Consider the following 144,179-nt stretch of genomic DNA (forward strand, 5'->3'; position numbering starts at 1 on the left):
AGCCAAGGCCCTACACAACAGGGCACACATTTCAGACCTAGAATGGAGTTAAGGACCACCCTGGACTGCTGCTAATGCTGGAGCATGGGCACTGCTTGTTGTTTCCAATAAATCGGAATGAGGGCCTTTGCTGGATTTAATAGGTTCTATAATAATAGCCTTTTTGTATTTAGTAAGGGAGACTGATGTATGATAAAGAAGCATACTGTCGAGTGTAAACGAGGGGATTCTCCTGTAACTTTCAGGTTCAGGTCGTCCTAGATATTTCACTAGTAAGGAGATATCAATGGACAGCTCCAATAGATGTACAACAGTGATCCAACGTCCCCCCACAGCACAACCAACATGCATCTTGAACTTTTGGGGTGAACTTGTGAACCTGTTCAAATGTTCGATACAATCTGGAGATAAACTTAAATTTTTCCTGGATTTTAGAGTCTAGAGACAATTTATGGGGCAGGATTAACATTGTCTCCCACTGCTTCACAGAGAAAGATTTCCCCAAGTCCTCCTCCCACTTAGCCGTGAACCGTAAGAGGGTATTCTGCGCTGAACTTTGGAGAACCTGATATCCCGTGGAAATACCCCTGTCAAGGTGTTTCTCCAGCAAGCACATCTGTTCTAAGTCAGTTGAGCTCTATGAAGATTATGTTTTTGAGACATTGAATTGTGGAGATGTTGCAACTGATGACCCAAGGTGCGTTCCAATCATGTCGGATATCCACGTGACCGGATATGACGTAACCAGGAAGTAAAGCATTGCGTTCCACCGAAGAAAAAGACAGCAAATCAGAATATAAACAGTATATAAATAACTGAATGAACATGTTAACATCAGCAAAGCCAACTGAGAACATCGTTAATAGATTTTTATTCACATTTATTTGTTTTACTAAATACATTTTTGTTTTAACTCCATTTGGATTTCCTGCAATTTACTGCTGGTAGGAGATTACAACACTCCAGGTATCCAGACCATCCACAGGGGGATTCATCCTTAAAGATTCTAAGGTCATCCACACCAGAGCCAGCTGAATGCGCGCGCAGCTCTTGCCGCGCATGCGCATTCAGACAAAAGGGAGGATCGGAGGCGGAGAGCTCCCCACCCGGCGCTGGAATAAAGGTAAGTTTTAACCCTTTACTCTCCCCAGAGCCCGGCGGGAGGGGTCCCTGAGGGTGGGGGCACTCTCAGGGCACTATAGTGCCAGGAAAACGAGTATGTTTTCCTGGCACTATAGTGGTCCTTTAATGTTTTCTATACATCTCTAAAAAGCAGATTACATTCTTTCTCCAATAAATGCTGGCTGGGCCACAGCTCTATGTATCCTTTGTGTAAAATGCTGGCTCCAGTGTGGTTGCTAGGCAACCATGCATCCCTATCATCCGATAACCATTTCATGCAAGTACCCTGGGATGCTACTGTAAAGGTAAAAGTCATAATATTCTATTTTGTTTAAAGCATTTTTCTCTCACATCTGATTCATACACATTAATGCAGACTAGAAATGCTAGATGAGTAGCTGATTAATAGAGGTTAGTAAATAATGCTGAGTGTTTAAGGAATATCACCAAGCCTGAGGGTTCAATACATTCTAGATTTGGTGCTTTACCAGGTACGGGATAACAAAAACACAGAACTCAGCCCTGCACTCAAGCTCCCACTGCTCTTTCAGTCTATGAAGGAACCCGAACTGGAGCCACAAGTCTGTGCAGCACACAATTGATCATTGAGTTAGCCACGAAATGCATTATGCAGGTTACAATTTTTCTACTATTTTCACTCTTGCCATGTTCTCCGTAGTTTTCCTTTTCTTTCTACCTTTTTTATTGGGTGGTATACCAACTGATATCTGTATTGCCAAACACACACACACACAAGCTTTTGATGGTGCAGTAGTGACGAACTCTCACAGATTCTTTTCTTACTTTTTGATGAATTAAACAAAATTGATGCACAGTTCCAAGCTACATGTTACTTTTATCCCGCAGTTTTGGGATATTTTCAGCTCAGTTGAAAATAAAGCAAACATGGCATGTAAACTGTCTGTGGCACACCCTGGGCTGGCAGAGCTCACTGCAGAAGCTGAAAAGCCCTGTGTATTTCAGCATATACAGGAATGTCAGATGTGAGCGCCTTTTAGTACATTTCTAATTCCTAATCCAAGTAATAAATTATTCAATATCTAAATGTCAATATCCTAACGTGACATCTATCAACAAAATCTGAATCATTTCTGCATATTTGGTCATTTAAGGGTGCAATATGCATCAATGTCCTGCCAGACTGAAAACGAATCAAAGAATTTGTTAGTACAGTAAACAGATCTTTTAAAAATATATTGCTGCATCCAATTAAACTATCACTATTGTGCATTAACTTCGCAGCAGATTGGGATTTCTATGCTACTGTGTTCGGTAACCATGGAAACAGGGCTAATGTAAACATTTCATGAGGTTAGGCACTTTCGGAACAAAGAACAGCATATGGTAGAAAGCAAGGAACGAATGAATGATGGCTTTTTAATCATTCAGAAATGCATAATGTGTATAAAACAGCTTTATCATGTATATCTGGCACTCTATACATACACAACTAGAATTGTTCTAAATGGGAGGTATTTGCCCACTAAACATGATTTAATAGAATAAAGTAAAACTCAGACTCCTAGACAAATAATGGATCCGTTGCCGTATATTATGGAGCACAATTGGTGACTACAAGCCAGTTTATGTAGGAAACGTCCCTTTTACCATTCTCTGAACATCATAGTGAAATGGATTCAATAACAATGAATATCTGGATGGGTTAGTATTTATAGCTATTATGTTATACTTTACAAAACGAAGAAGGTTACCTGCACACTATCCCAATTTCCTATGGACATTTAAATAACAAAGGTGTTTTGGTACCATCGAAAGGGCCATGCAAGCTCACCTGCCAATGTCAAGGTATGTCCCACACCAACAATCTCTTTAGTTTGGAAAAACGGCACCTCAGAGGGGATATGATAACATGATACAAATATATTCGGGGTCAGTACAAACCATTATCTGGGAATCTATTCATAAACAGGGCTATACATAGGATGCGAGGTCAGGCATTTAGGCTGGAAGAAAGGAGATTTAACAATATATACACTATATTTTCTGCCTTGAGCCCTTACAAAGACAATAAATAACACAATACAGTTTCCTCATAGTTCATTTAGTTCACGAAAAACATGCAATAGATTTTATTTTTTAGAAAAACGAGCAATCATGAAAGAAAATTATGAAACAGAAAGAGGTTGCTGTTTATTTGTAACACAAAGAATAGACAGTCATATTGGGTAGTTTTTGTTCCCTGAATTGAGAAAATAAAGATATTAGAGGCACTTTCATCATGTCAAATCAGAAGAGATAAAAAACTTTTTCAAAATGGGACTAGGACAGTGAAGGATAATATATTAAAATATGGGGTTATTTGTCTCATTTATATCAGATGTGAGGATAGCTCCCCACTCGTAAACCTGGTTAAAAAAAAAAAAACGATGTCCAAAAGTAATACTCGGAACCTGGATCAATAGTCTGTTATGAGTAGCTGTTGCAGCTGTAGAACATCTGGATTAAATTTTATTCAGCTTCGTGACAATCAGCACTCTAACAACCTGGTCAAACGATGTAGAAACGCACAATCCTTGCTTATCTGGACTCCAGTCCAAGCTAGATATCGGCTGTGTCGATAGAGTCACATTCTGTAGAAGACTGACCGTTCCTGCAACTCCCTTTTCCACACCATCAGAGTCTTTTTCTGATCGATGAGCAGGGTATTCACTACAAAAGCAAAATAAATATATTCAGCAAATGGCAATGACAAGACCGCAATTTCTAACAAAAACTATTCATCCCTTCCTTCATATAGACGCATAGAATACAGAATATATAGTTCTAATAGTATTGGAATAGCCTGGTTTTAGAACTTAACTCACTGACTGAGGAAGCCTGGATTTGAGGTGAAACATGTTTTAGAGGTTATACCCCCTACATTATATTGTTGTATTCCAACAACAGTCTGATTGAGAGAATACTGAATTCTGGAATACAATGACAACTGCATGTTAAATGTGTGAGTGTAATACTATACTGAGAGATTTGAGATATTGAAATGGAGATATATATATATACATACACACACATTTCTTGTTAAATGGTGGGGAGGAGATGATAGAGAACATAAAGTCAATGACAGGAGAGACACCGATAAACCATTCTTCATAAGGGTTCCGGTATATGTGAGCTGGTATAGCCTAAGATGGGAATAGTGTGCTTAAAATCTCCCAAATTTTCCTTTTTTGGTCTATCTGCACTATTGTGTTTTTTTCTCCTTTTTTCTTGAGGCAAACTAGAACAGACCCATCCCAAGGAATTGCGACATACTGGTAGTAGTCAGTAGGATTCTGGCACTTGATGGGGATGTGTGGTTTGTTTTTTTTAACATTGAATAGGGCACTTTCTAAGGTAGTATTAATCTGTATTTTGTCCAGTTTTTAAAAGTTGGATTTCCATTGCACTTTTACACTGATTTTTACTATATTGTTCCTTTAAACAATAAGGAAAAGGGAGAAAAAATAAAATAAAAGAATATTAATGGCCCAAGAATTTTGATGGTGGCTACTAGATGAGTGTTCTAGTCACTTTTTGACAATTCAAGGAAAACAACAATACCAAATTGTACTTTATAAGATGTGGGAGAATTCTAAATTACTCAACAGCTTTGCTTTTAGTTTTGCTATCTCAGCCTTAAATACAACATTCACTTTGAATTCTCACTCATCAAAAAACATTTCAAGTCTTTATTGAAATAAGGGTTTTCAACTTGAAACCCCCAACTATTACGGACTACAACAATTAAGTCTAGCAACTTAATATGGTTTTAGTCGTTCAGAAACTGTCAGGCTGAACCTGGACACCCCTCATCTAGAAAACGTTGAGTGAATGCAAGCAGTTCAGTTACTTACTATTTCCAAAGATGGAGACTTCCTGCTCCTCCTGCTGTCATGAAGATATCTCTATTCTGCGGAAGATGTCGAATTTGCCAGAGAGTGGATTTATTAACCTGGTTTTATTTTTTTGGAGAAGAAGACAAGTTAGAAAATAACATCATTGCAGTCAATAAAACCAAAAATGAGTCAGTTCTGCAAAAAATTATCACGGTTTTGTAACGCAAGGTACAGGAGTTATGGTAAATAAAATAAATGAAAATAACGAGAGAAAAAAAAACACAAACTTTTTTTATTGCTGTGTCGAATCCAACAAGTAAGCGGGTTTCAAGGGAGCGGTGTCAGCTAGCACTCTCAGTTTGTGACGATGTAAAATAGGGACAAAAATCGATATTGCTAAAGAAGAATGGGATCTACTGCTTCAGCACTGTGCACAGTACTGAGAGGGTAGTGGGTGCATGGAATAGCCTTCCAGCTGAAGTGGTAGAGGTTAACACAGTAAAGGAGTTTAAGTATGCGTGGGATAGGCATTAGGCTATCCTAACTATAAGATAAGGCCAGGGACTAATGAAAGTATTTTAACAAATTTGGCAGACTAGATGGGCCGAATGGTTCTTATCTGCCGTCACATTCTATGTTTCTAAGTTACATGGAGGACCCAAAAAATTGTGAAACCATTACAAAATGGCTTGACTACTTGCCATTGGACAGCATCAGAGGACTCCTGGAGAAATAACCACTACAGTAGGCTTAAATTAGGTCTATATAAAGTACTATTATTGGACGCCCAGTGGTGATATGCTTATTGTTTTTATCTTATATGTAAGTTATTAAATTTCTTTTTTACTTCACTCTGGAACTGCACTTTATTTCTCCATATATTTTCTCTTTTGAGAAAATATTCTAATTCACTGATGGGAGTATGAAGATGAACATAGAAAATATTGAAGAAAAGGATTTCACTCAAAGCTGTTTTACATTTAACAATTTGTGAGTGGCCGATTGTATATCATACATCTTCATTTACTCTCACACAGTTAAACGCTATGTTTTTCCATTTGATCTGTATTTAGCAGAATATCCCCTACTCTATTTTGTATTTATGCTGAAGACAAGAGGAAGTCTTTGGTGACCTTTTCTGGATACTTCACCTAACACAGGGAAGTTCCGTTTTGTTTTCAATTATCACTATTTTCACTGGGGTTGTGTTCACACATTTTGTTTGTAAAGTACTATTAGAGTCTGGGCAAGATAAAATATAAAAAGAAAAAAAACACAAATGCTGCCTTGGCATTCCCCCTCTCCTCTGACATTAGTGTTTACAAAGAGAGAAGGAGGAGAGGCAACCCACATTTTTTTTCTAAGTTTATTATCATATTTTAAGTACACTTTATTTTAATATTAGCTTTAAAAAATGTAGGCCTTGCATGTGTCTGTGTTCATGTATGTGTTGCAGTTGGAAGATCAGGGTCCAGTTTTTGGTATCCCAGCTGCTGTGCGGAAAAATTCAGTATCTTTTTAATCATATAATATTAAAGATACAATAAGATAGCTGAAGGCAATGTTAAGAGATTCTAAATGTATTGTTGCTCAGCGGAAGGTGTTAAACAGGAGTTCCACTATTTTCGTTTTTAGGCGCATTGTGGGGCTTTGCAAGAAAAAGAGGTATTGGAATTAAGTAAACACACTTACCTTTTCAGTGAGACTTGCAAAACCTTTCTTAGGGTGTTCTGTTCTCATGTCATAAACATGGAATTTCCCTTCTAGTGACGTAGCAACCAATTTGTTCATTATTATGTCCTTCCTATCGAACTCCAAACTGCAGACCTATAAAATGTAGGGAAAGCAATATCTTATCAGTTCAGATCCAGTAAAATGCTTCAAAACTCAAAGAGCAGCAACGCACCTTTCAGCAGAATAGAGGCTAGAACAAGTCATTTCTGGCTCAAAATGGTGGAGGAAAAAAAAAAAAAATCTCTTTAATCAGGAACAGAATATAGCCACAGTACAAACCTGGCTGACCATCACTGGGAAGTTTCCCATGAGGCTTGCAGGCAATAAACTTTAGCCAGTCATCAAATGAGATTTAAAAAAAAAAAAAAAAAAAAAAGAAGTAGATGTGTGCAAATAATGTGAATAAAAATATAAATAAAATAACTATGAATGAACCGTTTAATAAAACCATAATTATTAATATGAATATAAGGAAAACTTTAATGAATAGAAGAAATATTGGATATGAAAATACTAATTCCTATGTGTAGTACTCTATATTAGTCACAGTCATAAAATAGCTCCAACAGACAACCTGCGTACTTTTAACTGATAACCAAGATATAGTACAAAGGTGTAGTACCCACAGTTAACCTCTTGGGGTAAGACTGCTCAGTTACTTTGAGTAGCTATATAGGGTATATCACACCAATGAGGACACTATAGGGTGTGAGTTGGAGAAAATATCTGAGACAGGCGGTTCCCCGAGCTAGCCCTGGATAACAGACTCAGTTCGGCAGAATATACCTACTTATTTGTCAGCCCTCTACGACATAAAAAGTATGCTACACATCTAAGAGAAAAATAAAAAAGTAATACAAAAGGATCATGAACGCAACGGGTGTTTTCACTTCTATGTCAAGATCATCAGGAATGCCGAACAAGGCTGACCATACACGGGCTTTAAATAGCCCACCCTCTATCATGATAAGCTGATAACCTGGTCAGGTGACCACGTATTATTAGTTAGTACTACCATGTTGCTAAGGAGTAAATTTGGATGATCGTAGTAGACTAATCTATAAAGGTACACAGAAAATTCACACAAGATAACACAATCTCAGGACAAAAAAAAAAGAAAATCTTACCCCGTTTTTAATATTAGTTTCCCATCTTAAGGCCATTTTCCTGAGGTCAAAAAGTTTAATATCCCCATTGTCATATCCTGCACACACAGAACGTTCTTCCGGATTATAGGCATTGCCTAGAATAAAAGATAAACAAATTTAGTAAGTATATATATATATATTAAACTATATTTTATGCAACTATCAAACACAGAAAAGCATCGCAGTAAACCTTAACTAAAACAATTTCTAATATGTCCAGAGGATGTGAACTTATTTTTAAAAGAACACTCCCATTCTACAACAACTCCAGATAATTGAGGTTGTCAAGGGGACAGAAGTGTCTATGCGACATCTTACTTTCAAGGGTTAATCCATTTTCCAACATTTTAGCCCCACATTTGGTCATCTGGTGCCTGAAACCTCTACCTCCTCTCTTCATTTGTCCTGAGCCACCACAGCGAATAGTAAGGCTTGCTGGGCAGCCAGTGATGGGCTGAGGACGTCAGGTATAATTTCTCCAACCTAGCAGACCCCTCATACGTGTTTAAACTGTACAGATTTATTCACATATACCCGACGTTCAATTTCTGGATATGTTCTTTAGTACAATCATGTGATAAAGAGAGGCTTGCATGAAATAAATATCAAATGAATATATATCTGTCTGAGCTTTTCAGCTTATTTACACAACAAGGTTCCTATTGGGCACTTACTGTATATTTTGGGGTATTTTAGATCTGTCTTAAAGGGACACAATCAACAGCCTGTGTTTGTTCTGGTGAGTAGAATCATTTCCTTCAGGCTTTTTTCCAGTAAACACTGTCTTTAAAGAGAAAAGGCGATGTTTACATTACAGCCTAGTGATAACTTCACTGGCTACTCCTCTGATGGCTGCTACAGGTGCTTCCTGGGGCAGGGCTGCACACTGTGCAGCATTGACATTCATGGTCTCCGCCCTCTGCATAGAGACACTGAACTTTCCTCAATGAGGTGCATTGATTCAATTCATCTCTATGGGGAGATGTGGATTGGCCAGGGTTGTGTTTGGCTTGTGCTGGCTTTAAAAAAGAAAACTTTCCATAAAACCACTGCAGCAGAGTGATCACGTAAGAGGTTCCATATGCTCATACACCAGTATATACTATTGAGGAGCTTACTGGGGTATTTGTGCAGAAAATGCATTGAAATTTGCGATGCGACCTCGTCACCATCATTGTGATCCCTCTGACATCTACAGAGAAATGTTGCGCAAGCACATGGCATCCCCTCAATCTATGTGTATATGGCATTATTGGAGAAAGATGTGCATGGTATGCTCCAATTACTTACATACTCACATATAACTTACCAAATGTGACTGTCCAGCAATCTCTCTTGGTTTCTCCTTCTACTGGTTCTATATTAGCAACAGGGGTGTCCTTTTGCCTCGTGTCCCAGACTTTCACTGTTCCTGAAACACAACAGAAAGAAACAGAAAAAAAGAGACTGTTTTAGTACTTTATTCTACAAGTAGATGTTTTATGTAAGTTAGCTGGAATAGGGCTGGGTTTACTTCCTGTTCACATTCATCTAGACATTCACATTTAAAGTTCCTGCTTGCTGAAAAAACGGAGCTAAAACTACCTGAAAGTAACAGGACTGGTAAACAAGGAGGTACAACAAGATTAATCTCTAAAACTATAAAATGAAAAAAAAAAAATAATAAAAATACATAGTCTTCACACATAAAGCACCTCGGCAAGCTGAACTCTCAGAAATCTTATTTGAAACATCACATCTTTATGAAGTAAAAAAAAACAAAACAGCTGATTGAGAGAGAGACATGAAAGCATGCGTATAAAGAAAATAATGCTAAAAGTCAGAAGGCAACATTCACGCTGTACTCTCACATCCTGCAGGACCGAGGGATTCTCCATAGACAAAGCCTTTTTCTACTCAGCCGTCACAACTGTAGGTAGCTCCACCTTTTTGTCAAACTTGTCACGCATAGGAAAATGGTCCCTAACCTGTCTTGATAAAACTTCTGACTGCATTGCCATTTCAGAGGAATTACAACTGTCAATATGAGTATTTCATAAACCTATTTCATAAAGGGTTTAGTGCCGCTTTACTACCCTAATATAAATCGTATGCAAAGTGAAATGCAGACTTTTTATTCATACATTTTATGCTGCAAGAAGCCTTGTATTTTAGTCAATAAAGACTTACCATCACGGCTTCCAGTGACGATCTCTGGGGCCCCTTCACCGATGCCTAATCCTCCCACTCCGTCTATACAGTTAATGATTTCTTTGTGGCCTTTCACAGAGTAGACAGGGGTGTCAGCAGCTTCTAAATTCCTGCGAACATAAAGGAACAGGTCATGTGACTAAACAATCACAATTTTAGCCTTTTCCACATAAACGTAAAACAGATTTTATATAACGGAAAGACAATCACAAAAATGGTGGGACAAAGGTGATTTTGGACCCCTATTGCAGATATCCTATTTTTTCCCCCCTCAGTGTGAGCTGCTGGTGAGTCTGTGAGCTCCTTTCTAGGTTTGCATCTTGATGCACATCACTGGCATGACTCTAATCAGCTTACACACTCCTGTCTCACTTTCATACCTACCATTATAGTTAGGCATGCAATGAGCTGTACTTGCAATTAGTCCATGGGTAGATTATTTTAAAGAAGCACATAAGTATCATAACCACTTTAGTGTGAGATAGTGGTTATGGTGCCAGGAGTTCCCTGATGCTCCCCCAATGTAAGCAGTCAAACCATTTGCTAATTGTTTGACTTCTGACCGGGCACCAATCTCACTCTCCACTCTAGCCGGAAGCGCTTTTCATTAAGAGAGCAGGGATTCGCTCATTGGACAAAAGCGATTAGTCACTATTCTCAGCCAATGAGCTGGACTGCACAGCAGGGTCTAGTTCAGAAAAGCTAATGAAAGCTTACTGCAGGATCTTCCTGCTCTCCATGGAGGAAGAGACTGGCGCCCGCAAATACTGAACGTAATACTGAGCTATGGAACACTCCCTTACCACACATTGAGATTTCCTTCAAAATCGCCTGTGGCTAAATATCTCTGCTGCAGAGAACTGGCTCCAAAGGTCCCGCATTTTAGAGGTTTAGCTTTCTCAATCTGTGGGATACAAAGTAAAATCAACATTAAATTTATAATTCTAATACTTCTGCGCTATGAGTTAATAAGCAACACTATATTCTACATTAATTGGTAACACTTTCACTCATATGTGCTTCCCCAAACTAACATACAATTAGACAATCATATACATAAACTTGTCAATCACACATACAGACCTACACTTGACTTTGAGTTAACTGCATTTGATTGTATCTTTGTAAGTTCTATTGCTATTTTGGAGTTGGGATCAAGAGTGGCTGCATTTGCCACTGGAGTTTAGCGTAGCCAGACCCAGTTTCTCAGACCCTCTTGCTGTACTGTGCAGTTTATGGACCCATTGTAAAGGTAGGAAGTGATATGAGATCACACTCTCCTTGCATCGTCAAGCGCAATATTTTCAAAGCCATAATTCTTATTCCGTTGTATAACAGAAAGGTCAGCCATATAGAGAGATGTCCATCTTACAGATATTTAGACACCATGGCACATTAATGAGGCTGTTCATGTTTTCAGAATTTATGAAAATTCTGTCATACGTGTGGTGAAAGTGCTTTCAGGAACGATCCTGTGTGAAATCAGTTTACTAAAGGGACACCGGTTATTAGAATAATTCCGGATTTCACATCGAGGTCCACATAGTAGTGGATGGCACTCCCAACTTCTGTTTTATAGAGTGACCAACTCCCAAAAAGCACAGACTTTAGCAACAAGGTAAACCTACACATCACAGGCAGATCTCAACTTCTACAAACAGGAAACCTACTATCTAAAGTATTCAAATGAATTACACGGCCCTTATATATGTACATGTCTGGAATCCTATAGACTGTAGGTTCGTTTGAGTAGGGTCCTCTTCAACCTCTCGTTCCTGTAAGTTTTCTTGTAATTGTCCTATTTATAGTTAAATCCCCCCTCATAATATTGTAAAGCGCTACGGAATGTGTTGGCGCTATATAAATGGCAATAATAATAATAATCACAATGTCCAAATTGTAATCTCTACTGGGTATATAGAAAATACTAATCACACTTTACAATAAATAATATATATAATAATAATTAATATTATTTACTAGTGGTTGAACTGTTGACAGAATATTTGTTATTATTTCTGTCACAGCATTATGTTATATTTTTCTCCAAGTCTCAAACCCCTGTTGTGCCCAGGATCAGTTGCCATGACAACAGGTGACGCAAACCGTACAGACAAGTTAAAAGCTCCCAGATTCGGTTATTTTGGTTTCTATTCGGGGCGGTGAGTGCCCCGGGGCTGGGGGGAGCCGGGGGGCCGGTTTTCCGGTTATACTCGGTCGGGGTACACTGACCTCCCGGAGCAGCTTGGCCTCCCCGTGCTGGATCTCGTAGACCTGCATGATGCCGCTCCCGCGGGCCAGGTTGCCCAGACACACGAACTTGGCGCTGCTCGGCAGCCATTTGCAGTCGAACAGCGTGTAATTCACCGACTTCTGCACGTGGGCGATGATCTGCGGCTTCTCCAGCGGGGAGGACATGGTAGCGGGGACACCGGCTGTCTGAGTAGCAAACCACCAACTCTCCGAGCTCCGCCCACCTCTCAAACTGCCACACCGCCAGGACCCACCCCCCCCGGGCTGCCCCGCGCCCGCCTGACTGCCCGCCAGAGCAACGCAACTCGGGGAAACAGGTACTGCGGTTATTTAGTGCTAACCCACCCATGGAAGTCAGCCTGAAGGCCGGCGAGCGGGCTGACATGGAGCAGAAAACGGTCAAAATGCAGAATTTTGTAGGCAGGCAGCGCGCGGGACAACTATCCGGATATGACGTCGAGGGGGTCCTGTTCGTATTACGTCATTGTGAAAGTGGTGTATGCGCTGCAGTGCTGTAGCTCCGCCCTGTTCGGTGAGTGTGTGATGGCTGACGCTCTGCACGTGTAGCACCCAGAGAGTCAGCATGGAGGTCGACACCGCAGCCAGCGCCACCGAGGGAGCTTTCACCAGCGTGACCACCAAGCGCAGCAGGAAGAGGAAGGCGGCCGAGGATGGGAAGGCCATGGAGACCGGGGAGAAGCCGAGAAAGAGGCCGGATTTTCCCCCTGTGTCCGGTGACAGTCTGATGGTAAGTGCGGAAAGCAGGAGAAACAGTGACCAGAGACCCCCCCCTTTCCCTCCCCGGGGGGGGGTGAGAGTCTTTCTGTTATCTGCCCCACACTAATTCTGGGATTTTCAACCTAACCTCAATAAAGTTTGAAACTTTTTACTAAAGTTACAGTATAACAAATTAGGTATATATACAAACAAAGCGGAATATGTGCACACAACCCCAGTGAAAAAACAGTGATGGTTAATAAGCAAAATGGAACTTCCCTTTGTGGGGTAAAGTTTCCAGAACAAGGTCCCCAAAGACTTCCTCTTGTCTTCAATACAAATGCATAATAGAATAGGGGATCATCTGCTAAATACAGATCAAATGGAGAGACATAGCGTTTAACTGTGTGAGTAAGTGAAGTTTTATAGTTTACAATTGGCCACTCACAAATTGTCAGATGTAAATCAGCCTTGAGTGAAATCTTTTTCTTCTGGTTCTTCGCACTCCCATCAGTCAATCAGAGTATTTGCTCAAAAGAGAAAGTATATGGAAAAAATAAAGTGCAATTCCAGAGTAAAGTATAAAAAGAATTTAATAACTTACATATAAGTTAAAAGCAATGAGCATATCACCACTGGGCGTCCTACGCGTTTCGTCCTAAGATGGGACTTCCTCAGGGACTTGGTGCATCAGTAACAACAGAAAATATGTTATGTTTTGTGTTATGTTATGTTATCATATGTTATGATAACATATTTTCTGTTGTTACTGATGCACCAAGTCCCTGAGGAAGTCCCATCTTAGGACGAAACGCGTAGGACACCCAGTGGTGATATGCTCATTGCTTTTAACTTATATGTAAGTTATTAAATTCTTTTTATACTTTACTCTGGAATTGCACTTTATTTTTTCCATATACTTTCTCTTTTGAGCAAATACTCTGATTGACTGATGGGAGTGCGAAGAACCAGAAGAAAAAGATTTCACTCAAGGCTGATTTACATCTGACAATTTGTGAGTGGCCAATTGTAAACTATAAAACTTCACTTACTCACACAGTTAAACGCTATGTCTCTCCATTTGATCTGTATTTAGCAGATGATCCCCTATTCTATTATGCATTTGTAACAAATTAGGTAGCCTTTGTTTATCTTATTTTTTTTGTGTGTATTTGGAACTGATCTGCAATACATTTTGAAACGTTTTAAGACATACAGTATAATAAATGTACATTATAACGAAATATATATATATATATATATATATATATATATATATATATATATATATATATAGTAATGTCACTTTGGATGCCAATACGCTGCAATCTTTTCTGGAAATCTAGAAATAGGTCATCCTCACTGTTTGACTTTTTCCGCCACGTAAATTCACATAGGTACAAATCCAATGTGCTCCTAGGAGTGTCCAAGCGGATTTTGTTCTTAAACTTTGCCTTTCCCTACTTGGAATCCACTGCCTGCGTGTGGGGGCACCTGTCTTCGGATTTACAATGTTCAGTGAGTGATTTACCCACAAATATAAGTAGTTTAAACCAAATAGATGGTTGTACGCTCGCCATTTGTCAGACATAATGGTAGTGTCAGGTTGAATATACGGTTAAATCAGAGCTTGACAAATTTTGTTTGGAATCTAGGAGACCGCTAAAGTTAGGAGCCAGTCATTTTCTACAATTCTTGTAGGGACACTATAGTCACCAGAACCACCACAGCTTGATGTTGTTGTCCTGGTGACTATATACCATGCAGGCTTTTCGGTGTAACCAAGCCTTTTCAGCAGAAAGTCGGTGTTTAAATTGCTGCTTTACAACACCTCTAGTGACAGTCACTCAAACGGCCACTAGAGAGTCCTGGGTCACTGCTCACCATGTGCAGCACCGACATTCAGGGTTTCCAAGCTCTGCATGGAGGCGCTGAATGTTCCTCATAGAGATTCATTAATTCAATGCATCCCTATGAGGAGTTGCGGATTGATACATTTGATGCGCATGCACAAAATCCTCCCAATGATTTCCTAAGGGAAAGCATTGGCTTAGCTGAGAGCATACAGATTGATCATCTCCATTGAGGTGGTACGGTGTGGAGAAAAAAAGGTGGGTGAAAACACCTGCCTCATGCGATCGGAAGGGGCAGGTACCTAAACGCGAGCACACACACATATTCTGACAGGTGCACACCTACACACGCTCGCTCTGACAGGCTTGCGCACTGTCAGACCAGGTATAAGATACAGAACCTTCTCTGCGATTTATACACTAAAACTGGTTCATTAAGCTAAAGTAGTTTTGATTCCTATAGTGTCCCATTCATTTGTTATGGTGCCAGGAGATTCCTGGCGCCAGCTTACCACTAAGGGTTAAACCATACACCGATGCTTTAATCCCAAAGTCTTGAAACAAGTTATGTTTAGCTCTGCTCCTGCCCTTCCTCTCTTCTCTGATTTTTGAAACTGGAAACCTCAGACAGGGGTTTCTCTCAGCTGATTGACGGAGAGTGTCAGCTGGCGCTCTAAGCAAATCCATAGCTATACATTGTTTTAAGAAAATGCCTTGAAATAATATATACGTTTCTCTAGCTGTTTTTATGAATGGGGTGCCAATGATTGGCTTCCTGTTTCAAGACGTGGAAGGGCAGTGGCTGAATTCAGTATTTTGGGGTACTTTCCGAGGTAATCTAGCACCATGGACCTCACGCACCATAACTGCTTCATTCCAATGAAGTTGTGGTGCCCCTAGTGTTCCTTTAAATTAAGGTTTGCTTCATATGTATATCTGCTCCTTTTATTCTTAATTAAAAAAAAATTATATTTCATTCTCCATATGAAAGAATCAACGCTTGATTGGGAAGCTTTTACTGGGACTGTAATAACTGGAGACTAATATATGGAATGAAAATAGTCTAAATTAATGTCATTTAAAGAAGACCTCGTATTGGGGAGAGACACTTGCTGACTGCCTCAGAAGGACAACAAACTCTGATTCAACCATGTTCAGAAGCAAAAAGTCAGTCAGCAGAGTGAACTGGGGAGATTTCACATAGTGTTCTGTTCTAAAAATTGTTCTAAAGTACGAAGAGGGACAATCACCATATAAACCACTGGAAGCGGCGGACACATTCCACTGGCGCCCGCTTACATTGTGCATCATTTTGTAGAACAGAAAACTTTTATAACTTCTAACCCCCCCCCCCCCCCCCCCACGTTTTTTTGTTATGCCAGCTAATGCAGTACGTCTTTTTAAAGAGAAATCGGTCAATACATGGGATTCTGTGAATCTTTATTACATTTTAAACGACTTTTACAATATAAAAGCTTGTTTATGATATCCATAAGGAGAATAAACGCAATAGATTACAATTTGTATATGTAATATGGAACAAACACTATAGTATTTGGGAATACACGTTTCATGTATTTACTGGAAGCCTCAGCCAAAGGTTAATGTGTGACTGTGACACATACTTCATTACAAAACAAAGTTCACATATTATTGGCATTGCTTTTTGTTTATTTTGTTAACGTTCCTCTTTTTGTATAGTGTATGTATTACTCATACATGATATTTGTTCCCCTAACTGCTCATTTGGGGGCTGTAAAAACACTGTAGAGCTGTCACTGTATGTGGATGTAATATTATTGCTGCATGATTTGTATCAATGCTGCTCTCGCGTGTTTTGTAGGGAGGCAGAGAAGAAATGAGAAAAATCCCCGTGCCTTCTCACAGATACACCCCACTTAAGGAAAACTGGATGAAAATCTTTACACCCATTGTGGAACATCTACAACTGCAAGTTCGCTTCAACTTAAAATCAAGAAATGTGGAAATAAAGGTAAAATTTTGCCAAGTTTCCATCTATTTTTTTTCTTTCTATTAAAGAGACATTCAGTCATTATAAATGTATTTTTCCAAATGTCCAAGCGGACATAGGCTTGTTGTTGGACAGATGTAAACATTGTATTGCTTTAGAGCGATAAGATTACTTTATTGTACATTTACATCGTGTTAATATAAATAAACCGACAGACCATTCATGGTTTGGCCTTTCATAGCATTGTAGTTGTCATATTGTTATATATTTTAATAGTATCGTGTATTAATCATTGCAGACTTGTAAAGAGACAACAGATGTTGGTGCACTGACAAAAGCTGCTGATTTTGTAAAAGCTTTCATTTTGGGATTCCAGGTTGAGGTAAGTACTAATTGCATGTTTCAAAAGTAACTTATTGACTGCTGTTTTTCTGCTAATTCCGTGGCTTGTCTGCTTGATATGTGGCAGTCCCGGGAGAAACTTAGAGAGATATATTTACTGGAAACTCTTCCTCGTGAGTGCCACCATCTTCCTTTTTAGGCATGTTGTGGGTTCCGGGCACTTGAACTACTGCACGAGAGTACAAAACAGATGTTTATGAAAGTAATGCTTGCTAGTCCCTACTTTATCTTGTGATTTCATTTAAATTACAGTGCAGTCAATGGCTGTTTTATAAAAGATTTTATCGTTCATCTATGAAATACTCAGACATGACAGCACCCTCTTTAACCCCTTAAGGACACGTGACATGTCATGATTCCCTTTTATTCCAGAAGTTTGGTCCTTAAGGGGTTAAACATGTCCTAATTTTTGTTTATAGATCTTACATTTTATTCATTAAAATGTGCCTGTTTGGTGGCCTAGATGTTCCTGTAATGTGAAGCTTTTGAGAATATTAAAACTCTAAATATGCAGTAGTTTCAACAATTTTTAAAGGGGCAATAATGTCTGTATGTGCTGTTATATAAAGCATTAGGCTGGCAAACTGTTGGATATGTGTGAGGTTAGGATAATTTTACTGCTGCAATATTCTCTACCTCTCAAAGAAACCGTGTGAGAAATGTGTAAGAGTCCATGAAAACTTACATTCTGATTATATTGTAGGTGGGAAAAATAAATCTACATATTTTAGAACTGATTTTATTTGATAGACTTCGGTGATTTCTGTGCTTCTTGTAAATAAAGTTTTACACCCTTTGAAAATATAAAGTGAGCTGTGGTTAGTTGCCAAACAAGTTGCAGAATTTAAGCTATATGAGCCAGTTTGGTAAAATGGAAAACTCCCCCACTTTTGTACTCTTATTAACTGCAACTAGCTGCCCCCTGAATGAAACCTAGAGTATCTGGACAATCAATAAAGAAGTCAGGTGTATGCAAATAAGTTCAAAGCAGAAGGAAAAACTAGCTTAAGCGCAAATATAATATACCGTTTTGTGTTGCAGGATGCCCTTGCTTTGGTTCGACTCGACGACCTCTTCTTAGAAACATTTGAGGTCACAGACGGTAGGTTATTTGAAAAGATTTGATTCTCATGTGTGGTTTATGCGTCTGTGTCTTAAAAACTATTTTCAGAACACTGACTAGTAGGGATTCTTCCCTATGGGGATTTAACAGACGCAGGATGTCCTCATGCACACTGTGAGGACGTCCAGCATCAGTTAGGTGACTTTCGGTCTCCAAACCACCATGAAGTCCCTCTGGTGAGTTAACCCTTAAAGGGTAATTATTGCAGTTTCTGAGAAACTGCAATAATTACACTTGCAGGGTTAAGGGGACTGGGACACTGCACCCAGCTCACTTCAATGAGCTGAAGTGGTCTGGGTGCCCACAGTGTCCCTTTAAAGCTCATTGAAGTGGTCTGGGTGCTGTGTCCCTTTTGCACCTCATGCTGCAATGTTAAACATTGCAGTCCCAGAGAACTGCAATGTTTATATTGCAGTACAAAGTCTGCTCTGCATTAGGACCTCCAGCGTCAGATTTTCCCCTGTAGGAAAGCATTGATTCAATGCTTCCTATGGGGAGGTCTAATGTGCGCACAGCATTTGCTGCGCATGCGCATTAGACCCTGCTTGTTGTGGGACAGAGTAGGGGTGGAGCTCTGATAAGGTAAGTAAATAAACGGTTTACAACCCATTTACCAGGGAGGCAGAAGGATTGGTAGTGCCAGAAATACAGCTTTGTATCCCTGGCACTACGGTATCCCTTTAAGCACAAACTGGCACACTTCACACACGCACACTTCACACACGCGCACACTTCACACTCAATGACAAAGACTCTTACTGATTTGACACATACGCACGGACACTGGCATTCACAGACCTTATTAGAATTATTATAAATTAAATGAACACTTTTTCCACCCAGCGGCGAGGGAGCTGTGATCTCCCTCGCGCCCTGTCTACTTATGTCGGGAGCTGGAATATGATGTCATATTCCGGCTCTGACTGCATCAGCAAACTGCGTGCAAGGGAGCAGAGCAGGAAGATCACAGCTCTCTCGCCGCCTCTGATTGAAACGCAGCCCCACTGGACCCCAGGGAGAGGGGGAACACCAGGTAAGCCAGAGCTGGCGTTTGGGGGTAGCACTTTTTGCCGCCTGTGGCGGTACCAGCCTTGCCACTGGGCATTGGAGAAGACTGATTGCCAGCCTCCTGCCATGTGACTATGGCCCCTGAGATGTATTGCCTGCTCTCCTGTACTGCTGAGGATTGCTACCCCTTAGGTGGATTTGGCTATGGAGCTTGTGTAGTGCCCTCTGTTGGTAGCAACAGTAATATGCACTACCTGAATAGCAAGACTGGTAATTTGCATATTCGGGTAGATTTGCATATCGCTAATTCTGCATGCAGGAGAGACATTTGTGTTAATTATGGTCTTCCCCACCTATTTATAAATATGTAATTATGTTATAATAAGTCACTGAATGTTGCCTGCTATGATTTGACTGTTTGTAATTTTATTGAGTTTTCACAGCAATGTTAATGTAATGACCAAATGGGCTAGTCCCAAGTAAATTAAAAATTTTGTCAGTTCTTGCTTAACCCTCAAAGTGATGTGTCGTCTCGGTCTTTGGGGGAATGGGATTGTATGCTGACTGCCAAGAGTGTAAGCCGATGTCTGCTTTTCTTGTTCAGCTGTTTGTGTGGTTCCAGTCGGGAGAATGGTGTTTGCAGTAGCTGCCTGTGCATCTGGAAAGGGGATTATCGCCTAAACTGGGTTTTATCCTCTTGTGTGTGAAACGGTCCGTTACACCGCCAAAATTTCTGTGCATCCCTTCTGACCAGTATTAATTTCACAGACATTATATTTGGATTTTTATATAAGTTGTGTCTCTCTCTCACGTTTAGCTCACTTGGGTGATGCCGCTGATTACATGGTAAAAACACAGGACTTAGCCCTTCATATTGCATGTGCCAAACTGGAGATAGTCATGTATAGAACAATCTTATTTACTCGTGTTTGAGGACATGGTGATCACACAGTATGTGTAGTAATGTGACAATAATATCACAGCAAAAGACTCTTAATGAGTAATTGGACAACCATTTGTAGACCACAAATTAATCTCATTTTCTCTTTAATATAGTTAAGCCTTTGAAGGGGGACCATCTTTCTCGTGCAATTGGAAGAATAGCTGGGAAAGGAGGAAAGACTAAGTTCACAATAGAAAATGTCACAAAAACAAGGATAGTTCTTGCCGATTCGTAAGTCTGAATTAAATATTTTGCTGTCAATTTATTTGCTTTCTTGTATGGAATAAATATTTTGGAAATGTCACGCTTATTGTGAGTAGACCTGGGTGTGTGCATAGATTGTGATTTAGAATTATTGCTAATACTTGGATAAGCAGTTTTGTGAACTTGTGTTTAAGACTGTGTGCAAACTTTGTTTAAGACTAATGTAGATATTGCTGTTGGTGATTTTTATGACCTTTCACATGTCTTGCATGTGTGTTTTCTTGATTTAATTTGAGCTTTTAGCAATTTTTACCCTAAGTTCAGTTTATGGCCTTATCCTATGTGACAGACTTTTGGTAAACTCCATTATGAGGATTCGTTTGGTGAAAGCCACTCACCAGTTATTAGGTGGCTTCACCATTTACAGATATACATGAGGGCCTTTCGAATATAGGGTTAGAACAAATGTGGAGACTCGCATATGTTGATTAAAATGCAGTTTTTTTTTTTAGGAAATCCATCTTAATTGGAAAACATTCCTTACCGAATAATGTTAGTTCACTTACTGCTGATTATTTAAAAAATTTTTTTTTGAAATAATGTTGCTAGAACCTAAAATAAAACAAACCTACCTGCTTGTTACATCAACTGTTTGTCAGTTAATTGGAATAAGGGCAATTCGTAATCCTTAAATTTTGGAGATAATTTAAAATGGTGAATGGTGTGACAAGTTTTTAAAAAAGGGGTGGGGGGAATGGTATAATTAACTCATTTTTTGACATGGGGGCTTTAAATGGGGTTGCCATAGATTTGATATTTAATAAATGGAATAATTACACAGTTAATGTGAATGTGGTATATTAAGTGTACTGTACACTGACCTATTTTATATTTGCAGAAAAATACACATTCTAGGATCATTTCAGAATATAAAGATGGCAAGGACTGCAATATGCAACCTTATCTTAGGTAATGAGAAATCTGGAACCTTAAATGCTTACAATGTCCCTTCCAAACTTCTTGTTCTCTTCCCCCCCATCCCCCCTTACTGCTCAATGTCATATGATAAACCCAACACTTAATGATGCCAGTCAGTTGCTTTTGAATATCCATTCCCATAAATAAAACTGCATGTGTTGAAATAAGGTGGCTGATTTTCTCCTCCCCCCTTCTTTTCTCTCAACAGGAAGCCCACCATCGAAAGTGTATGGTAACATCCGGGCAGTGGCCAGTAGAGCAGCAGATCGCTTTTAATGCTAAAGTCAGAGCACGAGCAGAATTCTCCAGTGACTCGCCATAATGGTTCTGCAGTTTTTAAGAGGCACATTTCAAGCCTTTCAGGAATTACATGCCAAGACTATCATGATATGATGGATTTTTCCTATCACCCGTCAGGAAGGTGTTAATGGACTTCGCCAACTTGACTTCAAGGATGAAAGCCAGACTTTTGGCATTACATTGTTTCATTCAGATTATTACACGGTGTTAAAAGACTTTCAGCCAATGGACCCTTCTAAAGTTGATCTTTAATGCAGCAGCTGTAAAAAAGAATCTCAAATAAATTATGACTTCCATAATGTTAGCTGTAGTGCTGGTATATTTTTGTATTACTGCTTTGAATGTTCAACAAACAAAATATCGTAAAGGAATGCTATAGGGCAGGCATAGGCAACCTTCGGCACTCCAGATGCTTTGGACTACACCTTCCATGATGCTTTACCAGCATTATGGGTGTAAGAGCATTATGGGGGATGTAGTCCACAACATCTGGCGTGCCGAAGGTTTTCTATCCCTGCTATAGGGTCAGAAATACAAATGTGTATTCCTGACCCTGTAGTGTTAAAGCCACCTCTTAGGTGGCCGGGCCACCCTTAAAAGGGAAACTATATAGTACCAGGAAAACAAACTAGTCAAGGTTAATAACCCCTTCTGTCACTTACCTGGGTCCAATGCTGACTCAGCTCCACCCCCACCTTCTCCTGCCTCTAGCTGGCGAGACCAAATGCGCATGCGCGACACTGACCATGCTTGCATTAGGATTTCCCCATAGGAAGGCATTATTCCATTCTTTCCTATGGGGATTCCTGTGAAGCTGGAAGTCCTCATGCATAGCAGCCACTAGAGGACTTAACACTGCAAGTTTATAAAACTGCAATAGTTACATGCTCAGGGTTAAGGGTGATGGGAGTTTGCACCCAAACCACTTCAATGAGCTGAAGTAGTCTGGGTGCCTAGCGTCCCTTTAAAAAGCTGCACAACTTTATTTGTATGGAAAACCATTGGATTGGCTGAGATTGTCAATTCTGATGATCTCGGCCATGGAGGCAGGCCAATCAACATCTCCTCATACAGATGCAATGAATGCGGCAAACTGTGCATCACTTACCTAGTAGCCACCTGAGTGACTGCCACTGGAGGTGTCCCTAGGAAACAATGTAAACATTGCCTTTTCTCAGAACAGGTAGTGTTTACAGCAAAAAGCCTGCAGGGACAGGCTATAGACACGTGAACAACTACATTATGTTGTCCAGAGATCCATCAAAAATGCAAGTCTTACTGGCTTTTTAACTAGTTGTCAGAATGTGTCAGCTGTACCCCACATAATGTTATAAATGTGTCTGTGGCATTGGGGTGTTAATTTTAGGCTTCCTCCAGTATAGAATTGAAAGCCCCACTGGTGTATGTCTAAGGAGTGTACCCGGTATCATGAAAACCTGGTATGTGTGTATTAAAATAGGCACAAACTGTCTTTAAGGAGACTGCCACACACGACCCCAATTCACACTGCCGACTAACCCAATTGCTTACACCTCACCACTATGTTTGTTAGCAGTGTTTTAGGTGGTGATGGTGTTACCTTGTACTAACCACATATTCATAGTGAGCTTGTCGTTAATACCAGCCCGCGCCTCATTCTGACGCTAGACAAGCTCACTCACCCCCTGGTACAAATGGTATTCTCCTGCCAAATTATCACAATGCACATTGTTCAAACCTGTCATGATAAGGTTTGCGACAATAGACCTGTTGCTGCCATTGGGGCACTATGAATTGTATATACCATACACTGCACAACTAAAGTGAAAAATTTAAGGGAAAGGAAAAGATATAACATAACAGGAGAAGAGGGAACGGAGAAAGGGGGGGGAGGGGAGAAATATCTAGGTTATAATGTGTCATAGACAGTTTAAACCCTAGTTCTATTTTCTTGCTAGTTTATTTTATTATTTTATTTTAATACCTTAGTACATTGACTCTCGAGCGTAGTTTCTGGTGCAGGCTCGAACATTAGTCACTGTCTATATTAAGCTCGACCTATCCGCTACAATAACTAAAAGAAACGAATACTAAGCATACACCTCGATATTCTTACGGGAGATTCTCCTATACGTAACTTAACCACCGCGAAGATTACGCTTTAAGAGCCCATTAGCATAACGGCCACACATGCTGATGTACACAAGGTTGAGCATTGAATATCTGGTTTCAGTTTATTTTCTTTATGTAAATTATTAATCATACCTTGACAACTTAACCGTTTAGGCAAGCATGGGACACGAAGCGAAAGCGGTCTCCCCTACCGACCACATTTTTATTTTTTTTTCTCAATTCTTTATTTATGTATCGACAGGCATTCAGTACGACTTTATTGTTGGCTCACGCAGAAGCCTAGTCATCCGCTATTGCTCAAATGGTGTTACAGAAAGGAAGGTTAGGTTAGTAGCGTGCATAACATATATTGGTGATACCATTCAAGCGGCTTGCGCAGAAGCCATTGTTGTGGATTGTTTTGCTTTGCCGGTCGTGGTTTTTCTTTTACTTTAACCCCTTAAGGACCAAACTTCTGGAATAAAAGGGAATCATGACATGTCATACACGTCATGTGTCCTTAAGGGGTTAAGTAAACAGGAAGATATATACAATAAAAGAACAAAATAAAAGAGAACTGTGGGTAAAGCTAGCTGTATTACCCTGTATTGCACGAGTGAATATCTGTCTGTAAGTGAGCGCTAAAACGTCTTGATTCTATATATCGTATTGTTCCCAGAGGGCCCATACCTTTTGGAATGTGATGTTGGTGTTGCGGACCTGTGCTGTCATCTTGTCCATTAAATAATTGTCCCTGATTTTGGAGATTACTAGGGAGATTGGGGGTATTTCGGGCTTAATCCAGTATTGTGCCAATGCTCTTCGAGCCGCTAAGTTAAGCATATTCAGTAGTCTTTGGTCATGTTTGTCTAGTCCCTCTGTTGGTCGTGACAGTACGCACGCCCAAGGGTCTGGTGTTATTCGTCGTCGTAGGTTTCTGGTGGTCAGATCTGCTATTTTTCCCCAATACTCTTTAACTCTGGTGCAGTGCCACCACATGTGGATATATGTACCTTTTTCTCCGCATAGCCTCCAGCAGGTGTCTGTGGGGCTCAGTTGCATGTGGCATTGTTTGACTGGGGTTGTGTACCACCGTAGCATTATTTTGTATGCTTGTTCCTGTAGGGCTGTGCATATGGACACTTTTGCGTTTGCCTCCCAAATGTCTTGCCAGTCTGTCCCCTCTAGTGTTTCGCCTAGATCTGCTTCCCATTTGTCTGTGTGCCCCATGTTCCTGATTCTAAGCATATGTGGTTGTATAGTAGTTAAATTAATTTCGCTGGCATTTGTTCTTTTAAGCAGATTCGTTCAAAGAACGTAGTGGGTTTGGCATTTGCGGTTTTAACCTCTGTGGTTTGTGCGAAATCTTATTTGAACGTATCGGAAGAAGTCGCATGTTTTTAGCGGAGCAAGGGTTTGTAGGTGTTGGCAGGATACTAGTTGGTTGTCTATATACAAGTGAGTGTAGCGCTGTAGGCCTGTGGCTTCTATGCCTTTAAAGTCTCTTGCCCTAAGTCCCGGTGGGAATGCTCTGTTGCGTAGGACAGGGGTCATTGAGAACGGTAGGTCCGTGAGTTTGCATTTCCGTGTGACTTGGTCCCATAAGCTGATGGAGTTAAGAATGGCTGGGCATTCTGTCCGTAAGAGTACTCTGTGTTCTCTTGGTGTCCAGATGTGGAACTGTGGGAGGTCTGCTCACGTCATGAAGGATTCTATGTCAACCCATCGGCGTTGATTTATTAGGCAGTGCCAGTGGGCGATTTGTGCTACTTGAGCTGCGGTATAGTAATGGTGGGGCATTCCCAGGCCTCCTCTCCATTTGGGATTGTATAGTATTGTCTTGGCTATTCTGGGTCGCTTTCTCTGCCAAATAAAGGCATCTACTGCCTTTTGTATGTCAGCTAGATCGCTCTTGGTGACTCTGGTCGGGAGTGCTTGGAATAGGAACAATAGTCGTGGTAGTAGGTTCATTTTTACAGAGTGTAGGCGACCTAGCCATGTGATGGGTTTGTCCGTCCAGTTTTCTAAGTCGGTTTTAAGCCTAGTGATTAGGGGTGTGTAGTTGTTCTTGAATAATGTGTTGTGGTCTGTTGTCAGTCTGACGCCGAGATATGAGAGTGTCTGTGCTGGTTTTGATGTGGTATGTATGTCTGATGTGTTGTATCTCTTGGTCCGGTATATGGAATGGCAATGCCGTTGACTTGGTAAGGTTGACTTTGTACCCTGCCATGTCTCCGTATGTTTGCAGTAGCTTTTCTAGATTGGCCATTGAGAGGGTTGGTTCTGTGAGTGTGAGGAGTATATCATCCGCATATGCTGCTGCTTTAAATTGTTCCCTCCCTAACTGCACCCCTTTAATGTTCGGGTCGGTTCTAATGAGGTGTAGGAGCGGTTCTAAGACGATCGCGAATAAGAGTGGTGACAGAGGGCATCCCTGTCTCGTTCCGTTGCTCACTCGGAACGGGGATTTCGGGGCTCCTGTTATGGTTTGCGCTTGGAGATCTGTGTGTAGTGCTTTTATTGCTGTGATGTAGGGGTCGGGGAAGCCTTGTGTTTGTATTAAGTGGAACAGAAAAGGCCATTGCACTCTATCAAAGGCCTTTTCGGCGTCAAGGGAGAGGGCGAGGGATGGTAACTTGGATTTTGACATGAGCCACATCAAGTCTGCACCCCTGCGCGTATTTTCATACAGCTGGCGTCCCGGTATGAAACCGACCTGATCCGGGTGTATTAATTTAGGTAGCAGAGGTGTTAGCCTCTTCGCCAGTATTTTAGAAAATATTTTTAAGTCTGTGTTGATAAGGGAGATTGGTCTATAGTTTGTGGCTAGTGTAACGTCCTTGTTGGGTTTGGGCAGCAGGATTATGTTGGCGGTAGCCATGTCGTGGTCTGGTGTGCCCCCCTGGAGGAAGTGATTGCATAATTTGGTGAGGTAGGGTGCCAGTTCCGTCTTAAATTTTTTTGTAGTAGCTCATATCGTAGCTGTCAGGGCCAGGTGCTTTGTTTCCCTTAAGGGTTTATACCGCTGCTTCTACCTCCTCCTGTGTTATGGGGTCCTCTAGAGTATTGGCCTCTTCTGTTGTTACCCTGGGTAGGTCAATATGAGATAGGAAGTCTGCTATGCGGGTGATATATTGGGTCTGAGCGTCGCCCTCCCGTGGTGTGTGGTTATATAGTTTCTGAAAGTATTCTGTGAATGCGTTGTTAAGGTCTTTTGGTGTGTTAACTAGTTCGTTGGCGGTGTTTTGAAGCGCCGTGATGGGTTTGTGTCCCTGTCTGGGTCGAAGTGTCCGCGCCAGTAGTGTGTCCATTTTATTAGCTTTTTTGTAGAACAAGCGCTTTGACCAGATTATGGAGCGTGTCACTTCTGCTATGGTATGCTCTTTAATCGAGTGTCGTATGGTTTGGAGTTTTGCGTATGTGGTGGTGGAGGGGTTTTGTTTATGTTGTTCAAGTTTCCGCATGGCGGTTTGTAATTCTAGGAGGTGTTTTGGTTCCTTTTTTATGTGTGGCTGCTTGTATGAGATGTCCCCTTAATACTGATTTATGTGCTGCCCATAGTGTTGTTGGGTTGATGTCTTCTGTGTCGTTAGTGTTGAAATAGTCTATAATTTTCTGTCGCGTCGTGGTGAGTATTTCCTCATCGGTGAGTAAGTTGGTGTTGAGCCTCCATGTCCAGTTGTTGTGGTGTTGAACGTTTCCTAAGGTGATCGTTACATCTGCATGGTATGACCATGTGATGCTGTTTATCTCTGAGTGGATTAGTTTGGCCATACCCGCTCCGTTGAGTATATTGTCTATTCTGGAATATGTGGTATACCGACCACATTTTTAAGCGTCGGCAAACCTAACATTGTTCCAAGCACGTTCGACCTAGCTGGCTGCATATTTTCTATACTTATGTTTATATTAATCTATTGACTTCATGTTAATTATAAAAAAAAAGTGCTGTACTAACTGCCAAGGCTTGAAATGTTATATATACTGCCTGCAAATGCTGTCGTGGCTATGTATGTTTACCACTCATCGCACAAGAAAAATAAAGAATTAAAAAAAAAAAAAAGGGGCACAAACTATGGTCTTGTTTAGAACAGGTTGAGCATTTACAGATTGTTACATTTTAAGTATGTTGTTGTATGTTGCTAGCAAGGACCACCATCTATTACATCATGATCCCATCAGGTAAAGTCAACACTGTCTATTTGTGTGTGTGTATATATAGAAAATGTAGAATGAACAACTCAATGTTCTTACTTTGGACATACCTGGCCCAAATCCTACAAAATTGACGTAAATAAATGTACAAAACTAACTGAATGGCATGAACTGTTAAAGGATAATGAAGTCTGTACATCAATGACCATTGATGTCAAGAAAAACTTAAGTGGGTGTAGTAGGGAAAGGGGAGATTTCTGGCTATGAGAGGACACAATTGCTTGCTTCTAGATTTGTGGACTGGAGTGCTGGGAATTGTTCCTTCAGACATTATTTATTTCATCATTTGCAATGTAGGCCCACACTGTGCCTAAATAAAATGAAGACAGAGCATCAGATGTAAAAATTAGAGTTTACAGACTATGTGGTAATTTTAATTCATTTACAAAGTCAGATCACCTCCACCAAGACAAGTACGCTGAACAGAAACTGACGTTTGAGATCTTCAGCAGGGTTCTCTAATAATCAGGTGGGGATACTAACCAGGATTATTTTGTTAGTTGGACAGGTCTTGGTTGCTTACGCAATACGGATGTGGTGTGTGGATCATGAACAGATATAGCTTGACACCTCCTTCCTTCCTCCCCCCATATGCAGGTAAATTCATGTTGAGAGCAGCAGGAAAGTGATCTCTTCAAGGCCTTCTGTGGGTTCTTACTTCACATGGTGGATACAATATTCTAAGTAATGGATTTTTGTCACCCTTGACCTCATTAAGATGAAAACTGTTTAGGAAGCAAACTGATAATATAAATAGATTAAAAGGGACACTCCAGTCAGCTAAACAAGTTAAGCTTAAAGTAAAACTAATAAGATTAAATAACTCTGGTCACTTTCCTCGTTTCAGAAGTGTAACTCAGCTTCCTTAACCACCCCCTCTCACATTTCAACATGTTCCTTATTCCCAGTCTCTGAAAGAAACATACACAAAAATTAGGGGATAATCTACAAAACTAATGAAAAACATACCATATAACGGTCTAGAAAATAAACCACTAATGTTGTATTCCCAAATGGCCACTCACATTCACTTAAGTTTTAATGTCTTTGATATAAATCCTCTCCAATGGATACTTTGTATTCAGATCACCATGGGTTGGCTGAGGTACATATACTCAAAAGAAAAAAATAAAATTGAAGTGCACAATAGTGTGTGTGTGTGTGTGTGTGGAAAAAAAAAACCTATTTGTTCACTTACATAAGTTAAAAGCAGGTGTAGTAGCTCTGAATCACCACCAGGGGTCCTATGCATTTCAGTGTATAGGACTTCCTTAGGGACTTTAGTAGTGTTCAATAACAATCCTAAATAAATAAGAATTCCTCCTTCCCTCCCCTAATGTCCAAGAAAGTCCAATAATCTTACAGGTGTTATTCCGGTTTTGTCCCAAGCAAAGTGACATCGCACACGCCGTCCAATGACATACGTTCCAGTATGTGATCTGAATACAAAGTTAAGATTGAACCCTATTTTTTGTGGAAGACAGGACCAACATCTTATTTGCACTAATTGCACTTTTGGTCTGTGTACACACTGTTTTATCTGAAAGAAACGTACCTTTAACAGCCAATGGAAACAGAGGCATGTCTTATCTAGTGTACGGCTGCTCACAGCACAGACTAAAATGCAGAGACGTGGCTACAGCCCATATGTGCTCCTCTCCCATGTTAATACATTCTCCTCTACCTCCTGCCAGCCAGCCTCCCATATGTGGTTTTTAAGTTCTAGTGTCTGAATGCTGTATTTGTAGTGTAACTTAGGTTGAGTATTCATTGGATTGTGGGCGTGTCATCACTGATTCTCAGAGATTCACGGAGAATGGCCCTTGGTGGCCAGCCTGGCTGAAATACAGGAAGCATGACATGAGGAGAAGAAAATCTGATCAAAGTAAAGATTAAACAGGTACTTCTGAACCTCATTTTTACACTATTTAGTGAAAGGATATGCATTTTTGCCTATACAGTTCATTTAATTTCTGGATAGACATCCAGTAAATCTGAATAAAGTGAGGAAAATAAGACTCCAAATTTTGTGTAGTCCGTGCATAATTGCAACAATAAGGTTCATTTTTGCAAAGGAAAAAATACAAAAAAAAAATTATTTTTTTTATTTATTTTTTTAATTCTTTATTTTTGATGTGCATGTATAACATTCGCTTGACTGTAATGCCACAACAGCATTCTTAGGTAATATAAACATACAAGAGTTCGAACAGTTAAGCATTTAGAAGGTGCGCACATGTTTTTTTTTTTTGTTTGTTTTTTAAACAATAAATGATAAAACAGGTTGGGTACATGCTGGCTGTCTAATTTTTTTTGCCTAGATTAGGTGTTTTTTAAAAAAAAAAAAACTTTTACAAACTAATAAAATCTGTCAACATTGAAGTTGTTGTTTAGTGGATAGGAGAGTGCACTGGATCTTGTGTATTGTTTATTGTATAATATGGCCCCCAGCAGCACCCCATTTAAGCATGTTTAGGTGAGTGCAACCATCCCCCCATGTTTCCTATATATATTTGGGAATCTAGCCAACTCCTTGGTTTTGCACCCCTCCCTGTTACAGGTGCCTCATCTCAGGTCCCTATTTAGCCTTTTACTGCAGAGAGCCTCAGATGGAATTTTTTCCCAAGTGGGTTAATCTCATAAGAGCAGACATTAGACTGTGAGAGTAGGACCTGCCAAAGATGGGGTACATTGACGTTGTGGCAGGCTTATGCAATGTATGATCATATAATGTAACTAAATCCCCATTTTTTTGCCTAGATTAGGTGTTTTTAAAAAAAAAAAAAAAAACTTTTACAAACTAATAAAATCTGTCAACATTGAAGTTGTTGTTTAGTGGATAGGAGAGTGCGCTGGATCTTGTGTATTGTTTATTATATATATATATATATATATATTCACGCTGAAACAGGCTAGTCATAACTTACAGTCGATTAGCAGTTAGGTCTCATCTTAAGCTAGATTACTCCGCTTCCACAGGTGAGAGATTTGTGTTGCTCTATTCAATAATTGTTATAAGAGATAAGAGTACAGGAGGAGAACAGGGAGTGAGACAAAAGTACAAAGGTTGTGATAGCATTATGATACTAACGGTTAAATTCTGTGGCTAGCATTCCGGTTATCTTGACTAAAGTAAAGCAAGGGGTTAACAAAGTTAACAGAAACAGGAAACTCATACCCTTAGCCATATCACAGTACTGACATTTCTTGCTAAATCGAGTGAGCATTATGTGGGCGACGCCGTCTAGGCTAGGATCACTTGACTGAAGCATAAATTGTACGCTTACAGTGTTGTAGTCTGCAACTGGTGAAATCTATGCTGCAAATAGTAATGTCAGTATGAGTCTATCTTGTGGTGCCCTACTGATGGAGGCAAAGTCCGTTGCAGCTGCAGGGACGTGGTGGCGTGGCACTAGGCCATCCAGCAATGGGGTATTAAGTCATTCTATGCCTATAGTTGGCAGGGGTGAGGCTTCAGCCGGTGTGTTCCGTAGGCCTCTGCACCAGGGCGCCAAGAGTCCATCCCCAACTCTGTAAGGCGTGGAGGCCTCCTGTACCATCGCTTGGTGTGCTGCTCCTGTCCCAGGTAGCCGCATGGTGGTCATCCGGTCGGAGGTGCGCTGCGGTACGTTGCTGGGGCTTTGGGGTTGTCCGGCGTTCACCTTGCCGCTTGTGTGTAGGTAGGTGCGTGTGCTCAAGTTGGTTCAGGCTGTCTCTCTCCTGTTCGCCTGTCGGTGCTTGTTTGGATGGGCGCCTGCTTGGAATGCCTGCAGTGGGGCGCCATAATGGCGGTGGCAGGTCAGTGGTCGGATCCACATGGCCACCGCTCATGCTGCTTGTAGGTTGGGCATACCCCTGCTGCACTGCAGCTCAGAAGGCCGAGCAGAGCCTGTCGAGGGCCTCCAGGGAGGAAGGCTGTATACGGGTGCTCGTGGCTCCCCTTTGTGAACTGTGACAGGTGGCCATCTTGGACGCTCTCCACCTGACTCGTGCTTCTCCCATTTATGTGTGCCCTAGGGCTGGTCAGCTTGCCTGGTCTGTCCGTCCAGGAGGACTGGGATATCCCCCACCGGTCCAATGGGGGGGGATTGGAGACCTCCTTCGTTGCTGAGGGGATCCGGTGTCGGAGAGAGCGTCCGCTTCTCCCCAGCTCCGGCTCCTGTAGGCCGCGTTTGCTGTTCCGCTTTTTTAGCTCCTACGGGCTTCAGAAAAGTCTCGTTGTGTTGAGGTGCAGCCGCGACTTGGGTAATGCACCCCGGTGGGTCCTTGGGCTGTTTAGCCCTTGATACGGCAGTTTTTCCTGCCCGTTGAGCAGGAGCTCGTGTCCCCTGCTTCTGCTTAGTTCGACGGCCAGGCTCCGCGCCCTATATATATTTTTTTAATGAGCATTTAGAAATGTTAATATGTAAGCGGACACCCACTACACTTTATGGCTGATCGGAAAGAAAATAGCTCAGAAGCATGCCTTTCCATTTTCTTAAAAGAAAAAAATATATACGTACTGAACATTAAGGTGCAGTGTTACCACATTAAATATAATTTGTCTCTCTTCACTATTATTGATGCTACGGGTTATTGACTTGTTTTAAGTTTTGTACATGCCAGTGCTCTATGTTAACATGTTATAAAGCAATAATTTCACTCCAGTTTTAAGTTACTATGGTTGGTAGTCACCTAGATAGACAACTGTGGAAGAAGACTAACAGGGTTATTCACTAGTGAGAATTGGTGGGCATTCCTAGTAAATTACAACAGCCAAACTGGAAGAAAAGAAATCCCCAAGCTAGACATGCTCCAAGTATGAATTGAATTGCTGACCATTCTCACGTTAATTAAACCTGTAAGCCATTAAAACAGTTTGGCTTAAGCATGGATAGACTAAAGCTAAAGTATTTTTTTTGAAGAATTCATTATTGGTAACTGTACAGTCATTTGAATACCCAGCTTTATCCGTATTGGTTCTATAAAAATCTGGGTAGTACGGATCATGTCAAAAGCATACTTAAAGCCTATGTGAATCTAAACATAATATACTATCAAGTGTCATGTCACTGAAATAACTCTTCTTAATTTGGTGCATCTGACCTTACCATAATGAGGCAGCTGTTCTGCCATGAAAACTATACGTTCCCCACTTAGCGAGTCCTGAGTGATAGCCCAACAATCATTCTACTAAAGCACATAATTAAACAAGAGACAGAATAACAAGTTTCATCTTTTTATTCATACAGTATGAAGATTTCTACTATCCCTACAAGTTCTATTGCATGCAGAGGAAAAAAAATTAAAACACTCAACATTAACAATTTTCCCCACACAAACTAGAAAAAAGAAAAACAAAAAACCCTAGAAAAAACCCAATAATGGAAAAAAAAAAAAATCTTTGCTATTTTATTTTTTTATTTTTTATTTTTTTAAACGCCAGCCAAAATATGCACAAGCAAGAGAAGGAGAAAGCTTTTGCTAAAAAGTTTAACACAACTTATTTACAAAAAAAAATAAAAAAAAAATGGTTTCCCCTTGGAACAGAGCACATGGCAGCTGACACTGAAAAAAGATGACCACTGGCTGGGTTAATATAAACCATGTACTGATCCAGAGGAAGAAAGTTACTTGTAGTGGAGACTGTTTGAACATTAACATGTACCAAAATTTGGCAACATTCCTTTTTTTTTCCTTTTAATTATATAGAATGCAAATTATGTAAACAAGAGGAACATTTAAAAAATCGATCTACATGCAAAACTCCATGTCATGCAAGGACACCAAGCAACTGGATTTCTCTCGCACAGACAGAGCCCATGGTGTGCAGCACTCAGTCGAAGGAACAGCTATTGCAGGTAGATATTTTAATACCAGGTATAATAACCTGCCACTTTACATATATACCTAAAAAAAAATGGATATGATTTCAAAAGATTTACCCTATTAATTAGCTTTTTTCCCTGTATTTTATATATTTTTTTTATTTTCCAGCCAATAGTACCACAGCAGAAAAAAGTGACAGTTGCAGAAAATGTCTCGCTACTTTTAGATCACATAAAAAGGTGTTGAAATATGAACACAAAAACATAAAACCAAATTAGTTAATGAATAAATTCCAGATAACGGATAACAGTTTTTGTCCAAAACAGACAAAAGGAAAAAAAAAAAAATCCTATCCTGTACCCAATATACATATGTAAATTTAAGTATTACCAGTCAGGCTGCCTGCATTAAATTCATTTGGCATGGTGTGAGGGGAGAAGTAAAAAAAACAAAAAAAAAAAAAAAACTACTACACTGTTTAAACTGAAAAGAAAAGAAATCCAATGGTTCGATTATAAAAAAAAAATTAAAAAAAATGAAGTCCATGTAACGAACGTCAAAATAGACAATTCAGCACTATTGGATAAGTAAATCAGTTTATGTAAATGGGCAGGTCCTACCAGTGTGCACCCATTTACAAAGATAAGAGGTTTAGACATTTGCTTCTGTAACTAGGCAAAGCAGAGCACAGGGCTTAAGCAGCTCTATGAGTACAAAAAGGGGATCTTTACTTGGCAGAAACATTTAACTACATTTCAAAAAGCAAGAGAGACACACAGTCCCTGGCAATATATATCTTAACACATAAATTAAACATACAAATTTCCTGTGTGAAAAAAAGGAAAAAAAAATGAAATGTCAAGTAGATTAATAGGAAGCAACCGTGTTGATCAACCAGTTAATATACAAACATTTTAACAAATGAAAAAACAAAACCATACCTATTGATCGTATACATTCTCCTACTATATTATAAACTGTGTGAAATAAAAGTAAGGATTTATATTCATGTATTAAACGGCTTATGTTCTGCTTGGCACTTTGTATACTAGTATTGTTTTTGTATATTAAATTAAAGCCCACCTAATGACTACATAGAAAGCTATATATAGATTCCTTGTTATAAAAGATGAAGAAAAAAAAACAAAAAACATAATAAATAAAAAGCCAACTCCCTTCCTTGTTCTTTTCCACAACACCAATATGCCTTTCCCCATCTTGCTGTCCTTCAGACTTTAAAGTGCTACACTGAGTTATTGAGAGATTAAAAAGTTCAATAACACTAAAGTTGGCTTCATGAGGCTCATGTTGGAAAATGTGGCTTCACAGAGAAAAATACTTCCATTTAAAAATACACAGAGAGCGTTGCTGGACGTCTTGAGCAGATCTTCAGAGATGGAGGGAAAAAAGCAGAAGTGTTGGTACTGCTCTGAAGAGTCACACATCTACCACCATCTTTTTGTGGATATCTAGACCTCCTACAACCTATAACAGATGACACATGAAAAAGGTTTAAATGGAAGTCACGTCTCAGTATAATATTTATATTTGAGTATTATTATAATTAAAAAGCAGGCGAACATAACATTAATGTATCACTTCAGACTAGCTGGATAAAAGGAGTGCCATCATATCATTTTGAGGAAGAACAAATTGTTCACATTTACAACTGATACTGATTCCCTAAATTCAAGTTAATTAGGACAGACAGGACCCACTTTGAGGAGGACTAATTTCAGCAGTTTATAAAAGAGATTCTGTTCTACCTCTAGAGGTGACACCAACTATAACCTCTTGCAATATTGCTGAGATATTCCACTCCAGATGTAACCAACATGTTTTAATTAGAGATGCCATTTATCTTAATTTGGCCAAGTAAGTGTTGAAACCATATAATATACTTACAAATGTCATTGTTATGGAGGCTCTGTCATTTCCCTCACCCCGAAAAAAAACAAGTCTGTTCTATAAATCTCACATTGACTGTGTCACTGAAATTCCAATACATTCCAAAGATTTACGACAAAAGTAGGGTCTAATTTTCTTATGTATTTAAATGTCCTTAGCAATACATTCAGGTGGTATATAAAGCCATTAACGAGAAAGGCCAACATTTCCTACCTACTTGTAGAAACGCTGCCCTTTCACTTTGATGACCGAATAAACCACCTGCATTTATTGCTGAGTGCCGAGTACCTCTACTTTTTTGTTTGCTCATTACTGTGGATCCAGGTGGACAGAAACCACACCTACTAGCAAGAGCACCAAAATTTGGAATTTAGAGAGTACCTCTAAATTAAATACTTACTGACTAATGATTGACAAAGGGCACAGCTACTTTGATAAATTCTTATTTCACTAGTGACAGCTGTAAGGAAAAAATGCATGGTCTATGGTCTAGTAGGATCCTTGATAGATCCCAGTATTGCACTAATGCATGCACAAGGGTGTACAGCATTGACATGGGCTTAATCTGGCAGATTAAGTACCAGGAGCTGAAGAGGGCAGAACAAATGAAGATGGCAGTGACCACGAGTGACAGCTCATGTCAGAGGTAAGTAAAATCTACCTTCCCCTGCTGCCCCAGGCCAATGCACTGCCAGAGGTGAAGTCACCATTTCTGGTCTTAAAATATTTTACAAAAGACCCAAGGAGGTGACAGAGCTGAATTGAAAAGAAAATATTTCACATCCTGAACAGTGTGCAGTATATCCTAAGCAACACAATTAAAGTAGGTTATCAAAGATGTTATGATATACAGTGTGCACCTTAACTGAGGGAGCTAAAACACCCTAAGACTCCTTGAACCATTACCAATACAATAGACTGCAATAATTAGCTAAAGTACATGTAAATCCATGTCACTTGAATATATTATACATGTATACAAACAGTGTACCAAGGAGCCTCCAAGCTTGCTGTGGCGAGAAAATAATGGGGTTCCTATTTATGTGCTTTGTACCTACCACCATAAAATGTGCACAGCTTGGGTTAATTGGCATTGCAGCTCAGTGTTCTGAGATTTACACAACCTACAATAAAACTAGCTTTATTTACTTTAAAGGGCCACTGTCACCTCAAAACGCATCCCTACCTTTAGTTTAGGAGAGGACCCTTTTAACCATATACAAGCACCTTTGGTCAGGCAGTGTTTGAATCAGGAAAAAACATAGACTATCCATTTTCACTTATTGCACGGAAGACCATATAGACAGTCAGTTTTTTTTTTTTTTTTACGTATTTCAGGGAATACCATAGAGACTTTTCAATGAATGAATCAGCAAAGACCATAGAGACTAAATTTCAAAACACTGACTAAAGGCGCTATGGCTGACGGTTCCTCTTATATAGTAAACGTTAGGAATAAGCATCTCATTTTCTACATATACATCATTAAAATAAAATTCTTGATGAAAGGATGATTTTATTAAAGGTGATAGTTCTAAACTCCAGGTGCAAAACGCTTTATTCGTTTTATGAATGGATTTAAAAGCACATGTAGGTATAAACTTGGGATTTCAGTAAAGTTGCAGATTTTGTTCCACTATACTTTCAATAAACAGTGACCGAATGAATAATCCCTTATATTGAATATTTTGCTTCACAACCCAATTTTGTAGCCAATACTTACAGCACAGAATTCTTCAAAAGATATCCTCCCATCGCCATCTTTATCTGCATTGATAATAGTTTTGTCTACTATTTGCTGTAACTGCGTATCCTTGAGATTGTTTCCAACCATCATCTTCAGAACCTGGAAAAGCTCACCATTTGAGATATAGCCATCCTTGTCCATGTCATATATACGAAAAGCAACTATATAAAAAAGAAAGGAAACGTGTTACCACATATCAAATTATCCATACTACAATGTGACATTATTGCTTTTAGTATTTTATTATTTATATAGTGCCAGCAAATTCTGTAGCGCTGTACAATGGGGCGACATGCCAATGGTTCAGATGATCAGCTTCTTTTTTTGAAAAAAATATTCACATAAGCATAGGACCACACTTAGGAACTTACAATGGGGTAAAAAATAAATGTGCCAAGAAAAAAGTGGTTGGTACCTTATTAAGTGTGTGTTCCATTAGGCAATAAGAAATGGCCTGTTAAACTAGAGGTGGACAATCCAAAGCGTAAAAACCATGATCTATAATGTGCGCTCTCAAAAATAAACCTTGTGCTAAACTTTTATAAATAAACAAATAGAGGGGATTAACATGGCATGCACCCAGACATTTTAAGGGACAGATCTGTAAATCAGGATTCTGCAGAGGGGTGAAAAACAAACAAAAAACAACAAAAAAAAACACTTACATCTCAATTTCTGTTCTTTATCTCCCTTGACACTGAATTGTGACACGCCTTCAATAAATTCTGGATTTCAGGAGAGAAAAAAAAAAAAACACAATTTTTTTTTTTTTACGTATTACCCTAAAGTTTAGTTTATGTTTCACATTTGAACACCAAAAAAAACACAAAAAAAAAACCTTTATATATTTTCCACCTCTTGAAAATCCACCCCTATCTCAGCACACTCATTGTTCTTAACCAAGATTTAATAACTAGGCTATTCTAGCAATACACATTCAGAGGAAAGCCTGAATATGGATGAGCAGTATGTCAATACATGATCGGAGGGGACAGCAACAGCACAACAATAAGCATAACAAAAAGAGAGAACAGCAGGTAACAAAATATTCAAATGTATCCCAAAAAGCCATGACTCTTTACAGAAAGTAACGCTCTAATAAGTGGCTATTAAAAACTGAAAGCCCAACTAATAGAAATATTTTTTTCATGAAGAAAATCAGAGCCTTGCACTTATAGTCACTGTCATTAAAACAGCAATTTACAATACTCCTACTGGTGCACTCCCACTATACAGTTGGCTATTCCAGCAGGTGTCTAGACAAAGATACTACACAAGAACACACTGAAAGAGTCTTGAAACACTTTAACGTGGCTAAGAAAAACAAACAAAAAAAAATACCGTGCTGGCTTTAAATGGGTGGCCTTACTTATACGTGTTAAAGTCCTACTCCAGTGGGACTTTATACGTGTTAAAGTCCCACTCCGTTCCAGTCACAGTTTTTCCTTAATTGCAGATATATTTATACACACAAGCTGAGCATGGGCGAGCTACATTGTGTACCATCTATAATGCATGTTTTTACTGGTCACAAATGAGAAATTCTTTATAACGAATAAAGGTGGGTCACAGTTGTTCTAATATGGAAGAACTTGCTGTAAAAAACCTACTTCTATTTTGACAAACGTGCCAAAAAAGGACTCCACAATAATAGCGAAAAATAAATTTACATAAATTAGAGACTAATTTTGCCTCAGTACACGAGGGAGCGCAAGATGTTTAGGTGGCACAGAGATCATCTATAATCTAGTGCATGCGCAAATGTGCAATTTATGCACCTCACAAAGAGATCGGCATCAGCCATCTGGAGTGACAATAGTACTTTTTTTTTTGCCCCAAATACCTGGTCAAACGGTGGCCTTTTAATGAAATGCAGACTTTACAAACTTCCCAGAAGGATTAAATCTTTACTAACAAACCCAAAAATGACACTGCCATTTTAAAGTCTATAAAACAATCCACTTTCCTTGTTCATAAAAGTAATTTCACAGAGTGAAGAGGTTTTCAAATGTGTTAGGTGGGCAGTAGATACAAACAAATAGATTTTCTATATCCGCAATACGGATTACACAGAAAACACATCAGGCAAGTAAGAATAGAATTACTTAACATAGTAAACTGCATATATTTTCCCCAACATATGTAGCAAATCCATGCATCTACTCCCTTGTTTGAAGCACAACAATTCCGTAATTGTATTAGCCGTGTGTGAAATTTCAGAGAACATACGAAAATTCTAACTATATTTTACATTGTAAAGAGATTATATACTTCCAATGTGTCTGTTAACCCTCTCTCCATGGGCAAGAAGAAACTGAATCCCGGTGACTTGCTTGGATGGGGGCCTAACTCTACCAAAGACACATGGAACATGTAGCTTCCAAACCGAGAAAAGCTGACAGCAGCTTTGTTCCTGGGATAGAACTATCTCCAGCTGCCTCATGTCATAGATCTGGAGGGACTGGGTGATTAGAAGGCACATGAGAAAGACATTGGGTTGAATGTGAAAGATTTGATTGTTAGGGCGGAGGAAGGGGGGTAGGAGAATTTATATTCTTCTAGACTAAAAAGTTAAATTTTGTCCAGATCAATAAGAAATATTTCATGTGTATTATGGTGGTATTTAATTTGCACATGCATACAAAATTTAAATGATAAATCATTTACCTTCAGTAAGTACACTGTGTTTTAAAGCAAATATCAAAAGTTGACAAAAAAGAGCCAAGGTTTAGCAAAATCTAAAAAATTGAATAAATGGCTGTCAAAAAAACAAAAACAAAATTTGTTTTTTGATAGGGCGAATAAATATGTCTATATAGAGTTTTACATTAACTGAACTGTAAATACCATCTAGCTTTAATATAAATATACATATTTATTTTTTAATTTTTGCAATTGAGGTCTCTGAAATATCTTACCTTTAAAATCTACCTCTCCATTACCATCAGTATCAAATATGTCTATTACCCGTTGGACAAGGGGGTTCTGCTGCAGCTCTGGTAATGACATAAATTCCTCCACACTTAGAGATCCAGAGTTGTCTAAATCAAGTTTCTTGAAGCGCTTCCCAAGTCTTTTGATTTCATCTGCATCAACTAAAAGGAAAAAATAAAAGAAAAAATAAAATGTGTTACTGTCTAAGTACCTGTGAGGAACAGGAATGAAAAATAATTATCTTTCAAGACTTTTTTGTTTTGACAGGTCGTACCGCTAAATTCCTGAATAAAACATGAAAGGGTTTAGTCCAATTACCAGTTTTTCTGCCAGTTCCTGCCATAACTGTGAAGTCTGTGGTTCACTTAGAACTATGCCGATTCCTATACTAAGCAGTAAAGCGCTGCTAAAGCTTAGTTAATACCATACAATCACATGACGTAATTAATGTGGACAAGCTAAGCAGATCATCGGTCACTTTACAGCCACACAGTCGGGGAGCAAAGAATGAGAAGAATGAGCAGGTTTTTACAATGAATTATATTCCTGAAACTACAAAGGAAAGTTTATACTTTTATTTTAATTCATATTGCAAATTTGGATTTATTGGTGATCTCAAATGTTTGTAACTCATCATATCCAACAGGGTTCTAGAACCAAAGATTCCTGATGATCCATGCAAGATAGCCCCCTCCCCCCACCTTTAACCCTCTCTTTGCCAAGAATCTGCTCTGCATACTGCAAAGCAATGCTTTGCTCACACTGCTGGAGTTAAAATTATTATTGTACATGTGAGGGTCTGTGTGGGTTTACAAATATAAAGTTTAATTTGAAGGGTGTGTTCGTGTTTGTGTGTGAGTGTGTGTGTGTTCATGTGTTCGAGATACCCACTTCAAATTATTCCATATATGTATGTCTTTTGAAGGGGGGTATCCAGATTATAAAGAGAGGGAGTGTATGTACACTTACTCACTCTCAATAATCTAGATACCCCCTTTAAATTAAAATTTATATTTATGAACCCACACAGAGTTTAAAAGTCATACATACGTCTTAATTTGAATGGGGTATCTAGATGATATATATTGCTACTTTACAGCTAACTGCATTTAAAAATAAAATAAAAATATGGGGGTTAGGGGTATTTTCTAATCAAAAACCATCAATATATCTAAAATGTATTGTAAATATAATGGTATTAACAAATTACTCCAAACACCATAGCCACTTCAGTTATTTGAAGTGGTCATGGTGCCTGCAGTCAATATGTAAAACATTTTGCTATGAAGCATTGCACATACAGAGGTTAACCCCTCTGCTGCCGTAGGTGTAATTGCATTGCTGGCAGTGTCATTAAAGGTGTCAGCCAGCCCAGAAGTAGAGTTCAAGCCTGGCTAATGTCAATTCTGTGCAACATTCATTGCATAGAACATTGGTCACTGGCCAAAAGTGGTCAGCTGACAGTCTGTTCAATAAACAGCAATAGCCGCTGCTTCTGGCTCCTGCAGCTCTGTGGAAGTTGGAACCAAGGAGCCCCGGTTAAGGGACAAACAGTTAAATGGTTTACCGCATTAACTAGTAAAAACATTGGGGAATTGCATTGTAGTTTCCCTTATTAATCCAAGGTCCAATAAGTACACAGAAGAGGGAAAATGACTAAAAGGAGAGAAAGAGGAAACTATAATAAAAAATATGAAAAAATAAAATAACTACCAATCAGGTTTGGTACATTTCTGAAGAAGATCTATTATATTAACTTAAATGTCAGACTCTTTTCCTCCCCTCCCCCCAATGCTGCTTGTAAGGGATAAATAAATGGAAAAAAAAAAAAAAATTCCCCCACACACAGTAAGCCCATCACCCTGTATTGATGAAGTCAAATTTACTGTAAATAATTGACACTGACCAAAGTGCTATATCATACTATATGCCTAGGGTGGCCACAATTGGATCTATAGGTATTGTATAATTACAAGTACCATGATTTGTAGATCACTCTACAACAATTTGGGTACTTTTCTTTGGCCACATTGGCAAAATGTCTTACTTTAGGAGCTGACAAACTCATCAACATCCTGAGTAACTGCACAAAGCCGCCCTGATATGCCAAGTAGCATGCCAGCAGTATCAGTGTGCACCACAAGGTTCTGAAGCCCGTTAAGCGGAATAATGCACAGTGTAGAGTTGGAACATTTTGAAAATTACAAAAATATACACGAGACAAACTGAAGAGATTCTGGTCTCATGTAAAATTTTTTGGGAAATTAGGGAAATGGTTGCAGAATAGAATGTAACAGCAGAAGCTCTACCAACTGCCATACCAGTGGGCACAAGAGCACAAGACTGATGTGGAATCGGTTAGGTCCAGAAGAGAAATAGCTGCAGCAAAGAGGGACAATATGATCTAAGTATCTTCCCAACTACTTGCTCCTCATATGCTACCATATAAGCAGATAGGTCAAAAGGGAGGGTAGGGGGGTCTTTGAAAAGACAATCAATGTAAGGACCGAACATATGTCAGAGAACTTATACTGCATTTCAACCAGATGTAGGACTCTTTGCCTCGGCCTGCTGCAAGGGTTCCAGCAGAGTCTGCATAGTACTGGGTTCCACCCAAGTTCCCCTCTTCTGGAGGGACTAGCTTTATACAATTCAAATTGCTCTATTGTAGTTTTCAATCTATACTTTTGTTAGTCCACTTGGGAGTGAATAAAATTACAATACATATAGTCACTACATCTTCAAAAATAGCTTGACATAAACTAGGCTTGTTCCTTGCAAAACATTTGTAAACAGTTTGACATATTACGGGTCAGATGGTGCCTGTTAAATCCTGGCACCATAACCACTATTGTGATGTAATTCCAGTAAAATACAAGTTTAGCAGGCTAAGATTGCCACAAGGCATATGTATGTATATGTGTTTGTAGTATCAGTTAGTTAATAACACGTAGCTAAGATACTGTCATCACTGTACTGACCAGGTGCAGGAATGTAAGAACTGGAATTACGCGTCCCTCTCCTTTGTATCAGATGAGCCACGTGGTTAGACCGGATGGATGAGTTTAGACTCTATTTATTAAATAGGTTAAGGGTATGTGTGGGTGTAGTTAATTGTGGGAGGAGCTACAGTGCTATATAAGGAATGTACTCTATGTATTCAGTACTCAGACTTTGCTGTATTTTGGTGACGCTAGTCCCTCTGAGTCCCGATCGGTGATCCAATAAAGAATCTCTTCCTTCCTGAAGAAACCTGTGTCCATCTCTCTGTGCTTGGCTTCCGTCAGTTTCTCCGGTATCATTTGGTGCATTGGCCGGGAAGCTCATCGTTCAACGGTAGCTGAGAGGCAGAGGCGTGAGACGGTCTATCTTTGCCCACGTTCTCTACGGCTGCACCCCTGAACTTCTGCGTGGACCTCCCTTCGTCTCGGCGCCACTGGTCTGTTGTCCAGGAGATCATCGGCCTCTACGTGAGAAGTGCTGGGGTGTCCCCGTCGATGAGTGTGAACTCAGGTTCAGGAACGAGGAGGTAAGACAACTGCTGTTTTAGACGGCAGGACCCACTAGGGGTATACCGATTGTGCGGTAGGCCCAAAGGGGTTTTGAATCTGTGTATCTGCCCCCTCTGTCGGAGGGAAGGAGCGAAGGCGCACCGCTCGATCGAACGCTCTTTAGTCAGACCGTTTGATTTGGTTAGTCAGGCGGGGTCCTGGTGTAAGATAGCCCTAGCCGGACACCGGTGTCTTGTCTAGACTAGCGTTCTAGGGTGTATATTACGTTCGCTAGGTCGGAGGGACCGGGAGACTAAGCGGCGCCTGTGTAAATTCGGTTCGCTAGTTCTCATCCTATCTGGGCTAAGTGGGAAGGCGTGTAAATTTGGAACCCACTAGACTTTTGATAGTACGACTAAGAGGCGCCTGTGTAAATTCGGATCTCTAGCTCGTTGTATAGTGCGACTAAGAGGCGCCTGTGTAAATTCGGTTCTCTAGCTCGCTATGTATATGTGGTGATTGGGCAGTGTGGCTAACCAAAACGGGTGTATATAGTTTTAGGTAGTCCATTCAAGGTACTGGCCAATAGTTTAGTTGGGAATTGTAAATGTGTTAACGATTGTTTTAGTAAAGTGTATATCTTGTTAGATAGCGCGAGCTCAGCCGTCTAGCGAGAGTGTTAATAGTGTGTTGCTGTATTATAGTGCACGGTACCATAACCCTGTATATTTACTGACATTATATAATAAGTACTAATCATTGTCGTCCATTGCATGTTTAACACCATAACCACTAATAATTGTATTGTGACCTTAACTTGTGCTTTGACCTATGCTAACCGTACTGTAACCGCTATTTGTAAAAGACGATGTTACTGGGGTGTGTTATAGACGGGTAATTCGTATATAGAGAATTATAGCGTGGGTGACTGTGTAGTTACGCCAAAGGGCATAATATTGATTATATAGTGACTGGTGTAGCAGCTGTGTGTGTACGGGAATTCCCTGAGTGTTTATTGTTATTGTGTACGTTTCACTTGGTAACCGTACCACGTGGTGCTGTTGCCAGAGGAAACGGGTGTGACTGTTGAATAGTACTCGTGTATAGTATTCGTTGTCGACGACGTTCCATTGTTAAGTATGGGTGCGTCGCAGTCAACGATTCCGGATCCCTTAGGATGTATGGTTAAGAATTTTAAAAAGGGATTCAAAGTTTGTGATTTTGGGGTAAAGATGTCTCCTGTACGTTTGGTCACTTTGTGTACTAGGGAGTGGCCTACTTTGGTTGCGGCATGGCCGCCACGTGGCAGTTTGGATCCAACTCTGGTACAGCGCTTACACGTGGCTGTATCGGGTAGGCCTGAACTTTACGGCCAGTTTCCTTATATTGACTGTTGGAGACAGGCCGTAAATGACTCGCCAAAATGGCTCCAGACATGCCACGAGGAGCAGTGTCGCCTCATGGTAGCTAGGACTTGCTCGTCCACTAGGACTGGTGTTAGGCCCATTTTGGACACGCCCCCTGAGTCCGAGACCCCTTTGCCGCCCCCTTACTTTCCGTTAAGAAGAAGTGACGCAAACGCAGGAAGTCCTGCACCCCTCCCCTCATTACCCTCATCCACTTCCGCTTCCTCCTCCAGTACAGGATCCACCCCCCCTCGTACTAAATCTCCCCTTCCGGAACCAGAATCCACCCCCATTAGAAACGAATATCCTGATTTGGCGCCACTTCAGACTTCCGGTCAAGCTTCATCTAGCTCGGCTCGAAGTGTTTTATTTACGACCTTTTCCCAAAACCGACCTCCCACATCCCCATACCCTATCTCTCCCCGACCGGAACCCATGACTGACGCCTCTCTACGTAGCCCCATCCAAACCCGACAGTTGACTGGTGCCCAACAATTAAAGCACTATCAGATGCCTCTTCGTCTGAATCCCGGGTCAGCTTATATCGATGCCGCAGGTCAAATGGCACACGCTGACCCAGTCTTCGTATATGTCCCATTTACCACAACCGATCTTTTAAACTGGAAGACCCATAATTCCTCGTATACTGAGAAACCACAAGCTATGACTGATCTGTTCACCTCAATAGTACAGACGCATAATCCGACATGGGCTGATTGCCAGCAGTTACTAATGACTTTATTTAACAATGAGGAAAGGACAAGAATAAATCAAGCAGCCATTAAAGCATTAGAGGATAGAGCCCGTGCTTTGAACCAAGCCAATCCAGCAGCATGGGCCGCGACACACTATCCTAACACCGATCCCGATTGGAACGTAAATGGTGCTGATATGGTTCAACTCAGAGCCTATAGAGACGCTATAATTGCTGGCATGAAAGCCGGAGGAAAGAAAGCCATTAACATGTCGAAGACAGTTGAGGTGATCCAGAAAAGCGATGAAGCGCCCAGTGTCTTTTATGACCGATTATTGGAGGCGTACCGCTTGTACACCCCCTTTAATCCGGAAGACGCAGACAATTCCCGAATGGTTAACTCCGCCTTTGTCAGCCAAGCATACGGAGATATTAAGCGCAAGCTACAAAAGTTAGAAGGGTTTGCAGGTATGTCAATCTCCCAACTAATGGAGGTAGCTAATAAGGTCTATATGAATAGGGAAACAGAAAGCAAGAAAGAGGAGGAGCGCAAGATGCGTAAAAAGGCTGATATGCTAGCGGTAGCGATCGCAGGCGTAGATAAACGGGGCCCAGATAGAGGCAATAATAGATGGAGTAGGGAGCCTTTGAGTAGGGATCAATGCGCGTATTGCAAGGAAGAAGGGCATTGGAGGAACGAATGTCCGCAAAGAGAGCAGTACGAGAGAGACCAACCCAGGGCAGGCTACGGAAACTTTAGAGGTAGAGCGAGAGGTAGAGGAGGCCCCGGAGGGAGTAATGGTTATAGAGGGAGTAATGGGAACAGAGGAAGTGTTAGGGAAGACAGGTATATTCCAGCAGCGCAAAGGTCCCGCGATAGAGAAGGTAGGGACTTTGTAGGATTGGCTGACACTGTCATGGAGGACTATTGATACCGACCGGGCTCCATCCCCCTTGGTCGAGCGGAGCCTATGGTCGATGTATCAATAGGGGGGAAAAGGAGTGCGTTCATGATCGACACTGGTGCTGAACATTCAGTGGTGACTAATCTAGTTGCTCCTCCATCTGGAAGGACTATTACTGTGATAGGAGCAACTGGAAGAAGTGCTGAAAGACCGGTTCTTAAAAGTCGACTCTGTACATTGGGAGGCCACGTAGTAAAACACCAATTCCTTTATATGCCTGAATGTCCAGTCCAATTGCTGGGACGTGATATGCTATCCAAATTACAAGCGCAGATTACGTTCCTACCAGATGGAACAACATCTTTAAAGTTTAATGGACCTTCAGGTATTATGACTTTATCCGTACCAAAGGAAGAAGAGTGGCGACTTTATACAGTGTTGACTAGCCAAAACCCTAGGAGTGATGAGACATTGTTTAACATACCAGGAGTTTGGGCAGAGAACAACCCACCAGGACTGGCCCGCAATATTCCACCAATAAAAATTGAACTGAAACATGGGGTTTATCCAGTGAGCCTAAGACAATATCACATTCCGCAGAAGGCTAAGAAGAACATCCAATCCTATCTGGATAAGTTCATACGGTATGGTATCCTAAAATTCTGTACTTCCCCCTGGAACACCCCATTGCTGCCTGTTCAAAAGCCCGGTACAGATGAGTATCGACCTGTACAGGACTTAAGAGCAGTCAATGATGCGGTTGTTGGCATACATCCAGTTGTACCCAATCCATATAACCTGCTTGCTTTAATTCCGGGCGGGGCTACTTACTTCACAGTCTTAGATCTCAAAGATGCCTTCTTTTGCCTCCGAATTGCCGCAGAAAGCCAATGTATTTTCGCTTTCCAGTGGGAGAACGCTGTAACGGGCTCAAAACGCCAAATGACTTGGACAAGACTGCCCCAAGGGTTTAAAAATTCACCTACCCTATTTGGTTCAGCCCTAAGTCAAGATCTATTGGATTTCGAGTCCATCCCAGGAGAGTGTGTATTGTTACAATATGTAGATGACTTGTTGATAGCAGCAGTTACAAAAGAAATCTGTCAGCAAGCAACGCACGATCTACTACACATTCTCTGGAAGGCAGGATACAAGGTGTCTAGAAAGAAGGCTCAGTTGTGTTTGCCAACTGTCAAGTATCTAGGATTCCATATCTCTGAAGGTCAAAGAATTATGGGGCCAGAGAGAAAAGAAGCTGTCTGCCAAATACCAATACCCAAGAATAGAAGACAAGTGCGAGAATTCTTGGGGGCAGCAGGCTTCTGTAGGATATGGATTCCCAGCTATGCGATACTAGCAAAACCTCTGTACGCAGCTATCAAAGGTACAGAGCACGACCCCTTCTTATGGACCCAAGAACAGCAAACGGCATTTGAAGATGTGAAGAAGGCTTTGATGAGTGCCCCAGCATTAGGTCTACCTGATCACACACGACCATTCTACTTATATGTACACGAGCAAAGAAGAATGGCTGTGGGAGTATTGACACAGTACTTGGGATCATGGCAAAGACCTGTTGCCTACATGTCTAAGCAACTGGATGCAGTGGCCAGCGGACTTCCACCTTGTCTAAGAGCCGTAGCTGCAGCCGCCCTGCTAGTAGCTGAAGCCGATAAACTCACTCTGGGTCAAGAACTTTATGTACGAGTCCCACATGCAGTACAGACGTTGTTGGATTACAAAGGAAATCATTGGTTTAGTAACAGCCGTATGACCAAGTATCAAGCAATGTTGTGTGAAAACCCAAGAGTGCATTTAGAGACTGTAAACACCTTAAATCCAGCTACCCTTTTGCCACAACCTACTGAAAGTCAACATGATTGTTTGGAAGTAATGGATGAAGTATTCTCAAGTAGACCAGATCTTCGTGATTTTCCCATCCAGAACCCCGATGTTCAATATTACACCGACGGCAGTAGTTATGTGAAAGAAGGGATCCGCTATGCAGGATATGCAGTGACAACAATAGACAAGGTGATAGAAGCTCGGCCACTGGCGAAAGGAACATCAGCACAAAAGGCAGAATTAATAGCACTAACACGAGCGTTACAATTGGCTGAAGGTTTAAGAGTAAATATCTATACGGACTCTAAGTATGCGTTTTTAACCACTCATGCCCACGGAGCTTTGTATAAAGAAAGAGGACTACTGAATTCAGAAGGCAAAGAAATCAAGTACGCAGCTGAAATCCTACAACTATTGGAAGCAGTGTGGGAGCCGAAAGAAGTCGGTATCATACATTGTCGAGCGCATCTGAGAGGAGATGGTGATGTAACCAAGGGAAATCGGATGGCAGATAGTGCAGCTAAGCGTGCTGCCGAATCAGGAAGACAGGAGTATGTAGGGCATATAGCTGCTCTTATACCAACTCCACTGTCCCAATGGACTCCAGTTTATACAGCTCAAGAAGAGGAGTGGTTAAAGACTGAACCGGGAAAGTATCTGGAGAACAAGTGGTATCAGCTAGAAGATGGAAGAATAGTCATACCAGCATCACTAGCGGTAGAAATTGTCCAAAATTATCACAACGGGACACATTCTGGGAGAGACAGTACTGAAGAATCTCTCAGGAAACATTTCTACATACCAAGATTGTCCAACTTGACTCAGGCCATTGTACGCAGATGTGTAACGTGTGCTAAGAATAATGCAAGACAAGGACCAGTAAAGCCACCAGGAGTTCAGTTTATGGGGGGACTCCCCATGTCCGATCTACAAATAGACTTTACAGTGATGCCTAAGTCGGGTGGACATCGTTACCTGCTGGTAATTGTGTGCACCTATTCAGGCTGGGTAGAAGCATGTCCTACTCGTACAGAGAAAGCAGGAGAAGTTGTAAGATTCCTGCTACGAGAAATAATACCCCGATATGGACTACCCTGTTCTATAGGATCGGACAATGGTCCAGCTTTTGTTCATCAGTGCCTACAACAACTGACTCATATGCTTGGTATAAAGTGGAGGCTTCATACTGCATATAGACCCCAGAGTTCTGGTAAGGTAGAGAGAATGAATAGAACTATAAAGAACCAGTTGGCTAAAATGTGTCAGGAAACCCAACTTAAGTGGAACGTTCTCTTACCCATAGCTTTATTGCGAATCCGCAGTACCCCTACCAGAAGGGTGGGCCTCTCTCCTTTTGAAATCATGTATGGGCGACCACCTCCCGTACTTGGTAACTTAAGGGGGGACTTGAGTCAGTTGGGAGAAGGAATTACCCGGCAGCAGGTTGTAGAGTTGGGTAAGACTATGGAGGAGGTACAGAAATGGGTACAAGATAGATTACCTGTGAATATTTATCCCCCTGTTCATAGTTATCATCCAGGAGATCAAGTGTGGATTAAAGAGTGGAATAATGTACCGTTAGGGCCCAAGTGGAGAGGTCCTTATGTTGTTCTTTTGTCTACCCCTACAGCGATAAAAGTAGCCGAAGTAACTCCGTGGATACATCACTCCAGGGTTAAACCAGCAGCAGTCGATTCTTGGCAAATTACAGCAGATCCAGAGAATCCCTGCAAGATCCGGTTGAAACGCACTACTCAGTCGGAGTAACGAGGAATTATTGTGGATTACAAATTTTATTGTTACAGGTGTGAGTGAGAAGGCCATAATAAAGCCTGTCCGCTTACCATCACATAGTGTATAAGCCAGGAAAGTCTCGAAGGGACACCTGTGAAGATGAGCAGAACTCCATTCCCTGCAGCCCTCACATCCTGGAAGCTGAGGTTCCATCGCACGGACGAAGACTGAGGATGACGGCGAAAGATGTGCTTTTGATTGTGTTTATTTATATGTGTTTTTATATTCAGGAAGGTAGAGGTACCGACACTCCTAGCTGTGAGGTATGCATTAAGACTACGAGAACAGGTAACCATATTTCCCAAACCCTAATTTGGCATTCACAATACGAATGTAAAGGAGAGGTATCAAGATGTAGATACCTAAATATAGACTATAGTGTGTGCCATTTAGGAGTAGGAGAACCTAAGTGCTTCAGTCCAGAGTATCAACCTCGTACAATTTGGTTGACTCTCAGGAATGGAGATCCTCAGGGGACCCTAATTAATAAGACGGTGTTAGAATCCGTACATTCTTCGGGTGTTCTGCTATTTGATGCATGTAAGGCGATATCAAGTGGTAGAAAACCGTGGAATGTATGTGGGGATCTTAGATGGGAGAGGACGTATGGGTCTAATGATAAATATATTTGTCCCAGTAGTAAAAATAAATATGTGAGTCCTAGATGCCCAAATAAAGACTATAACTTTTGTCCATATTGGTCTTGTGTGGGGTGGGCGACTTGGGGACAGACAGTAGATAAAGACATGATAGTGACTAAGTTGCCGACTAGCCCTTATTGTAAGTCTATGGAATGCAACCCAGTCCATATACTTATTAATAACCCCGACAAGTTCCTAGATAAGTATGGAAATTTATTTGGGTTTCAAATATACGGGACGGGTTTAGATCCTGGGACATTATTGTTTATAGGAATAGAGACTGATACGGTATCCTCCCAGACTCATCAAGTATACCATTCCTTTTATGAAGAGATGAGTATAGATAATAAGATCCCCCATAACGCTAAAAACCTGTTCATTGACCTAGCTGAAAGTATTGCCGGTAGTCTTAATGTTACCAACTGCTATGTGTGTGGAGGTACTAACATGGGAGACCAATGGCCTTGGGAAGCAAAGGAGGTAATGTCCGGTTCTGAGGCAGTTGACCAACTAATATCTACACAAGCCGATTATCATTTGAGTGTTAGAGGTAAATCTGAGTGGAGATTAAAGACCTCCATCATAGGTTATGTTTGCATAGCAAGGAAAGGAATAATGTATAATACTTCTGTAGGAGAATTAACTTGTCTAGGGCAAAAAGCTTATGATGATGATACAAAGAATACAACTTGGTGGTCGGCTTCAAATGTCTCAGAACCATCTAACCCGTTTGCTAGATATGCCAATTTAAAGGATGTGTGGTTTGATCTATCCATCACATCTACCTGGAGAGCCCCAGCAAATTTGTACTGGATCTGTGGTAAGAAAGCCTATTCGGAGTTGCCACAGGACTGGGAAGGGGCATGTGTGTTGGGTATGCTCAAACCATCCTTCTTCTTGTTACCGATTGAAACAGGTGAGACTTTAGGTGTTAAAGTGTATGATGTGAATCATAGGAAGAAAAGGGGACCCATAGAGATAGGCGCCTGGGAAGATGATGAATGGCCTCCCCAGCGTATTATAGATTACTATGGGCCAGCCACGTGGGCTGAGGATGGTACCTTTGGTTATAGAACCCCTATTTATATGCTCAACCGTATTATAAGATTACAGGCGGTGGTTGAGATTATCACAAATGAGACATCACAAGCGCTCAATCTTCTAGCGAAGCATAACACCAGGATGAGGACAGCAGTCTACCAAAATAGATTAGCCTTGGATTACCTTTTGGCAGTAGAGGGAGGTGTATGTGGGAAGTTTAACCTAAGTAATTGCTGTCTTCAAATAGATGACGAAGGGCAAGCAATAGCTGAGCTTACTAGCCATATGGTTAAACTAGCGCATGTGCCTACTCAGGTATGGAAAGGGTACAATCCAAGTAGTTGGTTTGGTAGCTGGTATGAGTGGTTTGGAGGGCTTAAGGCAGTGGTAGGTGGAGTCCTACTGATTTTACTGTTGTGTCTACTCCTACCGTGTCTTATACCCTTAGTAGTTAGGTCTGTGCAAAGCCTGATAGGAAGTATAGCAGAGAGGAAGGCTGCTGCACAGATAATGGCGATATATAAGTATAAGGCTCTAGATCAAGGAGAACCAATGCAGGAAGATGAGTGTTAAAAGATTCACATCATAAGATAAGTCTGGTCTGGTTCATGGTAACCTGAGGTATATGCAAACCAAGGTTAAGTGATGCCTCAAGTAATTGTGAAATATCAGAGGCATCAAAGGGGGGAATGTGATGTAATTCCAGTAAAATACAAGTTTAGCAGGCTAAGATTGCCACAAGGCATATGTATGTATATGTGTTTGTAGTATCAGTTAGTTAATAACACGTAGCTAAGATACTGTCATCACTGTACTGACCAGGTGCAGGAATGTAAGAACTGGAATTACGCGTCCCTCTCCTTTGTATCAGATGAGCCACGTGGTTAGACCGGATGGATGAGTTTAGACTCTATTTATTAAATAGGTTAAGGGTATGTGTGGGTGTAGTTAATTGTGGGAGGAGCTACAGTGCTATATAAGGAATGTACTCTATGTATTCAGTACTCAGACTTTGCTGTATTTTGGTGACGCTAGTCCCTCTGAGTCCCGATCGGTGATCCAATAAAGAATCTCTTCCTTCCTGAAGAAACCTGTGTCCATCTCTCTGTGCTTGGCTTCCGTCAGTTTCTCCGGTATCACTATCACTCTGTTAAAAAGAAACACTGTTGCCTACATCAACACTCCTTTTGATTCATAACCACAGGACAGAAGTCAAAGAAGCATGGCATCTATTTCTATGCCTTGGCTCACATTACAGAGGCGATGCCCTTGAGATATACATAGAAGCTTGTAGTCCATCATGCAAAATCAAAAGAGGAAATACAATTTTCTCAACTCTGTTAGATGTGATAAGGACTCAAACAAATTCGTGAAAACTACAGATCGGGGACCATGTAATCAGACCGTTTTTAAAAACTAAAAAGATCTGCACCACAAAACGTACTGAATTTTACAGTAAATGTGTTAAGGTAGGACCTATCACTGAAAAATGCAGAGAAACCGTATTGAAATGTCTTATTTACAAAGTCATAGCTTTCTCGGATATGCATCCTATCTTTGTATTCACAAAGTAAAGTATGTACTATGGGAAAATAAAGCCAATGAGAGGTTCTGGACAAGGTGCATATGTGAATAGAACTCCAATATCACTTAGAAGTGGTGATATTGAGGTTACATATAGTTAAAGGATGGCTTATCAGAGCATTGTATACATTAAAATCACCAGCAGTTTGAGAGTAGCTAAAGAAAATACCTGTGCTCATTGCATACGTTACAATGCAAGATGCTCCCAGTTGCCAGTCTGTTCTTTTTATCTGCAGTCCTTTCCAGCAATCACTGCCATTCAAGCTTGAGCCTAGTCAGTGCGTGCAAACTGCACCCAACTCAACTCTGATGATATAATCTTCACACGATTGGATAAAATGCTTGCCTGCATGAAGAATTTGATTGGGCACACCCTACTGTACAAGGAGCATTGGATTGGACAATAATCGAGGAAGCAACACCTCCAGAATAATGTTGCAGTAGAAGGAGTGAGTAAAGGGTGGTGGGGGTCTAAATATAAATATGGATTATGACACTATAGAGTTAGGAATACATGTTTGTATCCCTAATGCGGACGTGTCCATTTAAATTATTGACTGCAAAAATATTTTTATCGACCGAAATCAGGGCTTAAAGTTACTTTGGTCTGGCTTTATGCTCTTTAAAAAAAACTGGATTGAGCAGTCAGAGTCTGAGGGAAAAAAAAAGGAACAAGCATTAAATAGACTACAACACACTGTAGTTATGATGATGCCAAGAGTACCCTACTGCCGCACCAATGTAAGCAGTCAAACTGTTTGCCAACAGCTTAGCTCATTGGCTGATTTTAATCAGCTGATGCTCTCCACTAATGAGCTGACACTGGAGTCCTTAGCTCAAGAGTGCTAGCAGGAACTCCTAGCAGAATCTTTTACACTCCCTAACAGAAGGGGAGGGGCAGAGAGTAATGGAAAGAGGTTTTTAACTGTTCTTAGAGAACATGTTTTAACCAACTGAATAGGATCATTGATTTACTCCGCAAAAGTAAGCTGAACAATGATAATTCAGAAAAAGCAGATGGTTCCTCTCTTTGACAACTCAGTGGTTACGTTGACGCAAAATGTGCGAAGCTTCCTTTTGTATGCATCATGGAACGTACTTACAGAGAATGTTTTTTAAAGGTTGTTTTTTTTTTATATGTGGGGATGCTGCATGATTAGGCATATAAAAATTAGAAAGTAAATTTAAAAATAAATAAATCAGTGTTTCAAAAAGATACACAAAACCATTCAAACTAAAAAGGCTCTCAGTGTGCAGAAGGGCACGTGTTGCACATCTCTGTTTCCGACTTGCTCAGAGGGGACAGAATACCAAACAACATTTAAAGAGGATTGCCAATCTGAATTTTGACACCCAAAATAGCCATCTCCCGTAAACATGCACAGCAGCAAAAGAATATAGTAATGGAACCCAACGCAACTTGCGCGTGTGTTCCATGCTTAGTTGGAGTGCCATCCAACATGTTTGCAGCATTGGGATGAATGCAACTTTTCTGGTATTCATTACATATACCCAAGAAAGGTATAGTGGTGGAAGAAATAAGCCAACTCTTAGCCCATTAGCCAACCGAAGCACCAGCCTAAATGGTTACAAAGGTGTAACAACATAGAAACATAGAAACATAGAATGTGACGGCAGATAAGAACCATTCGGCCCATCTAGTCTGCCCAGTTATCTAAATACTTTCATTAGTCCCTGGCCTTATCTTATAGTTAGGATAGCCTTATGCCTATCCCACGCATGCTTAAACTCCTTTACTGTGTTAACCTCTACCACTTCAGCTGGAAGGCTATTCCATGCATCCACTACCCTCTCAGTAAAGTAATACTTCCTGATATTATTTTTAAACCTTTGTCCCTCTAATTTAAGACTATGTCCTCTTGTTGTGGTAGTTTTTCTTCTTTTAAATATAGTCTCCTCCTTTACTGTGTTGATTCCCTTTATGTATTTAAATGTTTCTATCATATCCCCCCTGTCTCGTCTTTCCTCCAAGCTATACATGTTAAGATCCTTTAACCTTTCCTGGTAAGTTTTATCCTGCAATCCATGAACCAGTTTAGTAGCCCTTCTTTGAACTCTCTCTAAGTTATCAATATCCTTCTGAAGATAGGGTCTCCAGTACTGTGTACAGTACTCCAAGTGAGGTCTCACCAGTGTTCTGTACAATGGCATGAGCACTTCCCTCTTTCTACTGCTAATACCTCTCCCTATACAACCAAGCATTCTGCTAGCATTTCCTGCTGCTCTATTACATTGTCTGCCTACCTTTAAGTCATCAGAAATAATCACCCCTAAATCCCTTTCCTCAGATGTTGAGGTTAGGACTCTATCAAATATTCTGTACTCTGCCCTTGGGTTTTTACGTCCAAGATGCATTATTTTGCACTTATCCACATTAAATGTCAGTTGCCACAACTCTGACCATTTTTCTAGTCTACCTAAATCATTTTCCATTTGGCTTATCCCTCCTGGAACATCAACCCTGTTACATATCTTAGTATCATCCGCAAAAAGACACACCTTACCATCAAGACCTTCTGCAATATCACTAATAAAAATATTAAAGAGAATGGGTCCAAGTACAGATCCCTGAGGTACCCCACTGGTGACAAGCCCAAGCTTCGAATATACTCCATTGACTACAACCCTCTGTTGCCTGTCACTCAGCCACTGCCTTACCCATTCAACAATATTGGAATCCAAACTCAAAGATTGTAGTTTGTTGATAAGCCTTCTATGTGCAACAGTGTCAAAAGCCTTACTGAAATCGAGGTAAGCAATGTCTACTGCACCACCCTGATCTATAATTTTAGTTACCCAATCAAAAAAATCAATAAGATTAGTTTGGCATGATCTCCCTGAAGTAAACCCATGTTGTCTCTGATCTTGAAATCCGTGTGTTTTTAGATGTTCAACAATCCTATCCTTTAACATGGTTTCCATCACTTTCCCCACTACTGAAGTTAGGCTTACTGGCCTATAGTTGCCCGACTCCTCCCTATTACCTTTCTTGTGAATGGGCACAACATTCGCTAACTTCCAATCTTCTGGGTTTTATCATTGGTTAAATAAATCTGTTAATGGTTTTGCTAGTACACCACTAAGCTCTTTTAATAGCTTTGGGTGTATTCCATCAGGTCCCATTGACTTATTTGTCTTTACTTTTGACAGTTGAAATAGAACCTCTTCCTCTGTAAACTCACATGTAATAAATGACTCATTTATCCTTTTTCTTAACTGAGGTCCCTTTCCTTCATTTTCATCTGTAAATACCGAACAAAAATATTCATTGAGGCAGTCAGCTAGACCTTTATCCTCATCTACATACCTTCCTTCTTTTGTTTTTAATCTAACTAATCCTTGTTTTACTTTTCTTTTCTCATTTATGTATCTAAAAAAGGTTTTGTCCCCCTTTTTTACTGACTGTGCTATTTTCTCTTCTGTGTGTGATTTGGAAGCTCTTATAACTTGCTTAGCCTCTTTCTGCCTAATCTTATAGGTCATTCTGTCTTCCTCACTCTGGTTTTTTTTATAATTACTAAATGCTAACTTTTTGTTTTTTACTATTTTGGCTACATCTGTGGAGTACCACAGTGGTTTCTTGAATTTTTTGCTTTTACTGACAAGCCTAATGCAATTTTCTGTTGCCTTCAGTAGTGCAACTTTTAAATAATCCCATTTCTTTTGGACTCCATTTAAATTGCTCCAGTCTGATAATGACTCCTTTACACATATTCTAATTTTGGAAAAGTCTGTTTTTCTAAAGTCTAAAACTTTTGTTTTTGTGTGGTGTGACTCAGTCACTGTTCTTATATTAAACCACACTGACTGATGATCACTGGATCCTAAACTTTCACCTACAGTAATATCTGATACCAAATCTCCATTTGTTAACACTAAATCTAGTATGGCCTCTTTACGAGTTGGCTCCTCAACGACTTGTTTTAGAGACAATCCCAGTAGGGAGTTTAGAATATGTGTGCTCCTGGCACAAGTAGCTATTTTTGTTTTCCAATTTATATCAGGAAGATTAAAGTCACCCATGATGATAACTTCCCCCTTCATTGTCATTTTAGCTATTTCTTCAACTAGTAGATTATCTAACTCTTCAATTTGTCCTGGGGGCCTATAAATCACACCTACACGAGTTACTGTGTGATTACCAAATTCTAACGTAGCCCAAACTGACTCTATGTTCGCCTCACTAACCTTTATTAGGCTAGATTTTATGCTATTCTTTACATACAGGGCCACCCCTCCCCCTTTCTTGCCTTCCCTGTCTTTTCTATATAAAGAGTACCCTGGTATTGCTATGTCCCAGTCATTTTTCTCATTATACCATGTCTCAGTAACAGCGACTAAATCTACACTATCAGTTGCCATTATTGCCACAAGTTCATGGATCTTATTCCCTAAACTGCGAGCATTTGTAGACATGACATGACTGTGCAGTCCTTTCAGCCTACGCAGAAACCAGGAAATCCAGGAAACCAATAGGGATCCTGTTGACTGTTGTCCAATTATCTAAAGAAGAGGGATACCATTTAATAGTTTGCTGGAAATGTGGGTCTAGTTTTTTTATTTAAGGAGGGAAAGAATATCAAAATGTGGGTACAAATAAGAAATAAGGCTTGTTTAAAAAGCATTACACCAGGATATTACCGTAACTAATTTAATAATACATTAGAGTTGTAGAGCGGAGTGACACATTTATAACATTCAGAAAAGACAAAACATTTTGCTGGTCAGCATAATGTATCCAGTGTACTGGCTACTTACAATGTGAGCACATTTCCAACGGATAGCTTGCCTCATTGCCCTGGAATGAAAAAAAATAAAATTGTCAGGACATTATATTGATTGTATATCAAATGCAAAATGAATACATAAACCACTTTCTAAAACATATCTATTAAACAATTGCATAAATGTTTAATTTTCAACAGCATCCCCCAAACGAACCACCATTTAATCTACCATTTCTCTACGGTGATCATCAAAAAAAACAAGATGTCAAAGACAAAATTAAGAACCAGTTAGATCAGAAAATATGACACATTAGAAAACACAGCGCTTCCTCCTGCCAATCACTCAATGTAGCGTGGCCAGGCGGCGCGGACAGGAACTTCTGTTTCCTCTACCCGGCGGAATGACAGCAAGTGCTCACTCAGTGAGCGCTTCCCTATAGTCCGCCACCGTCCGGGTACAGGAAACAGAAGTTCCTGTACTGCGGTCCGTGCCGCCCGGCAAAACTACATAGGTAGGACCAAGGGGGGGGGGGGAAAGGACCACTGAGGTGGTGAGGTGGGGGGGGGGGGAAAGGACCACTGAGGTGGTGAGGGGGGGGGGGGAAAGGACCACTGAGGTGGTGAGGGGGGGGGGGGAAAAGGACCACTGAGGTGGTGAGGGGGGCGGGGGGAAAGGACCACTGAGGTGGTGAGGGGGGGGGAAAAGGACCACTGAGGTGGTGAGGGGGGGGGGAAAGGACCACTAAGGTGGTGAGGGGGGGGAAAGGACCACTAAGGTGGTGAGGGGGGGGAAAGGACCACTAAGGTGGTGAGGGGGGGGGGAAAGGACCACTGAGGTAGTGTGGGGGGGTTGAAAAGGACGACTGAGGTGGTGAGGGGGGGGGAAAGGACCACTAAGGTGGAGAGGGGGGGGAAAGGACCACTAAGGTGGAGAGGGGGGGGAGGAAAGGACCACTAAGGTGGTGAGGGGGGGGGGGAAGGACCACTAAGGTGGTGAGGGGGGGGGGAAAGGACCACTAAGGTGGGGGGGGGGAAAGGACCACTAAGGTGGGGGGGGGGGGAAAGGACCACTAAGGTGGGGGGGGGGGAAAGGACCACTAAGGTGGTGAGGGGGGGGAAAGGACCACTAAGGTGGTGAGGGGGGGGGGGAAAGGACCACTAAGGTGGTGGGGGGGGGGGGAAGGACCACTAAGGTGGTGAGGGGGGGGGGAAAGGACCACTAAGGTGGTTAGGGGGGGGGGGAAAGGACCACTAAGGTGGTGAGGGGGGGGGGAAGGACCACTAAGGTGGTGAGGGGGGAGGACCACTAAGGTGGTGAGGGGGGGGGGGAGGACCACTGAGGTGGTGAGGGGGGGGGAAAGGACCACTGAGGTGGTGAGGGGGGGGGGGAAAGGACCACTAAGGTGGTGAGGGGGGGGGAAAGGACCACTAAGGTGGTGAGGGGGGGGGGGGGAAAGGACCACTAAGGTGGTGAGGGGGGGGGGGAAAGGACCACTAAGGTGGTGAGGGGGGGGGGGAAAGGACCACTAAGGTGGTGAGGGGGGGGAAAGGACCACTAAGGTGGAGAGGGGGGGGGAAAGGACCACTAAGGTGGTGAGGGGGGGGGGAAAGGACCACTAAGGTGGTGAGGGGGGGGGAAAGGACCACTAAGGTGGTGAGGGGGGGGGAAAGGACCACTAAGGTGGTGAGGGGGGGGGAAAGGACCACTAAGGTGGTGAGGGGGGGGGAAAGGACCACTAAGGTGGTGAGGGGGGGGGAAAGGACCACTAAGGTGGTGAGGGGGGGGGAAAGGACCACTAAGGTGGTGAGGGGGGGGGGAAAGGACCACTAAGGTGGTGAGGGGGGGGGGGAAAGGACCACTAAGGTGGTGAGGGGGGAAAAGGACCACTAAGGTGGTGAGGGGGGGAAAAGGACCACTAAGGTGGTGAGGGGGGAAAAGGACCACTAAGGTGGTGAGGGGGGAAAAGGACCACTAAGGTGGTGAGGGGGGAAAAGGACCACTAAGGTGGTGAGGGGGGAAAAGGACCACTAAGGTGGTGAGGGGGGAAAGGACCACTAAGGAGGTGGGGGAGAAGGGGAAAAAGGACCACTAAGGAGGTGGGGGAGAAGGGGAAAAAGGACCACTAAGGAGGTGGGGGAGAAGGGGGAAAAGGACAACTAAGGAGGTGGGGGAGAAGGGGGAAAAGGACAACTAAGGAGGTGGGGGAAAAGGACAACTAAGGAGGTGGGGGAGAAGGAGAAAAAGGACAACTAAGGAGGTGGGGGAGAAGGGGAAAAAGGACAACTAAGGAGGTGGGGGAGAAGGAGAAAAAGGACAACTAAGGAGGTGGGGGAGAAGGGGAAAAAGGACCACTGAGGAGGTGGGGGAGAAGGAGAAAAAGGACAACTAAGGGGGTGGGGGAGAAGGGGAAAAAGGACAACTAAGGAGGTGGGGGAGAAGGGGAAAAAGGACCACTGAGGAGGTGGGGGAGAAGGAGAAAAAGGACAACTAAGGAGGTGGGGGAGAAGGAGAAAAAGGACAACTAAGGAGGTGGGGGAGAAGGGGAAAAAGGACCACTGAGGAGGTGGGGGAGAAGGGGAAAAGGACCACTGAGGAGGTGGGGGAGAAGGGGAAAAGGACCACTGAGGAGGTGGGGGAGAAGGGGAAAAGGACCACTGAGGAGGTGGGGGAGAAGGGGAAAAGGACCACTGAGGAGGTGGGGGGAGAAGGGGAAAAGGACCTCTGAGGAGGTGGGGGAGAAGGGGAAAAGGACCATTGAGGAGGTGGGGGAGAAGGGGGAAAGGACCACGGAGGAGGTGGGGGTGTGAGAAAAAAAATCAGCAAATTCTGTCTGTAATGCAAAAGTCTGCAATGTGACTAACTCCCATAAGTCATAGGATAATCTGAAGCTTTGCATTGCATTTTGATACCAGTAGCTTCTGCATTTCCCACCCTAGGCTTATACTCGAGTCAAAAAGTTTTCCCAGTTTTTTTAAGGTAAAATTAGGTGCCTTGGCTTATATTCGAGTATATACACACAAACACAATCCAGAATAGTGTTTGAGAGAAGTATTATTTTAGGAAAACCTGTTCAAGGGGCTAATGGCTCGCAAGAATGGTAAGCCTTTCTTAAATCTCAGTTTAAACAAAACTATAAATGAATAATTACATCACTAAGTACACCCAAATATCTTGGATTTGCAGTATACCAGCATTTCATAACAACCAAACAGAATTAACCCCTTAAGGACAGAGGCAATGGTCCAAGTCCTGAACCAAAAACACAACCTAGAATTTACACGGTTTGTTCCAATGTAATTTAATGGTTTTCTTTCAAGTGCACCCATATTATATATCATTTTTAATGGACAGAAATTAAAATTTTAATAGCTGATATGTGTACCAAACACAGCATTATGTATAGATAAGAGAGGCAGGGGTAAAGGACTACAAATATTTGCCAGATTTTACACATTCAGTGCAACTAAATAAAAAATAGCTCGAAATAGATTAAAGGCACATCCCAGACGCATCGAGTATTTTAGCTTGTTGAAATGCATGATGTGTTAAGAGTGTATCCTTTTTTCATTTTACAAAAAGGGCACATACTTGTATACATTAAACTTGCTTTGCACCCCTTGGCTGTCAGACAACCGGTCCAGTTACTTCCAGGTTTGGTTAGCTCAGTGGAGCTAAACTCAAGAGACCGCAATTGACCAGAGCATCTGCCTTGCAAAGACTTCTCATTGAGCTGCATTGGGAAGTTGTGATTGGACAGCAACAGAAAGTCTGAATTGGGTTAGAAAAGGTCAGCAGACAAGAGCTCTGCAGCTTTTGCAAGCTCTTTTTATATATACTCCCAATTGATGCATAATTAAAATCAGCAGTGTGGTGCAGATATATTGGGGGTATATCTACTAAACTGTTTATATAAGGGCAGTGGAGTGTCCATTGAATGTATTATTCCTAATTGTTAAATGGCTACGTCCAAGTAAATACAAATTTTGGTAGGCAACACTAACCCAAATCAACCCTACTGCCAACTATAGAACTGCCCTTACCTGTAACATTAATACTATACCTACCCCATACCCAGCATTAACCCTTAGATTACACCAACCATGCACAACCCCTAACCTTACAACTAATCCAACACCAAGAAAACCCTCTGCTAATACCAGTACTGATCAGTATAATAGTTAAAACAGTAGGGAGTGGTCTGGGACTGCCCTCTAGTTGCTGTTTTCAACATTACAGGGCTATCCCTGTAATGCTGAAACTAAGGCATGTTGATTATACTGTAAAGCCCAGCACCGATCACACTCGACATGGTGCCACGCTGAAAGAATCATGTTTGCACTACATTGCAGCCAATGGGCATTTAAAAATCCATTTAAGGGGCTGTATGTAGCGCTCACTTTGAGATCAGCATACAACTCATCGGTCAGTCTGGGTAACTAAAAATGGCCCCTGCTGACAGAGGGGAGCCCCTCTCATATTATTTATATAGCACCAGATTCCGTAGCACTGTACAATGGGTGGACTAACACATGTAATTGTAACCAGACAACTGGACGCACAGGAACAGAGGGGGTGGAGGGCCCTGCTCAACGAGCTTACATTCATATCAACAAGTTAGGCCGTTCCATGACATTTTAACAGTTTTAATAACTATGCTGCCTGTGTGCTTATTTTGCATTTGTGTAACCAATACTAAACAAACTTAAAGGGGACATTTATCAAATTGTTCTGAAAATTGAGTAGTGTTCTAAAAAGTGACGATTTTCTGCATAGTAAAATGTTGCCAGAAAAAAAAAAGTGTCACATTTAGAGTGTCAGTAAAAAGAAAATCAAAACATAACACCTTTCTGTCACATAAAGTGGTGTTAAGACTGATAAATCAGTTGCCAGAAAAATGTTGTCATCTCAAAAATGGTGGTTAGGGGGCAAAAGAAGCAAAAAGATATTGTAAATTTAGACATCAAAGTGTCAGTGACACTTTGATAAACCTCCCCCAAAGTGTCACACTACATGATCACAAGTGACTTTAGAAGGAGCTAACCCAACTGATAAATGGTCTGTTAAAAGCACAAAGCCTTCACTGGAACTACAATTCAGGATGAGCACCGGCACACACTCTTTCAGTGCCAGTTCATTCACTGCAAGTCCTGCGCCTTGGCACTATGTACAATCTGCACCAAAAGCTGTTTTGCTTCTGTTTAAGTAAGTTAACAGATGTTCATGCAGACAGTGTCTCAACACAGTTGACAAGATTGATCCTCTTATGCTAAAGGATTCCCCTCAGAGTATCATTTTTCAGATGTGTGCAAAAGGCCAAGGGGATTGCACATACACAGCAACTTCCAAGGTTGGCTACAAAATCCAGTCTACACGAAGCGCTTTATAAACAGATTTTAGAAGCAGCACCTAAGCCAGACTATGAAAAAGTACATTTAGACAGCGCATAGACTTAAAGAAATGTTTTGGCTTGTTTTCCCCGACACAGAATTTTACCAAAACAAAGGAAGCATTCAATCTACAAAGATATTTCTTGGAAAGAGGAATATCGTTTCACTTGCTTGCTGCTGCTTTACTACATCTGAAGTTAGAGGAACACTATAGTCACCTAAATTACTTTAGCTAAATAAAGCAGTTTTAGTGTATAGATCATTCCCCTGCAATTTCACTGCTCAATTCACTGTCATTTAGGAATTAAATCACTTTGTTTCTGTTTATGCAGCCCTAGCCACACCTCCCCTGGCTATGATTGACAGAGCCTGCATGGGGGAAAAAAATGGTTTCACTTTCAAACAGATGTAATTTACCTTAAATAATTGTATCTCAATCTCTAAATTGAACTTGAATCACATACGCTATTGCAGGGTCTAGCAAGCTATTAACATAGCAGGGGATAAGAAAATCTTAATTAAACAGAACTTGCAATAAAGAAAGTCTAAATAGGGCTCTCTTTACAGGAAGTGTTTATGGAAGGCAGTGCAAGTCACATGCAGGGAGGTGTGACTAGGGTTCATAAACAAAGGGATTTAACTCCTAAATGGCAGATGATTGAGCAGTGAGGCTGCAGGGGCATGTTCTATACACCAAAACTGCTTCATTAAGCTACAGTTGTTCAGGTGACTATAGTGTCCCTTTAACAAATTATCTAGAAAAACTGAATGTACACATACATGCTCTTTAAAGGGGCTGACGTGGTACAGTGTTTTATTTTTTAAATAAGTGACATATCTGCTTGCAAGGTGGAGATAGACAGGAGAGAGGGGGAAAATGCTTGGTTTAAATTCTTTGACCTCAACAAATCCATTTTGGCCATAGCCATCAAGTCATAGCCTGCATTGTTGTTACAAATTTGCAAGAGTACAAGATTGAAGTCTAAGGTAAATTACACAATACTACAAGATCTTTCATTGATATTCTTAAACGTGTACAATGAAATCAAACAACACAATAACAATGCCTGTTCTCATCAGCCCACACAAGTAATGTCTGATGGGATGTTTATCTTCAGGGGTGTAAAAAAAAAAAAAAAAAAGGCAAAGATGGCCATGTTCATATGAAATTATTGTTTAAATGTCGCTTGCTTCCTTGAGACTGTGTCAGTTAACAGGCAGGCTGCACCCAAAAGCAGTAGAGGCCCAGGCATAGGTTGCATCAGTTAACAGTACGACTTACATCTTATTAACACTGATCAAAACAGTTATATAGTTCAGTGCATGTGCAGTGTCATACAGAATACAATTACTGTGTCTTTAGCAGTGTTTGAATATGGTCTGATAGGTCTACTGGATTAGTTGACTCCTTCCAATAGCCAGAATGGGATTTCTACACTGATTCAGACTATCATTAGCAGTTACTGTGGCAACAAACCCCTAAGGATTTACTGTCAGGTATCAAACACCTCTAAAGATGACAGCAAAATGTCAGAGGTTCAAAATATCCACAGAAGAACACAGAGCTTAAGGCAAAAAAAAAAAAAACACATCGGGAACATGCCTACATTTTGGGTTACATGTTACTGCGCTCACCAGTTCAATATTAAACTTAGGAGCTGAAACAGGTGAATCTCTTCAACATGGACCGGGATTCATGTTTAGAAATAACCACATTAACACCACCTATGTTTATAAATACACGCAGACAAATATACAGGAATTCTCTAACTATTTTAGTCCCGTGGTCACACAAAACTAAATTACAGGTAAATAGTGTTTTTGATGTGTAAATGGTACATGGTAAAGGCACTTACAAAATGGTCTAGTGAACAGCACCATGCATAAATAATGTTTTTAATATAATGTAACAGTTGGTGTTTTACAACTAGATTAGTATTAAATCAATTCTTAAAAAGGAGGTCCTATCTGCAAATGTAGAATTTTAAACTCAAAAGAAATGTGCTGAGATTGAAATATTTCTATACAATTCATTATCCAGATTGACATCAAAGGACCAGTTTGAGCACCATAAAAAATTTGGAATTGAAATTAAATAGTTACGATGCCAGGAGGTCGCGCTGAATTGCATCACCCCCCGGCCTTCCACTTTTTGAAATTGCTCAGCCAATCAGTAGTTCCTTATTCATCTACAATATGCACCCTTTTCCCCTTCTGAAAGCAGAAGCAAAGGTTGGGGAGGATGGGGAGGTAGAGTGATCCCGGACTGGAACAAACTTCCTCAAAAAGTTGAACGTCTTTAAGAGCTAGCACCAGGGACGCCTTGTGGCACCAGAACAACTTTATTTCGTTGGAATTCTTATGGCGTCCAAACTGGTCCTTTAAGGATTTTTTTTCTAGATCTTAGGAGCCAGTGAGCAAGTATATTGACATATAGAAGATCTATCTATGTAAAATACATTCGTTTTAGGCATTAGTAGTAGGACAATCAAATTTGATTTTGAACGTTGTTTCCATTGGTTTGTTTCAAATATACAGAATTAAATGTTACTACACCTACAGTAAAGCAAGGCTTTAAAGGATCACTATAGGGTCAGGAACACAAACATGTATTCCTGACCCTATAGTGTTAAAACCACCTTCTAGCCCCCCATGCCTCCATAAATATAGCAAAATCTTACTGTATTCAAGCCAGAAGCTGTAACTCTGCCTGCTGTTTGCCAAAAAAAAAAAAACAAGCAGTCTGCTGACATCATCAGAAGTGGTAGCCTGATCCAATTACAATGTTTTCCCATCAGGGGCAGAGCCATCACGACTCAAACACAGCCCTGGCCAATTAGCAACTCCTCAGAGAGATGAATTGAATGAATGAATGAATCTATGAGGAAAGTTCAGTGTCTGCATGCAGAGGGAGGAGACACTGAAAGTTTGGATGCATTTTAGGCAGCCATGACCCAGGAAGGATCTCTAACAGCTGTCTGATGAATGGCCAGTAAAGTTATCACTAGGCTGTAATGTAAACATTGCATTTTCTCTGAAAAGACAGTGTTTACAGCAAAAAGCCTAAAGGTAATGATTCTACTCACCAGAACAAATTCAATAAGCTGTAGTTGTTCTGGTGACTATAGTGTCCCTTTAAACTTACAATGGCAGATTTATTTATTTTCCTTATGCTCCTTGCAGCTTTTTTTTTCCCTTTTCATAAAAACACTGGTCTACCTCTGTCTCAATCTCCCCCCTCCCCACCCCAGGTATAAACTTTGTCAAGGCAAAGTTCTCTCTCAGCCCAAAACTCCTTGGCTAAATAACTAAGTGCCTCCATTTGGTTTTGGTTTTCTGTCCATGAATTGTGCAGTTTGCTTTCTGAGGGACAAATTGTGTGATGAATGAGTAAATTAGCTTAGCAACTAAAACAGAACCACTATAGGCACCCAGACCACTTCAGCTTAATGAAGTGGTCTGGGTGCCAGGTCCATCTAGGGTTAACACTGCCTGCTGTAAACATAGAAGTTTCAGAGAAACTGCTATGTTTACATTAGGGTTAATTCAGCCTCTAGTGGCTCTCATTGACAGCCGCTAGAGGCGCTTCCCACTGTGATTTGCACGCATGCGCATTCGGCGGAAGAGGGAAGAGAGTCCCCAGCGCTGAAGAGAGGTAAGCGTTTAACCTCTTCCTCTCCCTAGAGCCCGGCAGGAGGGGGGCCCATGAGGTTGGGGACCTATTAACACTATAGTGCCAGGAAAACTAGTTTGTTTTCCTGGCACTAGTGGTCCTTTAAGTTGTGCCCATTGCCACAGATCACATTCCCCCATAAGAAAAAGTAGTTCCTACTTTTTCTTATGTATTAGTAAAAAAAAAAAAGTAAGGGGAATTTCAAAACAAAGAAATACAGTGACCAAAAAAAAAGGATTAATATAAAAGTAACACCTGCAAAGAGACAGAGCTGCTTTAAATACTGTAAAATAGACCGCTTCTCTTCAAATAAACCAAAATATCACAAATAGCAAAATGTATTAAGAGTTCTCAGGTCAAAAAAGCCAAAAAAAAAAAAAAACGCTCAGATTTACATTTTAATCAAGCTGTACCATCTCACCACCCACCTCCCCCATTTTGACATCAAGATGTGTAAAAGCCAAAGTAAACTTAATTAAAGGAGCCATTACATCAGACATGTTCTGATTACATACTACAGACTACTTTACTGATAAATAAAAATGTGGGAGTTATTTATAAAGAGTGGACCAGTGTTAAAAAATTGGAGCAAATGTCACAAAAACCAATAGAATGACCGTACTAATTCCACATTGATCACATTGGCCAAATGTGTTCTCAATAAGGAAATCCCAAAGTGTTTTCTTATACAGTAAGATGCAATAGGAGCAATTCAGTGGTGTGGGCCTGTATTAGGAAAGAGGAAGCATGAACTGGAAATATTACATTTTCTTTCCATTAAAAGTGTACCATGAACAGAGTGAATAATTGGCATGCGAAGGATAGTTATGGCAATCATCCATATGCACTATAAGAAAAATAAACACTGCAAATTCCAAGCATTACACAAGATCACTAAAATGAGTTATGGGTGAAAAAAAATTGCAAAGATTCTCTAATGTACTCCAGCACAGGGTTTCCCCCTCAGTATTCTCAGGTATCCAGTTCAGACTACCAGTTCAGACTAAGAAATATACACCAAGTGTCACAGACTCCAAGGAGATTCTCCAAGAATGATGTAATGCCTGCATTAAAGGGACAGTTCCCACAATGGATACTACCACCATAATAACAGGCACACTACAATCGGAACAAGTTTAAAATATCTGAGCAAATTTAAAAATGAAAAATATTCAACATTTTCATAACAAATGATAAAAAAAAAAAAAAAGGTTTAAACTAATGATTGTGATGCATGTAATTGCACGCTTTCGTATATGTACATGTTCACAAAAATCAATAACAGCTTAGAAAATATAGAAATCACATGCCTACATACGCAACACTAAATTTTAATCATTTCGGACATTACAAAAATGGCATTAAACAATGATTGATTCCAGTATACGTGAGGGGGGGAGGGGTGGGTGAGGGGTTGGGGGGATCATTGCAACAACACCTATTAGAATAATCCGTAGCATGAGACAAATTCTGGCTCAAAATTATAACAAAAACACCCCGCAAACATAGCCTATCAAAATGTAGAAATAACACTTACTCAAAGTTTATTTACACGAGTTTACATCTAGGAAAGGATAGGGTATAGTTAAAGAGACACTATAGTCACCAGAACAACTACAGCTTATTGTATTTGTTCTGGGGAGTATAATCGGTCCCTTCAGGCTTTTTGCACTAAACACTGTATTTTCAGGGAAAAAATGCAGTGTTTTCATTACAGCCTATGGATACCTCCAGTTGCCTTTCCTCATATGGCTGCTATGGTGCTTCCTGTGGCAGTGCTGCCCACTCTACATGGAGACACTGAACTTTGCTCATAGAGATGCATTGATTCAATATATCTCCCTGAGGAGATGCTGATTGGCCAGGGCTGTGTTTGGCTCTGCCCCTGATCTGCCTCCTTGACAGTCTCAGCCAGTCCAATGCTTTCCTATGGGGAAGCATTGTGATTGGCTCAGATCATCACTTCTGATGATGTCCGCTAAGCAGGCAGATCAGGGGCAGAGCCAGCAGCAGCAGACTGGAATAAGGGTACTATTTTGCTATATTTAGGGGGAAGGGGAGGGAGAGGGGGAGCAGACTGTGTTTTTAACACTGTAGAGTCAGGAATACATGTTTGTGTTCCTAACCCTATAGTGTTCCTTTAAGTAAAATGTATAGAAGATTAGAATCGCTGCTAGATGTACAATTCATTAATCTTGTTAGATCTTTTATATGAACTAGTAGAAGTAGCCTAAAAAGTAGGGGAAAAAAAAGGTTGAGGACATGTTGGGAATACAATCTGTGTACTGCAAGATAAAGGATAGAGGAATATCTTAAAGAAATTTAAACTAGCGTAACGGCAGGGCCGTCATCGGACCTCTTTAAGCCCCTTGAAACCCACAACTGCCCTGATGCACACTGCCAGGCAAGCAAGCACTCCTGTTGACTACCTATCATTTTGCTTTCCCATGGTCTAGTGGGGAGCAGCCCAATACAGAGTGCAGTCTGGTTAAGGGAGATCTCTCTCCAAATTGGCGTACAAAGCATTAGAGGACCTTACCCCCATTCCCCCCAGAACACTAGGTTAGATTTTGTTCTTCTATAACCAATTTAAATACCCTGTGCAGATTGGGGAATACATTATTCTAAGCTTTTCCTCCTTTTTTTTGGAGCAAGACAAGCACGGCCAAACAATATCAAGTGTACTTTAAAGCCTTTCTAATCAACATGTACTAAAGATTAACAAATTCACCAATACACGCTTAACATCCCATCAAGTGTTCTCAAATTAATCCTCAGAGGTAGGCAGGCCAATCATCATATCAAGAGCAGACTGACATATATACCTAACAGCCCTTACTGTAGAGGAGAAAGAAGAAGAAAATTAAAAAAACAAGGGAAATAAATCAGTCTGTATATCAATTCAAAATTCCCTTTTGCATCATCATGTTCAAAATTTATGTTTATTAGTGTCCTTTGGGTGGGTGTAGAGAGAACACAATTCCAATAAAGTAAAAAAAATGTAAATGTAAAAAATAAATAAACGTACTTTGCAGCAGCAGTGTGGAAGTATTGTTCCACCAACGCACATTACTACAGAGCAGCACAGAGTGTAGCTTTCAAATAAAACTAATCAGTGCTGAAGGCTTCAGGCAGTTGAAAACATTGCGCTCTGGGAGCATGCGAACATTTTTCCCAAAATAGGCAAACTGTATCTCACAAAGAGCAATGCACAGGACAGCCCTTTCTTCTTCATAGTAAGGAGCTTTTCGCTGGTTTTAGATTTTTGATGCTACCCTAAAGGGTAAAAAGGTATGTAATGAGTAAATGACAAACCTTAACACAATACCATCTTTAGTATAATAAAACGCCAACAATGAGCTGAATAGGCCATAGCAACAGCTGAGTGAGCAGCAAAAACATTAAGGTAAAAAAGACCTGTCATTCACAAACAAGTGTATGGAAAGTTTGATTTAAGGAAATTTGCAAATTGTATTCTAGATGTCGCCTATATAAAAAAGATATTTTTTATTCTGAAGTAAGCGGCATGGTAGCGTCACTCGGCTCACCTTGACGCTCATGAATGCACCCACCATGCACATGCGCGGTGTAGCATTCACTGCTTCAGGTAGAGAAGCATTGGATATCAGAAGACGCTGACTGGCGGGTTGCAGAACTTTCAACAATGTTTCTCTATGAGGAAAATATGATTGGACCACAAAGCAGGCATGAGTGAAGTGCCGTGACAACGGACCAGGCATGAAAAGTCTCTAAGAACTTGCCCCAGCTTTGGATTCAATGTAAATTTAAAGCTTCCTTTTCAAGTATTTTGAGGAGATTAATGGGGGAGGAGGGGATAAGTGACATGTCTACATGAACACATTTGAAACAAAAGTAAAAGCTGGCCAGTCCCAGAACTCTGACCAGCTACCTTATTTTCAGCTATCTGGTGGTATATAGTTTATACCAGAATGCCGATTCCATAAAGTTTGTCAAGTTAAAGGGACACTATAGTCACCAGAACAACTACAGCTTAATGTACTTGTTCTGGTGAGTATATGGGGGGGGGGGGGAGGGTGTTAAGCCACCTAAATAGTGGGATTTGCACTATGGGGTCAGGAATACATGTTTGTGTTCCTGACCCTATAGTGTTCCTTTAAGTCTACCTCTATTGCTAGTCAGGTGGAGAAGCAAGTCGCACTGAAGAAGCCATAGGAAAGCTACCTATGTAAATCCAGAGAGAGGGACATATGAAGGCAACTTCGTATTCCTAACGCTATAGTGTTCCTTTAAGAGCAGTCACTTTCTTCTGTACCGGAAATTAAAGGTTATAGCCCAGTCGCCCAAAAATATGGCACTCCAGATTAATTTTTTGGATGTCTGAAATGGCCTTACCATTTTCTGCAATGTTTAATGTTACAATATTTACCTTTATACTGATTATTACTGAAATTTGTGTATTACATTCAAGGTTTTTTCCCCCTCATAAAACACTAACTCTATATATGAGCTACATATGAAAGAATCGTAGGAGTTCCTCTTTTACTTTTATTAGCCTCTCAATGGGGGAAGTGTCCTGTCCATACAAACCACAAAGATAAGAAACAGAGGAAATGAACCAGTCTTAACCTATTACTTGTATACCGTTCATGTGGAAAATTGTAGTGAGCTAGTTAAACAAAAAGTAGAAATTCACTCTGATTGCTATGTAACCAAATAATGTCCCCCTGTTAAACAAAATGAGGCATAACCCAAATACAATCATTCCTGGCTCAAACACTTCAGTCATTACTGACCATGGTGAAAAAACACATCTAAAAAAAAACAGCCCTCACACAAGTTTGTCCTACATACTGAAAAACATGCAAGATTCAGCAAACTGTCACACCAAAGAAATCAAACTCTGCGATTTACACAATGTCTATACCCAAACATGCAGATAGATGTATATGGAAAGCAAATGTCAATCTAGTCTTGGTCCATGTCAGCTTACAGACATTGTGGAGTAAACGATGCCACTAAAAGCAGAGCTGGTGAAATCCAGGTTACCAGATCTCCAATAGCAACACAGAAACACTACCTGGTGCCATTAGTTTGTCTCCCTGACCAGCTTCTATGGTCTTCAAAAGAAAGGGTTGCCTTGGCAGTGCATGCTGGGATAGCAAACACAGCTTCACTGCTCCATTTGCACTGCCACGTGGTATCCTGACTGACAGCACAGAGAGGTGGTGCTCTAATGTTAAATTCCACTGTATCCTGGCACTGCGACTCAGCATGTGGGCAGAACCTGGCAAGCACTAAAACAACCATGCAAGCTGGGCCATTTTAAGTGTTGCTTTTCTTTTTCTTTAAAGTTTCTTCCAAAACCATATTTTTTTATATTGACTATGCACACTTCACCTCTTCCTTAGAATGGCTACTTCACCCCTGTCACACATAAAGAGGGAAAGAGGAGAATGACAACCCTAATCAGAGGTGAAAAAAAAAAAAAAAAAACACACAAGATTCCCCTGCCTCCACTATTCCAATTAGAACAAAGACGACTAAGATTAGATTTTGCATCTAGCAGACTTTACACAGTAATTGTTTGTACTTGCAGTTTTTCGTTGTTATATTCAATTAATGTATTTCACCAATACTTCATGTACACATAGTTACTTTGGTTGTCAAAAGCCAATTGTATATAACATACTAGAGATAGACTGAATATCAGTTCCACCGATTATTAGAGCCAATATTAAGTATTTTACCAATAATCTGTATTGGCATTGAAATTTATCGATAACTTGCTCAACTCTCCCAGTCACCACACACTGTCTTATGCATAAGAAAACTCTAGCCACCATTCAATGAAGCATCACAACGTGATCACATACCACCTTTTACTGTGAGACCGCGCATGTGGAGTTCAGCTGAAGGCAGGGAGGTGAGACCGTTTATAATCTACTGTAAATGTACTAGGCTGGCTGATGGAGTAATAGGAGTGTGATTGCGGCCAGTAACAGCACTGTACAGGCTTGGATCTCGCTGATCCCAGCATGCACTGGTTGCCTTAGAGTGATAGGAGTGATTTCTACCAGCATGTTCACTTAATGCCAGATTTGTATATTAGTTGTGTTACTTTTTCAATACTTTAAATGTACAGAATATTGTCAATTGGCCAAAATGTGACAGGAAAAAAAAATTATATCCATCAATCCCTACAACAGATGTCTGCATTACCCAACCCCTCTCTTTGTCCATCCTTGCCCCCACTAGTTGTAAATATCTTCATCTGTGTTTTAATCTTCATTCCTGTCCAGTGGCCTGGCATGTCAATTTAAATCTCAAAGTAAGATTGTTGGGTAAGCTTTTCAAATAAATAAATTATATATATATATACATATACATATATTTTTTTTTTAAATAAACCTTTAAAATAACCTCCTTCTCAACATATCAGAATCTCAAAAATATAATTGAATATAAAGAAAAATAAATAAATAAATATATATATATATATATATATATATATATATATATATATATATATATATATATATATATATATATATTATATACACACACACACACACACACACACACACACACACACACACATACACACAGCTCAATGAAGTGGTCTGGGTGCCAGGTCCCTCAGGTTTTAACCCTTCAGATGCAAACATAGCAGTTTTAGAGAAACTGCTATGTTTACATATGGGGTTAAGCCAGGCTCTAGTGGCCGTCTTTCGGACAGCCACTAGAGGCACATCTGCGACGCTGGAGGCACATTATGCATCCATTGCGCAGAGCGTCCGTAGGAAAGCATTGAGAAATGCTTTCCTTTGGGCATTTTGAATGCGCGCGCGGCACTTGCCGCGCATGCGCATTCGGCTCCGCTGACATCAGATGGAGGAACTGACGTCAGCGGGGGAGGAGAGGTCACCAGCGCCGAGGGAGCCCGGCGCTGGAATAAGGTAAATGGCTGAAGGGGTTTTAACACTATATAGTGCCCTGAGGGTGCCCCCACCCCTTCAGCGCCACGGGAGGGGGGCCCTGAGGGTGGGGGCACCCTCAGGGCACTATATAGTGTCAGGAAAAAAGCTTTGTTTTCCTGACACTATAGTGATCCTTTAAAGCGGCACTGTCATGCCGAATCCCGTTTTGTTTTGTTTTTTAACCCCCCTCCCGCTTCCACTACATCCAATTGACCCCTTAGTCACCCCGAAATGCCCCTAAGCCCCCCAGATTACCTATTTATTAATCTGTATTTTCTGCCCCGATCTATATTCAGGGCGCCGCCATCTTTGTGTGGGTAGGTGAGACACGTCATCTGCCCACACTAGATAGCACTGAGATTCCCGCACATGCCCAGTGAAACACCTGAATTTCATCTATTCATTCAGACAGACGAATGAATGAATAGAAAAATCAGACTAACAAACAAACACTGAGTATCAGTGTTCGTTCAGTTTATTACAAGGAGGGAGCTACCGGCACGCAGCTCCCTCCTTGAAATATGTAAAGACAGAAGCAGCAAGGAGCAGTGCTCCCCACCACTTCATAAGCCCCCCAGGTCACCCGCCTCACTCTATGGGGGTCAATATGACCCCCATAATAGTATAAATGAGAATAAATTCTCCCCAATGCCCGTACTCGCTATACCGCGAGTAGGGGCATGTCTACTAAACAGTGAGCAGCCTGTGGCTGCTCACTGTAAAATAAAATCCCTGCTATCCGGCCTCCACCCATGCGCGGCGGGTGGGGGCCATAATGATAATGAGGGGGGGGGGGGACCTGCTGCTTGAAATTCATCCAATCACAGTGGTCTGTGTCATTTTACACAGCGTGGGAAAGTTCTTTGGAATTTTCCCACGCTGTGTAAAATGACAAAGAGCACTCTGATTGGCTTAAACCAGCCAATCAGAGTGTTCTTAGCCTAGTTGCAGGGCGGGGCAAGGCTTTATAAGCCTTCCCCGTCCTGCAGAGCTCAGTCTGCGCGGAGCCATCCATGGGTGAAGATGGATTAATTTTTTTAAGCGTCTGGTTTTTTCTTTTTCGTCGGGACTTTTCTTTTAACTTCGACGGGTATGATGGCTTTTTATTTTGCCCTTTTTTGGGGCTGAAAAACGAAGATTTTAGAAAAAAGAAGACGTCAAATGGTAAGTTGAATTTTTCTTTACAGGTTAGTTATTTTATTCCCCCCTCACTATTTTTAGGGTGAGGGGGGTAGATAGGGGATAGTTTTATTTGGGTGGGAGGGTGGGTGACTAGGGCCTTATTGTTTTTCAGGGCCCCCACCCACCGCTCAGGGGTGGGAGGACAGTAGGTCCCCCCCCACACCATTCTTATATAGGGCCCCCACCCACCTCTCAGGGGTGGGGGCCGGGGGGAGGACAGTAGGTCCCCCCCTTATCCTTATTTAGGGGCCCCAACCGCCGTGCAGGGGTGGGGGGGGTGGACAATAGGTCCCCCCATTGTGATTTATAACCCCCATCGCGCAGGGGTGGCGGCAGGACAGTAGGGGTGGGGCCAATAGGGTTTTTTGTGTGTTTTTTTTTTTTTTTTTTTTTTACAGTGAGCAGCCACAGGCTGCTCACTGCTTACTAGACATGCCCCTCGGTATAGCGAGTAGGGGCATATTATTTACTAATACTAAGTAATCTTTACTTGGTATTAGTAAATTTGGCTGAAAGACCAATTTAGGTCTTTCAGCCTTTTAGTAGATAGCTCCCTAATACCGTGGGAATTAGGGAGTTATCGACTAAGCGGCTGCAAGATCCAGCCACAGCAATGAATAGGATCGGAGTTTCATTCATTCGAATGAAATTTCGATCCGAACAAAGTCCTGAATTGCATTCTAACACGAATGGAGAAACTGTTAGAACGCAATTCGCCAGTTTTGCCGGCGTTCTGTCTAAGTGACAGGAAGCATCGTGGGAACAGGGAGGAAAGCTAAGGATCATGGGAAAATTGCTGTGACCACCGGAAACTAAGCACACTTTGCTCCTCCGCTGGTCACCGCGTAGGAAACCTCCAGAAGAGAAATAGTCCCTACTTTTTCTTAAGTTTTAAAGAAAACTATAGCAGATAGGAAGAAAAGAAGAACAGATCCTGAGAGAGGGAGAGAAGAGGAATCGATTGGGGAAAGGTAAGTACGGCATGACAGTGCCGCTTTAAATACTTTTAAAACCTTATCCAACAATATTAAATAGAGGCCTTCGTTCTAAAATTTTGAACAAATTTGGAAACGGCTTAGAACTTACCGGTAACTTAAGTTTTGAATAAATCAGCCTCAAATCAGGAACATTTGTATGGGTTGCAATAGGGAGTTTATACAGATAAATTCTACACACACCATGTTCAATCTGCAAGCAAGGTAAAACACAAACACATACTTTTCAGGCCCATTCAAGAACATTAAAAGTGCATAGCAAACAATGGTGGTGTTGACACAGGTGTTAACCAAACATAGGTAGTAATGGAAGTTTTCCGGGAGTAAAACTACAGAGAATGAACATAGTACTGGATTAATCAGAAACTCAGAAAATAGGTTGGTAAAGCATCTGAGAAGACGAGAAACACGTTTTATTTGTTTTTTCTTCCCATTTCCCGTCCCCCCTTTTCTATCCAATGCAAGGATTTTTGTTTGTACAAATATTACGACCCTGTTACTTATATTAGTGGAGCATGCCATGTAACATTATTTTTAATAAATCTGCACTACAAGGATCTCTTTTCCTCATGGGATTGAATTATGGGTTTTCTGAGTGCAGTGCATCTGTACTGTCCAAGTTTATGTGGATTGGAGGAACTAAATCACCAACAACGAGGTCTTTGGAAATATCCAGACCAAATTAAAGTGAGTAAATTGTGCTTTTGCAACATTGTTATATAATCCCATATCCCACCTTATGCTGTAGTAACTGCATAATTTGCCATCCGGGATTGCAGACAATGTATTTGCACAAGGTCGACAACCCATTTGTTTATAGAGTAGCGGTCATGAAAAAAAGTGGGTGGAAAAAAGTAGGCAACACGTTACAGAACCTGTATATTGAGTTAGTCAAAAGGCAAGCAAGCTTCTATAAACAATTTATTTCAAACTGCAGATTTCAGCCAGAAAGGGACTTGCCTGCTTACTTGCAACATCTCAAAATGTTCAGTTTTATTTTTTTATTTATTACTGGTATTTATAAAGTGCCATCAGATTCCGCAGGGCTGTTAAACTATGAGTACTGACACACAAAGCATTCTGAGGTGGTATCAAAGATTGTGAAATGCGTACACATCTTGCTTAAAATGGCTCAGTCACCTAGAGGGGGGCTTGTATAGACCTCCGATAGTGAATGCACCTGCACAGAGTTGGCCGCGGGTAGCATTTTTTACCTATCTGAATCTATTACCCGCGAGTGCCACTATCCTCTTCCATGAGTTCCTCTCATGCTCCTGACAATTATTTGCCAGCAGCTGACTACAGCGCTGTACTCTAACACAGGATCGAAAGTACAACACTGATAGCTATGAAAGATCCTACAAGACCCTCCATAGAATTAGCACTTTTTTTCCCCTCAGCCCTCTGGCTGAGGGCTTGACAAAAAGTAGCTCCGCCTACTTTCCAATATCATGTGACTTAGTAGAAATTTCAATAAAATTCCAACATCGTCTTTGTATGCATTTCATTAAGCAGTAAATAATTTCTGCCTTAGCCATACATCCAGTGGGGACCAGGAACCATCCATCAGGGTTAAAATGTTTGAAGATGATTTAACACAATGTGGGATGGCACCAGGGGACTATAACCACTTCAACTACCCAAAATGGTTTTAGTGTCTAGTGTCACTTTAACCTACCCTCTTCTAAATATCAGATCACTATAATATAAGCTACCAACATATTGTTCGTTATGATAAAATAATGTATAAATTGCATATTTGAAAGCAAAAATTTTAATATAAAGGCTATTATTCAGCTGAAAAATTTAATTGTCGAGAGCTTGACTTTGTAAGTGTTCAGCCTCAAAAGAGCACGATCACTGTGATTTATGTTAACTTAAAATCATTTATACAAAAATATCTGAACCACGTATAAATGGATGGATATACCACACACATTTTAAAAAACAAGTATATACATGTGGATACATCTGTTTTGCCAGGCGCTCTCTGAAATATCCTAGTGGCCTCCTATGTATAACCATTTCCCAGACCTATTTTTTGTTTTACAAAGCCACTTACTCCAAAAACGTTCCTCAATGTAAATAACTTTGTAGTAAAGGAGGTAATCAGTAAAGCCACAGGAATAGGTGTGGATTCAGTGAAAAGTCACAGGTTTCCACTTTTCAGATTTTAGTTCAGTTCTTGTTTGTTATGAAAACGAAACCCTTCAACTACCAAGTTATTTTTTATTAAAGTGTAATATGGACTTGAAGGGATGAATAGTCAATACAGTTACATAGCACAAAAGTGCAATTTCATATGTATTGCTTCTACGTCAAGATTGTATGTCTTTTCTAAAACACTGCAAGATAAATTCCAAAGTATACATTTTTAAGACTTTTTATTCCTCAATTTCAGTAAAGGCTGAACTCATAAATGGAATATTCACTTATTTTGTCTCGTACAGGAAAGAGACAACATAAGTGAAAATGTCCAAGTACCTAGCTTTTAAGTATTTATAAAAGAACCAACTGGGCATTTAGAAATGCAACATCCCAAAAGCATGTTAAAAGTCACTCAAGGATACCACAAACTAATTTTACTTCTCCCGAGTTTGGAAATATCAGGATTTAAAGCAAACATACCCTTGGAGAACTAAATAAAACACATTATTTATTAGATATTTATACGGAGAGTAGAATTGTAAAAGTCCTTTCAAAGGTAATCAACATATAGAAAACAACAGTAGATGCTACTTTGTCCTACGGTCAAGTCTTCTCAACCTTTACTTGACCATAGGACAAAGTAGCATCTACTTTTTTCTATACGTTTATTACCTTTGAAAGGCAGACCTTCTCTATAAACATTGGCCAATTCCCAACAGCCATCCATGACAATGGCTGAAGGAAAAGGCACTGCAAAACTAGTTATTACAGAGCAAATGTTGTGGGTTATTCTACAGCCAGTGCTGTGTGAGCACAATGGCATGGACTCCGGAGGTATGAATCATCCGCAGCTGAATATAGAACTCCATGAGAAAGATGGCACAACCCGCGAGGTAGAGTTTCAGGTGAGTACAGCTCAGATTCATCTCTCCCCCGAGTCGCCAAACACCTAGTGGTCATGTATCAATCAGCAGTCTTTGCAAAATAAACAAAGAATACAAAAGTTTTAGAGAGTAGCTTTAAAATCATTTTTGGGTATGCATGCCGACAGCCATTTCTTCCAGCTCAATGGACAAGGGGTCTGTAATTTTAGTAGAAGGGGAGAGAAATTAGAGAACTTTATTATTCCCTTTAAATGTTGTATGCATTTTGTTTACACTGTATAGCAAACGTCTCTGTACTTGGCACATTCACTACAGTTAGGGAAGCATACTATGTACAGTATGTACAGTAATTGAGATTGCTACAAGGTTAAATATGAGCAGTCATCCACAATAAGTTGTAGACGACAAAGTTAAAGGACCACTCTAGTGCCAGGAAAGCATACTCGTTTTCCTGGCACTAGAGTGCCCTGAGGGTGCCCCCACCCTCAGGGACCCCCTCCCGCCCGGCTCTGGAAAGGGGAAAGGGGTAAAAACTTACCTTTTTCCAGCGCTGGGCGGGGAGCTCTCCTCCTCCTCTCCGCCTCCGTTCCTCCCCGTCGGCTGAATGCGCGCGCGCATTCAGCCGGTCACATAGGAAAGCATTCATAATTCACTTTTCACAGTGAGAATCACGCAAGCGCCTCTAGCGGCTGTCAGTGAGACAGCCACTAGAGGAAATAGGGGAAGGCTTAACTAATTGATAAACATAGCAGTTTCTCTGAAACTGCTATGTTTATAAAACAATTAGTTAACCCTAGCTGGACCTGGCACCCAGACCACTTCCTTAAGCTGAAGTGGTCTGGGTGCCTAGAGTGGTCCTTTAAGTTTGGGAAGGTTCACAAATTCGCTCTACAACACTACACTGTGCTTGTGAAATCCCCATCAAATGTAAAGATTTACAGAAAGGTTAGAACAACCTCCAAGGAAAACACCTCTGTAGTGGTTGCAAGTGGATATACTGGTATTCAGCCACCGAATCTTCCTTAATGCTAAGCAGTATAATATCACATACAAACACACAGCAAAGGAATGCATGCACATCTGCTACAGGATTTTTTACATTTGTAATTTATGCTGTATGCAACCCTCCAAGACGATCCAAAGATAACATTTAATCATATTTAACCCCTTGAGGATGTGGGTAATTGTCCATGCTCTCAACCAAAACAAAAACCTCGATTTTGAGCTATAGCTTTGTTCTATTGTAATTTGAGGGTTTCTATTCTAGTGTCCCCATATACATAAAAAAATGGCTTTAATTTGATATGACACATATATAACTTACCATGTATAATAAAAATAAAAAAAAAAAGAAATTACAGTATTGGCTATAATGTGTGTATAATTAGTGGGGCTTATGAAAAAGAATTCAAAACAAATTAATGCTTCCTGATTTACAGAGTACATAATAAGTCTAGGCGTTAAGTTTATTTTCACTAGTTACAGGTCACAAAATAATAAAAAAACATTTCAATGTAGAAGGATTTTAGAATTTGGCATGTCTGTCTTGTAAGTTCAAAGGAACATTATAGGGTCAGGAATACAAATGTGTATTTCTGACCATAGAGAAATAGTTTAGATGTAACCTTAATCCTAATTTCAATCCTAACCCTTTATAACGTGTTAGAAGGATTCCTTCTGCTGATGTAAGCAGAATTCCAGTGCAGATTCCAGCAGAATGATTCCCTTACCGATTCCCTAATCGGAATCCAAACTCTAAACTAAACCCTAATCTGAAACCTAATCCCAATCATGAAATTAATTCTAAACCCATTTTAAATATAAACCCAATCCCTAATTTAATCCAATTCCAAACATAGAAACATAAAATGTGTGACGGCAGATAAGAACCATTCGGGCCATCTTATCTGCCTAATTTTCTAAATACTTTCAATAGTCCCTGGACTTATGCATACCCCACGCATGCTTAAACTCCTTTATTGTGTTAACCCCTATCACTTCAGCTGGAAGGCTATTCCATGCATCCACTACACCATCAGTAAAGTAATACTTCCTGATACTACCGATAGCAGCAGAGGGAAAATAAAGATTTAAGCAAAGGGTACTCTAAGCTAAAAGAGAGGTTATTTTCAGTATGACAGCTTTTTATCTTTTGCATTGAATATAGTATGCTCAATACATTGAGATTGATGCTGGACAACTGACAAAGCCCAGCACTGATCAAATGCCACTGGGGAATTGAGTGAGGCCATCCAAGGTCTGTTCAGACCCTGGGGGGTCTCCCAATCACTATTCAGTGAATATCACTTAGCTGCAGTGTTCTCTATGGATTTAAGGGGAAATATGCAGTGCTTATTTTTCATTTTAACTATGCTCACACTACATTGCTATCTATGGGGATTTAAATCCCCACTGAAAGAACAGCAAGCCGATCTCACACTGACCTCTACATGCCAATCGCACCGGTCAGTCTGGGGCCACTAAAAATGGCCCAAGCTGACAGAGGAGAGCCCCAGGTATCTATTAATACTTAGGTTCCCTGGCATGAGCAAGAATTTAACCCTGCTCACACCAAATCTGCAGGACTCGTGATTATGACCAAAGAGCATTAAAGCCTATTATAGTTAGGACATAATGACAAGTCCTAACATCCTTAAGGCAGGGCTTGACAAATCCCAGGCGCCAGGATGACTAGAAATTTCACCCTGGTGCCTGGGATTTGCCAGCGCTCTAGTTAGTGTGGCCGCCACGGGAAATATTGGAGGGAGCATGGAGGTGCCCGCCGCGCATGGAGTTTCTTGCAAGATTTGCCATTTTGTGAGAGGCTGAATTTGATGCATGCCTCTTTTCAGCTATGCAACTATGTAAGAAAGAAGAGACTCTAGTAACAGTCATCCACTAGAGGTGTGTTTAAGGCCAAATGTAAACATTTAGAAATTGTAAAGTTTTACATTAACCAAAAAAAGGGACAATATATTCAACAGAACCACTACTTTAAGATGTAGTGGTTTTGGTACTTAAAGAAACCCTTTAAGAAATAGTAAAACTGAATAATCTTGGATAAGAGAAAATGCCACACATGTCTTTTAGTATTGCAGAAAATGTGTATCAAGTTTACAAGTATATAGCATTTTACAAATGATAAGCGATAGCAAAAGACACGTGATTGTGTCTAAAATTAGTTCTTTATGGCAGTTGGTGAAATCTCTCTGCTCACCAAATAAGCAAACTAAAATTCACGAATACAAAAAGTAACACTGGAAATATCTAGCTGTTTGTTTTCTCAAGCTAGCCCACAAGATATTGAAGGTCTAAAAGGACAATATTATATAGATCAAGGTATCAATAGTAGTTATAAAAGGAAGGAGGAACGATCACACCAGGGGTGTGCAATTTATTTATCGCTGACAAATAGCACATGCAGTTCCAGGCATCAGAAAGGAAGTTGTTGGCTTTTTTTTATTATTATTATTCTTTTAGTCCTGGCAAGGGCAAGTGGCAGGGCTGCCTTGTGAGAATTGGTGCAGGGCAGGGAATGTACCAGGGAATGTACCTTCAGCAGATGGAGGCAACAGCAGCTAGCCAATCGGCAGGATGTACAGGCCTGAAAGCCGCTGGATACAGTGTGACATCTTATGCTGCCGGCATTGACTGTGCATGGCAAATAAAAACAGGTTGCACACCAACTATTTCTGTTTTTATACAAGTGTACTTGGTGACAATACACTTGGAGTGTTTTTAGGTTGCACTTGTATTTTTATTCATTTAGAGCGCCAACCATTGGATTGGCTGATATCAATTCTGGTTTGTTTTTTCTACATGTGTGCAGTGTGTTTGTGTATGAGGTAGTTTTTGTATCAGAAAGTGTATCACACCAGACAAAATCACACACAGTCAGCATGAGCACATATTCACAAGTGGCATACAGCCGACACACACATCACATACACTCCACATACACTCCACATACATGCAGCAAACATCACGCACAGTCAGCACTCACACTGTGACAAAGGGAGAGACTATGGAATGGTAGACGTGGATTTTTGCAAAATACATCCAAGTAGTAAAACGGAGGCTAAAATAGCTATGTTGTGTATATAGCAGAGTAAGAGAATTTTTCCAGATAAACTATATTTGCCCCAATTTTTCCATTTAGATTGAATTTGTGAGTTCAGCAAATAGCATTGTCAATGTGCAGGGCTCTTGGCAGCTCCTCAATCTTTGTAACTAAAGTTATTTTGTGTCAGGACAAGTATAATGTCATGACTGACAAGTAGCTTGGGCAACCACTTTAGTCCCTTGGACAAGTTAATTTAAAAAATATTTATTATTTTATTTTATTTTTTGAAATCTTCACTCCTGCAAACACCTTTGGGTTCCATAAGACAGCCATACAACAGAATGCTACCTACAAAGCTGTCGCACTTCCTAGGACCCATACATAGAACATCACTCCTCTTCAGCCACGCTGATAATGCAGAGGCAACACTTCTGCCCTATGTAATCCAGTCCCACCTAGATGGCAATGATACGCTGAGAGTACTGGGCTTTGAACCCACTTCCAAGAGGAAGAGAGAGAATCAAGCAGGCGAAGAGTTTACTTTGGCCATTTTCACGAATGGATCACCACCAATGATTATTCTCACATACATACATGTTAATTCGGTTATTCACTAAAGTGTGTCAGAAATGCAAATTTAGTAAGTGAAGTCATATTTTAGGACAAATCGTCAAACTGGAAAAAACGCAGACTTGGACAATAGTTCCATTTTGGTTATTTTGGCCTAAAATTTGAGATTCATATGTTGGTGAATGACCGTTTTTTAATAATAAACAGAGGCTTTAAACCACTGATTAACAGGGATGCACAGTGCATTGTATTTCACATATGTCTCAGGTATTAGCACTGACTGACAGAACAGAAGAACAGAATTTTTTTTTTTTTTTTTAAGAAGAAAAAATATTCACTAACTAGCCATCCGAGTTTAAAAATAAAAGCGCACTCTTCAAAGAAAAGATACCGGTCTATGAATCTCTTCTACAGGGAAATTATACACTGCACTTGACATTATGCACAAACGGTCTGGGCTTTACCAACCAGCCAACCCCTAGATTCCATTTTAACCGATTAGTTTTATTGGTAAGAAAAGCTGTTTGTCAGTCATCATACCGTGTTTACTAATCTAACATCAAGCACGCACGATTCTCACAAATCAAGGGAAAATAATAAAAAGAATGGAAAAGGTTTAAACCAGGTCTGTCATTATCTGAGGTTTTCATCCCTTAAAATCTAAAGAGATGCATAAGACAAAGTAGGGATTACTTTGTCTCGTGTAAGTTTGGCAAAAAATAAAATAAAAATTAAGAGTTTCAGCCTCCATTTCATTTCAGGGGTCAGATAGGAATAGACATCACCTTGCACAATAGAGGTCTTTGGCACCTTAATGCATTTATGCAAGATTATCTATGGAAGAACCCTTTGTTTCACTGAATCCTTCACAGACACCATTTCGTAATCTTCCATGCCCACGAATGTACAGTGGTGGTGATAGCACATAGCAGATGCAGTCGCCAGTAGTGTTTTGCAGCACATGTGCAATAGCCTCCCACTGCTCCAAATACCTTTTTACTCAATTGTGAGCAGGCCGGTCAGCTACTTAGGTAGTCCAACATTAGTGTTAGGAATATAATTCCCAACATTATAGCTTTCCTTTAAGGTAAGTATGTATATCTCTAACTGCTTTGAGTAGGTGACTGATGGGTTACCGTAAATTATTTTTGTAAAAATGCAAATACCTCAGAAGCAGTAGTGCTACTTTAAAGCGCATGAATGAAAATCAATTGCTTACATTCCCGTGAGCATGCATTTATATGTTTGTTTACAGAAAATGCAAGTTGAATATTGTCAGGACTACTTGACTATTCCATGTAACCCATTGTTAACAGTGCTAGAATATTCTCATTAATGGACTGTAACCGACTGCCTGAAATGAAAATAAACACAAGAGAGAAAACACTTGTTTGGACTCTGACTCATATTCCCGTAACAATATTCATGGTGTTTGTTTTTCCTCTGAAAACACATGTACTTAGTTTGATAGTTTTTTTGGACAAGGCTTAAATGTGTATTTTTGTGATACAGATGATTAAATTGTCCCTTTTTAAAAAGGACAATCAAATTGGGGGTAAACTAGAAGTACCTATTAGATGTTCTTTATTGTTGGAAGTGTTTTGGGGTTGTTTATTTTTTTGTATTAACTCCATATACAACGCAGAGAATGGCATATCTACAATATCCCCCTTGACGTGATTATTCTGCGAGACTGTAAGGCATGGTGGCATTATTAACCCAGATGTGCAGATGAGGTAAGACTGCATTAATACTTCAGCTTATCACCTCCAGAGGCAATCAAATTAACATACATTAGGTAAATAAAAGGTAAACAATCATCAGTAACAGTTACTCTTAAAAATAAAAGGGGACAAGCCAATAATTTAGCTTGCAGCAAAGTCACCAGAATCTGAAGATCAGGTTCCAGAAGATGATAGTAACACTGTAGACTAGAGAGAGGTACAGATAAGGATATCTTAATTTCCACTCTCCCCCAGCAACATCATGTAGGAGGTCAAATCAGCTTGTAGATGTAGATCTTTGAAGAAAAAAAGACAAGCCCCAAAAATGACAAAAAGACTAGTTCTAGAAGGGACACTGATGAAGTGATCAGTCGATTACAAAACGCGTAAGGAAAGCATAACCGAAGCACTCAGAAGACAGTCAAGAGGAACGCACCCCGAGCCGCAGTTGAATGCACGTGGTGAACATCCAGTATCTGACACCTCACAGAGATCCACACTTCCCCCGATCCGTCCAGCAGGTGGAAGCTACTATGATCTTCTGGACTGTAGGCTCCCGATCTGGTATCATATGCTACCACTTTTGAAAGTGCATTTTTATCTTTCATTTTTTTAACAAAATCTCTACCAGAGAGCACTATGTCTTGTCTTTGTATTGAGTATTATAGAATCCGGCACAGACTCTATATACTGCAAGAACTTTGTGGTTTCAAATGATTCAATATCCTGATTTAGACTGTATCATTCTATATTTCATTTTAGGATACAAGACTGATACTATATTACCTTCCGCTTCACCAGTATATATTCCTGCCTATACCATAGTAGGCAATCTTTTTGGGATCACACTTAGCTGATAAAGCCTCAGATTATAAACGTTTAGGGGGTTTACTACATTGGACTTTGATCAATGTGCAATATACATTCAAGATTAAGATTTTTTTGATTATTTTAGATTTCTTGACTGTTATGATATCACTGTTTAGTAGTGTACCTGAATCTATTTGTATTTTTCCTTTTCATTATCTTTATGTCTATTTTTCCATTCCTGTTATATATTATCGTTTTCTATTTCACTATATCTACTTGCTCCTGGTTAGTTTATTGGTTTTCCCCAGTAGAATGTTTACTCTAGAAGGGACACAATACAGCTTGCTGTAATGGTTATGGTGCAAGAAGTCTTCAGTTGCTACCCAGTTTGTATTGGGGTTTGTTTACTTTTGGGTGTTTTTTGGTGAGGGGGTGTCAAACCACTTGGGTTCTCATAACGCTCAAATCCAGTGCCTATGGTGTGGTTTACAAATTGTGAAACTTTCACTTCTGCATTAACCATACAAATCCTTTGGACAACATACATAGGCTATGAGCCCTCGAAACCATCTAACGAAGTCTATCAATATCAAATACTGGACAGGTAAAGCAAAAGTGACACTTCTGCAGTATGAAGCCAGGTAGGAGGGGGCAAGACTATAAGCCTGGGTAGTATGCATTCCAGGTAAACTGCTCTCAAAAGGGGAGATGTGGTATCTATAGAAAATCCACTTAAGTAAGCTGTAGTGGTTACTGTTCTTAAAATCAAACCTGAACAAAAATTCGGAATATCGTGGAATACAAGCAAAACAATGAGTCGTTCCTATATTATACAAATAAACTTTCAGTATTATGAATATATTTAAAATAGAAAATATTAAAGCATATCATTAATTCATAAATCACCAGAATTTTATAGACTATATATGACCAAACAATTGCACAAGCACACAGGTATAGTTGAATACCTGAGCACAATCTAATGGTGATATCTAGATATGTATGCACAGCAGTGTTTTGAGCATTTACATTAATATTGAAGCACTTATTTGCACTGTTCTAAATTAGGAAATGTGTATTCATGTTGCAAAAAAGGATTTACCAACGTGCTGTATAAGCGTTTAAACAAGTTCTATAACATAGGCCAATGCCACAAACACTTAACAAAATGTGAAGGTAAATGTGCAAAAAGAAAAAAGCAATACATGACAGCTTCTTTTCATAATTACATAAAATAGAAAGTGGGTATCCTCTGTAAATGCAAAAAAAAAAAATGCATATAAATTAAAAATCTGTGATATTTCTCCCCATTTAAAGAAAGAAGTTAAAACAATGAATTTTCTTATGTTACAGCTTCAGATTATCAGATGTGAGAATAAAAATATATTTTAGGATAGATTATAGACATACAGCAATAGGAGGATGGGTAAAAGACATACAATTTAATTTGTACAATTAAAATATTCATTAACTGTGACATTTAAAAACATCCAAAATCAGCAACCCTATCTGTTTGATAACAATGATTTTAAGATAACATTCTGCTAAAGAAAATAAATGCCATATGATTCCACAGTATTTCTAGTCTCATACAAAAACACAAGGACTATTTACATTAAAAAGGCGGAGAACAAAGATTTATGTGGCAGTAGCTCCAATATCAGGATTCTCACTGCAGTCTCCTTGCAGCCAAAGAAGACATTTAATTTGTGTTGACAAGAATAAATCCAACCAGTATACTGCAACTGCTTGAAGATTACTGCAAAGGGCTTGGCCTTAAACTAATAGCACCCCTGTGTCACCATGCAGATTTATTAATAAAAATAACCATCCAAATAAAATGGGTCAATGCCACTCAAGTCATAACAACGAAGATAGCCCAGGGGTAAATCAGGTAAAGTATAGAAAAGCATAGCCTGTAGAGAACAGGGTGAATTAGAAAAAAAATAAGCCTCATTATGGTATTTATATCCTCCCATATTCTTCGCTCGCCTCCTCAACTGCACTGACTCTGGATCCTGCGCCATTATCATTTTTAACCCATTGGCTGACAGAATCCTGAACCAACACACAACATGTCAGAATAACAAAACAGAAAGGCTTAGTTTTGCTGAACATTTCTAAAAAAATATATATAAAAAAACACCAGCCATTCAGATATATATTTATTGCTGCTTGCCAACCCTTTTATCGCATAATCTTATAGATTACAATCTAGCATAATAGATGGTAGGGTGGAGGCACATACAGTCATTCGGTTCTTTCTAGATCACATCACTGATAGTAAACCTTTGGCACTCTATAGTTTTGTGGAGTAAGCTGGTATTCACAGCCACGCTGCCAGAGTATCAAAACAAACATGGGCAGCAACAACTGGACAGCCATCGTCTTTTGTCACCACTGTTTCCACACCTTATAAACAGAGGATGAAGGAAATCATTATCATCAAATTGACAAGCGTCAGGAAACGACACCATAACCCCGCAATACATACATGGCAAGCATATATGCACATAGTAAATAAGAACACGTTAAAGGCAGCATCTCCACTTGCAGACCAACATGTTAAATATTGGTGTTTCCTGGACACAGGATTTAGGTCTACAACATGAGTGAACCTGCCTATTTTTAAGACAGGGTCCTCCATACTGGCACCCCCCTCTCTCTCCCCAAAACCCACCCATTTTAAAACCTTTATGGGCAGGGTTGGGGAGTAAGGTATATCCCCAGTTTAGGAACCACAACACCCATTTTTTACGTGAGCAGCTTTGGCAGCCAGGGTGGGGATATAAATGGTGCTGCATTGCAGTATATTCTGCAACATAAAAAATCTATTTAAAAAAGGCAGTAAGCACAAGATAAAACTTGTAGGTTTATATTAAACAGTAATCTGCCCCCCCACCATCTCTCTCCCTCCATCACCCCCCTCCTATCCCTCCATCACCCCCTAGCATTGGATCCTGTATATTTACACTGGTTATGTTATACAGAACACAATGGCAATCTCTAAATACAGCCATGAAATAACTCCCACCATCCCCACTGCAGACATTAAGCTGCCATTAATAATATTATAATCTGAGGACCATGCCAGTGACAGCCAGGCCCTGCCAGACAGACAGAGAGGGAGGCTATACACGGGCCTGGGGCGGGAGACAGGGGATGTACCCAGCAGGAGGCCCCTGAGGGCCGGGGTGAACACACACACACACCGTGCGCCCCCTGCAATGCGGCCCTCACCCAGCTCCCCCCGCCCTCTCACCATGGTGCCCGGTGGGTGCTGGCGGTGTCGCCCTGACTGGTCGCTGCTTGAGGCTGAGGAAGGCTGTGATCGCGGCTCAGCGCTGTCAGACGGCGTCTCCACTGACCCGCAACCTCGGAGAAGGGGGAAGAGCGATAGAGCCGCGGGAGGGAGGGGGGAGAGGCGGGGCGCTGATACACGTCATCCAACGGAAGGCGGGGCTTTTGCCGAGGCCGCTGCGCCCCGGGACGTCCTTGTCGGATCCTGCGCGCTGACGTCACCTGCCCCACGTTGGACGCGCCGAGTTCCAAACACTAGAGATTAGCTCTCGGAGACGTATCGCGCGGTGAGGCGCCTGGAGATGCGAAGCTTAGCAACAATAACAGCCGTCGGACGTCTCTCTTGTGTTTAGAACGCGGTGACTGCGGGAAGAAGTGGCTGCTGTCCGCCATGTTTGTTGTGGGAAAGCGCTCTCAGGGGGGATTACAGGGAGGGGCTGTGGGTGGGCTGCCAGGGTGACAGTATGGCTTCCTGTCAGAGGGTGCGATGGCATGGCTTGACAGAAGGAAGCTGTCAGAGGGATTGTGAGAAGAAGAATGGTAGTAATGGCTGAGTTTGCGGGAATCCACGCCACAAGGAGCGATATTCACTAACATCTCTGGCAGGGCAGCGTCAGCCATTAAATATTGCATTTAAAATGTTAGCCCAAAGTTGAAAAATTGCTAATTTGTATATATTCCCCTCCCCTCTATAGTTCTGATAATTAACGTTTTGGCCAACAGCCCCATTAGCTCAATAAGGTGACATCCGCCCCATGTCATGGTATCTAGGGTGGCCTAATCCACCATTTTATTTTTCTGGATACATTGTAGTTTTTCATGTGCCTGTGTAACACATGAATACTGGTATGTAGCATTCATATGCTGCAGGATAGTTCATTAAATAATTACTACTTGAACACCCACCTTGTGCATACTAGTTAGTGGGACTGTGGTAAATAACATATCCTTGACCTCACGCAGTATTAAGACCAACACACGCTTTTATACCTTCATCAGCAAGTTATGAATGTCACATTTACTTGTAGTCTTTACTAGAGAACTATATAGGATATATGTGCCATATATATATATATATGCCTTCACCTCTACCTCGCAGGCTCGCTGCCTAGGTGTTCTTTGACTCTGACCTCTCCCTCACCCCTCATGTCCAATTATTCACCAAATTCTGTCGCTTGCAACCGCGCCTGTTTAACACCAGATGCGGCTACGGTGCTGGTCCATGCCATTGTTCTCTCTTGCCTTGACTACTGCCATTCCCTTCTCAGTGGTCCTACGTATTCCCAGCTTACACCGCTGCAATCTATAACGAATGTGGCGGCAAGGCTCATTTTACTGTCTATAGGGCTCTTAAGATTCTGGTGCTTGCTTACAAGTCCCTACATAATACTGCTCCAACCTACCTATCCTCCCTAATACACAAGTATGTCCTGTCGAGGCCTCTGCGCTCTGCCTAAGACATACGTCTATTCTCTTCCCATACTCCCACATTTGATGCCTGCATCCAAGACTTCTCCAGGGATTCACCTTTTCTGTGGAACACCCTACCCTTCTTGTTAGACTTTCACACAGTCTCCATTCCATCAACAAATCTTTGAAAACACACTTCTTCGGGAGAGCATGTCACTTAAACTGTTAGCAGGTTTTCATTCCCTCCCCCCACCATGACTCCTCTCCTGCAACTGAGTCCTTCATGAATACTTTTATAGCAACCCTTTTCCTACACCTACTTAGACCCTTTGTGTCACTATACCCTATTCCCTCTAGCATGTAAGCTTATTGAGCAGAGCCCTCAAGTCCTTTGTTCCTGTGTGTCCACTTATCTGGTTACAATTAGGTGTGTTAGTCCACCCATTGTACAGCGCTACGGAATTTGCTGGCACCTTATAAATAAAATAATATATATAGTATACAACATATGTAGTGCCTACTAGTTTTATTTCATTTTCAATACTGTGATCTTCAAGTGGAGCTAAACACGAGAGGTAGCAAATGCACAGAACATCTGTTTTGCAAAGACTTCTCATTGAGCTATGTGACGGACCGGCTGTGCCTCCGCCAATCGATGCTCCTAGTGCTCACGAGGACTCAAGCACTCCACCAGACACCATCAGCACCGTAGACCCCACAAACCGCCGCAGCTTGGTTGGAGTCTTGCCGTCCTCCACCCACCCTGGATCCAAGACCAGGATCCAGCTTCCAGTGGGTAAACCTCTTCTACTCCAGAGAGTATAGCAGGAACAGCTTTTATAAGAGCTAGCGATTATAATTCAAGGGAGTATAATGAGTATAGCAATCCCCAGAGTGAATATAGCTGTCCCCTCCACACATGAGACGAGGCTTTATGTTGAGGGTGAAGATTAACTGATTGTAATGGTGCCACACTTGGCCTTTTATGACATCCCCATGCAAGGGGTACTCCCACATGGACCTTGTGGGGAATGACGTTATAAAGTCACAGACCAATTACAACAGTGTTTAAATACATGACATTCGCATATACAAACATATAAAATCTCTCCTCTGCCTGAGAGATAATTGAGCCAGATACTGTATTAACGCAATTATCTCCAGGCAGAAAAACATATTTTTATAAAACCCCAAAAGTACCCCAAAACACATAATACCCCACAAATGTTACATCCCATGATAGCTCTGATCTGGGTGACCAACATATGCAAAAATCACCTAGATCAGTTCGGGGGTTCAGGAATTTCCTGGAAGTCATTTATTTGACCAAACGCAAGCCTGGTCCCATGCACAAAACAGTTCCAGAGAATCAGGGCTTGCGGTAGGTCTAGTTCGGTAGTTTGAAAACGAACAAATTACCGAACAGAGTCAATAGTCTTACCCTGGAGCTTGTTCCCCTCATCAAGACAAATTATTTTACCGAACAGTGACCTTCTAAGTTGTATTGAAACGAACGCAGGTGATGATGGAAGTCCAGCGGTGTTCGGGAGTTTCTGTGTCCGATTTTAGTCCAATGAGATTCATGCCCAAACACCGCTGCCTGCGTTCATGCGAACAAGATGGCCGCCACCTCTTGCTTGTCCATAGGAATTGCGGCCACCAAGACGAACAATTCGAACACTGCGGTGAGAAACGTTCCAAGTTGTTAATAGGTGTTAACAAGCTCCAGGGTGGTCTCTGGTTCGTGTGGTTGTTTGATAATTCAAAGTGTAGCCATACCAGTCCAAAAGTTAAAAAACAGTGTTTTTAACCAGAGTCTATTACAGGGGCCTTAGTCACAGGGCAGGAGGCTGGCAAACAGGCTCCTCCAAAAGCCAGTGGTGGGGTTAATTTCGCCACAAGATACATTTGGAAGTCTGTGATTGGACAGCCACAAAAAATATGAATGGTGTAAGAAGAGGAGGTCTTGCAAAGGCTGTTGACAAGAGACCTGCAGTTTTTGCAAGGTGTTTTTAGATATACCCCCTTTAAAGTGTACGTATCGTGGTACCTTAAAATTGGATTTAAAATTCAAAGTATAACATTTCTTGTAAACATTATGTTAGCAAATGTGTAGCATTTATTTGAAAGGGTCTCTCCAAGCACTATAACTATTTCATCTCATTGTTATTGGTTATTATTTATAGCGTGCCAGCTTATTCCGCAGCGTTTTACAATAAGAGGGGAATTTACCAATTTAGAAAAGAATACCAAATAAAGGAGAAGATGATTTAACAACCACTGATCCAAAATGTTGTGAACAATCTGTGTAATATTGTGGCTAAATATGACAAATTTCTGGTATTAAAAGTTTCTACAAAAACATACATAGATGACTTAATTGTATTTAAAAAAAAAAAAAAATCTATGGCCATGCTTGCCAATGTAACCATTTCTATCTTTCCACTGCAACTTCTGGCAGCCTTGCTTGCAAGGTATGACACATCTATTGTTATCTTGTATATGCACAATAATACTGAACAGTGCTTGATAAAATCTTAAGAGATGGCTGCTATGGATAAGCGTGTTTGTGCGTAAATAAAGGAAATAAAGTATTATACAATGGATTATTGATACCGGAGAAACTGACGGAAGCCAAGCACAGAGAGATGGACACAGGTTTCTTCAGGAAGGAAGAGATTCTTTATTGGATCACCGATCGGGACTCAGAGGGACTAGCGTCACCAAAATACAGCAAAGTCTGAGTACTGAATACATAGAGTACATTCCTTATATAGCACTGTAGCTCCTCCCACAATTAACTACACCCACACATACCCTTAACCTATTTAATAAATAGAGTCTAAACTCATCCATCCGGTCTAACCACGTGGCTCATCTGATACAAAGGAGAGGGACGCGTAATTCCAGTTCTTACATTCCTGCACCTGGTCAGTACAGTGATAACAGTATCTTAGCTACGTGTAATTAACTAACTGATACTACAAACACATATACATACATATGCCTTGTGGCAATCTTAGCCTGCTAAACTTGTATTTTACTGGAATTACATCACATTCCCCCCTTTGATGCCTCTGATATTTCACAATTACTTGAGGCATCACTTAACCTTGGTTTGCATATACCTCAGGTTACCATGAACCAGACCAGACTTATCTTATGATGTGAATCTTTTAACACTCATCTTCCTGCATTGGTTCTCCTTGATCTAGAGCCTTATACTTATATATCGCCATTATCTGTGCAGCAGCCTTCCTCTCTGCTATACTTCCTATCAGGCTTTGCACAGACCTAACTACTAAGGGTATAAGACACGGTAGGAGTAGACACAACAGTAAAATCAGTAGGACTCCACCTACCACTGCCTTAAGCCCTCCAAACCACTCATACCATCTACCAAACCAACTACTTGGATTGTACCCTTTCCATACCTGAGTAGGCACATGCACTAGTTTAACCATATGGCTAGTAAGCTCAGCTATTGCTTGCCCTTCGTCATCTATTTGAAGACAGCAATTGCTCAGGTTAAACTTCCCACATACACCTCCCTCTACTGCCAAAAGGTAATCCAAGGCTAATCTATTTTGGTACACTGCTGTCCTCATCCTGGTATTATGCTTCGCTAGAAGATTGAGTGCTTGTGAGGTCTCATTAGTAATAATCTCAACCACCGCCTGTAATCTTATAATACGGTTGAGCATATAAATTGGGGTTCTATAACCAAAGGTACCATCTTCTGCCCACGTGGCTGGCCCATAATAATCTATGATACGCTGGGGAGGCCATTCATTATCTTCCCAGGTGCCTATCTCTAAGGGTCCCCTTTTCTTCCTATGATTCACATCATACACTTTAACACCTAAAGTCTCACCTGTTTCAATCGGTAACAAGAAGAAGGATGGTTTGAGCATACCCAACACACATGCCCCTTCCCAGTCCTGTGGCAACTCCGAATAGGCTTTCTTACCACAGATCCAGTACAAATTTGCTGGGGCTCTCCAGGTAGATGTGATGGATAAATCAAACCACACATCCTTTAAACTGGCATATCTAGCAAACGGGTTAGATGGTTCTGAGACATTTGAAGCCGACCACCAAGTTGTATTTTTAGTATCATCATCATAAGCTTTTTGCCCTAGACAAGTTAATTCTCCTACAGAAGTATTATACATTATTCCTTTCCTTGCTATGCAAACATAACCTATGATGGAGGTCTTTAATCTCCACTCAGATTTACCTCTAACACTCAAATGATAATCGGCTTGTGTAGATATTAGTTGGTCAACTGCCTCAGAACCGGACATTACCTCCTTTGCTTCCCAAGGCCATTGGTCTCCCATGTTAGTACCTCCACACACATAGCAGTTGGTAACATTAAGACTACCGGCAATACTTTCAGCTAGGTCAATGAACAGGTTTTTAGCGTTATGGGGGATCTTATTATCTATACTCATCTCTTCATAAAAGGAATGGTATACTTGATGAGTCTGGGAGGATACCATATCAGTCTCTATTCCTATAAACAATAATGTCCCAGGATCTAAACCCGTCCCGTATATCTGAAACCCAAATAAATTTCCATACTTATCTAGGAACTTGTCGGGGTTATTAATAAGTATATGGACTGGGTTGCATTCCATAGACTTACAATAAGGGCTAGTCGGCAACTTAGTCACTATCATGTCTTTATCTACTGTCTGTCCCCAAGTCGCCCACCCCACACAAGACCAATATGGACAAAAGTTATAGTCTTTATTTGGGCATCTAGGACTCACATATTTATTTTTACTACTGGGACAAATATATTTATCATTAGACCCATACGTCCTCTCCCATCTAAGATCCCCACATACATTCCACGGTTTTCTACCACTTGATATCGCCTTACATGCATCAAATAGCAGAACACCCGAAGAATGTACGGATTCTAACACCGTCTTATTAATTAGGGTCCCCTGAGGATCTCCATTCCTGAGAGTCAACCAAATTGTACGAGGTTGATACTCTGGACTGAAGCACTTAGGTTCTCCTACTCCTAAATGGCACACACTATAGTCTATATTTAGGTATCTACATCTTGATACCTCTCCTTTACATTCGTATTGTGAATGCCAAATTAGGGTTTGGGAAATATGGTTACCTGTTCTCGTAGTCTTAATGCATACCTCACAGCTAGGAGTGTCGGTACCTCTACCTTCCTGAATATAAAAACACATATAAATAAACACAATCAAAAGCACATCTTTCGCCGTCATCCTCAGTCTTCGTCCGTGCGATGGAACCTCAGCTTCCAGGATGTGAGGGCTGCAGGGAATGGAGTTCTGCTCGTCTTCACAGGTGTCCCTTCGAGACTTTCCTGGCTTATACACTATGTGTTGGTAAGCGGACAGGCTTTATTATGGCCTTCTCACTCACACCTGTAACAATAAAATTTGTAATCCACAATAATTCCTCGTTACTCCGACTGAGTAGTGCGTTTCAACCGGATCTTGCAGGGATTCTCTGGATCTGCTGTAATTTGCCAAGAATCGACTGCTGCTGGTTTAACCCTGGAGTGATGTATCCACGGAGTTACTTCGGCTACTTTTATCGCTGTAGGGGTAGACAAAAGAACAACATAAGGACCTCTCCACTTGGGCCCTAACGGTACATTATTCCACTCTTTAATCCACACTTGGTCTCCTGGATGATAACTATGAACAGGGGGATAAATATTCACAGGTAATCTATCTTGTACCCATTTCTGTACCTCCTCCATAGTCTTACCCAACTCTACAACCTGCTGCCGGGTAATTCCTTCTCCCAACTGACTCAAGTCCCCCCTTAAGTTACCAAGTACGGGAGGTGGTCGCCCATACATGATTTCAAAAGGAGAGAGGCCCATCCTTCTGGTAGGGGTACTGCGGATTCGCAATAAAGCTATGGGTAAGAGAACGTTCCACTTAAGTTGGGTTTCCTGACACATTTTAGCCAACTGGTTCTTTATAGTTCTATTCATTCTCTCTACCTTACCAGAACTCTGGGGTCTATATGCAGTATGAAGCCTCCACTTTATACCAAGCATATGAGTCAGTTGTTGTAGGCACTGATGAACAAAAGCTGGACCATTGTCCGATCCTATAGAACAGGGTAGTCCATATCGGGGTATTATTTCTCGTAGCAGGAATCTTACAACTTCTCCTGCTTTCTCTGTACGAGTAGGACATGCTTCTACCCAGCCTGAATAGGTGCACACAATTACCAACAGGTAACGATGTCCACCCGATTTAGGCATTACTGTAAAGTCTATTTGTAGATCGGACATGGGGAGTCCCCCCATAAACTGGACTCCTGGTGGCTTTACTGGTCCTTGTCTTGCATTATTCTTAGCACACGTTACACATCTGCGTACAATGGCCTGAGTCAAGTTGGACAATCTTGGTATGTAGAAATGTTTCCTGAGAGATTCTTCAGTACTGTCTCTCCCAGAATGTGTCCCGTTGTGATAATTTTGGACAATTTCTACCGCTAGTGATGCTGGTATGACTATTCTTCCATCTTCTAGCTGATACCACTTGTTCTCCAAATACTTTCCCGGTTCAGTCTTTAACCACTCCTCTTCTTGAGCTGTATAAACTGGAGTCCATTGGGACAGTGGAGTTGGTATAAGAGCAGCTATATGCCCCACATACTCCTGTCTTCCTGATTCAGCAGCACGCTTAGCTGCACTATCTGCCATCCGATTTCCCTTGGTTACATCACCATCTCCTCTCAGATGCGCTCGACAATGTATGATACCGACTTCTTTCGGCTCCCACACTGCTTCCAATAGTTGTAGGATTTCAGCTGCGTACTTGATTTCTTTGCCTTCTGAATTCAGTAGTCCTCTTTCTTTATACAAAGCTCCGTGGGCATGAGTGGTTAAAAACGCATACTTAGAGTCCGTATAGATATTTACTCTTAAACCTTCAGCCAATTGTAACGCTCGTGTTAGTGCTATTAATTCTGCCTTTTGTGCTGATGTTCCTTTCGCCAGTGGCCGAGCTTCTATCACCTTGTCTATTGTTGTCACTGCATATCCTGCATAGCGGATCCCTTCTTTCACATAACTACTGCCGTCGGTGTAATATTGAACATCGGGGTTCTGGATGGGAAAATCACGAAGATCTGGTCTACTTGAAAATACTTCATCCATTACTTCCAAACAATCATGTTGACTTTCAGTAGGTTGCGGCAAAAGGGTAGCTGGATTTAAGGTGTTTACAGTCTCTAAATGCACTCTTGGGTTTTCACACAACATTGCTTGATACTTGGTCATACGGCTGTTACTAAACCAATGATTTCCTTTGTAATCCAACAACGTCTGTACTGCATGTGGGACTCGTACATAAAGTTCTTGACCCAGAGTGAGTTTATCGGCTTCAGCTACTAGCAGGGCGGCTGCAGCTACGGCTCTTAGACAAGGTGGAAGTCCGCTGGCCACTGCATCCAGTTGCTTAGACATGTAGGCAACAGGTCTTTGCCATGATCCCAAGTACTGTGTCAATACTCCCACAGCCATTCTTCTTTGCTCGTGTACATATAAGTAGAATGGTCGTGTGTGATCAGGTAGACCTAATGCTGGGGCACTCATCAAAGCCTTCTTCACATCTTCAAATGCCGTTTGCTGTTCTTGGGTCCATAAGAAGGGGTCGTGCTCTGTACCTTTGATGGCTGCGTACAGAGGTTTTGCCAGTATCGCATAGCTGGGAATCCATATCCTACAGAAGCCTGCTGCCCCCAAGAATTCTCGCACTTGTCTTCTATTCTTGGGTATTGGTATTTGGCAGACAGCTTCTTTTCTCTCTGGCCCCATAATCCTTTGACCTTCAGAGATATGGAATCCCAGATACTTGACAGTTGGCAAACACAACTGAGCCTTCTTCCTGGACACCTTGTATCCTGCCTTCCAGAGAATATGTAGTAGATCGTGCGTTGCTTGCTGACATTTTTCTTTTGTAACTGCTGCTATCAACAAGTCATCTACATATTGTAACAATACACATTCTCCTGGGATAGACTCGAAATCCAGTAGATCTTGACTTAGAGCTGAACCAAATAGGGTAGGTGAATTTTTAAACCCTTGGGGCAGTCTTGTCCAAGTCATTTGGCGTTTTGAGCCCGTTACAGCGTTCTCCCATTGGAAAGCGAAAATACATTGGCTTTCTGCGGCAATTCGGAGGCAAAAGAAGGCATCTTTGAGATCTAAGACTGTGAAGTAAGTAGCCCCGCCCGGAATTAAAGCAAGCAGGTTATATGGATTGGGTACAACTGGATGTATGCTAACAACCGCATCATTGACTGCTCTTAAGTCCTGTACAGGTCGATACTCATCTGTACCGGGCTTTTGAACAGGCAGCAATGGGGTGTTCCAGGGGGAAGTACAGAATTTTAGGATACCATACCGTATGAACTTATCCAGATAGGATTGGATGTTCTTCTTAGCCTTCTGCGGAATGTGATATTGTCTTAGGCTCACTGGATAAACCCCATGTTTCAGTTCAATTTTTATTGGTGGAATATTGCGGGCCAGTCCTGGTGGGTTGTTCTCTGCTCAAACTCCTGGTATGTTAAACAATGTCTCATCACTCCTAGGGTTTTGGCTAGTCAACACTGTATAAAGTCGCCACTCTTCTTCCTTTGGTACGGATAAAGTCATAATACCTGAAGGTCCATTAAACTTTAAGGATGTTGTTCCATTTGGTAGGAACGTAATCTGCGCTTGTAATTTTGATAGCATATCACGTCCCAGCAATTGGACTGGACATTCAGGCATATAAAGGAATTGGTGTTTTACTACGTGGCCTCCCAATGTACAGAGTCGACTTTTAAGAACCGGTTTTTCAGCACTTCTTCCAGTTGCTCCTATCACAGTAATAGTCCTTCCAGATGGAGGAGCAACTAGATTAGTCACCACTGAATGTTCAGCACCAGTGTCGATCATGAACGCACTCCTTTTCCCCCCTATTGATACATCGACCATAGGCTCCGCTCGACCAAGGGGGATGGAGCCCGGTCGGTATCAATAGTCCTCCATGACAGTGTCAGCCAATCCTACAAAGTCCCTACCTTCTCTATCGCGGGACCTTTGCGCTGCTGGAATATACCTGTCTTCCCTAACACTTCCTCTGTTCCCATTACTCCCTCTATAACCATTACTCCCTCCGGGGCCTCCTCTACCTCTCGCTCTACCTCTAAAGTTTCCGTAGCCTGCCCTGGGTTGGTCTCTCTCGTACTGCTCTCTTTGCGGACATTCGTTCCTCCAATGCCCTTCTTCCTTGCAATACGCGCATTGATCCCTACTCAAAGGCTCCCTACTCCATCTATTATTGCCTCTATCTGGGCCCCGTTTATCTACGCCTGCGATCGCTACCGCTAGCATATCAGCCTTTTTACGCATCTTGCGCTCTTCCTCTTTCTTACTTTCTGTATCCCTGTTCATATAGACCTTATTTGCTACCTCCATTAGTTGGGTGATGGACATACCTGCAAACCCTTCTAACTTTTGTAGCTTGCGCTTAATATCTCCGTATGCTTGGCTGACAAAGGCGGAGTTAACCATTCGGGAATTGTCTGCGTCTTCCGGATTAAAGGGGGTATACAAGCGGTATGCCTCCAATAATCGGTCATAAAAGACACTGGGCGCTTCATCGCTTTTCTGGATCACCTCAACTGTCTTCGACATGTTAATGGCTTTCTTTCCTTCGGCTTTCATGCCAGCAATTATAGCGTCTCTATAGGCTCTGAGTTGAACCATATCAGCACCATTTACGTTCCAATCGGGATCGGTGTTGGGATAGTGTGTCGCGGCCCATGCTGCTGGATTGGCTTGGTTCAAAGCACGGGCTCTATCCTCTAATGCTTTAATGGCTGCTTGATTTATTCTTGTCCTTTCCTCATTGTTAAATAAAGTCATTAGTAACTGCTGGCAATCAGCCCATGTCGGATTATGCGTCTGTACTATTGAGGTGAACAGATCAGTCATAGCTTGTGGTTTCTCAGTATACGAGGAATTATGGGTCTTCCAGTTTAAAAGATCGGTTGTGGTAAATGGGACATATACGAAGACTGGGTCAGCGTGTGCCATTTGACCTGCGGCATCGATATAAGCTGACCCGGGATTCAGACGAAGAGGCATCTGATAGTGCTTTAATTGTTGGGCACCAGTCAACTGTCGGGTTTGGATGGGGCTACGTAGAGAGGCGTCAGTCATGGGTTCCGGTCGGGGAGAGATAGGGTATGGGGATGTGGGAGGTCGGTTTTGGGAAAAGGTCGTAAATAAAACACTTCGAGCCGAGCTAGATGAAGCTTGACCGGAAGTCTGAAGTGGCGCCAAATCAGGATATTCGTTTCTAATGGGGGTGGATTCTGGTTCCGGAAGGGGAGATTTAGTACGAGGGGGGGTGGATCCTGTACTGGAGGAGGAAGCGGAAGTGGATGAGGGTAATGAGGGGAGGGGTGCAGGACTTCCTGCGTTTGCGTCACTTCTTCTTAACGGAAAGTAAGGGGGCGGCAAAGGGATCTCGGACTCAGGGGGCGTGTCCAAAATGGGCCTAACACCAGTCCTAGTGGACGAGCAAGTCCTAGCTACCATGAGGCGACACTGCTCCTCGTGGCATGTCTGGAGCCATTTTGGCGAGTCATTTACGGCCTGTCTCCAACAGTCAATATAAGGAAACTGGCCGTAAAGTTCAGGCCTACCCGATACAGCCACGTGTAAGCGCTGTACCAGAGTTGGATCCAAACTGCCACGTGGCGGCCATGCCGCAACCAAAGTAGGCCACTCCCTAGTACACAAAGTGACCAAACGTACAGGAGACATCTTTACCCCAAAATCACAAACTTTGAATCCCTTTTTAAAATTCTTAACCATACATCCTAAGGGATCCGGAATCGTTGACTGCGACGCACCCATACTTAACAATGGAACGTCGTCGACAACGAATACTATACACGCGTACTATTCAACAGTCACACCCGTTTCCTCTGGCAACAGCACCACGTGGTACGGTTACCAAGTGAAACGTACACAATAACAATAAACACTCAGGGAATTCCCGTACACACACAGCTGTTACACCAGTCACTATATAATCAATATTATGCCCTTTGGCGTATCTATACAGTCACCCACGCTATAATTCTCTATATACGAATTACCCGTCTATAACACACCCCAGTAACATCGTCTTTTACAAATAGCGGTTACAGTACGGTTAGCATAGGTCAAAGCACAAGTTAAGGTCACAATACAATTATTAGTGGTTATGGTGTTAAACATGCAATGGACGACAATGATTAGTACTTATTATATAATGTCAGTAAATATACAGGGTTATGGTACCGTGCACTATAATACAGCAACACACTATTAACACTCTCGCTAGACGGCTGAGCTCGCGCTATCTAACAAGATATACACTTTACTAAAACAATCGTTAACACATTTACAATTCCCAACTAAACTATTGGCCAGTACCTTGAATGGACTACCTAAAACTATATACACCCGTTTTGGTTAGCCACACTGCCCAATCACCACATATATAGCGAGCTAGAGAACCGAATTTACACAGGCGCCTCTTAGTCGCACTATCAAAAGTCTAGTGGGTTCCAAATTTACACGCCTTCCCACTTAGCCCAGATAGGATGAGAACTAGCGAACCGAATTTACACAGGCGCCGCTTAGTCTCCCGGTCCCTCCGACCTAGCGAACGTAATATACACCCTAGAACGCTAGTCTAGACAAGACACCGGTGTCCGGCTAGGGCTATTTACACCAGGACCCCGCCTGACTAACCAAATCAAACGGTCTGACTAAAGAGCGTTCGATCGAGCGGTGCGCCTTCGCTCCTTCCCTCCGACAGAGGGGGCAGATACACAGATTCAAAACCCCTTTGGGCCTACCGCACAATCGGTATACCCCTAGTGGGTCCTGCCGTCTAAAACAGCAGTTGTCTTACCTCCTCGTTCCTGAACCTGAGTTCACACTCATCGACGGGGACACCCCAGCACTTCTCACGTAGAGGCCGATGATCTCCTGGACAACAGACCAGTGGCGCCGAGACGAAGGGAGGTCCACGCAGAAGTTCAGGGGTGCAGCCGTAGAGAACGTGGGCAAAGATAGACCGTCTCACGCCTCTGCCTCTCAGCTACCGTTGAACGATGAGCTTCCCGGCCAATGCACCAAATGATACCGGAGAAACTGACGGAAGCCAAGCACAGAGAGATGGACACAGGTTTCTTCAGGAAGGAAGAGATTCTTTATTGGATCACCGATCGGGACTCAGAGGGACTAGCGTCACCAAAATACAGCAAAGTCTGAGTACTGAATACATAGAGTACATTCCTTATATAGCACTGTAGCTCCTCCCACAATTAACTACACCCACACATACCCTTAACCTATTTAATAAATAGAGTCTAAACTCATCCATCCGGTCTAACCACGTGGCTCATCTGATACAAAGGAGAGGGACGCGTAATTCCAGTTCTTACATTCCTGCACCTGGTCAGTACAGTGATAACAGTATCTTAGCTACGTGTAATTAACTAACTGATACTACAAACACATATACATACATATGCCTTGTGGCAATCTTAGCCTGCTAAACTTGTATTTTACTGGAATTACATCACATTATGTTTTATATAAGAATAAAACCGTCTACCTTTTGTCGGCTGGATGAACCTCTCCCACTTTTCTGCATGCTCACTTTGTCCAGAATAGGTAGTTGTTTTACTGGTATTCCTTTATCGTAGAGACTTTCAGGATTTGGTTTATTGACTTGATGCTGTAATTCACATCACAGGTATTTATGCATATGAGACTCATACATTCAGTTATTGTATATTTGTGTTGAAGAATCAAAACTAATTTCGTTTGCACAAACCTTGCGTATTAGTGGCAGTAGTTGGAGATCACTAACGAACCCTGCAAGATATAATTATTATTTTAAGTTGTTTATATAGATTGAATAGATTCCGTATCACTGCATGGGAAATGGGCATATCATATGTATTTTAGAAATATTTGGAAAGATAGTGAATATGGCCCAGTTTTAATGAATGTACAGTATAGACCAGGCTTCCCAAACTCCGGCCCTCCAGATGTTGCTGAACTACAACTCCCTTGATTCTATGAATGGGCTGAGAATAGGCTGAGAATCACGAGAGTTGTAGTTCAGCAACATCTGGAGGGCCAGAGTTTGGGAAAGCCTGGTACAGACCATAGTTTCTCATTGCGCGGCTTTTCTGTGCACCCTTTGGCGGTTCATAATAGGCCTTAGAGACCTGATATGTGAGTGTAGCATACTAAAAGGGGGTGTTCTAAGCCCAGGTGACAGTTGGGAAGGCGTGCTCTCGGCACACCTCTCACAGTTTTGTATTGCCCCATATTGTAGCACAGCCAAGTGGTTCAAAGAAGATAGTCAATTTACCCTATCCATCATCTTGGTGCATTCTGCCTGCATTCTTAGCGGAGGGCATGGGAACAGAAGATCATTTTCCACCCTACCTCCTCTCACATTACAGGGTTAAAGTGCTGAGCTGAGAGACTCGGCAAAGGAGACAGAATACCCTCTATGTTGGTACAACTCGGTTGCACTAGATTAAGGGGTTAGGAAGGTGGACAAAAGTACACACTACAGGGATAAAAAGATAGAATGGTGATTGGGGGGGGGGGGGGGCAGTGACAAGACTAAAGCACAAATAAATATTAACAAAATAACATGTGAAGAATATGGTGACGTAGTGGGACAAAAGGACATTATGGGCAGTAATTATAGTATAGTAGTAAATGTTTTGCAAATTACATCATGATCCAGATCAGACAAGGCAAAACCAGGGTAAACATTAAAATTGAGAAAAATACATAAAAACATTGTTTCATATCTCCCCTAATCTCTCCCTAATATATGCTGACTGCGAAGTTTCCAAGCACAGCTCTTATATCAACGATTGATAGGGAGCTAAAATGGGGGCGCCCAGTTGCAGAATAAAGAGATGTTGATTAATTTTCTTTTTCGCATCTCACAAATACATACGGTATTTGTTAAATTTGGGATAATATATAAACATAATCACAGTACATTATTATTATTATTATTATTGCAATTTATATAGCGCCAACAGATTCCATGGCGCTTATGACCGTTCCCCTTTAAAAAAGTACATGACCATTCCCCTTTAAAACAGTTCTCCGGGACGTTTTGTATTGGGAACAATTTGTAAACCGAAATGCGGTTTCCCATAGGAATCCATTGAAAACCAATGAATCCATTCTGGAGGTCAGAAAAAAGTCAAAATGAGCTGGCATGGAAATCAACCCACATGCCGAACACACAGTAAAATGCATGCAAACGACAAAGCTCACCTCCCTACCTTTCCACATCTTGGAAATGCACCCAAAAAGTCCCAAAACTGCTGCAAAACATTTCCAGAATGGCTCCAAAACCCACAGACTCCAGCATGCACTGGTGCGGCGCTATAAACTTCCCAGGCGCAATGCATCCTGGGGACACTTGCTTTGTATTGCGAAAAAAAAGTTGTAAACTGATTATTAAATGCATTTTCCTTTGCAAACCGAAAATTATGTTAACAGAGGCGTTTGTAAACCGAGGTACCATTGTATATAGAGACAAACCGATGCGACAATACCCTCTGATTGACGGCGAGTGTTAATAGATGAAAAACATCTGATTAAGTATGTCTTTTGTGCCTGGCCTAGGATAGCCATAGTTGGAATGACAGGTATTGGCCATAAAGATGAACAAAAAGAGAGTAGAACAGAAAGGTAACAGAACATACAAAACACAGAGAAAGCAAGGTGAGAATGGATGGGGGTTGTAAGGGTTACCAGTGACGGTCTCGAAGTAACTGCTGTCAGCCCAGTTCAGGGTCGCTATTTGTGGGTCCTGGGATTACTGATCGCTGAGTGGGTGCTCTCATACTCTCGGAAATCATCTCACCGGGGGTGGGGTTCGGGATTCTGTTTACTGGGCAATGGGGGAATGATCCCTTTCCCGCCTCCCCCTACCCCTCATTCTTCCACTCTCAAGAGCTCCTAATCCTCATGACACCCCCCTAAAAAAGGAACATTTATTCTAAGTGTAGAGTTTAATAATTACTTGTACTCTTTCCAAAAATACTGTACCTACACAGATTTAATAGCTGCAAACATACAGAGAGAAAGGGGTGCTTTTTGTTGGAATAATCCAAATTATTTGAACAGTCAAACCCACTTAGCCCAAGGGTTAGTTAATTCCACCATTTAAAGAACCATATTTAGGCATTGCATTATAATGGTATTTGAGTTGGTTTACCCAGTTAAACGAAAGTCACCTACTTGTTTTTACATTCCCAGTATTTTCCTGTACAACATTATCTACAATATTATTCGAAGAAATAGAGATGCTTAACACTGCTATAAGCAATATGCCTGCTTAAAAAAAGGGGATAATAGAAAAAGCCTGAATGCAAGGAAAATAAACCATTTAATATGCATAAATATTCAGTCAATTAATCTTTTGGAGAGCTGATCATTTTATATGTATTAGGCTGTTTGTTTAGTTTGCTTTTTGAAGTAAAAACTTTGTGGAGAGGTCCTAAATAATAAAAATCTTAATATCTATGTACCAATTTCAAAGCTTTACATGTTATATTATTTTTTTTTGCAGTAATTGGTTTATTTGTATAAACCTTTATTTTAATCCTATAATATTGTGTATCACAATATCGGGGGATTTCCTGGGTCTCAGGCACATACATATATTTTCCAATGGAGGTAGATTCCCTATTGCTGTCATTGGACCTCTGACCTTATAAAATCACATTGAAAATAGGGGTGCCTCGTTTTGGTGGAGACCCCTGCCTGACTTTAACCTTATTGGACTTAAAATAAAACATTGTTGTGTGATACTATAGAAATTAGAAAGAAATATATCCTTTTCTATGTTAGTCTCTGGTGTAGATAAATATATACCATACATTGGAATAATGAAGTGTGTAGAATTGATCATGCTACGTGTAAAGTAATGGCAATTGGCAAATGTATGTACGTGGTAAATTTATAAAAAAAAATAAAGATTGTTAAAAGTATCCTAATACAAATATAAACATATATTGATCTACAAGCATAAAGAATAAACAAAGTCCCGTACTCACCAGTATCAGTATGATCTTTTATGATTCGAACAGGGATTAAATGTGAAAAGAGAACAGTCAGTCCCATCACATGACCATTCACCCAGTGAGTTCTGAAAGCTTTGCCCTTTTGCCTTACATTTTATGCCAGTGTTTACAACTTTACGTGTAAACCCAACCCATGGTTTGACCAACCTGATATTTTATATCATTCCATTTGCCATAAACCGATCTGTACCACTGAACAACAATCTGAATATAATATTTTTCATATATGTATAAGGGGTGATGTGTAAGGCCAGAGGTTGGGACTAAAATATGTCCAATGAAATGTTAGCTACCATACATTGACCTCAGTGAAAATAAATGGTTTATTAATAAAGAGGAAGTGAGTTAGAGATCCAGATAAGTTATAGCTTTAGAAAGCAGAAGATATTTCGATGCTCTGTTTTTCCCCATAAATCATGAGTTTGAAGAAAACACTGAAAGTCAGCAGGACTTACTTGGCATGGCTGAGCACTTGTTATGAGGCTATAAGACTTTTGTTTGCCCCGAGGAACATTGTTTTTATAATGTTTATTTACAAAATAATTGGGATTTATCCTTACTCTAAATCTTAATATAGAATCTCCTGGAATCCAATCTGAACTTCACTCCTGAGGATAAAACAGACAAACTATAACTGAAGCCGAGTTGGAATTTTTCTTTACACTCAATTTTTCAAATTTGAATCTTATTTGCTAAAATTCAGAGCTTAGTGTATAAACCCGATTGTTTGTGTGTTCCTTCCCTTTCATGTATATTGGGTCTCAATTGAAAGTTTTTGGATAAGCATTTGAAATGATTTAAAGTGAACATCTGCACACAATAACTACTTCATATGAATAAAGTTGCTATGGTCCCAAGACGTCCCTGATGCCAGCTTACCTTTAGGGGTTAAATTGTTAATGAGAAACTGAATCCCAAAGTCTTGAATCCAGTACCAGTTAACTCTGCCACTCTTCTCCTACTTTTCTTTGAAGCCTTGGGCAGGGCCACTGCTGATTGGCTGACACTCTAAGCCAATCAGTAAAACCCCATTCACAAATCTGTTTGATAAAAATATGTACGTATCACAAGCCATTTTGTAAATGAGGAGCTATGATTAACTTAGAGCACAGCGAGACTTCCTTATTCAAGCCCCAAATAAAAGGGTAGGGAAAGGGGCCGGGTTAGTCAGAGCTTGAAAAAAAAAACTTTGAGACCATCACTGGTAACCCTTACAACCCCCTTGCTTTCTCTGTGTCCTCTATGTTCTGTTACCTTTCTGTTCTACTCTCTTTTTGTTCATCTTTATGGCCATTACCTGTCACTCCAACCATGGCTATCCTAGGCAAGGCAAACAAGTCATACTTAAGCAGATGTTTCTCATCTATTCACACTCGCCGTCAATCAGAGGGTATTGTCAGATCGGTTTATATCTATATATTGGTATTTGGTTTCCTACTACTGTTAAATTATTTTTATATATTGCAACAAAAACCTTGTCGTCAGATTATGAGCTGTTCATTCTGCATTTCTGGGACTCCACTGCGTAAGATACAGCTTCCCTGGATTTAGTACATTGTTCACTGTATTGGCACGACATCTGCTGTGACCATTTCATCAACGCTATGTATGAATTTGAAAAAAAATAATGGCACCTGTCAAAGGGTGGGATATATTAGGCAGCAAGTGAACAGTCAGTTCTTGAGTTTCATGTGGTGGAAGCAAGAAAAATCGACAAGCAAATATCTGAGTAACTTTGACGAGGGCCAAATAATGGTGGCTAGATGACTGGGACAGAGCTTCTCCAAATGGCAAGTCTTGTCGGGTGTCCCGTCTGGTCTGTTCACAGAGAAGAGATAATGTAGCTCAAATTGCTGAAACACCTAATGCTAGCCATGATAGAACACACAGAGCATCGCAGTTTGCTGCACATACGGCTGCTTAGCAGCAGATAGGTCACAGTGCCCATGATGACCCCAGTCCATCTCCAAAAGCACCTTTAATGGGGACGTGAGTGTCAGAATTGGACCATGGAGCAATGGAATAAGGTTGTCTGGTCTAATGAGTCACATTTTATTTTAGATCAGGTGGATGGCCAGGTGCATGTGCGTCATTTACCTGGGGCAGACTAGGTAGTAAGATGCTATGTGGGAGGTAGGTATGCAATTTGTATGCTCTGGGAAATGTTCTGCTGGGAAACCTGGGTCCTGGCATTTATGCGGATGTTACTTTGACACGTTGTGGAGTACTGCTGTTCAGAGTCTCCAGGCTCTGCCACCGGCCCACCTCCTTGGCTGTGATCAGCAGAATTGATCATCTTAGCCAATCCAATGCTTTCCTAAGGACGCTGGAATAAAGGTAAGTTTTTCACTTATTTAAGGGGGACAAGGGTGGGTTAGACACTCTACATTTGTTTTCAACACTATAGGGTCAGGAATACACGTTTGTATTCCCGACCCTGTAGTGTTCCTTTAACCTTTAATCTTGTTACACTCCTCCTAGCTGTCAAACTGGTAGTTTAGCTCAGTGCAGTTAAACTGAAGAAGCTAGAAATTGCTCAGAGCACCTGCCTTGCAAAGACTTCTCATTCAGCTGCATTTGCAGACACAGAAAATCTCGGCTGGGGGAGTATGGGAAAAAGACAGCAGATAAGATATCTGAAGATATACCCCTTTTTTAGGACGTACATCTACTAAACAATATCTACAAAATAGTGAAATATTTTTTTTATTCGGGCAGTGGAGTGGGTTTATTCTCTAAATTGTTATTTTTAATGTAGTGCAAAATGTAGGTTAACAAGGTTATTAAAAAAAATATATCTTATTTTGGCCCTGGTATGCAAACTAGTTATCCATTTGCTATAGCTGATTGTTTAATAAATAGACTCCTGCTGTGTGCAGGGATCAGGGATATAACATGACATCATATCCCTGCTCTGTATTAGTAACAGCCCAAGCAACTAAATGGACAATCCTGGCGGAGTCCAGCCGTGCTACATTTTACAGAATAATATGTCTGCTACCTTGCCCTGCTCCATGTCAGAAAGAAAATCCTTGTAGATACATGACCAGGATGGTCCTCCCAATCGGCCCCTAAGCTTGAATATATCTTTCGATCAATAAATGATTTAATTCATCTTTAGGTACAAGATAATTTATTTGGTATCATTTGGTGCAATATACTGCCGAATCTATTTGTGGCATACAATTGCAATGTGATTTTATCACATTGTTAAATTACTTGGTGAATCTGTCAGTACAAAACCTTAATCCACAGGAATGTGGTTCTAATTGTTGTTACAGATATGTTTTGAGAGACACCCCTTGTGTCCTCAAGGGATTTGTGCAATGCTGCCAAATATGTAGCAACATTCAGTTTGGCAGAAATGCAATGAAATAACGCTATACAATCACTGAAATATAAGGCAATAAAAAGAAACGGCTTTGGCCCTGCAGCACGCTATAAAAGACACAAGTTTAAACGACGACTGTCACCTCAAAATATTTTGTAATATAATAATCCTTTCATGAATATTGGAAGGATTTCTTTTTTTTTTTTACTAAAGTAAGGAAAATAAGAGGGAAAACTAGATCCATAATCCATGCATATATACCTTTAGTGAGACAGTGTTTAAAATCTGACAGTCTCTATGGTATTTCCTACTTCACTCCCTGCACAGAAGCAAGGAAGACCATAGAGTCTATCTCTCGTTTGTACACACTGTCTGATCCAAGGTGCATGTATATGGCTGAAGGATCCTTACATATACTGAAGGTAGGGGTGTTTTTTCTTCTTTTTTTTTACCTACACTTAATTTAAAAAAAAACACTTCAAGTATTTTTATATTAAAAAAATGTTTTGAGGCGACAGTCTTTTTTTTTTCCATATATATTTTTTATTGAAATGTCATCAAAGTGGTACAGATTTGCAGAGCTTCAGGTTAAGTACAACATACATTGTCTTGGTCATGTGATAGTCCTTTAACATCGTATACAAGTCAAATTTTAACTCGCTTTGTTCTACGATGACGGCAACGGCCGTCATTGGGTTAGGTATACCTGAATTTCCAAGTTGCATTTCACAAAAGTGACATTTCAGATTTTGTCATAAACTTAATGGATGGGTGGGGGGAGGGTACAGAAAGGAAAAGGGAAAGCGGGAGGGGGGAGGGGGGAAGTATGAGTTCACTCACTATCAATCTAGATAATTATGCATAGTATGTACAGCGAGAAAGATACATAGTAACATATTATTTCCAATAACATAGTAATTTCTAATGCTTCACCTTAACCCCTATGCTCTCCGGGTTTTATTCCATCTTACTTGGGTAACCAACTGCCCCATTCCTCTGCAAATTTCTCCCCACGACCTTGAAGTCAGTAGGCTATGCTTTCATAAGAGCTAATTATGTCTAATTTTTGTGTAACTGCCGGTGTGGTGGGGGGGGATTTGCTTTTCCATAGTAATGCTATATTGACTTTCACTAACGTAAGTATGTTAATGATCACTTTCCTGTGGGGGTGTCCCTCCAATTCGGGCAGCATATGTAGGAGATATTGCGCTGGTTTGCATGGTAGGCGCATTTGCGTCGTAGTTAGTATTAATGTCCGCACTTGTTCCCAGTAGGTACGTAATCCTGGGCAGTACCAGAAAATGTGCAGTATTGACCCTTTCGCCTTTTCACACCTCCAGCACAATTCAGATGTACCTTGGTACATTCTAGCCAGTCTCTGCGGTACCAAGTACCACCATGTGACTATTTTACAATATGCTTCCCACAGAGAGAGGCTTCTCGATGCTTTTTTTGTCAATGTCATGGCCTCGTACCACTGTTCTATGGGAAACGTTGTTCCCATTTCCTCTTCCCATTGATGCATGTAAGATAATTTTGTTGGAGTCGGACCACCTAGGATGGCGTTGTAACAGAGAGATAGGGGCTTTGATTGATTAGGTGATAGCGCACGATTAAGGGTCAGTGTTCCTATTTGGGTGTTGACCCGAAGCCGTGTAAGTTTGGCGGTCAGTATATTTTTACCCTAAGGTATAAGAATAAGTCCCTTGGTTCTAGGGAATATTGCAATTGGAGAATCGGATATGCTTTAACATTGTCATTCTCAATTAGTTCTTGCACTGAGTGCACCCCTTTATCTTTCCAAGCTTTTATGGCCAGGTCTGGTGAGAGAGCCGTCAAGGACTCTATTGGGGCCTCCTGTAGCAGTGCTTCGGTGGTTAGCATGCTCGGGCTCCAAGATATCCAGGAGGAGAGCAAGAACTGCGTACAGTGTAACAATCCTACGCCCGCCACCCTGGGGATTGTGCTTACCCACAAGGAGTGAGTTATGTCATAAGGGCGCAGGCAAGTGTTTTTTTTTTTAATTCTTTATTTTTGTTGTGCATGTTTTAACAACGAGCGTGTGTTGCCACAACAGCAGTCACACGCAAAATCATACATTTTCAAACATGGCAAGTAAAATGTCTGCACAATTTTATATATTATAAAACAGAAGTGATATGCATAGCGTGGGTCTGTGAGTATACGGCCTAGAAACATGTTTGATCTATCTATGCTAACAATAGGAGGAGCAGGCAATAGTCGCTTAATGGCTAGCACATTGCAAGATATAAGATATGAAATGTTAGAGATTAGTCACACATTTTTTGTATTGATATGATCTCTAGAACACATTGTAGACAGGTGGAGTCAGCAGCTAAGGCTTAGATTATAAAGGCAAACAAGATGTGTTACTGCTTCCCTATCTACAGGAGATGAGGTTCCACTAGGTGGCCTGGCGGGTGACCTGCTATTTCTAAAGTGGGATCAATAAAGGTACAGGATGCAAACGTAAACTATTTAGCATGTGGTCGCAGGGAGGGGGGGTATGTGTACCACCGCTTTGGGCCTGAGCTGGGGGCTGAGTTATGCAGGCAAGGAGTCCCTCAGCCGATGCCTGTTACGGGCATCGGTAGCATATACATTTGAACTTGGCAACAACTTAAGTAAGGACAACTAACTAACAGACAGTAAGTCAGAAACAGGCATCAGCTCAGTACTCAGTTGTGGTAGACAATATGTCTCCCTGTCCGTCGCGGACGCGGGTCTGGGTTGCGTCCATAAAGGTAAAAAAGAGTGGTCGGTAGTCGCAGAAAGTTCGGCAACAGTTAGGGAGCCATAGTGGTAGAGGACCAGAGAAAGTTAGCCAATGCCTCTTGTGGGCCACTGCTGCCGGCCTCCATCCAGATCAACCATGGGGTAATTGCAGTGGGTCGAGCCTCCGTAATTTCCAACGTCTGTTTTTGACTGGTGATGTGGTGAGGAAGCCCTCTGGCCCCAGACCCGTGCCAAAGTCCGCATCTCCAAGCCGCCAGCTGAGGGCTTTGCATAGTCCAGGTCTTTCCCTGTATGGGGAAAGTGGGGCCGGGTCGGGGTCTTGCATTGCCGTGTGGGTAAAAAGCTCCGCTTGCGAGGTCGGTGCCAGAGAGCTGGTCGTTTGGCGACCCTTTTGGTGACCCCCGGACTGGGTCCAGGTTGGTGGTTGCTTCCTGTGGCGGGTGCTGGGTGGTTTTGTGTGCCGCTTTGTAATCCGCGGCCATTTTGTGCTCTCCACCTCTGTTTTTTCGCCTGACGGTCCCGTTCAGAGCTTGCCTCTTTTGCCGTCAGCTTCGCCCAGAAAGCCTCCAGGATGGCATCTAGTTTTGTCTCCAGGCTCTCCCGAGGCATCGGTCTGCTGTGTGCGCTTGTTTGCAGGGCTCGGCTGTTGCAGAGGAGTGTGTCCGCCATCTTGTGTATGGGATTACTCTTTGCTGCTCCGCTGCGTTTGCTGCCCGAAGCCTTCTGCTCTGCTGTCAGTGGAGTGTGGACCGGGATATCCCCCCCGGTCCAGAGGGGGGGAATGGGATTCTTTGTGGTCCTGCTGGGGGTACAGGCAGAGGACGGGAGATCGTCCGTCTCTCCCGCCCAGAGCTGACACCAGGCCGCAGCAGCTCTTTCACGTTTTGGACAGGCAGTATCTCTATTTTCCGGGCCCGAACACTCCAGCCATCATTCTCGACAATTAAGTCCCTCTTCTGTGCGGTTTGTGAGCGGCAGGAGCCTCGGTAAGACATTCTAGGAGGTAGTTTGGTAGAGAGCTCCTGCATGATGCGGCCGTTCGCCATGCTGGTCAGGCCCTGCCCCCCCCAGGCAAGCGTTTTCTAGTGACAGCCATATAGGGCAGTGGCTCGCCTGTGTAGGATTGAGGAGTCTTATCCCCTGTGCCAGTGCTGTAGCTCTGTAGTATGCTCTGATATCTGGAAGCCCCAGGCCCCCTTTTGTGTAGGGGAGTCCCAGCTTATTTTGTGCTACTCTGGGGGGTTTCCTCTTCCAGATGTGAGCATTTATCGTGATTTGGAATTTGTTCACCAGTTTATTTGGTAGTGCTATGGGCAATGTACGGAAGAGGTATAGGATCAATGGGAGGGTCATCATCTTTAGGGAATTAATGTTTCCTAGCCATGAAACCTCCAAAGCAGCCCATTTTCCCAGGTCTTTTTCAATACGCCTTAATAGTGGTATGTGATTCTCATGGGGGAGAGCTTGTATGGTTTTTGTGACACTTACAAATGCCCAAGTAAGTCAGTGATTTTAGACGCCAGTCGAAGTGGAATAAGTTTTCTAGGTGGGTGATTGTGTCATGTGGTAGATTGATTGGTAGCGCCTGTGTTTTGGCGGAGTTATTTTTGTAGTAAGATACCAAACCGTATGCTCTCAGCAATTCCAGTAAGTGTGGGATAGATGATCCGGCTCTGTGAGAAAGAGGAGGATATCATCAGCAAATAGGGTTATCTTTTTGGGTCCTTCGGGTTTGTCTTGGCCCTTGACTTGAGGGTTCACTTTGACGAGTCGCAGGAGGGGTTCAAGGCATAATATAAAAATGAGTGGGGACAGTGGACAACCCTGCCGTGTTCCATTCTGGATAGTGAAGGGTTTGGATAGGAAACCTCTGCTGAATACCTTGGCTGATGGGTTTTGATAGAGGGCCATAATGCTGGAAATGAAGGAGACAGGGAAACCTATCTTGGTCAGTATTTGTTCCATGTATCCCCAATGTAAGCGGTCAAACGCTTTTTCCGCGTCCAAAGCTAGTATCAGTCCCTTCTGTTTGGTGTGGTTAGCCCAGTCAATCAGGTTTATAAAATGTCTTGTGTTATCCCCTACTTGTCTCCCAGGTACGAAGCCCGCTTGTTCTTCTGAAATAGCAGCGGCTTGATTTTACCTGCTATTAACTTGGCGTAAAGTTTTAGGTCCGCATTAAGTAGGGAGATGGGCCTGAGATTAGCACGTTGTATTGGGGGCTTGTTGGGCTTGGGTAGTGTTACTATGAATGCCTCCAGCATTTCCCACGGGAGTTGCCCTGTTTGTTTTATTGTATTGAATAGCTGTGTGAGGTGCGGTGCGAGTTGGTTTATTAATTTAATTTAGTTTTAATTAGGCAATCCATCGGGACCTGGGGATTTATGCGCGGGTAGTGACTTTATCGCCAATCTAACTTCGTCCTCTGTGAATGGTTTCGCAATGTTGTCTTGCTGGTCACGTGTAATGTGGGGAAGCTCCACTTGCTCTATGAATGAGTTATTTCCTCTCTGGAAGGTTGGTGAGTTGCAGGGTCTCTGTGTAGTTGGTACAGGGATTCATAATAATCAGCCAGTGCACTGACGATATCCTGGGGGTTGTATAGTTTGTCCCCTGTCTTTTGATATTATATACAGAATTTTTGTTTGGAGATGGCGCTGTCTAAGTTTAGCTAATAATTTACCTGCTTTGTTCCCTGTCGTGTAGTAGTTTTGCTTTAGGTATCTCAACATTTTCTCCGTGTCCTGCAGCTGAAGTGAGTGCAGGTTGGCTTTTATCTCTTAAAGACAATGTACACAGTTTAAGAAATACAACATTTCATTCTAAAACTTGTAATATTTGCATTTGCCCATAACAGTTTACCTAGTTTGTCGTGATGTGTTTTGGTTGGGTTACTCTTGTGTAAAGACTCCAGGACGGAGATTTCGCGTTCTAGCGTCTCCTGATTGTTCTTACGAGTTCTCTTCACTAATGAGCCCAGTTGTATTAGGATCCCCCTCATCACTGCCTTGTGTGCCATCCACTGAGTGGTGATTGGTGCTGTGCAGTGAGTATGGTCAGAGAAGTATTGTGTGACTTGTTCTATTATCTTTGCTAGGGATTTCGGATTATCTAACAGGGGCTCGTTTAGACGCCAGGTGCCTCTGCCTCTGGCTGGATGAGGCGTTTTCAAGTCAACCAGTACTGGGGCATGGTCTGACCAGTTGATGGGGCCTATATTTGCTCCTTTTACCAGTGGGAGTGTCCACATATCAGAGAGGCACAAGTCTATTCTAGAGTAGGTCATGTGTGTCACAATTCTGGGAACCAAACACGCTAACACACACACACAGAAAAGGTGCTGTACCGGACCTTAGAGTGGCCGGGCTAAGCACACAAAAAATAGTCAGGAGACAAGCCGAGTAAGGGGAACCAGAAGACAGAATAACGAGAAACAAGCCGAGGTCAAAGGGTAGGAGAAAGTCATAAAAGTCAGATAAACAAGCCAGAGAATACGTAACCAGAAACACAAGTTCAGTAGCAAGCAAAGACCACAATAGGGCAGGGAGAGACAGGAAAGGTAAGTATTTAAACCTATAGATTAATTCTGATTGGATAATTTCCAATCAGAATTAACAATCACACGTGGGAGATATCTAGACCTCCCACTGTGATTGAGGCACTGTGTCTTTAATGCCGGGTCAGGTGGCTGACCCCGGCGTTTATGAAAATGGGCGGTCTCCCAGCGTGCAGCGTCATGCATGCTGCTGCTGGGGGACGTGGAGGAAGACGCGGGCGGCATCCGTGGCTTGGAGGCCGCCGCCCGCCGAGCGCATGGCAGGAAGGGGACCGCGGACGGCTGGAGGGTGAGTGCTGCGAGCGGACTGCAGCCTCCCCTCGCAGCCGCCCGCGGGATCCTGACATTGTGAACCTGAGAGTAGTATTTGTAGTCCCTCACGCGAGGGTGGATATTACGCCATACATCGTAATAGTCGTGTGTGTGCATTAGTTTGGACAGGTGGTCGCCTAGGGATACTGAGGCCTGTGCTGGGACCTGCTCATGTCCAGGAGCGGATCAGGGGAGCAGTTAAAGTCTCTGCAGATTATAGTATGCCCTACTTTTATTTGGTCAATTTTCCGAAACGCTTTGTTTAGAAACGATTTTTGTGTGTCTCTGAACTCTTGTAACATCGAGTATTAGGTTTTTTTCCCGACACTGGAGCATCAGTATATCGGCTGGACTCCTGTTCTGAGTCTGATTGGGCCTCCGAGGCTTGTAGGCCTCCGTCGCCATCTTGATTAGGCCTCATGCACTCTCCTCGGCCCCGTTGGGTAAACTGAGCTGCTCCGTGAACTTAGTTTGTTTTGTGGGGGCCATTTCGTAGTCTGTAATTTGGGCGTTAAGTTGCGTTGATTAACCAGGCTAACGGGTCAGATGGGTCGGGAGCACTCACTGCATACGACTTCTCTCCTCGGCAGTTGGCCACGCCACTTCTGAGGCGACAGTCTTTTAAGAATTTAAAATGTCTAATAAACCTCCAGGACGGAGATTTCGCGTTCTAGCGTCTCCTGATTGTTCTTACGAGTTCTCTTCACTAATGAGCCCAGTTGTATTAGGATCCCCCTCATCACTGCCTTGTGTGCCATCCACTGAGTGGTGATTGGTGCTGTGCAGTGAGTATGGTCAGAGAAGTATTGTGTGACTTGTTCTATTATCTTTGCTAGGGATTTCGGATTATCTAACAGGGGCTCGTTTAGACGCCAGGTGCCTCTGCCTCTGGCTGGATGAGGCGTTTTCAAGTCAACCAGTACTGGGGCATGGTCTGACCAGTTGATGGGGCCTATATTTGCTCCTTTTACCAGTGGGAGTGTCCACATATCAGAGAGGCACAAGTCTATTCTAGAGTAGGTCATGTGTGTCACAATTCTGGGAACCAAACACGCTAACACACACACACAGAAAAGGTGCTGTACCGGACCTTAGAGTGGCCGGGCTAAGCACACAAAAAATAGTCAGGAGACAAGCCGAGTAAGGGGAACCAGAAGACAGAATAACGAGAAACAAGCCGAGGTCAAAGGGTAGGAGAAAGTCATAAAAGTCAGATAAACAAGCCAGAGAATACGTAACCAGAAACACAAGTTCAGTAGCAAGCAAAGACCACAATAGGGCAGGGAGAGACAGGAAAGGTAAGTATTTAAACCTATAGATTAATTCTGATTGGATAATTTCCAATCAGAATTAACAATCACACGTGGGAGATATCTAGACCTCCCACTGTGATTGAGGCACTGTGTCTTTAATGCCGGGTCAGGTGGCTGACCCCGGCGTTTATGAAAATGGGCGGTCTCCCAGCGTGCAGCGTCATGCATGCTGCTGCTGGGGGACGTGGAGGAAGACGCGGGCGGCATCCGTGGCTTGGAGGCCGCCGCCCGCCGAGCGCATGGCAGGAAGGGGACCGCGGACGGCTGGAGGGTGAGTGCTGCGAGCGGACTGCAGCCTCCCCTCGCAGCCGCCCGCGGGATCCTGACATTGTGAACCTGAGAGTAGTATTTGTAGTCCCTCACGCGAGGGTGGATATTACGCCATACATCGTAATAGTCGTGTGTGTGCATTAGTTTGGACAGGTGGTCGCCTAGGGATACTGAGGCCTGTGCTGGGACCTGCTCATGTCCAGGAGCGGATCAGGGGAGCAGTTAAAGTCTCTGCAGATTATAGTATGCCCTACTTTTATTTGGTCAATTTTCCGAAACGCTTTGTTTAGAAACGATTTTTGTGTGTCTCTGAACTCTTGTAACATCGAGTATTAGGTTTTTTTCCCGACACTGGAGCATCAGTATATCGGCTGGACTCCTGTTCTGAGTCTGATTGGGCCTCCGAGGCTTGTAGGCCTCCGTCGCCATCTTGATTAGGCCTCATGCACTCTCCTCGGCCCCGTTGGGTAAACTGAGCTGCTCCGTGAACTTAGTTTGTTTTGTGGGGGCCATTTCGTAGTCTGTAATTTGGGCGTTAAGTTGCGTTGATTAACCAGGCTAACGGGTCAGATGGGTCGGGAGCACTCACTGCATACGACTTCTCTCCTCGGCAGTTGGCCACGCCACTTCTGAGGCGACAGTCTTTTAAGAATTTAAAATGTCTAATAAACCTTCCGCAGTAATGTCACTAAGAATTGAGGGACTATATCCAGTTTACACTACACTCTGTTCCAAATTATTATGCAAATTCTATTTAAGTGTGACAAAGATTAAATATTTAGTTTTTCAGTTTAACTCATGGATGGCATTGTGTCTCAGGGCTCTTTTGATCACTGAAAACAATCTCGGACACCTGTGATAATTAGATTGCCAAGTAAGCCCAATTTAAGGAAAAATTTCTAAAGGAGGGTGTTCCACATTATTAAGCAGACGACCATTTTCATGTAATATGGGGAAGAAAAAGTATCTCTCTGCTGCCGAAAAGAGTGAAATAGTTCAATGCCTTGGACGAGGTATGAAAACATTAGATATTTCACGAAAACTTAAGCGTGATCTTCGCACTATTAAGAGATTTGTGGCTGATTCAGAGCACAGACGGGTTCGTGCAGATAAAGGCACATTGAGGAAGATTTCTGCCAGATCCATGCATTGAATCAAGAGAGCAGCTGCTAAAATACCATTACATAGCAGCAAACAGATATTTGAAGCTGCTGGTGACTCTGGAGTCCCACGGACTTCAAGGTGTAGAGTCCTCCAGAGTCTTGCAACTGTGCATAAACCTTCTATTCGGCCACCACTAACCAATGCTCACAAGTAGAAACGGCTGCATTGGGCAGAAAAATACATGAAGACTAATTTTCAAACAGTCCTGTTCACTGATGAGTGCTGTGCAACCCTGGATTGTCCAGATGGATGGAGTAGTGGATGGTTGGTGGACGGCCACCCTGTTCCAACAAGGCTGCGATGTCAGCAAGGCGGTGGTGGAGTCATGTTTTGGGCCGGAATCATGGGAAGAAAGCTGGTCGGCACCTTTAGGGTTCCCGAAGGTGTAAAGATGACATCTGCAAAGTATGTAGAGTTTCTGACTGACCACTTTCTTCCCTGGTACAGAAGGAAGAACTATGCTTTCCGTAATAAAATCATCTTCATGCATGATAATGCACCATCTCATGCTGCAAAGAATACCTCTGCATCAATGGCTGCTGTGGGGATAAAAGGAGAGAAAGCATGGTGTGGCCTCCATCCTCCCCTGACCTCAATCCTATTGAGAACCTTTAGAGCATCATCAAGCAAAAGATCTATGAGGGTGGGAGGCAGTTTACATCCAAACAGCAGCTCTGGGAGGCTATTCTGACATCTTGCAAACTAATTCAAGCAGAAACTGTCCAAAAACTCACAAGTTCAATGGATGCAAGACTTGTGAAGCTGTTATCAGAAGGGGTTACCCTCGGGGTTAATATTGTGTGTCCCGTGTGTGAAATATAAATTGTAAGTCGTATTATCAACATTATCAAAAAAGTTAGAGAAAAAAAAATAAATAAATAAAAAATAATGAAAAATAAAAAAAAATAGATAAGTGAATAAATATGCCTGAAGTATGTTGTATAACCGTATAAATATACCACTAAGGGAACCCTCGGGATTAGTATTGTGTATCCCCTGTGTAATCCAGTTGAATATAGAGTGAGAGTATCTATGTGTAAATATTGTATATATCTCATAACGTGATTAATAGCACAAAAGTAGTAGTTATCAGCATAAATGTGAAGTTAAAATATGTTAATATTGTGTCTACATCAAACGACATTGAAGTATTAAGATTTATCCTACTTTGTAAAAGGAATATAAGATAATAATATCTATGGTGTATTTTAACAAAAACACAAAATAACAAGTTATCAATAAATTTGAATAAATAAATAACACTAAATTCCTTCCCTTCCCTTTCTCCCTCCCTAGCGCCCTAGCACCCCAACGAGACACTCATTATTCCTATTCTGTTATCAAATTCTTTAGTTTTATCCATTGTATCAATTTTGTGTTCGAATCAAATGTCTCCCTGATGCTTTCAAAAGTGAGGGCTATTTTTACTGGAAATAGCCATTTATATCTAATGTCTAGTTTTCTAAGAATTTGTGTTGAAGGGTGGAATGATTTTCTTCTCGTTCTGGTAGCGAATGATAGGTCTTGATAAACCTGGATCTTCTCAAATTGTCCAGTAGTTGTCGTGTTTAATCTTGCAAGCCGAAGAACTGTATCTTTAAATTCGGAAGAAGTGAAGGAAACGATAATGTCTCTGGGAATGTCTGCTTGAAGAGCTTGGGGCTTGAACATCCTATGACATCGTTGTATAACATTATCCGGTATAACAACGGGTAAATTCAAAGCTTGAAAATATTGATATAAGGTCTGTTTTAAATTTTCCTGTGGACCTGCTTCTGGAAAATTTCTAAACCTCAGATTATTGCGTCTGCTTCTGTCTTCCATATCTTTAATTTTCAGCTCCAGTTCTTGGATTTTTTGGTTCATTTGTTTGTTTTCATCAGTAAGGGAATGAATATGAGAGTCCATCTTGGCTATTTGATCTTCAAAATTTTGAAATCTTGCGATAAGTGCATGTATTTCCTGTTTAATTTCTGATTTAATTTCGGCAGTACTTATTTTTAGAATATTCTTGATTTCTGACAAATTAGCGCTTAAACGGTCTTGTAGTTGAGAGGCGGTTATCAGATCCTTATTTTCCTCAGTCATGGGGTTATCCACATTAATCAGTGATTCATCCAAATTATGTTTATTGTTTTTTGTATTTTCTTTATGCTGTTGAGGGGAGAAATATGTAGACATTGATCTATCTTGAGGTACTTCTTTTTTATCCTTCTTTCCCGAGGTTTTGTTGTCTTGAGTTTTTCTTGAGGCCATATTGAAATCGCTACTTAGTGACCGGCCCTTGTTATCAATTTTAATTGGAAAGCAGGTATTTTCAATCTCAAAATTACCAGTGGGACATTAAAAATATTTCAGTTTTTGAGTATAACTGAGCTTAATTGACTGTCTTCATTTTGTGTAAATATGTAAACTTTTGATTTTAGATTTTTTATGTAAAATTTCTAATATTCTTGTCTGGGTTGTTGCTTGAGGCCGTACTGGAATCCCTTCTTAGTTGGTCGGACCTTGTTGTCAATTTAAATGAGATAGCAAGTGTTTTGAATGTTGAATATTCCACGTTATGCAGTAGGGATAATATAGTTGAGAAGTGTAATTATGCTACCATTGGCTGTCTTCCAATGCTATAAGTATATAGCCTTTTTTTTTTTTTTTTTTTTTTTTTTTTTGTTTTTTTGTTTTATTGACTGGGTTTTTCTTAAGGACTGTATAGAGTGTCTTCTTAAATGACAGGCACTGTTAGAGATTTGTTGAGAAAGTCGATAGTTTGGATCTCAGGTAATCCACTTAGTCACTATAAGTGATGTGAATAAACAATATAGTTGCACATCAATTAGCAGTTGGATGTGTTGTCTAGGGTTTTTCTTAAAGCAGGAATGAAGGCATTACTTAATAGACTGTATCTTGTTGTCAGATTTAATAAAATAGCAGATGTTTTAGATCTCGAGTTTTTCCCCTTAATCAGTAAAGCTGATGGAGATATAAATTATAATTATGCATCCATTATTATCTTCAATTAGAGTGAAGACATTTTTTTTTTTTTATTATAATTTTAAATGCTTAAGTTTTTCTTGTATCTGTGTTGAGGTCACTGCTTAGTTGACCGGCCCTTATTGTCGGTTTTGGTGAGATAGCAGATATTTTCGGTCACAAGTTTTTCACTTAGGTAATAAAAATGGTGCAATTATAAAATATGGTGGAACATCAATTAAGTAGCTTCATTAGCTATAAGTACATGGCCTTTTAATTATGTTGTATTAAGTTTATCTTAAGGCCATTAATGAGGTCTCTTTTTTAGTAGACCAGCCCTTATTGACAAGTTTTAAGTAGGCAGCAGATATTAGAAGATGTTTTAAATCACCAGTTTAAGTTTAAGTCTCAATTTTTTTTCCCTTAAGCAGTGGGGTCGTACAATTGCATAATATGAATTTACATCATTTGACTGTCTTCATTTAATGTGGATATATATCCTTGCTGGTATTCAGTAGAATGTTGAGGAAAAAAATAGTAATTCCATATATGATTTAGTAATTTGCCTTATACATTATAACTGGAAGAATTTTGAATTATGAAGTAATGCACTTATCTGAGATTTCGTATTCAGGTGTCATACAGGGATGAAATTTGCTGAAGTTGTGACTGTTGTGACTTCGTCCATCCAGAAAATTACAATCGGCATTAGTGAGTATCCAGGCGGGATCATCCACATGTGTATTCAGAGGGCGGTATTACGCCTATGGAAGCCTGCGTACTCCAGCTTATGTATTATAGAGAAGACACAACTCGGGAAAACTCAGTGTCTCAGTGTCTCGTGCGGGAACCCTGGGCGTTCATAGCAGCGTGGTGTATCTCGCCATGCTCCACAGAGTCCTTCACCCCTCCTATTCCGTCACGCCCGCCGTCAGCACGTCAGCACGCCAGCACGTTAGCACGTCAGCACGTCAGCCGTGAAGCTGTTATCAAATAAGGGGTCCTATGTTAAAATGTAACGTGACCTGTTACAATGTTTAAAAAGTTAAAATGTTGTTATAAGCTTGATTGAAATAGCTTTTGATTTCAGTAAATATGCTGCAAACACAACAAATGACAATTTTATTTCAAGACACGGAGGCTCATATTGCTTAACCCTTTCTTTACTGTCCACCAATAGCAGCAAAGAATACAAACAGTAAGAAAAAATGGTAACCATAGTGATAGACCACTCCCATACCAAGTCCCAGTATAATAGTCAGCACCTCCCCACACAATTCCTCTTTCTTTGCTGCTACCAAACAGATAAGTACATGACTAATTTCTTCCATATTATCATTGCCTTATTGTTATGTATACTATTTATTTGCATTATTGACGTTACTCTCATTATGTTACTCTACTAGATTTGGATTGGAACTCAACTGCAGCTTGTAATCTCCCTAATTACAATAGTGACGAAATGGAGAATCCTTAAGTATCAATACTGTAGCTTTAAGAAAAGAGAGAATCACTGGTAACTTGATTCAACCGAAGTTTTAATACGTGTTAAACTTAAATGAATTGCATTTAGGCAATGATCCAATAAGAAGAAGTGCAAGTAATCAACAACACAAAGTTCATTATTAAGTATTTCTTCAGAGATGCATTAAGTAACATTAGTTCATGAGAATAATCTTCAATAGGAACAATAATCAATTAGCTAAGAATATTTGCAAAGCAAGAACAGTTCATAGTGAATAAGCATAATGGGAGTTGTCCTTCATGAGATTAGTAACTTGAAGCACTGAATGTAATTGCAAAGCAAGAAACAGTTCATAGTGAATAAGCATGATGGGAGTTGTCCTTGATGAGATTAGTAACTTGAAGCGCTGAAGATTTGAGTAAGCAAGCATTAGTTCATTAATAAATGATATTGCAGACAAATAGCTGAAAGATATACTTAAGGTTAATATGGGTAGTCCTCCAATAGTTCAGAGATATGGTCCACTTGTAAAGTAGCAAAGTATCCGTTCTCCAGTAATCCTTTATGGCATGCAGCAATCCTTGCATTTGCTCAAAGGCTGGAACGGCTTGTCTGAGCTTGTGGAGAGGTAATTCTGGTGGAAGTAGCTCCCAGTAGCTGAGCCTGTGGAGCCCGCGGTCTCGCGGAGGCAGCTCACACGTTAGCTCACACAATCAATCACCAAGCACCCTCTCTCCGTCCCAGTCTCCCTAAATACCGTCAGAGCTGTGTCAGAGGGGGGTGGGGTCCGGCTCCTCACCGCTGAGTGCCGAACCCGGAAGTGTTACTCCATGACACATTATTGCTCTGTTGCTACCTGTACCATTTATTTGCTTTTTTGCTTGTAGTTTCATTATTTACTTATTTATTTTCCATATGTTTTATGTTTCCATGTTTTATCCTATTGTGGATTTTTATATTGTGTTATCCTTTGAGCCCAGGGTTCCAGACCTCTTGAGGGTATTATTATTAGTATCCCTATCACTTGAGCTTCTCCTGTTGCTCTTATCTTTTTTCTCTGTTTGCCTTATCTTTCTCAGGCTGTCTGTGACTCCATTGCTCCTTCTTCCTGTCTGACAGTCTGGGCCCTGGTGAGCTCCCTATCTCTACCCTCTAATAAGGTCTAGCTAGTCTGGGGTGATTAACTCCTGCTAGCTTGTTCTCTCCCTGTCATTTTCATTTTAGCTTTCAACTCCCTGCAGCATATATTACTATTTTATATTTGGTGTCATTGGGATATCTCACAGCAATTTTATTATGCCCAAGTCCAAAGTGCCTGCCACCCCCCTTCCCTCTGGGGAAATGGATATACCCCATGCTTTGGTTAACCCCTCTGCCAGCTCTGGCCCCCCTTCCTCCGCAGGTTACCCTATGTCAGTACCTGACGATGCCCAATCTCTAGCTCTACAGCGCTCCGTTACGGATGCCATTATGGCCGCCATGGGCTCCATGTCCTCGGCTCTTTCCCAGACTATTTCACAGGCCTTACTGGCACGCCCTTTGGCCGCAGAAGGCTCGGCCATGCTGACGCGCTTACCGCGTTCTGCTTTAAGCCCTATAGGGGATGTTCCAAGAAAGGCTACGGCCATTCCAGGCACTTAAGTCCCCCTGCCTCCAGATACAATACGACTGGTGTGACTATATCCACCCATGACAGGGTGCCTATGTCACGCAAGAGAGCCTTTACGCGCCAGGCAGAACAGGCGCAGCAGTGGAAATGTGCTAGAGCACAAAAGGAGAGTGACTCCGACTCAGAAATCGGGTCTTGTGAGGAGGCTGATGCTCAGTCCATATGTGACTCCAATGACGACATTTGTGGGCAGGACACTGACCCCTTTGCCCCGCACCATCGGGGCTGGTAATGAGTGGCTTGCGCAGCGACTCCCCAGCTACCGTGGGTTCCGCCCTCATGGATCCGTCTGGGGAACCTATGTTTGACCTGGATGCTCTCCATCACTCGAGGTCAGCAGAATGACTCCCAGCGGACCATGTGGCTAAGTGCCTGGAGAACTGGGTATGGCGCCCCCTTAGCAAGGCGGCGCGCGACAAACTCAGGGCAGAATGTCCTAGATCCCTGATTCTCAGTAAAGTCTGTGAGACCCCTATTGTTGACCCCAAAATGTCCGAGGGATTGGATTCCGCTTCAAAATCATGCCAGGACAAACACCTGGACATTTTTGGTCCTTTGGCCAAATTGTTTGACCTGGCTGAACTAGCCAGAGCCGAAAACAGGCAGGTTGACCCAGAAGAACTCCGTGGCTGGGTGCAGAGGGCGATCTGCATAGTAGGCAGTGTGAACACCTCCCTGTCTATTGAGCGGCGTAAAACCATTCTCTTTATAAATTGAGCCCAAATTGGCTAACCTCACTCTCACTGAGGCGGGCAAAGATGCCCAGGGCCTGTTGTTTGGAGAATCCTTTATAAAGGGTCTGGGGCGCTTTGTGGGTGCTTTTACAGCACTGGACAAGGCTCAATCCTCTATGAAGAGGGTATTTCAGGGACGGGTCTCTACCAGGGCCGGCAGATTCAGGGGCCGTCTGTCCGGCCGGTCTAAATACCACGCCTGTGGATCGCGATGAGGCTTCTACAACCAGAGACCATCCTACCAGGAGACGAGACAACAGTCCCCTTTCTTCCCCTCTCGTGGGAGGCCATGGTGCTCCAGAGGCTTCAGAGGGAACCCCGGTTCCAGACACCCTTACAGTAAGCTTACATTTACCTCATGTTTTTTCCAATATCCGTACTCCGTACTCCGTACTCCAGACTCCGTAATTTTCTCCAAGCCTGGTTAGACATCACCTCAGATGCCTGGGTTCTGACCACAGTGAGGGGCTTTCACATAGAGTTGGTCGACACCCCGTGTCATATTCCTCCCTCTCACCGTATTGTACTTTCAGGGACAGACCCTGCCCTAATAGACGAGGAACTATCGGCTCTCCACACGAAGGGGGCAATAGAACGGGCCCCAATTTTTTATGTTTTCACGGGTTGATTCTGCGCCGTTGGTGCTGTAGAAAGATCCTCACTTCTTCCCAAGACTTCACCACGTTGGCTGGAGATCTATGGATGGTGCTGTGACGGACTCCCTGTTGTTGACGCTTAGTCATTTGTTGATGGTTTAGTCCCAGTTCACAGATGGTTCCTGATAAGTATCTGGCTGGATTTCGGGATGGTTTGGTCTGCTGAGGTTCTGGTCTGTTCATCGGTTCCTGTTTGCTGGTTTGGTGTAGCATCTCCAGAGAAAGAGGAATTTGGTGGGGAGGTGCTGACTATTATACTGGGACTTGGTATGGGAGTGGTCTATCACTATGGTTACCATTTTTTCTTACTGTTTGTATTCTTTGCTGCTATTGGTGGACAGTAAAGAAAGGGTTAAGCAATACTCGCCTCCGTGTCTTTCATAAAATCATGACTTTTCATCATGAAAAAGCAAACTCATGTAATTTTCAGTTCTTTACAACCTATAAAGTGTTTTTAAATTTACTGTCGGTAATAATTTGGAACAGTGCATTGTAAGTTTTTTATGTTTAAAGAAAATACTGTTATCATTAGGAGGTTTGTTCAATAAAATTTGAATTGTGCTCTTAATAGTTGATAACATGATAATTATGCTGACTGTTATTTACATCAATTATTTAGGTAATTGAGAAAAATATAATTTGCATAATAATTTGGAACAGGGTGTATATACAAACAACATGGGGAGAAAGGCTCAGTCATCATACGTTGACCACCCCTAGTCCACAAAACAAGTTAAAGGGACACTATAGTCACCAGAACAACTACAGCTTATTGAATTTATTCTGGTGAGTAGAATCATTACCTTCAGGCTTTTTGCTGTAAACACTGTCCTTTCAGATAAAATGCAGTGTTTACATTACAGCCTAGTGATAACTTCACTGGCCACTGCTTAGATGGCTGTTAGAGATCCTTCCTGGGTCATGGCTGCCTAAAATGCATCCAAACATCCAGTATCTCCACCCTCTGCATGCAGACAATGAATTTTCCTCATAGAGATGCATTGATTCAATTCATCTCTATGAGGAGATGCTGATTGGCCAGGGCTGTGTTTGAATTGTGCTGGGTCTGCCCGGGATCTGCCTCTTTGTCAGTCCCAGCCAATTCTATGGGGAAGCATTGTGATTGGATCAAGCTAACACTTCTGCTGATGTAAGCAGGCAGTGGGCAGGTCAAAAGGAAACAGGGACAAAGCCTGCAGCTTCAGGCTTGAATACAAGTAAGATTTTACTATATTTAGGGAGGCATGAGGGGGCAGGGGGGCTAGATGGTGGTTTATCCCTATAGGGTCAGGAACACATGTTTGGAAGAGAGTGGACACCTTGGATAAGGAACTTATTGAATCATTGGAAGGGAGAGGACCCTCTGAAATCAAAAAACAAATATCTACTAATGTTGAAGCTCTCAGAAAAACAATAGAAGAGCGCAAGAGAAGTAAGTTTCATAGAGACCTAATCGACTATGAAATGGGTAATGTGTACAGATGGCAATCAAAAACACAGATGAATGTACATCCTATGAAAAGAATCCCCAAATATAAGTCATCAAGGTCAAACAAGAAAAGAGTGAGATATACTGATGGTACATCATCAAATACAGATTTGGAAGCAACACAAGAGAGTTCCTCATCTTTTTTAGGGGAAACCCCCCCATCCAGGGGGGACTCAAGCGAAAGAGGCTTAGGAGAAGTAAACACAAGAAGCAAAACTTTACCATCACTATGGAGACAGAAACAAGTGGTATCCAAACGGAAGAAAATATAGTGATTAATCTCTCCTCTGTTGAATTATCCACCGAAGAAGTGTCTTTACTTTCTAAAGGTTTGACTTTCTGTTATACCCCTAATCGATTAGATGTTGATTTAGATCTAACAAGTTTTTTTCGTAATATTAGGTTGAAGGCTTTCTTTTCTAAAAGTGTCCTCCCTGTTTTGATTGAGGAACCTATAAGAAGTACAGATATTAAGCTAAGTGATACTGGGCTCAAGAAAAAGAGCTTGTTTAGTCCTCCATGCAATGACCATGCGGTTGAAACATTTGTTAACCTAGTCCAAAGAGATGTGGACTCTCTTTTCCACTCGAGATCTGGCCACAAACACCACCCTTGTCCTTTAAATCTTACTAAAATTGAATTGAGATCCCTTAATTCATTGAAAAATAATAGGGATCTGGTTATTAAACCAGCGGACAAGGGTGGTGCTATTGTGGTCCAGAACAGGAGTGATTATGTACAGGAAGTACTGCGACAATTACGAGATGTTGAGACATATAAAAAATTGGATTGTGATCCTACTAATATGTTGCAAGCTAAAATTGATAAATTACTTAAGTCTGCTTTAGACAAATTAATTATCAAGATACCTATGGGTTTCTATATGAAAAAACACCGATTGTGCCAGTAATTTATATGTTACCCAAAGTTCATAAGAGCCTAATATGCCCTCCAGGGAGGCCCATTGTAGCAGGGATAGGTTCGGTGTTGTCACCCCTTGCACAATTTTTGGACTGCCTACTAAGACCCTTTCTGTTAAATATCAAGTCGTACGTTAAGAATACGACAGAAGTATTAAAAATACTAGAGACAGTGAGGAATGTTGAGAATTATACCCTGGTTTCCTTTGATGTAACTAGTCTTTACACCTCTATAGAACATGATCTGGGCCTTTCGGCAGCAAAAAATGCATTTGTGACATTAGGATTTGAGGGTGATACTTTACTTTTTCTGGTTCAATTATTGGAAATGGTGATGAGAGACAATTATTTTCTTTTTCAGGAGGATATTTATCTTCAGCTTAGAGGAACTTCTATGGGCTCCAATGTGGCACCCACATACGCCGGTATATACATGTCTGAGATTGAAGAGAAATGTATCTATGATAATGTACTATTTAAGAGACATGTGGACAAATGGATCAGATATATCGATGATGTACTGGTGTTGTGGACTGGCACATTGGAGTCCCTAGATGAGTTCTTCTCCTTTCTGAATTCTTGTTCTCGGACGATTAAATTTACCATGACACATAGTGACAGTGAACTTCCCTTTTTGGATATATTAATTACCAAGGGGTCCGAGGGTTTTGAGACTAATGTCTTCAGAAAACCGCTTGATAGAAACACCCTCTTACATTTTAAGAGTTACCATCCCTCTTCTGTGTTTAAGGCTTTACCTAAAAGCCAGTTCATGAGGGTTAAAAGGCTGGTCTCAGACACTAGTAAAATTGAGACCCAATTAAATAATATGGTTGATAGATTTCTCAAACGGGGTTATCCTAGGGCTCTTCTGAAAGGACAATTAGACGAAGTTCAAAATAAAAGCAGAGAGGAGTGTTTACTTCCAAGACGGAAAGATAATAAGAATGCAAGACTTACGTTTATTTCTAAGTTTGGGAGACGTTCATCCTCTCTCAACAAAATTATCTTTAAACATTGGCATGTTTTGTCGGATTGTCACCCGGATATTCCTGAATTTAACTCAAAACCTATGATAGCTTACAAGAAGTGTCCTTCGTTAAAGGATAGACTGGTGAGAGCAGAACTACCAATAATTAAACCTGAAATGACCAGGAAGGGTAATTTCCCATGCTATAACTGTGTGGCATGCCACTCTATGATACAAGGCCAATGTCTTTATCATCCACACTCTGGTAAAAAGTACATATTACAACACTTCTTGACATGTAATTCCTCATATGTAGTGTACATTCTCAAATGTCCCTGTGGCTTTTTATATGTGGGCCAGACCTCACAAAAGATGAAAGAGAGGTTCTCCAAACACAAATCCACAATTCGTACAAAAATGATCGAACTGCCCATTCCATTCCATTTTTCTGAAGCGCATCATAATGTCTCTCAGCTCCATTTTCAAATTATTGATCATGTCCCTGAAACTCTTAGGAGGGGCGATAGAATCAAAAGATTGCTAATGAGGGAAGCGTTCTGGATTAGGGAATTGGATACAATATCCCCTAGAGGGCTGAACCTAGAATATGATTTGTCACTTTTAATCTGAAGATCTCCTCCTTGATTGATTTGTTTTTATATATTATACTAAACTATTAACTCTTTGTCCTTACAGGCTTTTCTATGGCCTTGCTCGGTTAGGTTCTTTTCTTTCTTTTCACCCTTTTGAGAGACCTCCTTCTGATCATCTGTTGGTCGATAAGAAGTTATACATCTGCTGATCAACTAATTATGTTATTAGGATCCTATCAATATCAAATATCCCTTCACGGATAGGTTACTCTTTATGTGCTATATTTATCACATTCTTTATAGAAGTCAACATAAATGAATTGATCACTTAAAGTATTTTTACTATATATATTTAGTCACTTTAGGTATGTGATATGTACCATTATTGAAGTATGGCATTTTGCCATTATATACACTTTACTATTTGCCTAAGCACTTTCCTTCTAATGTATTACATTGATTATTGATGCACTTTATTTAACTGTTTGCACTTTTTATTAACTCTTCGCATGTTTTGTAGCATTTTGTTTTGCACTTAGTGTGTTGTACTTATGTATACATCTTTAAATATGTGTATACATTTGTATAACCTTCCTCTTACAGTAATCTGTTGAATATACTCTTTTGAATATATGGATGTAATAATGAATCATCTTAATAGGGTTTTGTCCATGGACCCCGTACTACTGTCAGGGCTCCGCGGGCAGCGGTGAGGGGAGGCTGCAATCCTCTCGCAGCACTCACCCTCGGTCCGTCGCCGCCCGCGGTCCCCTCTCCCCTTACCGTTAAGCGAGCGGCGTCCTCTCCTCCTGACACGCCGCTCGCGTCCTCCTCTCCTCCTCCCAGCGGCAGCATGTCTAACGCTGCACGCTGGGAGCCGGCACTATTATCTAAGCGCCGGGGTCACTCACGTGACCCGGCGTTAAAGCTACAGTGCAACAAACACAGTGGGGGGTATAGATATCCCCCACGTGTGTTTGTTAATACTGATTGGTGGTTAGCCAATCAGGATTCAGGCTAGGATTTAAATACTTACCTTTCCTGTCTATCTGTGCCCTGTTGTGGTCTGTGCTTTATAGTATCGATTGTGAACGTGTGCTTTCTGGTTACGTACCCTCTGGCTTGTTATACTGACTTTGTGACTTTCTCCTACCCTTTGACCTCGGCTTGTTTCTCGTTATTCTGTTTTCTGGTTCCCCTTACTCGGCTTGTCTCCTGACTATTCTTTGTGTGCTTAGCCCGGCCACTCTAAGGACCGGTACAGCACACTTTCTGTGTGTGTGTCTGTGTGTGTGTTAGCGTGTTGGGTTCCCCGGGATCGTGACATTACAACAGGGCCATAATGGAACCTGCTGACATACCACAGCTCCTAGTTAATCAGGAGGCTAGAATGGATGGCTTGGACCACCGTATGGATCAGTTTGCTCAAGCTTTGCAGACCATACTGGCTCGTACTGCACACCTGCAGCCTGCCGTCCAGGAGGCGGTTGCTGCTGTGTCCGAACCCATTGCCACTCCAGTACCCGTTCCTGCCCATGTAGTCCATATGACACCGCCACAGCGCTATAGTGGTGACCCAGCATTGTGTCGTGGTTTCCTCAATCAAATTGACATCCATCTGGTGATGAATCCACGTTCCTATCCCACCGACAGATCCAAAATTGCCTTTTTGATAAACCACCTGTCTGGGAGAGCTTTAGCATGGGCAAACCCCATGTGGGAAAATATGTCTCCTATGTCCTTTGCGGATTTTTTGTCCGCATTCAAACGCACGTTTGATCAACCCGGTAGGGTTGCCTCTGCTGGCAAAGCTCTGCTTAGGGTTCGACAGGGTAACAGATCTGTAGCGGATTATACTATCGAATTCCGCACTCTAGCAGCTGAAGTGGTTTGGAATAACGACGCCCTCGTAACAGCCTTTCAGGAGGGTTTGGCCGCTTACATACTGGATGAAATAGCATCCAGGGAACTGCCTGTCCTTCTAGATGATATTATAGACTATGTAATCCTTATTGATAACCGCATTAGAGAGAGACGTAGTCAAAGACGGCTGGATACACGGGTGTTACCTGCTCTACCCAGTACTGCATTACTAGCGTTACCCGCTCCTAGGCAACCATCCCCCGAACCCATGCAATTGGGTGCTACGGGGTTAACTGAGGCTGAAAGAACGTATCGTAGAAGGGAGGGGTTATGTCTCTATTGTGGAAAGAGGGGTCACCACTGTAATACATGCCCTAAATTACAGGGAAACTCCAGCACCTAAGGCCTAGAGAGGGGTCGGCCTCGGGTGTTATGACTTTGTCCCCTCATGTGTCCATCTCCAGACCATTTATTACGGTCTCTCTTTTGGTCAATAAAACCACCATAACAACTAAAGCCTTGATCGATTCAGGTGCGGCTGACAACCTTATGGATGAGACCTTTGCCAGAACCGCAGCCTTGACTTTGATCCAAAAGGCCACACCCTTGGCCGTTGAGGCCATAGATGGTAGACCCCTTGAGAGACCTCTGGTGACCCATGAGACCCAAGATATAGAGATGTGTGTGGGTGCTTTACACAAGGAAAGGTTAACCTTCCAAATAATTGACTCCCCTACTGCTTCCATAGTTCTGGGTTTTCCCTGGTTAGTGAAACACAACCCAGTACTTGATTGGGGTTGTTTAGACATACTCTCCTGGGGGGAATCTTGTCAACGAGACTGTATGGCCCAAGTACGTCCCATTTGTTTACTTAACGTGCCCACGGCTAAACCGCTTTCTGTTTCTGTCCCTTCTGTGTATGCAGACCTTGCTTTGGTTTTCGAAAAAAGGGAGGCAGATAAGCTACCCCCACACCGTGAGTATGACTGTGCCATAAACCTATTACCGGGTACTATGCCTCCTAGGGGTAAGGTCTACCCTCTTTCTGAGAAAGAAAACCAGGTCATGGAGGAGTACATACGAGAGGCCTTAAGTAAAGGTTTTATTAGAAGGTCCTCCTCTCCTGCTGGTGCTGGTTTCTTTTTTGTGGCAAAAAAGGAGGGCGATTTGAGACCGTGTATAGACTACAGAGCCCTAAACAATATAACGATTAAAAATGCCTATCCGATTCCCCTCATTACCGAATTGTTTGATCGTGTCAAAGGTTCTAGATATTTTACTAAACTAGACCTCAGGGGGGCTTATAACCTTGTTCGTATTAAGGAGAATGATGAATGGAAAACGGCGTTCAATACGCGTAGTGGGCATTACGAGTATCTGGTCATGCCTTTTGGATTGTGTAATGCTCCTGCCGTTTTTCAGGACCTCATAAACGATGTCCTTAGAGATCTACTGCATGTCTGTGCTGTAGTCTACCTAGATGACATACTTGTATATTCTCCAGATTTGAAGACACATCATACTCATGTTAGGATGGTGCTTAAAAGGTTGTTGCAGAATGGTCTTTATTGTAAATTAGAGAAATGCTTATTCGACCAAACCTCTGTACAATTCCTGGGTTATGTTATTTCTGAACAAGGATTCAGCATGGATCCTTCAAAATTGGAAGCTATACTGTCCTGGCCCCTTCCCCAAGGACTTAAGGCAATACAGCGATTTATAGGGTTTGCCAATTATTATAGAAAGTTTGTTAAAAACTTCTCATCCATTATTTCCCCTATCACTAAACTGACTAAAAAGGGTTTACACCCCAGGGTTTGGAATCCTAATGCTATTGTGGCCTTCGAGACTCTAAAAAAGGCATTTGCCACTGCCCCTGTGTTACACCATCCTGATCCTTCCCTTCCCTTTGTACTGGAAGTAGACGCCTCTGAATCAGGTATAGGAGCAGTGTTGTCACAAAGACAATCGTATGACGAACCCCTCCTTCCCTGTGGTTACTTTTCAAAACGCTTGTCAGAGTCTGAAAAGAATTACGACGTTGGGAACAGGGAATTATTAGCTATAGTGATGGCATTTAAAGAATGGAGGTACTTGTTAGAGGGAGCTAGACACAAGATTTTGGTTATAACCGATCATAAAAATCTATCCTATATCGCAGATGCTAAGAGGTTATCCTCTCGTCAGGCTAGATGGTCTTTATTTCTCTCACGTTTTCAGTACATAATCACATACAGGCCTGGTTATCGAAATGTCAAGGCTGATGCCATCTCCCGCCAGTACGAACCTGTAGATTCTATTACCTCCACTCCTGAGCCCATTGTACCCACAACTAATATAATAGCTACTACCCGTTTGGTTATCTCGTCTCTTTTTCTTGATGGTATCAAGTCATACCAACCCCAAGCACCCTCTAAGACACCTACTGGTAAGCTGTACGTGAAAGTAAAAGACAGAAAGAAGTTGTTGACTTTATTTCACACAGCCAAAACGGCTGGTCATCCAGGGGTTACCAAGACTTACAAGGGTCTTCTCCAACAGTTTTGGTGGCCCTCACTCAAAAAAGACGTGGTAGATTACGTGCAGGCTTGCCGTGTCTGTACACAGTGTAAGTCCCCTAATGTTAAACCCCTGGGACTCCTTATGCCCCTATCTGTACCCAAGAAACCGTGGACACACTTATCCATGGACTTTATTGTGGATCTTCCTTCATCTGATGGGCAGACAGTAATTTTGACTGTAACGGATAGGTTCTCCAAAATGGCGCACTTCATTCCGCTTAAGAAGCTACCTTCTGCGGTTCAGTTGGCTCAGGTGTTTGCCAAAGAAGTGTTCCGCTTGCATGGTATACCACAAGATATCGTATCTGACAGGGGCCCTCAGTTTGTCTCTCGGTTTTGGAGAGGCTTTTGTGCTGAGATGGGGGTCTCCTTATCGTTTACTTCCTCCTATCATCCGCAATCTAATGGAGCTGCCGAACGAGCAAATCAGTCTGTGGAGTTGTATTTACGCTGTTTCACGAATGCACACCAGGACAACTGGTCCCGTCTCCTTCCCTGGGCTGAGTTTGCCAGGAACACTGTGTCTCATTCTTCTACTGGCGCAAGTCCTTTTATGGTGGCTTATGGGTTCCAACCCGCTGTCCTTCCCGGTGTATTCTCCGACAAGGGAATGCCCGCTTTGGACGAGCACCTCGCCTCCTTACGGAAGATGTGGGATCAGGTCCATGCTGCTCTTTGTCGTGCTGCTGCTACTCAAAAGAGGTTTGCTGATCGTCGTAGGTGTGCGGCTCCTTCTTATGCTCCGGGTGATAGGGTTTGGTTGTCCTCTAGGAATCTCCGCCTTAGGGTTCCCTCGATGAAGTTCGCGCCCAAGTTCCTTGGTCCCTATAAGGTGTTGCGTAGGGTGAATCCTGTATCCTACTCCCTGGCCTTGCCCCCTTCCATGCGCATACCTAACACCTTTCACACCTCCCTTTTGAAGCCCTTGCTCTGTAATCGGTTCTCTGGCTCTCTCAGGCGTTCCGATGCCCTCCGCGCGGTCTCTAGTGACGTATATGAGGTGGCTGCTCTCCTTGATTCTCGTTTCTCTCGAGGTCGGTTGCAGTATCTGGTTGATTGGAAGGGTTATGGCCCGGAGGAGCGGTCGTGGGTTTCTGTCTCTGACTTGGACGCCCCCTCCTTGATCCGCTCCTTTCATGCGCGGTTTCCTTTGAAGCCTTCGGCTTCCCGCCCCCTGGGCGGTCTTCGAGGGGGGGGTTATGTCAGGGCTCCGCGGGCAGCGGTGAGGGGAGGCTGCAATCCTCTCGCAGCACTCACCCTCGGTCCGTCGCCGCCCGCGGTCCCCTCTCCCCTTACCGTTAAGCGAGTGGCGTCCTCTCCTCCTGACACGCCGCTCGCGTCCTCCTCTCCTCCTCCCAGCGGCAGCATGTCTAACGCTGCACGCTGGGAGCCGGCACTATTATCTAAGCGCCGGGGTCACTCACGTGACCCGGCGTTAAAGCTACAGTGCAACAAACACAGTGGGGGGTATAGATATCCCCCACGTGTGTTTGTTAATACTGATTGGTGGTTAGCCAATCAGGATTCAGGCTAGGATTTAAATACTTACCTTTCCTGTCTATCTGTGCCCTGTTGTGGTCTGTGCTTTATAGTATCGATTGTGAACGTGTGCTTTCTGGTTACGTACCCTCTGGCTTGTTATACTGACTTTGTGACTTTCTCCTACCCTTTGACCTCGGCTTGTTTCTCGTTATTCTGTTTTCTGGTTCCCCTTACTCGGCTTGTCTCCTGACTATTCTTTGTGTGCTTAGCCCGGCCACTCTAAGGACCGGTACAGCACACTTTCTGTGTGTGTGTCTGTGTGTGTGTTAGCGTGTTGGGTTCCCCGGGATCGTGACAACTACAGTCTGATCAGTTTGGATTTATGTATCTTAGGTCTCATATTATTTTGTATTTTGTATTTTTTATGTCTTGTGATACACACTATGTTCTACTTTAACGATTGTTACATGCTAAAAAACCTATGTGTACTTTTCTGAGGACATATACACATATATGTTTTTGCGTGCATACGTATGTATAACTGAGTATTAGGATACCTATCCTTTTTTCTTTGGTATATGTTATAATATCTGGCTGACTTCTACTCTTTATTCTATTACCCTTTACTATTGCTTCTCTTGATTCATATCTTTTTCTGTCTTGGCTGACTTTTACTTTTTATTCTATTATTCTTTACTATTGCTTTTCTTGATTCATATCTTTCTCTTCTTCTTTTTTTATTTTTATTTATTTATTTTTTTTATTTTATTTTTTTATTTTTTATTTATTATTTATTTATTATTTATTATTTTGTATTTATTATTTTTTTTTATTTTTCATTTATTATTTTTTATTTATTCATATTTATTTTTATTTTTTATTATTTTTTATTATTTATATATATATATATTTTTATTATTATTATTATTATTTATATTTCTTTTTATTTTTATTTATTAGTTATTTTTTATTTATTTTTTATTATTTATTTATTATTTATTTTTTATTTTACTATTACTATTTTTATTTTGACTTTTTTCTTTATTATCTTTTTCTTTATTTTTATTTTTATTATCATTTTCGTTTTATTCATCTTTATTTTTATTTTTATTTATTTTTATTCACTTTTTCATCCTATTTTTATTTTTAATTTTATTATTATTATTATTATTATCTTTTTTATATTTTTTATATTTATTTTTATTTTTATTTATTTCTCCTTATATCCACTTTTTCTTTTATTTGTATTATGATCCTTATTTACCTATTTTCTCTTCTATTACTCTTTTCTCTTTCCCTCCTGTGTTGGTGCTAGTTATTTCTGATGCTTTATTGCTCGTTTAACCTGGGGATCTGTACTGGTTGCACATAGGATTCCATGCTATATTGTTTGCCGTTCAGTGGCATATGATGGTGGTTACGCGCATGCGCGACTGAATTTTTTCTTTACGCGCATGCGTCGTGAGCACCCGATGTCGAACACCCTCTGCGGCCACCATACCCTGCTCGTAACGGAGCGGATGACGCTGCCACGTCTTTACGTGGATTAGGCGTTCCACTCTCTTCCGGTTTGGGCGATTTGTTGATTGTCTCCCAGGTATAACTTCACTAATTATATTATCAATTATATATATTTTATATGCATCAACTTAGTGTTATTTGAGGGACCTGTGTATCAATTACTATGTATGTGATTATCTTCAAAACCTGGATTTATTCCTTTGATAACTACTACCTTTGACAGCCATTTATTTATCCATTCCAGAACATGTTTTTATCTTTCTCTGTATATTAAATTGATTTATTGATTGAATAATTTTTAACATATGTGTGTTCTATGAAATTTGTAATTGATTACTTAATTAATGGATTGTTTGTTCATTAATTTGTGTATGTATATAAACACGATTTTGTCACAGTGGTGTTAGCTTGAAAAAGACCTAATTGAGGTCGAAACGTTGCAATAAACCTGCTTGAAGAACAATCACAGTGAGTGCCTGAGGTTTTTTTCTATTTTTTTCTATCTTGATGAGATTAGTAACTTGAAGCGCTGAAGATTTGAGTAAGCAAGCATTAGTTCATTAATAAATGATATTGCAGACAAATAGCTGAAAGATATACTTAAGGTTAATATGGGTAGTCCTCCAATAGTTCAGAGATATGGTCCACTTGTAAAGTAGCAAAGTATCCGTTCTCCAGTAATCCTTTATGGCATGCAGCAATCCTTGCATTTGCTCAAAGGCTGGAACGGCTTGTCTGTGCTTGTGGAGAGGTAATTCTGGTGGAAGTAGCTGAGCCTGTGGAGGCCGCTGCCTCGCGGAGGCAGCTCACACGTTAGCTCACACAATCAATCACCAAGCACCCTCTCTCTGGCCCAGTCTCCCTAAATACCGTCAGAGCTGTGTCAGAGGGGGGTGGGGTCCGGCTCCTCACCGCTGAGTGCCGAACCCGGAAGTGTTACTCCATGACACATTATTGCTCTATTGCTACCTGTACCATTTATTTGCTTTTTTGCTTGTAGTTTCATTATTTACTTATTTATTTTCCATATGTTTTATGTTTCCATGTTTTATCCTATTGTGGATTTTTATATTGTGTTATCCTTTGAGCCCAGGGTTCCAGACCTCTTTAGGGTATTATTATCAGTATCCCTATCACTTGAGCTTCTCCTGTTGCTCTTATCTTTTTTCTCTGTTTGCCTTATCTTTTTCAGGCTGTCTGTGACTCCATTGCTCCTTCTTCCTGTCTGACAGTCTGGGCCCTGGTGAGCTCCCTATCTCTACCCTATAATAAGGTCTAGCTAGTCTGTCTATTTTATATTTGGTGTCATTGGGATATCTCACAGCAATTTTATTATACCCAAGTCCAAAGTGCCTGCCACCCCCCCTTTTCCTCTGGGGAAATGGATATACCCCATGCTTTGGTTAACCCCTCTGCCAGCTCTGGCCCCCCTTCCTCCGCAGGTTACCCTATGTCAGTACCTGACGATGCCCAATCTCTAGCTCTACAGCGCTCCGTTACGGATGCCATTATGGCCGCCATGGGCTCCATGTCCTCGGCTCTTTCCCAGACTATTTCACAGGCCTTACTGGCACGCCCTTTGGCCGCAGAAGGCTCGGCCATGCTGACGCGCTTACCGCGTTCTGCTTTAAGCCCTATAGGGGATGTTCCAAGAAAGGCTACGGCCATTCCAGGCACTTAAGTCCCCCTGCCTCCAGATACAATACGACTGGTGTGACTATATCCACCCATGACAGCGTGCCTATGTCACGCAAGAGAGCCTTTACGCGCCAGGCAGAACAGGCGCAGCAGTGGAAATGTGCTAGAGCACAAAAGGAGAGTGACTCCGACTCAGAAATCGGGTCTTGTGACTCCAATGACGACATTTGCGGGCAGGACACTGACCCCTTTGCCCCTGCTCTATCGGGGCTGGTAATAAGTGGCTTGCGCAGCAACTCCCCAGCTTCCGTCGGTTCCGCCCTCATGGATCCGTCTGGGGAACCTATGTTTGACCCGGATGCTTTCCATCACTCGAGGTCAGCAGAATGACTCCCAGCGGACCATGTGGCTAAGTGCCTGGAGAACTGGGTATGGCGCCCCCTTAGCAAGGCGGCGCGCGACAAACTCAGGGCAGAATGTCCTAGACCCCTGATTCCCAGTAAAGTCTGCGAGACCCCTATTGTTGATCCCAAAATGTCCGAGGGATTGGATTCCGCTTCAAAATCATGCCAGGACAAACACCTGGACATTTTTGGTCCTTTGGCCAAATTGTTTGACCTGGCTGAACTAGCCAGAGCCGAAAACAGGCAGGTTGACCCAGAAGAACTCCGTGGCTGGGTGCAGAGGGCGATCTGCATAGTAGGCAGTGTGAACACCTCCCTGTCTATTGAGCGGCGTAAAACCATTCTCTTTATAAATTGAGCCCAAATTGGCTAACCTCACTCTCACTGAGGCGGGCAAAGATGCCCAGGGCCTGTTGTTTGGAGAATCCTTTATAAAGGGTCTGGGGCGCTTTGTGGGTGCTTTTACAGCACTGGACAAGGCTCAATCCTCTATGAAGAGGGTATTTCAAGGACGGGTCTCTACCAGGGCCGGCAGATTCAGGGGCCGTCTGTCCGGCCGGTCTAAATACCACGCCCGTGGATCGCGATGAGGCTTCTACAACCAGAGACCATCCTACCAGGAGACGAGACAACAGTCCCCTTTCTTCCCCTCTCGTGGGAGGCCATGGCTCTCCAGAGGCTTCAGAGGGAACCCTGGTTCCAGACGCCCTTACAGTAAGCTTACATTTACCTCATGTTTTTTCCAATATCTGTGTAGGGGGCAGACTCCATAATTTTCTCCAAGCCTGGTTAGACATCACCTCAGATGCCTGGGTTCTGACCACAGTGAGGGGCTTTCACATAGAGTTGGTCGACACCCCGTGTCATATTCCTCCCTCTCACCCTATTGTACTTTCAGGGACAGCCCCTGCCCTAATAGACGAGGAACTATCGTCTCTCCACACGAAGGGGGCAATAGAACGGGCCCCAATTTTTTATGTTTTCACGGGTTGATTCTGCGCTGTTGGTGCTGTATAAAGATCCTCACTTCTTCCCAAGACTTCACCACGTTGGCTGGAGATCTATGGATGGTGCTGTGACAGACTCCCTGTTGTTGACGCTTAGTCATTTGTTGATGGTTTAGTCCCAGTTCACAGATGGTTCCTGATAAGTATCCGGCTGGATTTCGGGATGGTTTGGTCTGCTGAGGTTCTGGTCTGTTCATCGGTTCCTGTTTGCTGGTTTGGTGTAGCATCTCCAGAGAAAGAGGAATTGTGTGGGGAGGTGCTGACTATTATACTGGGACTTGGTATGGGAGTGGTCTATCACTATGGTTACCATTTTTTCTTACTGTTTGTATTCTTTGCTGCTATTGGTGGACAGTAAAGAAAGGGTTAAGCAATACTCGCCTCCGTGTCTTTCATAAAATCATGACTTTTCATCATGAAAAAGCAAAATCATGTAATTTTCAGTTCTTTACAACCTATAAAGTGTTTTTAAATTTACTGTGCGTAATAATTTGGAACAGTGCGTTGTAAGTTTTTTATGTTTAAAGAAAATACTGTTATCATTAGGAGGTTTGTTCAATAAAATTTGAATTGTGCTCTTAATAGTTGATAACATGATAATTATGCTGACTGTTATTTACATCAATTATTTAGGTAAATGAGAAAAATATAATTTGCATAATAATTTGGAACAGGGTGTATATACAAACAACATGGGGAGAAAGGCTCAGTCATCATACGTTGACCACCCCTAGTCCACAAAACAAGTTAAAGGGACACTATAGTCACCAGAACAACTACAGCTTATTGAATTTGTTCTGGTGAGTAGAATCATTACCTTCAGGCTTTTTGCTGTAAACACTGTCCTTTCAGATAAAATGCAGTGTTTACATTACAGCCTAGTGATAACTTCACTGGCCACTGCTTAGATGGCTGTTAGAGATCCTTCCTGGGTCATGGCTGCCTAAAATGCATCCAAACATTCAGTATCTCCACCCTCTGCATGCAGACAATGAATTTTCCTCATAGAGATGCATTGATTCAATTCATCTCTATGAGGAGATGCTGATTGGCCAGGGCTGTGTTTGAATTGTGCTGGGTCTGCCCGTGATCTGCCTCTTTGTCAGTCCCAGCCAATTCTATGGGGAAGCATTGTGATTGGATCAAGCTAATACTTCTTGTAACGGATCGCCTGGCACCCCGACTTGGTACCTCCGTTAAAGGATGCTCCTAGTGCTTCCTGAGGACTCCAAGCACTCTGGCAGACACCATAATCACTGAATCCAAGAAACCTTTAAATTCTCCCAAGCGTATGAATGCTGTAGACCATTGAATAGGAACCATACGAATAGGCTTGTACTCCTAGCAGTCAACTGGAACAGCATGCAATATATCCTTCCCCCCAATAATGAGACGACACATCACTTTGAGGGTAAAACAGGAACTCCGGACTGGCTCATCCAGCCTGGCTTTTATTACACTAATCCACATACAGGCCACACCCAGGGGGAGGCATAAAATAACCAATCACATACATGGTTCAGCCCACACATCCCCTCCCCTCAGATAACATTAAACTCA

General features: G+C 41.6%; 3 protein-coding genes across 3 annotated transcripts; 1 reads left to right on the plus strand and 2 right to left on the minus strand.

Annotated features, from left to right (window-relative positions):
- Positions 1 to 3,269: 3,269 nt before the first annotated feature.
- DNAAF10 (dynein axonemal assembly factor 10) lies at positions 3,270 to 89,392 on the minus strand. The gene is made up of 9 exons (XM_063443790.1): positions 89,389 to 89,392; positions 12,284 to 12,486; positions 10,855 to 10,955; positions 10,031 to 10,161; positions 9,171 to 9,272; positions 7,841 to 7,956; positions 6,672 to 6,806; positions 4,998 to 5,095; positions 3,270 to 3,813 (listed from the first exon to the last, which is right to left on the minus strand). The coding sequence occupies exons 2-9, from the start codon at positions 12,467 to 12,469 to the stop codon at positions 3,606 to 3,608; spliced, it is 1,077 nt and encodes a 358-aa protein (XP_063299860.1). The 5' UTR covers positions 12,470 to 12,486; positions 89,389 to 89,392; the 3' UTR covers positions 3,270 to 3,605.
- PNO1 (partner of NOB1 homolog) lies at positions 12,800 to 22,108 on the plus strand. The gene is made up of 7 exons (XM_063441419.1): positions 12,800 to 13,052; positions 16,718 to 16,867; positions 17,145 to 17,228; positions 18,290 to 18,350; positions 20,436 to 20,553; positions 21,425 to 21,495; positions 21,713 to 22,108. The coding sequence occupies exons 1-7, from the start codon at positions 12,888 to 12,890 to the stop codon at positions 21,778 to 21,780; spliced, it is 717 nt and encodes a 238-aa protein (XP_063297489.1). The 5' UTR covers positions 12,800 to 12,887; the 3' UTR covers positions 21,781 to 22,108.
- Positions 33,313 to 90,483, minus strand: PPP3R1 (protein phosphatase 3 regulatory subunit B, alpha). The gene is made up of 6 exons (XM_063443791.1): positions 90,315 to 90,483; positions 58,688 to 58,727; positions 40,492 to 40,668; positions 38,239 to 38,298; positions 37,550 to 37,734; positions 33,313 to 35,403 (listed from the first exon to the last, which is right to left on the minus strand). Exons 1-6 carry the CDS (start codon positions 90,315 to 90,317, stop codon positions 35,356 to 35,358), a joined length of 513 nt encoding a protein of 170 aa, XP_063299861.1. The 5' UTR covers positions 90,318 to 90,483; the 3' UTR covers positions 33,313 to 35,355.
- Between the last annotated feature and the right edge of the window lie 53,696 nt (positions 90,484 to 144,179).

Source organism: Pelobates fuscus, chromosome 2, assembly GCF_036172605.1.
Source record: "Pelobates fuscus isolate aPelFus1 chromosome 2, aPelFus1.pri, whole genome shotgun sequence".
In the NCBI taxonomy this organism is placed as follows: domain Eukaryota; kingdom Metazoa; phylum Chordata; class Amphibia; order Anura; family Pelobatidae; genus Pelobates; species Pelobates fuscus.

Excerpts from the sequence above, each read along its gene's own strand:
- DNAAF10 (XM_063443790.1), bottom strand. The coding sequence starts at position 12,469 with ATGTCCTCCCCGCTGGAGAAGCCGCAGATCATCGCCCACGTGCAGAAG. Across the intron at positions 9,273-10,030 it reads CGTCACTGGAAGCCGTGATG|GAACAGTGAAAGTCTGGGAC; the intron begins GTAAGTCTTTAT and ends GTTGTGTTTCAG. Across the intron at positions 3,814-4,997 it reads AGTCTCCATCTTTGGAAATA|TGAATACCCTGCTCATCGAT; the intron begins GTAAGTAACTGA and ends TTGCTTTTGTAG.
- PNO1 (XM_063441419.1), top strand. The coding sequence starts at position 12,888 with ATGGAGGTCGACACCGCAGCCAGCGCCACCGAGGGAGCTTTCACCAGC. Across the intron at positions 13,053-16,717 it reads TGTCCGGTGACAGTCTGATG|GGAGGCAGAGAAGAAATGAG; the intron begins GTAAGTGCGGAA and ends CGTGTTTTGTAG. Across the intron at positions 16,868-17,144 it reads CAAGAAATGTGGAAATAAAG|ACTTGTAAAGAGACAACAGA; the intron begins GTAAAATTTTGC and ends TAATCATTGCAG.
- PPP3R1 (XM_063443791.1), bottom strand. Across the intron at positions 38,299-40,491 it reads TGGAGAGGTAGATTTTAAAG|AATTTATTGAAGGCGTGTCA; the intron begins GTAAGATATTTC and ends CCTGAAATCCAG. Across the intron at positions 37,735-38,238 it reads TAAAGAACAGAAATTGAGAT|TTGCTTTTCGTATATATGAC; the intron begins GTAAGTGTTTTT and ends TTTTTTATATAG.